At 40.3% G+C, this 144,179-nt stretch overlaps 4 protein-coding genes, 1 non-coding gene and 1 pseudogene across 7 annotated transcripts in view; 4 read left to right on the plus strand and 2 right to left on the minus strand.

The window, feature by feature from the left end:
• Positions 1-1,276: 1,276 nt before the first annotated feature.
• CPD (carboxypeptidase D) lies at positions 1,277-69,700 on the plus strand. Its single transcript, XM_043903291.1, has 21 exons — positions 1,277-2,121; positions 7,494-7,741; positions 31,944-32,086; positions 33,006-33,175; positions 34,310-34,659; positions 35,592-35,783; positions 37,354-37,521; positions 43,305-43,414; positions 48,521-48,623; positions 49,110-49,252; positions 50,812-50,981; positions 51,159-51,482; positions 54,218-54,413; positions 56,999-57,134; positions 57,968-58,099; positions 60,117-60,212; positions 60,319-60,383; positions 61,611-61,742; positions 63,145-63,330; positions 63,995-64,094; positions 65,534-69,700. Exons 1-21 carry the CDS (start codon positions 1,376-1,378, stop codon positions 65,758-65,760), a joined length of 4,137 nt encoding a protein of 1,378 aa, XP_043759226.1. The 5' UTR covers positions 1,277-1,375; the 3' UTR covers positions 65,761-69,700.
• On the plus strand, positions 12,924-14,661 carry LOC122695665 (annotated as a pseudogene).
• Positions 40,133-41,441, minus strand: LOC122694485 (MARCKS-related protein-like). Its single transcript, XM_043903292.1, has one exon. It carries the CDS (start codon positions 41,364-41,366, stop codon positions 40,770-40,772), a length of 597 nt encoding a protein of 198 aa, XP_043759227.1. The 5' UTR covers positions 41,367-41,441; the 3' UTR covers positions 40,133-40,769.
• TRNAC-GCA lies at positions 49,586-49,657 on the plus strand. The gene has a single exon. It is a non-coding gene; the product is annotated as a tRNA-Cys (tRNA).
• A 5,522-nt stretch (positions 69,701-75,222) lies between the features above and the next one.
• Positions 75,223-118,577, plus strand: GOSR1 (golgi SNAP receptor complex member 1). 3 transcript variants are annotated; one of them, XM_043903293.1, is made up of 9 exons: positions 75,223-75,347; positions 78,208-78,328; positions 83,892-83,979; positions 84,326-84,433; positions 87,132-87,223; positions 91,871-91,945; positions 102,000-102,029; positions 112,020-112,102; positions 114,577-118,577. In XM_043903293.1, exons 1-9 carry the CDS (start codon positions 75,317-75,319, stop codon positions 114,699-114,701), a joined length of 753 nt encoding a protein of 250 aa, XP_043759228.1. In that variant the 5' UTR covers positions 75,223-75,316; the 3' UTR covers positions 114,702-118,577. The 3 variants fall into 3 exon arrangements, with proteins under 3 accessions (XP_043759228.1, XP_043759229.1, XP_043759230.1); XM_043903294.1 differs by having other exon boundaries at positions 78,208-78,322; XM_043903295.1 differs by lacking the exons at positions 112,020-112,102; positions 114,577-118,577 and adding an exon at positions 103,387-103,668.
• A 21,059-nt stretch (positions 118,578-139,636) lies between these two features.
• Positions 139,637-144,179, minus strand: part of TRARG1 (trafficking regulator of GLUT4 (SLC2A4) 1) — a 15,040-nt gene continuing 10,497 nt past the window's right edge. Inside the window, exons 2-3 of the mRNA XM_043903296.1 lie at positions 143,629-143,761; positions 139,637-142,323 (exon numbers count right to left, since the gene is read on the minus strand). Of these exons, the coding sequence (XP_043759231.1) occupies positions 142,310-142,323; positions 143,629-143,761 (147 nt within the window). The 3' untranslated portion in view covers positions 139,637-142,309. The remainder of the gene's footprint in view (positions 142,324-143,628; positions 143,762-144,179) is intronic.

Here is a 144,179-nt window from a genome sequence, read left to right on the forward strand (position 1 = left end):
TGCTCCTCCTCTTTGGGTTGGATGAATTTTCCTACATCCCTAATTGTAAACTTATCACAAACTGTATCCAGTCTCTGAGCAGAGTGAACTGCTTCCCAGCACCATAGCTCTGGCACACAATAGTTGCTCAATAAATATTTGATACATGAATGAATTAACTCTTTACTATTCACATTAGGGTTCAATCATAGTTCAAGGAAGGAGCCTGGAAACGCCTGGCTCTGAAAGGAACTACAACAGTTATTGCAATTATGTTCTTTGATGGGTAAAATTTCACACTTGATAAAAGAATTAGGAGGTTTTGTGCTTCTTCAAGCTAAAGTGATTTAAGCCTACTTTAAAGACCAGTTTAAAGGCCTCTTCTCTAGATGATAACCACATTGTATTTGCCAGCTTTAAGGCATTTTGGAATTATACTCACCAAGCAAGTGTTTTCAGAAATGTCATACCTGCTGCTTTTGAAATGCCACTCTAAGGTCACAGTTAAACAAGTAACTCGCTCAGGAGAAGTGTGAAAGGTGGGCAAGTGAACCATGAAATGAATTCCACCTACAGGGCTGAGACCAGCCCACACTGGAACCTCTGGCAGTGAAATAAACTGGGGTGACACCGAGGAAATAAATCCATCAACACAAAGAAAGCCTACTACATAGAAGATTTTCACTAGACATAAAGGAGACACCTTCTTTCAACATAAAGACTAAAAACTGGAAAAGAGGTAGTGAACCCTCTGCCACTCCAAGTGACCCAGTCCCTTCAACCGCTGGCTGGCGGGGCGCTGGGCTCAAGTTAAGGCAGAGACCCACTCCGATGGAAAGGGTGCACGGTGGGAAGGGCTGCGACGTCTTCTGTCTCTTCTAAGGTAGATTCTTTCGAACCTTTGAGGTTGTTTTTTTTCCCCCAAGTCCTTTGATTCTTTTCGAACCTTCCGATTCTTTCTATTCTCGGTTCTAAGCGTTAAAGCGCAGCTGGGGAAAGCGGCAACAAAGATGGGAAGGAAGCAGGTGATAGTACTCAGAGGAAAAGGGGTGAGAATGAAGGCATAACCCATAGAGAAGAGAATGAGGGAGTAGAGGAGAAGCGGAGCAAACGCAGTAAAGGAAACGGGGAGGAGGGAGAGAGAGGGACAGGAACCCTGACCGAAGAGGAGAGTGACCAAACTCTACCCACACAGGAGGAAGGCACGCCCAGAGGGGCATCTGCTGCTTTAAGGACGGCCCCGCCCACGGAGTGACGCGGCGGCAGGCCCGCCCACCATTGGCTGCGGCCGGAGGGCGGGATGGGGTTGCTAGGAGCGGAGGGGATCCGGCGGGCCCCGGCCTCCCGGAGCGCGGAGCCGGGGGAACGGAGCCGGGGTTAGCGGAGCTGCTGGAAGATGGCGAGTGGCTGGGACGCGCGGCCGCCCTGGCGGCCCGGGCGCCTCCCGCTGCTGCTGTGTCTCCTGCTGCTGGTGCAGCTGCTGCGGAGCCCGGCCCGGGCCGCGCACATCAAGAAGGCGGAGGCGACCACGACGACGACGACGAGCGCGGGCGCCGAGGAGGACGAGGGCCAGTTTGACCGCTACTACCACGAAGAGGAGCTGGGCTCGGCGCTGAGGGAGGCGGCGGCCGCTGGGCCCCCGGGCCTGGCCCGCCTCTTCAGCATCGGCAGCTCGGTGGAGGGCCGGCCGCTGTGGGTGCTGCGCCTCACGGCCGGCCTGGGGCCACCGCCTCCTGACGGCGACCTGGGGCCCGACGCGGCGGGGCCGCTCCTGCCTGGCCGGCCGCAGGTGAAGCTGGTGGGCAATATGCACGGGGACGAGACCGTGTCGCGCCAGGTGCTCGTCTACCTGGCCCGCGAGTTGGCGGCCGGCTACCGCCGCGGGGACCCGCGCCTAGTCCGCCTGCTCAACACCACTGATGTGTACGTGCTGCCCAGCCTCAACCCCGACGGCTTTGAGCGCGCCCGCGAGGGTGACTGCGGCCTCGGCGACAGCGGCCCTCCTGGGGCCAGCGGCCGCGACAACAGCCGCGGCCGCGACCTCAACCGCAGCTTCCCCGACCAGTTCAGCACCGGCGAGCCCCCGTCCCTGGACGACGTGCCAGAGGTGCGCGCCCTGATCGAGTGGATCCGCAGGAACAAGTGAGTACCGCCCTCCCTCCACCCACCTCCCCATCCACGCATCCCTCCAGGGCACAGGCTGGGTCCCGCACTCCGTAGGCGCTCTAACTGTGCTCGCAGGCTTAAGGGACTGGGGTAGTGAGGGCGGAGGGCGACACCCCAAAGGGGAACTAGGGCCAAGGCTGCTTAGCCTCTGTCCCCATGATAATTATTGGAGAAGCGGTGCCTGGAGGATGTCATTTATTCAAAGAATGCAGAGAGCCGCCGTTTGGCTGGAGGGGAGACTCCTTTCTGGCTTTCTGGTCCCTGTTCTCACAGGACAGTAGAATAAGCGATGGAAGAGACCTTCAGGATGACCTCGGTCATTTTATAGATAAACTGACAAAATTGCGATTATGTCATGACTACAGGCACTGTGCTAAACCCCGTGGACTGCATGATCTCAGTTTACATTGGACACAACCTGATGACAGGCAGCATTCTCATCCTTGTTTTGCATGTGGGGAAAATCAAGAGTCAGATTGTAAATAACTTACCCAGTATGAAAATCATTTACATATTACCGAAGTAGCTGGAACTGGACTCAGGCATTTAGTCAGTGTTCTGAGCCCTGGAGGGAGCGTGTAGCCCACAGATGACACCCGTGGGGTCTTTTTCTTGGTTATTTGATAAAAACTGATTATCTTCCAGTCTTTGCCTCTGACTCAGCTATGGAGCCTATAGATATGGCTGGCCGGAGAACTCCTCCAGATCTGGAACCTTCACCTGGGAGCAGCCTCATTTTAGACTCTGAAGGGTTTCTGATTCCATTTATGCACATCATTAGTGGACCAGAGTCGTATGGCTCATTGTCACACTTATAAGCAACACACACAAACACACCTTAGGTGTTAGTGTCACGTGGGATTTAAAATATTAAAAGAAGCATGAGGACCTCAAGAAATAGGTGTATGACATGAGACCATGCTAAATATAGAGGAGGTGTGTTTATGTACCCAGTTAAGCTTTACAGGAATTGCTCCTACTGGCAAAACATGTGTGGTCTGCTATAATAGGGGTAATCTCTGTGAAAGAGGGAGAACTTGAGTCTTGAGAGATGGGTAGGATTTTCGGCAAAGAGGAGGAGAGGAACAGAGGAAGAGGGAACTTATGGAATCATGTCCGAAGTGAACAGGCACCTCTTCCCTTTCTCAGCTATTGGCCTTGCCAACATATCCTCTTTTTTGTGTCTTTCTAAGGCTTGTAGAGGGCTTCCTTGGTGGCTCAGCAGTAAAAATCTGCCTGCCAATGCAGGAGACATGGGTTCGATCCCTGGGTGGGGACGATCCCCTGGAGAAGGGAATGGCTACCCACTCCAGTATTCCTGCCTAGGAAATCCCATGGACAGAAGGAGCCTGGTGGGCTACAGCCCTTGGGGTCGCAGAAGAGTGAGACACAACTTAGTGACCAAACAACAATGACATAGGCTTGTGGAGCAATTAAGCTTTCTATCCTGATCTGAAGATTTCTGAGTGACAGATAAAATAAAAGCAATAATAAACTCAGGTGTTTTCCTGTAGGACTTAGAATCATCTCTTCTACAAGATTCAGTATGTATGTAGCAGACCTTGAAAAATTCATGGACATTATGACAATTGTAGATTCGTTTTCTCTCCCCACCTTTCACTTTACTCCTTCTGAGAGGAGTAGGCATTAACCCCTGGAAGGCATTAACTTCACATACACTTTCTGGGAAGATTTTTCTTTTAAAGATAATAGTGTCAGGCTCTCTGAACAGTTGCATAAGAAGTGTGACTTTAAGCAATGCAAACAGTCTAAAATGCTCCATCATGACCTTTACAAGGATGTAAATTCTGTGAGTAGATATTTCTGTTCAGTATTAGTTCTGCTGTGACCAAAAATAAAAATAAGCTCTGTCTTGGTGCAAGTCACCTTGAGACTATACTGAAAGCTTTGAACTTTAAATTTGGAAGCAAAAATGTGCTCTCTGGACAATTCTTTCATATCACCAGTATTTAATGATTATAAGGTACGGTCCAGGCTGGGTAGTTCAATGATAGGAGCTTGTGAAGATATGAAAAGCTCATCTGTGTCAGTTGGTATTAACACAGAAAGTTGCTCTCTTTTGTGGCTGTGGACTACCCTAGTCATATCCTCCCTCTTTTCAAATGTAACTCTAAATCAGAAGGAAAAGGAGGTGAGTATTTAGGGTAAAAGTATACCCATCCATCCTCAGTCATAAATAACTCAAAATGCATATTATTTAATGATTATTCAGTAACAAGGGATACGTGAATAAAGCAAAAAACAAGTACACACATAATCTTGAGATTGATTCCTAAATACAGAGTCAGCTTTATGGAGAGGAAATTCTAAAACCACAGACAGTAAAGGGAATGTACCTTTTTCACTGTATTCTGTGAAATAAACTATTTGCATAATTTCTTGATATCCTAGTCACCCAGCTGTATTAGAAATAGATTTTTTTTGTCATTGTTGCTTTGGATATGTAAAATTTTAAAACTCATTTTCTCCTGCTTAGGAAAGTGAAGTTTATTTTCTTTGTTTCACTTTATACTTCACCCATTCAGTGATTTTGTACTGTTGACAGTTGACTCATATGCTTAGGAAAATATATAAGATTTTAACTCCATCATTAAAATATTTTATAGTTTACTTGACCCTCATATTTTTGGCACACTTCTTTACTTAAATATAGCTGCTTAGACTTTAATAGATTGTGCAAAAATGATTTTTTGGGTATGTTTGTAAAACATTGTATTATTGGGGTGAGTACAGTTCCCTGAAATCTTTAGAATTTAGTTTATCAGACATCAAGTTTTCTTAATTTTTTACAATTATTTACAGATTTATCTGGGGACCATAATATAATTAACTTAGAGATGGATTTTTTAATATCTATAGACTTGTTTATATTTTTTATGATATATTTAGCAGCTACTTTAAATCTTTTGCAAGAAATGATATATGATATTGAAGTCAAGTGTGAGAAACACTTAAGAGAATTGATTTGAATGGAAACTAAAATACCCTTCAAATAAAATTGGATTGATATCAAAGTTGGTTTGACAAAGACTAAAAGCAATAATCTTATAGCCACTATAATAGATATCACTTTCTCTTGAAATTGTCCTTACTAGAGCGGCACTGGTACTTTTAAAACTATGTAAGTAGAGTAAGGAAAATTTAATAATTTATCACTGGAGTAGATTGCAAATACTTCATTGTTCTAAAGGTATTCGGTTAGGCTACTTTAATAGTATTTCTGAGAAGTGTTAGAAGAAATGACAAAGTGAGAAACAGCTTTTAGCAGAGAATCTTGGAATTTAAAGTCTTAATTGAAAATATATAGTTAAAATAGCATGCTTCACTTACTTAGAATATTCAGTTATCCACTTTTTCCCCACTAGAATACGAATGCCATGAGGGTATCTTTGTATTTGTTTCTTCTCTGTTGTATTCCTTGGTGTCTAGAACATTTGGCTTACAGTTGACACTCAAGAAAATTTGTTGCTGAATGGACTGCCTGAACTGGGCTGGCCTTGTAACTTTCCCCAAGTCATAGCTGGGGGGAAAAGTACTTAAATTATTTAAAGCATAGAAGCCAAAAAGTAAATAGTTAATGCCTTGCTATGGAGCAGGGTTGGGTAAGGTGGAGTTAGAGTGTTAGAATATACACTTAATTTTTGCTTCTGTATCATTCTTTCTGGCATTGGAATTTGGGGATGGATTGACAGTCTTTAAGGCAGTGATTCCCTGAGCAGGATGCAAATATCTCCAAAGAAAGGAACATTTGTTGAGCAGATGCTTGAAAGCAGTCATTGTGCTGGAATATTACCTTATTTAATTACCTTATTTAATTCTCGTAACCACCCTGGGAAGGCGGTAGCATTAATCCCCATTTTACAGGTGAGAGAAAAACTAGGGTTCAATGGATTTAGAGGCAGCAACTTTACCTGATCATGTTAGTAGTGAGAGACCTGTCTGGGAAACCAAACGTTCTTACCCGTATTTGCCTGGTTTCAGAGCCTGTGCTATTGCCACGACACCAAATGGTCTTCTCCTCTAGTGTCTGGAATTGTGCTAATTGTAATTATATTAGTTATTAAACTCGGCTTTTTTCATAGTCTATTCTGGTATTTATTCACTGTCTTTATCAGCTCATTTCTGTCTTCTGAGGACAGATTCTGTGTTATAAGTAATTTTCATTGTTTGACCTCCTCTGGGAGGTACTAATCATATTTAACTTTTCAAATTAAACATATCATAGACTTAATTTTCTTTCAAGCATACAAAATGTTATAGATCAACCCCCTTTAGAATTTCTGTAGGTCGGTTTCTTTCAGTCACAAAAAGGCAGAAGCAAAAAATCCAATTTCAACTGCAAAAAGTGTTTAATCTCCAGCCATAAAAACACGTTGAGCTGTTACATGAGTGGAAAATGTATAAATAGGGCTGCAGCATGTTTTTGCCTTTAGCTTTTACCATAAAAGGAGTTCTTCAGTATTTCTATATCTATAAATGTGACTGGATTGTAAGTGGGTTCACTTAAAAGTAAAAACATAACAAAAATTAAAATGTTTCTTTTTATAGAAGCAGCCTTATCTTCATGTCAGTTTATTGTTTAATGGCCCAACCAGGAACCTTGGTCCCAGAAGGAGAGCTGCTTTTACAGTGATGCGGTGTCATGTATTGTTTTTCTCTGAAAGCAGCTCACAGGGTCAGGTCTCTTCCCCAACCCCACCACCAATCTTCTCAACTATGGTGTCTCTCTCAAAAATGTGAGTTTAGTGTATTGTGAAACTGGAATGAGACAAAACACATCTTGTTCTAATTTATTTGTCTCCGAATCTCAAAAATTCTCTCTGGACAGTAATATAAAAAGCATGAAACTTATTAGCCCAACTCATGTATTCAACAAATATTTATTTATATAAGCCACACTTTCTATGAGATTGACACATTATGAAGAACAAGAATTAGATTGAACTCTATGAAATTGTCATTTTTGTAGGTTAAAACATGGTTGAATATTGGCAAGTTCATATTGTTCAACCTAATAGAGGTCCCTGAATAAGACATCTCCAAAACATTAATTTCTACTGTGTTATTAAGCTATTTTTTTCAATGATTGGAAAATTCTTTAAAGTTATTTGAAGTTAAGGAATTGTAAAAATTGCTTGAAATTTGTTGAATGGATAAAGTTTTCTTTCCATTTTCCCTCTATATTGTTTGGTCAAATTATAACTGTTGATAGAATTGTCTTCTAGGTCTCAAGAGGAATATCTAAGTTCATTGATAAAAGGTGTAGAATTTTAAATATATGTTTTCTGTGCCTTTTAAAAAGTGATATGTGATTTTGATTTTCAAAGGTTTGTGCTTTCCGGAAACCTGCATGGTGGCTCGGTGGTAGCAAGCTATCCTTTTGATGACTCTCCAGAACATAAGGCCACTGGAGTCTATAGCAAAACTTCAGATGATGAAGTATTTAGATATCTGGCAAAAGCCTATGCTTCAAACCATCCCATAATGAAAACTGGTGCCCCTCATTGTCCTGGAGATGAAGAAGAAACTTTTAAAGATGGGATCACGAATGGTGCGCACTGGTATGATGTGGAAGGTATGTAAAGCCCTGAATTTGCTATATTTTCCTCCATGTTCATTTAACTTTTCTGAGCATACTCTGGGTGGAAAAAAGCAAATAAACTTCAAGGAATTATGATTTTTTTAAATCTTGAAAATTTCAAACCCACAGTAAAATTGAAACAAAACTCCATGAACACACTTGTATGTTTTGTTTAGTCACTAAGTCATGTCAGACTCTTTGTGACCCCATGGACTGTAGCCCGCTAGACTCCTCTGTCCATGGGATTTCCCAGGCAAGAATACTGGAGTGGGTTACCATTTCCTTCTCCAGGGGCTCTTCCTGGATCAGGGATCGAACCCACATCTCTTACATTGGCAGGAAGATTCTTTACCACTGAGCCACCAGGAAAGCCCGAACACCTGTATATCCTTTAAATTCACCAACAGTTATCTTACCACAAATATTGCTTCTCTCTCCTACACACACACACACTCTCTTTTGTCAGATGATCCAAAAGCAGGTTGCAGATTTCACAACACCTCACCTGTAAATACCTCTCAAGTATGTATTTCCTAAATACAGGGGCATTCTCTTATATAACCCTTGTACCATTACTGTAATTGAGAAATCAGCAGTAACTCAGTGCTGTCATCCCACATGCTATTTGCATGTAACTCAAATTTCCTGTATTAGCCCCCACATACCCCATATAGCTCCTTTTCTTCCTAATCCGATGCAGCCAAGGTTCCAGCATTTTGCATGTGCCTCTTGTGTTTTTTAGTTTCCCCGATCTAAAACAGTCATGTCACCAGTCTCTTTCCTTAATGATGATGAATCTTTTGAAGTGTCCAGGCCAGTTGTCCCACAGAACAGCCCATATTCTAGATTTGTCTATTTCTTCATGATAAAATTATCAGGTCTAAACTTCTAGCAAGACCATTACACTGATCACATGAAGAGGCACATAAAATCAGTCAGCTTGAATTGTTTACCATTTCTCTTAAGTGTTATAAAAACAGCTGTTATTCTTTTTAAACTTTTGGTATCCTTTGAATAACAACTTTTTGTTTTTATGCACAGGCTTAGACAATTTAATTAAGAGTAATCAGAAGGAACAGTCAATCCATGAAAAATGTTATCAGTGTAAAACTTTTTTCTCTTCTTAGAATCTACCCATGGTGAATGCCTTAGGTCAAGGGTCCTTAACCCCCAGAATCTAATGCCTGATGATTTGAAGTGGAGTTGATTTAATAATAATAATAGAAATAAAGTGCACAATAAGCATAATGTGCTTGAATCATCCCACAACCATCCCCCCAACCCTCCATGGAAAAATTGTCTTCCACAAGACCGGTACCTGGTGTCAAAAAGGTTGGGGACCACTGCCTTGGATTTTCGCTTACCCTATTATTTTTATTGGCAGTCAGTCACATTATAAAGTATCTTATGACATTTCTCTTAATGTGCCTTCTTTAAAATATTTGAATAACTCTGTGACTTTTTATGTCAAGCCAAGAATACCCAAATTGGGGATTAAGTTTCAGGACTTGATACTTTCTATAGTTTTCTGATTCTCCTATAGTTTCTACCCATGTTTCTTATATATAACTAGCTAGTTGAACTATTTAGAAAGGGGTATGAAATATATAGAAGCCAGACTTTCTGCCTGTAACAATTAGAGGTGGTTTGAAAACCATTAATAAATTTTAAAGATATGGCATATACTTGAATGTTTAATCTCATTTCAGTCTTTAGCAAATATTAGTATATTTATTTTTAAGACTCCGCAGGGCTTGCAGAGTCTTAGGTCTTTGACCGGGGATTGAACCTACACCCTCCACAGTGAAAACTTGGAGTTTTAGCCACTGAACTGCTAGGGGATTCCCTTTAGCAAATATATTTAATAAAACCAGATTTCTTGAACTAGTGGTTTTGTGATGTTGTCAAGTTGCTTCATTATTTGAGATCCTATCTAAAATAATGGACTAAAACTAATTTTTCCTTTTTGGAGAAGGTTGTTAAAGGTTAGAAAATAATTTCTAATTGAGAATTGACTAAGAAAGATAAATACATGTGATACTATTTAAAAAGTAAGTGTGTTTCCTTCACAGTAAGTAAGATTATTTGGTTAAGCCAGGCAACAGGTTTTTCTGAGTCTTCAAGCATCTAAAGGAGCTCAGTTTTGCTGCTGCCATTATTATTTTTTTACATTAATTTATTTGGCTGCACTGAGTCTTAATTGTAGCACATGGGATCTAGTTTCCTGGCCAGGAATGGAACTCCAGCCCCTTGTATTGGCAGCTTGGGGTCTTAGCCACTGGACCACCAGGGAAGTCCCTATTCTTGTTTTTGTGAGCATCTGCTTTTCTCCTGTTTTAGCTGGGTGATCAGACATATTTTATGTTATTTCTACAATAACTAGCTTGTATCTCTTACTGCCTTAGCAATATTCAGCAATTTCAGTAGTTTCTTGAGAGTGTGTGTGTGTGTTTTCACAGCTTTATCAAGGTGTAATGGACATACAATAAACTGGACAAATTTAAAGTGTATAGTTTGGTAAGTTTCAACATATGTGTGTACCCATGAAACATACATATTGTTTCAGTAGTTTCAACAGGGCAAATTCGTTGTTTATCTTATACTGGACTGTAGTGAGTAAGGTGTTGTGAAATCTTGTGACTAGACATATATTCAAACCCAGATGTCCTGGAGTAACTTTACTGACACTTTATGTGATGTATTGAGAAATTCTAACTCGAAGAAGTAGAGACTTTTAGAGCTGAAAATGAATGTATTGATCTAGTCCAATTCTTTTGCTTTACAGGAAATCAAGGCTTTAGTGGTAAAAAAAAACTTGTGGGCATCATTTATTTACCGAGCAGATATTTACTGAGCCTTTACCAGATCCTAAATACTGTATTAAGGACATGGTGTGAACAAAACAAACAGTTCCTGCTCCTGGGGGTGAGGAAGTACATTAGTAGTGGGGGTGTGAGGCAATTTGGCCCCCAGAACCTTCACCTTCCTTGCCAGGATTGATTCAGTATATCTAGCTACCTACGTGGGTGGCCTTGCTTCTCTCAACATGTCTCTCAAACCTCAGGCTCCATCCAGGGAATGACTATCCTAATAAGGCCTGTGAATAGTTGTTGTCTTCTGCTAAAGCCTGTTATTGTAACAGCCTAAGCTCAGCCTATTCATGCAGCAGTCCTCTTTCTATTTTTTTTTTTTAAACCACAATGTGCTGATTTGTATGCCTTTTGTTTAGCATTCTTTATTTTTTCTTTCTTCATGTTTTTGAAGACATTATAAAAAAAAAATCCTCTGATGGTTTAGTGTGTTTATTCTAAAGGAAACTTAATGAAACTAAATTATAGTTTCAGTGAACTTTAAGAATTGCCCTCTTTCAACTGACAGAAATTTTTAAAAGGGCAAGTAGCCACCTATAAAAAGAAGAGAGGTATGAAATGTGACCAGATAATGTGTCTGTAACTAATTCAGGTTTTGTGTGTGTGTATGTGTATGTGAATTTAAACTCCTTTGATCATGTGGGCAACCATTCTCAGCATAAAATGGAGGTCTGACTGAGCAGAACTAATGTGCTCTAAATATTGAGGTATCTTTGGCTTGAAGTAGATTGCTGACAAAGGAAAGAGCAGGGGGGAAAGAAAATCAAGCTGTTCTGAACAGCATACAAGGTTAGATTTGGTCCAAAAATGGACTGAAAAGCTTTTTCTGTGTCGTTAAACAGGGCATTATGTTATAATTCTTCTGTCACCAGAAAATTGGAATCTATATAAAATAAAAAAGAATCAAATGGACAGTCTAGAAATATAATATCTGATCTTAAGAAATAGATAAATCCATAATTACAGTAGGGGATTTTAAACATCCCTTTCTTAGTAATTTTTAGATGATGAAGACAAAAATATCAGTAAGGACACAGACGATTTAAATAACCAAATAAACCAAATCTGATCTAATGAACATGTACAAAATATTGTCCTCATATCTAATTTTCCTGCAGTCTTTTTATAATCCAAAGTATATACAATAAGGAGCTTATCATTGGTCCCACTTAAGGTAGATGTGTCTAGTTCTATTAGTGGTTTGTGTTACTTTGTTCTAAAGTATATATATCAAAAACAACCATACTAAAACATACTAAACTTAAAGCATTCTTATGTCTTTGCTTCTTGCACATTTTAATAGGATCAAGTCTGAACTTTTCAGTCTGACACTTAGCCTTCTAGCCTTGTACACGTTTCTAGCCTCCTCTCCTACCTCTCACCCACCACTGAACGACTTGTGCTATATTATGCTCAGTCGTGTCTGGCTCTTTGCAGCCCCATGGACTGTAGCCCACCAGGTTCCTCTGTCCATGGATTTTCCCAGGCAAGAATACTGGAGCAGGCTGCCATTTCCTACACCAGGAGAGCTTTCTGACCTAGGGATCGAACCTGCCTCTCTTGCATCTCCTGCATTGATAGGTGGATTCTTTACTACTGAGCCACCTGGGAAGCCCTGAACTATTTGTCCTTCTCCAAAAATGTGAACCTTCAGGTACTGGGCTGCTGTCTGGAATGCATTTCTCCAGTTCAGCTGTTACCTCCTCTGAAACCTTTGCTACAGTAACTGTCACTCTGTTGCCTTCCTAGAGCTTTTTGTTTAACATCAGTAGAATGTTTATCTGTTTCTGTCCTGAGTTTTTTGTATCTTCTGCTAGAGTATGAGTTCTTCAATAAGGGCTTGTTGTGCTCAGTCATGCAGTCGTGTCGGACTCTTTGCAGCTCCATGGAGGCTCCTCTGTCCATGAGGATTCTCTGGGCAAGAATACTGGAGTGAGTTGCCATGCCCTCCAGGGAATCTTCCCAACCCAGGGGTCGAACCCAGGTCCTCCACACTGCAGGTGGATTCTTTATCGACTGAGCCACCAGGGAAGCCCAGGAATACCGGACTAGGTAGCCTATCCCTTCTCCAGGGGAACTGCCTGACCCAGGAATCAAACGGGTTTCCTGCATTGCAGGAAGATTCTTTACCACCTGAATTACCTGGGAAGCCCTTGATAAGGACAGTGTGTGGTGCTATTCATACAGAATGTATCACCAGGGAAAGAGTCCTACAGGAAGTGAGACTGGGGAGGTTTATACAGTTATTTGGAATAAGATCTTTTTTTTTTTTTTTTGGAGATAAGCACTTTATCTAGAGGGATACCATGGGAATGAAAAGGGAGTATGAGATATATAAGAAATTGTGTGAGAAGAGTTGCAGAATTAACAGTGAGACAGTAGGACAGTATCTAGGGAGAGAAAGGCATAGCTTTGAGACCTTGAGCCTGGATTAGTAAGAATGATCACGGAAATGGGGGGAAAAAAAAACTACTTGGAAGAAGTGTGTGTCTGTGTGTGTGTGTGTGTTTTCTTTAGATGGGAGAAGAGTGAAATTGGAGGTGGTACTGGGTGTACCAGTTATAAGTACCCAGTGTACAGTTGGAAGATATGCTCTGGGGCTTGGTAAAGAGGTCAAGATGATAAAGACATTTAGGAGTTATGAGACATGTGGAAAGCATATGTCAGTGAACTTGATTTTGAAAATTGAATTGATATTGTTTCCTGGCATCATTTAATTGCTTGGAGCCAGAAACTCAACTAGAAAAAAAAAATATATATATATATACATATATATTTATGAACAGATGGATGCTTTTTCATCTCCAAAGTGAATATACTTCTGGCATTTTGTACTGGGATGTTTTCTTTAAGGAATGCCAATAGTTTAGATATTCTCACCCTGTTCATATGTTAAGAATACTATTGACAATCAAATATGCATTAGTAAAGGACTTCTGGTCTTATCTGATTTTGTACATTAAGGAGCTTTTGTACATTGGACCTCTTCCATTTTTCTCTCTCTCTTAACCTGAGTGGCACCTCATTTAAAAGGAAAGCAAAGATGTAAAATGATACTCAAACCGGATATTTGCTTCTGTTTGAGTCACCAGTTTGCTTTAGCAAACTGAAGTATAGCCTCATATGAAAAAAAATCTCATCTTTAGGAATAGTGTGCTTGTATATTTTGTAATGTAGTAATAGACTTTCGTGAAGGTTGAGAACCAAATGCTAAATATCACTTTAGGATTTGGCCCCTAAATCTTCAGATCCAATGTCTAAAAATTAGATGTGTTTTTATTTTTTTTAAACCCAGATGGTAGAAAATAAGAAAGTACTTTAAAAAAAAAACTCTCTTTTTCTCCCCTTTTTGCTCTCCCTTCTTCCTATCCCTCTTGCCTTCTTCACCTTCATTCTTTTTCTTCTCCTTTCCCTCTCCCTATAAAAGCTACCATCTCATCCTGGGCACCCCAGTTGTATTAACTTCAGCTCTGAAGTACTTATCCCTCTGAAGTGGTACCAGAACATGATAAGATCCCCATACCCTCCCTATGGTTACTAATCCATGGGTGGTTGGCTGCACCACCAGATCATTCCTGTGATGTCCCAGCAGACTTCCCACAATCTCACCCTGCAGCCTCATCACCACATCACCATGGTGTCAGCTCAACAGCCCATGGTCCCCCAGCAACCAATGGGGCCAGGCCCTGGCCAACACTCCATGAATCCAACCCAACAGCACCTACCAAAACTTTCCATTGCTCATGTAGCAGCCCTCTGGCCTCAGTCCATCCAGCCACAGGCTTACCAGCCCCCTGCCACCCCACCTACCCCATCCCGCCCTTGCTGCCAGAGCCACCTTGCCTCCAGTGTTCCCCAGGCAGCCTCTGTCCCCCGTGCCTCCTGGCCTTCCCCAGAAGCTTGTCCAGCAACAGACAAGACCAAGCGGGATGAAGTGGATTTGATCGGAAAATGAATTGCTTTCAGAAGGACACAGGAGCACAGCAATTTGTTCTTGCCATCACTTTACTTAGTAAATTCTGTAACTAAAAATAAGTACCATTAGCAAATAAAATGTTTTTAAAATTTAAAAAAATCTTAAAAAAGGAAAATGCAGTTCAAGGAATTATGTGAGATAAAGGGTTGGCCAAGTTAGACAACACTGAACACAGATTCAGGACTCTGTACTTTAAATTTGTAGAATCATATCATTAGCAAATATGTATTCAGTGGGAGTGGTGAAGGAAATAGATTTTCATAAGATAAGTTGTTCAGAATACATAGACGAAGTTCAGGTATGATTTGGTCAAAGCAAACTTGAATTTAAAGATCAGGAATATGGGAAAATTTTTTCAAGAGCAATCTGTTTTTTTCCATTCATTTGACCTAGATCTTCCACTTAAAATTTTGTATGACCATCATGCTCTTTAGCTTTTAAAAATATCTCAAGGAGTGAAAATTATCATTTAATAACTAACTCACTATGTATAAATAAATTGTTCACAAAAGTAAAAATTATGAGAACTGCTCACGATTCTGTGAAGTAGTTTTATTAAATAAAAAACAGTAAGCTCCAAATTTATAGAATAGAAATTGCCTATATTTACACATTCTAAAATACTTTTCCTAATGAAAAAAGAATACATTGCATTTTTTTTCTGTAAAAGATTTATGGGGTTCTTGTATCATACAGATTGATACTTTATAGCTGGCCTAGGAAGGCAAGTTAAAAAAAAAACAACAACTTGCTCTGTTTAAGTCTCAACATTGTAGCATTGGTTGTATTTTTTTACATTGACTTTCTGCATGAGGCATTAGAGGGAGTCATTTGAATGAAAGATTGAATTTATTTAAATACCCTCCATCTCCTTAAAGATAGACTTCTCTGGTGAAAACAGTAATAGGGGTTGGTTCCATGATATGATAACGATGAACTGAGCATCTTAAAGCATATGAAGATTAGTGTGAGGCAAATGGATTGAAGGAATTGAATGAATATGAAGAGATCCTTTGATTTAGCCACCCATACAGTTAGTATTAATCACAATTTGTTGTAGTGCTGGACAGACTACTAATGGTTACACTTTTGTTCTTTAATATAGGTAAAAGGAATGAAAACATAGAGTAACAGTACATTGCATTCAATTTTTTCTATGCATAGAAAACTGGGTTGGTAGGTAGGCTTAAAAGCAAAATGTAACCTTTTGTCTTTTCTTTGCCAGTTCCCCTTGGGAGGAGAGGAAATAGTCTAAATCAGTGGTTTTCAAACTGGGTATATGTGGGGAGAAGAAAGAGAACAGTCAGTTTGGATAAATTTAAGGAAATAAATTTCCAACTCTTCCATACCTATTCTTAATATTGGTCTGCCTGAGAAAGATGCTGGCAGTGGAGATTCAATCCCCATCCTCTTCTCCCACTTGACTGAAGAAAGGCATACTTTTCTGTACATCTGAATCACACTATAGATTGAAGTTTTACAAACTTCCAGTACACCAAAAACAGAAGGGACAATTTGGTGATTAATGGTATCATAAAAGCATCACTCACACATCTCATTAAAAGATATATTTTCAGTAATTATTACTTAGGCTTATTTATCAAAATCTGAAATAAAACTATGCCTTTATTGGTAAATTGTATACCAGTAGTTATTGTGCTAATTCAATCTAGAATTAAAAAATGTAATAGGGCATTAAGGTAGTGGAAATTAATTAATGGAAATTAATAGAAATTTAAACATGCATACATATGTATTATTATAGATTGAAGTATTATAGGGTGATCAATGAAGGTCTTCCAAGCATAAAAGTATATCCCATTTGATGGGACCTAATGAAACTTAAAAGCTTTTGCATAACAAAGGAAACTATAAGTAAGGTGAAAAGACAGCCCTCAGATTGGGAGAAAATAATAGAAAATGAAGAAACAGACAAAGGATTAATCTCAAAAATATACAAGCAACTCTTGAAGCTCAATTCCAGAAAAATAAATGACCCAATCAAAAAATGGGCCAAAGAACTAAACAGACATTTCTCCAAAGAAGACATACAGATGGCTAACAAACACATGAAAAGATGCTCAACATCACTCATTATCAGAAAAATGCAAATCAAAACCACAATGAGGTACCATTACACACCAGTCAGGATGGCTGCTATCCAAAAGTCTACAAGCAATAAATGCTGGAGAGGGTGTGGAGAAAAGGGAACCCTCTTACACTGTTGGTGGGAATGCAAACTAGTACAGCCGCTATGGAAAACAGTGTGGAGATTTCTTAAAAAACTGGAAATAGAACTGCCATATGACCCAGCAATCCCACTTCTGGGCATACACACTGAGGAAACCAGATCTGAAAGAGACACGTGCACCCCAATGTTCATCGCAGCACTGTTTATAATAGCCAGGACATGGAAGCAACCTAGATGCCCATCAGCAGATGAATGGATAAGGAAGCTGTGGTACATATACACCATGGAATATTACTCAGCCGTTAAAAAGAATTCATTTGAGTCAGTTCTAATGAGATGGATGAAACTGGAGCCCATTATACAGAGTGAAGTAAGCCAGAAAGATAAAGAACATTACAGCATACTAACACATATATATGCAATTTAGAAAGATGGTAACGACAACCCTATATGCAAAACAGAAAAAGAGACACAGAAGTACAGAACAGACTTTTGAACTCTGTGGGAGAAGGTGAGGGTGGGATGTTTCGAAAGAACAGCATGTATATTATCTATGGTGAAACAGATCACCAGCCCAGGTGGGATGCATGAGATAAGTGCTCGGGCCTGGTGCACTGGGAAGACCCAGAGGAATCGGGTGGAGAGGGAGGTGGGAGGGGGGATCGGGATGGGGAATACGTGTAAATCTATGGCTGATTCATATCAATGTATGACAAAACCCACTGGAAAAATTAAAAAAAAAAGAAAAAAAAAAGTATATCCCATTTGAGTCGCAATCTGTAGAGCGAATGGAATGAATGGAATAGAAGTTCAAGAAGAGAAAGGGAAGCTGTAAAATTCCTCCTGTTGAAGAAGAGTGTTCATACACGTTTTAAAAGTTGATTCTGGGAATCAAATCTCTATAGTATTCTATTTGATTCCACCTAAAATAATAGTGTAAAATTTTTATTAAAAAAATAAAAATTGGGACTTCCCTGGTGGTCTAATGGTTAAAACACTGAACTGCCAATTCAGGGGGCACAGGTTCCATCCCTGGTCAAGGAACTAAGATCTCACATGCTATGCAGCACAGCCAAAAGATAAAAAAATAAAAAATAAATAAAAATTGATATTATGTAAGAAATCACATTGTTAGCAACTATTTAAATTTAAAATCAAATCTTTTAGATACCAACTTTAAAATATGTGGTATTGAATGATTTCTCAGTTATTTTCCTATAAATAAAAAGTTTGAAGGCCATTAGTGTAGCTTAGCTTAAAAGACTAGTGGATGTTAGAGACTTGCTTATTTATGATTGTTAATAAGTAGGATAAATAACAGATCCTTTTTACTATTAGTAAAGTGCTTTATTGCTTTGAAGTATGCCTGTGGTGTATGTTTCATTCCCAAAATAACATTTTTCTTTAACTGGATAAAGATAATGTTCTGATATCAGACATTTTGTCCTTTAGTCTATGTTGAGCCGTACAACATATCAGCTTAAAAAATAAACAAATGTATTAACTGAATCTGACAGTAGCTGCAGCAGTCAGTAATGTCAGGCGTATCTGCAGATCAGTGTTCTCTGTGACAGTGAACTTTGTATACGTAGGTTTTCTGTTAAGGAAAAAAAAAGACAATGAATCTGAAATAGCTACTTAGCTAAGATTACTTACTATGCAGTTTTTGATATTTAGTATTGGAAAAATTATGTGAAGTTTAACACAGATGGCAAATAATGCCTATTTGTGGCATCTTGCAAAAATTCTTATTCATTACTCAGTTAATATCTCCACTTGTTTCCAGCTTTTTAGATGAGTTTTTTTTTAAAAGTAGTTTTTAAACTAAAGCTTGAAGTTGGTGAATAAAGACTTTTTGATGTTCTAAAGGTAGGAGAACTTTGTCACTTTTGTTTTGCAAACTAAAAGTTTGCTTCTTTTCTGACATTGACTTCTGTGGGGTTCTAAAGAGATAGATTAAGGTATATATCATGGCTCACAAATTGCCTCCTGGGGATGGCTCATTATTATAGACTCAGAGGAAATGTGCTTAATTTTTATGAGGTTTCATTGAGAGAAGGGTATTTTGTAGATAGCTTTCTGTTATTGATTTCTATGGAATTCCATCATGTCAAAGAACATATTTTGTATAATTTCAGTTCTTTTAAATTTATTGAGTTTGTTTTATGACTCAGGATATGGTCTGTTTAAATGTTCCACATGTACTTGAATGTTTTCTGTTGTGGTTGGGTAGGATCTACTATAAATGTCATTTAGATCTGGTTAAGTGACACTTTTTCAGTTCTTGTGTATCCTTTGCTGATTTTCTGTCTACTTGTTCTGTTGACTACTGATAGAGGAATATTGACGTCTGCAACTATAACTGTAGATTGGCTCATCTCTTCTTTTAGTACTATCAGTTTTTGTTTTATGTGTTTTGAAGCTCTGTTGTTAGATGTCACATTTAGGATTGTTATATTGTCTTGGTGAATTGACTCTTTTAACATTATGTACTATCCCCCCATAACTGTAGATTGGCTCATCTCTTCTTTTAGTACTATCAGTTTTTGTTTTATGTGTTTTGAAGCTCTGTTGTTAGATGTCACATTTAGGATTGTTATATTGTCTTGGTGAATTGACTCTTTTAACATTATGTACTATCCCTCCTTGGGTTTCTCTGGTGGCTCAATGGTAAGGAATCCTCCTGCATATACAGGAGATATGGGTTCAATCCCTGATTTGGGAAGGCCCCTTGGAGAAGGAAATGGCAACCCATTCCAGTCTTTTTGCTTAGAAATCCCTATGTATAGAGGAGCCTGGCGTGCTATAGTCTGTGGGGTCACAAAGAGTCAGACACGACTTAGTGACTGAACAATAACTATCTCTCCTTCTATCTGGTACTTTTCCTTGCTCAGAAGTCTACTTTAATCTAAATATAGCCATTCCATCTTTCTTTTGATTTATGTTTGCATTGTATATTTTTTCCATTGTTTTAACTTACCCATCCCATTCTATTTAAAGTGAGCATATAGTTGGGACTTGTTTTTTGATTCAGTTTGACAGGTTTTTCTAGTTGGTGTTTTTGCATCATTTACATTGAATGTAATTGTTGATATGTTTGGATTAAGCTCTACCTTGTAATTATTTTTCTTTTTGTCCCTCTGTTTCTTATTCCCTTGTTTCCTCTTTCCTGCCTTCCATTGTATTGTATGGATGTTTATTATATAAATTTTAACTATAGTATTTTTTACTATATTTCTTTGTAAAGTTTGTTTTGGTGGTTGCTCTGGGAATTACAGTTTGCATAATTTTTTACAGTTCTACCTAGAAGTAATATTTTACCACCTTGAGAAGAACATACAAATCTTACCACCATACCCTTTATCTTCCCCCACTTTATGGTGCAGTTGTGGTTTATGTATTATATCTATAAACTCCCACCAGGCAGTGTTATATGTTTTGCTTTCAACTGATATACATAGTTTTGAAAACTTAAGAGGGAAAAATAGTTTTTCATATTTATTCAAATATTTGCCATTTCTGTTCTTTCATTCCTGAAGCTCCAAGGTTTGCTCTGCTATCATTTCTCTTCTACCCAGAAAACCTTCTTTAGCATTTCTTTTAAAGCAGACCTGCCTGTGGGGGATTCTTCTAGCTTTCCATCACAGACAATATCTATTTCTGCCTTTGTTCCTAAAGGATATTTTCCTTGGATATAAAATTCTGGGCTCTGGATTGACTATTCTTTAAAAAAAATTTGTGTGTGTGTATGTCATTGCCTTCTGGCCCTCATGGCTTCTGATGAGAAATTCACAGTCATTTAAATTGTCTTCCTATAATGTATCATTTTTCACTGACGACTTTCAAGATTGTTCCCATTGTCTTTAGATTTCAGTAGTTTGACTGTGACGTATCTAGACATGAATTTCTCCTGTTTGAGGTTTGCTAAGCTTCTTGAAATATAAGTTTATGTCTTTTGCCAGATTTGGGAAGTTTTCAGCCATTGTTTCTTCAACTTTTTTTTTTTTCCCAGCATGGCACACTTTTTTCCTCCCGTTTTGAGACTCTAGTAGCAAGAATATTAGACCTTTTGATACTGTCCCTAAAACTGTGTTCTTTTACTTTATTTTTTTTTCTGTTGTTCAGATTAGATAATTTCTATTTATTTGTCTTCAAATTGACTTCCCTTTGTCATTTCTATTCTTCTGTTGAACTCATCCAGTAAATTTTAAAATCTGGTTATATTTTTTACTTCTGAAATCTATTTTTTTAACCTCTTCTGTTTGTTTCTTTTATTTCATTTCAAGACTGTTTAATCTTACCTCTTTAATATTTACCTGGCTATAATAATTACTTTAAGGTTAGTCTGATAATTCCCATACCTGGGTCATCTTGGAGTTGGTGTGCATTATTTTTTCCTTGCAAGCTATTGATATTTGACTAGTTCTTTAAATGTCAAATAATTTGGATTATATTCTGGGCATTTTGGATCATATATTATAAGATTGGAGCCTTGTTTTAAACCCTATAAAAATGGTAACTTTTTGTTTATTCGTTCCGGTAGTGAATGACCCACTTAGGTTCAGTTGCAAGTTTTTACTTGCCTTCGGTGGGCTGTGATTCCAATGTCAATTCAGTTTTCAACACCTTTGTTCTGCCTGTTCGGACCTGTCCTGTGCAAGTACCACCCAGGGAGCAGTGGTCTGCTGTGTAGATCAGTTCTTGGTGACTTTGGTATGCCGTTCAGGGTCAGACCCTCACATGTGCAATTCAGAGTTGAGTCAGGAGTTCATAGAAAACTTTATAGGATCCCTTTTTTGATCTCTGTCCTGTCTACAATCACTTCCAAGGTCTTCCAAAATAGATCACGAATAAAGATACCTTAGGGTGTTAACTGTCATTAGTTGTCAGGGAAATACAGGTTGGAACCACCATGAGATAGCACTATCCACCTGCCAGGATGCTTAAACTTACAAAAGGCTGACCAGTTGCTTGAGCAACTTGTTAGCTAAGGGTGTAGAGCAACTGGAACATTCATATCTTGATGTGGGAATGTGAAACAGTACAGCCACTTTGGAAAACAGTTTAACATTTTCTTATGAAGTTACCACTTACCACATGATCCAGCCACACCTCTCCTAGGTATTTACCCAAAAGACATGAAATAATTTGTCCATGTTAAGACTCAGGCACAGTTTTATTCATAATCACCTGAAGTTGAAACCAAGTCAAATACCCACCACATAGTGATTGAATAAACAAATAGAGGGCTTGCCCGGTTGCTCAGCCATAAATAATCTACCTGCAATGCAGGAGATTCAGGTTTGGTCCCTGGGTCCAGGAGATCCCCTGGAGAAGGAAATGGGAGCCCACTCCAGTACTCTTGCCTTAGAAAGTCTATGAACAGAGGAACCTGGTGGGGCTACAATCCATGGGGTCACAAAAGAGAGGACACAGCTTAGCCACTAAATGATAACTACATCCATACAATGGTGTCTATAGTAATGAAAAGGAGAATTTCTATGATAATGATAATAGAGACTTTAATTGCCAGATATTACAATGTACTATTTTGGAACTCTGCATTCAAATGGGTATTTCTTTGCTTTTCTCCTTTGCCTTTCACTTCTCTTCTTTTCATAGCTATTTGTAAGGCCTCCTCAGACAACCATTTTACCTTTTTGCATTTCTGGGGATGGTCTTGATCACTGCCTCCTATACACAGTGTCACGAACCTCTGCCCATAGTTCTTCAGGCACTCTGTCTATCAGATCTAAGCCCTTGAATCTATTTGTCACTTCCACTTTATAGTCTGGAGAAAAGGAGAAAAGGAAAGATATACCCATTTGAACGCAGAGTTCCAAAGAATAGCAAGGAGAGATAAGAAAGCTTTCCTCGGTGATCAATGCAAAGAAATAGAGGAAAACAATAGAATGGGAAAGACTAGAGATCTCTTCAAGAAAATTAGAGATACCAAGGGAACATTTCAGGGAAAGATGGGCACAATAAAAGACAGAAATGGTATGAACCTAACAGAAGCCGAAGATATTAAGAAAAGGTGGCAAGAATACACAGAACTATACAAAAAAGATCTTCACGACCCAGATAATCACAATGGTGTGATCACTCACCTAGAGCCAGACATCCTGGAATGCAAAGTCAAGTGGGCCTTAGGAAACATCACTACAAAAAAAGCTAGTGGAGGTGATGGAATTTCAGTTCAGTTGAGCTATTTCAAATCCTAAAAGATGATACTGTGAAAGTGCTGTACTCAATATGTCAGCAAATTTGGAAAACTCAGCAGTGGCCACAGGAGTGGAAAAGGTCAGTTTTCATTCCAGTCCCAAAGAAAGGCAATGCCAAAGAAAGCTCAAACCTCTGCACAATTGCACTCATCTCATATGCTAGCAAAGTAATACTCAAAATTCTCCAAGCTAGTTTCAACAGTACGTGAACCGTGAACTTCCAGATGTTCAAGCTGGTTTTAGAAAAGGCAGAGGAACCAGAGATCAAATTGCCAACACCCATTGGATCATTGAAAAAGCAAGAGAGTTCCAGAAAAACATCTACTTCTGCTTTACTGACTATGCCAAAGCCTTTGTGTGGATCGCAACAAACTGGAAACTTCTTCAAGAGATGGGAATAACAGACTACGTGACCTGCCTCCTGAGAAATCTCTATGCAGGTCAAGAAGCAAGAGTTAGAACTAGACATGGAACAACAGACTAGTTCCAAATTGGGAGGGGAGTACATCAAGACTGTATATTGTCACCCTGCTTATTTAACTTATATGCAGAGTACAGCATGAGACATGCTGGACTGGATGCAGCACAAGCTGGAATCAAGATTGCCGGGAGAAATATCAATAACCTCAGATATGCAGATGACACCACCCTTATGGCAGAAAGTGAAGAAGAACTAAAGAGCCTCTTGATGAAAGTGAAAGAGGAGAGTGAAAAAGTTGGCTTAAAGCCCAATATTCAGAAAACTAAGATCATGGCATCTGGTCCCATCACTTCATGGCAAATAGATGGGGAAACAGTGGAAACAGTGACAAACTTTATTTTTTTGGGCTCCAAAATCACTGCAGATGATGATTGCAGCCATGAACTTAAAAGATGCTTGCTCCTTGGAAGAAAAGTTATGACCAACCTAGACAGCTTATTAAAAAGCAGAGACATTACTTTGCCAACAAAGGTCCATCTAGTCAGAGCTATGGTTTTTCCAGTGGTCATGTATGGATGTGAGAGTTGGACTATAAAGAAAGCCGCGTGCTGAAGAATTGATGCTTTTGAACTGTGGTGTTGGAGAAGACTCTCCAGAGTCCCTTGGACAGCAAGGAAAGCCAACCAGTCCATCCTAAAGGAAATCAGTCCTGAATATTCATTGGAAGGACTGATGCTGAAGCTGAAACTCCAATACTTTGGCTGCCTGATGTGAAGAACTGACTCATTGGAAAAGACCCTGATGCTGGGAAAGATTGAAGGCGGGAGGAGAAAGGGATGACAGAGGATGAGATGGTTGGATGGCATCACCGACTGAATGGACGTGAGTTTGAGCGAACTCCAGGAGTTGGTGATGGACAGGGAGACCTGGTGTGCTGCAGTCCATGGGATCACAAGGACTCAGACATGACTGAGTGACTGAACTGAACTGAACAATGTATTATAAAACCATGCTTACGAAATTGGTGTAATTAAGATATCAAAATAAATTGACCAGCAGAACAAAATAGAAAGCATAGTAACAGAAACAAAAGCATTTGGGATATAGTTAAAGGCATTTAAAACAATGCGGAAAGAATTATAGGGATAACTGGTTAACTTTGAGACAAAAATATAGGTGAGATTTACCTCAGATCATACCAACAAAGTCTTAAGTCAATATGGAATGTTATGTAAAAATGTAGCCATAAACAAAACCAGAAGCCAACAAGTAGTTTTATACTCAGGATGAGAAAAGCCTTTCTAGACAGCAAAGTATTATGAAGTCATAAAAGGAAAAGAATGATAAATTTAGCTACCCAAAAATTGTAAAATATCTCTTGATTAAAAAGCTGCCTTAAAAAAGTGAAAAAAAGATTTAAAAAAATGATAAAAACAAAGGCATAGAGAATATATCTGGGTAACAGTTTAGCACATGTATATAAAGTCTTTAAATTAGGCATGACCTTAACACAGAAATTCATGTAATTTTGTCTTCTTGTTGCTCTTAGCTAGTATTTCTTAAATTGCTGCTGAAGTAAGACAGTTAAGGGGTTAACAAAAGAATGCCAGGATGAAGCCTGGTGATTATAGTATTATAAGGGTCTACTTCACTGCCTTCTGGCATAATTAAAGTGTGAGTTGACTGTGTTTGCAATTTAATACAGCTATTGATTTCTTTTTTCCTTAGATGAGAATAATTTTTTCCTATTAAGTTTTACATATGCAGAAAAATAGATTAGTTCACACTTGTATTGCTCTGAAATTATTTTTAGTGTTCTGTGTTTGTTTTCCTCTAGACTCTAATCTCTGGAATGGAAATATGTCTCCTATTTATAAATCCCTATAATCTTAGCTTGATGACTTACACACAGTGACCGTTGTACTGTGACCAATATAGTAGTAAATATTGGAAATTAATAAATATGATTTATGATGAGTAGCATACATATGTCCACATATGTACATGCATGTCAGAGTTACCAAAGGTGATCAGAGGTCATTAATGACTGAAAGTGACTAACATCACTAAATGACTAAATATGACTGGTGAGTGAAAGTGTTAGTTGCTCAGTTGAGTCTGACTGTTTACGACCTCATGGACTGTTGCCCACCAGGCTCCTCTGTGCATGAGATTCTCCAGGCAAGAATACTGGAGTGGGTAGCCATTCACTTCTCCAGGGGATCTTCCTGACCCAGGGATCAAACCCAGTTCTGTGCATTGCAGGCAGACTCTTTACTGTCTGAACCACCAGGGAAGCCCTAAAATATGAGTGGTAGGGAGATGAAAAATCATCCTGTAACCTCTTCTGCCAGACCCAAAGTGAGTGCCAAGATGCTGGGAGATGAGAGAAAACCAGAGATGGATAGCTTGCCTGCTAAGAAAAAAAGGTTAAGACAAAGTCACCAGGCTTGTAGTGATGGTAAATGTGCACATGTCTTTTAGGACAACAGTCTACTTGACATATCCACATGTATGGTCAATGAAAATCTCAAATTTAACTCATTCAAAATAGAAATCTTAATTTCTCACTGTCCTAGCCTACTTACTTTCATGGCTTCAACAAATACTTATTGAAGAAATACCATGTGCCTGGTACTGTTTTAGTGCTTAGACTGTGTGTCAATGAGTATAACAAATATCTCTGCCCTTGTGTTGCTTATAATCTAGCAAAGAGAAACAGACAATAAATAATAAACATAATGGGTAAATTTTAAAGTGCTATAGAAAAAAAAGAGTGAGAGGAATTGTGAGTGCTTGTGAGATTGGGCTTGGGTACAGTGATGGGGAGAAGTGACTAAGTGGGGAGATCAGGGTGAACCTCATTGTCAAGCTGAAATTGGAGCAAAGAGCTGAAGGTGAGCGAGTGAGTCAAGTAGGGATATCTGGGGGAAGGGCACACCAGGCAAAGGGGATAGCTAGAGCGAAGACCCAAATGGCAACCTACTCCAGGATTCTTGCCTGGAGAATCCCATGGACAGAGGAGCCTGGTGGGCTACAGTCCACGGGGTTGCAGAGTCAGACACGACTGAGCGACTTAACTAACTAACTAACCTAGGGTAGACGGTGAACAGCAGGGTGGCCAGTGTGGCTGGTGCAGAGAGCTGATGATGGGGAGAGTGTAAAAGATAGTTAGGGGAGGGGAGTGGTAGTGGACAAATGATGCAGCGCCTTAGGCTTTGGCTTTTAGTCTGAATGCAACAGAAAGTCATTGTACAGGGGAATAACCTCTGGCTTACATTTTAGCAGAATTACTCTGGCATCTCTGGAGAAAAGAACACAGAAATGCTAGGGCAGGAACAGGGAGACCTTTTTAGAGAAATTGCAGAGGTCCTGGTGGATAAAGGATCGTGGCTTAGATCACGGCAGCAGCAGTAGAGTTGAGAAATCTTTGGATTCTGGATATATCTTCAAGTTACAACTAGCATGATTTCCTAATGCTTTAGATGTGAGATGTGACTCCAAGGCTTTTGACCCTGAGCAACTAGATTCTTCCAGTGCTGTTGACCATCGTGGGAGAGACTGCAGGTGGAGCCGGTTTAGGGAAGATGAGGCTGTTGTTAGGTTTGTGATACCCAAGTAGAGATAGTGAATAGGCCATTGGATGGACAAGTCTGGATTCTGGAAAGAGGTGTAGGTTGGACATAGAGATCTGAGAATTGTCAGCCTGTAGATAATATTAAGCCCCGTGGGGCTGCATGAGACACCAAGGGAATAAGTAAAGTAAGAGAAGAGGACCAAAGACAAAACCTTAGGCTTGCCATATCTGTTTCCTTTGTACTCCTTCATCCTCTCAGTTAATGACAATAATGACACTGTCTTCCTAGTTTCTCAAGCCAAAAATCAAGAAGTCATCCTTGATCCCTTTTAAACAAATCTTTTCTCACAGCCAGATCTCTTTGCTTCATCTCCTTTACCAGCAGCCTAGTTGAAGTCATCATTCTCTTCTAATTCATCTCCCTGCTTTTTTGTTTTGTTTTGTTCCTCTACCATCATTTTTCACCCAGCAGTTCAGATTATATCACACTTCTGCTCAAAATCCTGCAGTGTTCTATGCAGCAAGGGAAACAATCAACAGTGAAAAGGCAGCCTACTAAAAAATATTTGCAAACTGTTTATCAGATAAGGGGTTAATATTCAGAATACAACTCAACAGAAAACAAGTAATCTGATTAATAAATGGACAATGGACTTGAATACACATTTTTTCAAAACAACATCAGTGACTAGCACACATATGAAAAGATGCTTAATATCATTATTAGGGAAAAACAAATCAAAACCACAAAGAGATATCACCTTCTACCTCTTAGGATGATCACTATTAAAAAAAAAAAAGCCAAATTAAAATAGCAAGTTTGATGGAGTTGTGGAGAATTTCAATCCCTTTGCACAGTTGGTAGGAATATAAAATAGTCAGTTGCTATGGAAAACAGTATGGAGCTTCCTCAAAAAGTTAAAAATAGAATTACCGTATGATTCAACAATCTCACTTAAGGGTATAAATACAAAATAACTGAAAAAAGGATCTTGAAAATTTGTACACCCATGTTCACTGCAGTGTTATTCACAGTTGCCAAGAAGCTACCTAAATGTTTATTGACAGATAAATGAAGAAAATGTGGTATATACATCCAGTGGAATGTTATTCAGCCTAAAAAAAGAAGGCAATTACATCTGATAAAGGACTATTATCCAAAATATATTAGAAAACTCTGATAACTCAGTTGGTAAAGAATCCGCCTGCATTGCAGGAGACCCCGGTTCGATTCCTGGGTTGGGAAGATCTGCTGGAGAAGGGATAGGCTACCCACTCCAGTATTCTTGGGCTTCCCTTGTGGCTCAACTGGTAAAGAATCCTCCTACAGTGTGGGAGACCTTGGTTTGACCCCTGGGTTGGAAAGATCCCCTGGAGAAGAAGAAGGCTGCCCACTCCAGTATTCTGGCCTGGAGAATTCCACAGACTGTATAGTCAATGCAGTTGCAAAGAGTCGGACACGACTGAGTGACTTTCACTTTCACTTAAGACTCAACACTAATAAAACAACCTCATTTAAAAATGGGCCAGAAACCTAACAGACATCTCACCAACAGATATACAGATGGCAAATAAACATGAAAAGATTCCACATCATATGTCAACACGGAAATGTAAATTAAAACAAGTTCCACTACACACCTATCAGAAAGGCCATAGTCCAGAACACTGACAACAGCAAATGCTTGTGAAGAGGGGGAGCAACAGGCACTCTCGTTCATTATTGATGGGAGTGCAAAACAGTACAACTATTTTGGAAGACAGTAATAGATTTTACTACTTTTGTCTTCTACCTTCTTTACTTTTGCCTCTCTACTAATGTTGTAAGTGGTTGATCCACTATCTTTTCTATATGTTTGTCTCTGCCATTGAGATTTGTCTCTCTTATCATTTTCTTATTTCTAGTTGTGACCTTTTCTGCTGGGAGAAGTCCCTTTAATGTTTCTTGAAGGGCTGGTTTATTGGTGATAAACTCCTTTAGCTTTTGTTTATCTGTCAGACTCTCTATCACTCCTTCAAATGATAACCTTGCTGGATATTCTTGGTTGTATTTTTTTCAGCACTTTGAATATATTGTGTCGTCTGCTACTGGCCTGCCAAGTTTCTGCTGAGAAGTCAGCTTATAGTCTTATGGGAGTTTCCTTGTATGTAATTAGTTGTTTCTCCTCTTGATGCTTTTATGAATCTCTTTATGTTTAATTTTTGGCATTTTAAATATAATGTGTCTTGGATTGCACCTCTTTGAGTTCACCTTGTTTGGGACTGTCTGTGCTTCCTGGACTGGATATCTGTTTCCTTCCACTGGTTAGGGAAGTTTTCCGTTACTATTTCTTCAAATAACTTCTTTTTTTATCTTTCTTCTCCTTCTGGGACACTATAATGTAAATGTTAGTATGCTTGATGTTGTCCCAGAGGTCACTTAAACTGTCCTCACTTGTCTTTTTCCTGTTTAGCTTGGGTAATTTTTCTCTACTCTGTTTTCCAGATCACTGATCTAGTATTCTGTTATCATCTAATCTACTGTTGATTCCCTGTAGTGTATTTTTTTCCCATCATCTTTTTTAAAAAAACATTTTATTTATTTTTAATGGAAGGATAATTGCTTTACAATATTGTGTTGGTTTCTGCCATACATCGGTATGAATCAACCATAGGTATACACAATGTCCCCTTCTCTCCCACCCCTCTAGGTTGTCACAGAGCTCCGATTTGAACTGCCTGGGTCATATAGCAAATTCCCACTGCCTTTCTATCTTACATATGGTAGTATATATGTTTTCATGCTGCTCTGCCCATTTTTCCCACCCTCTCCTTCCTCGCCCCCCACCATGTCTACCTATCTGTTCTCTATGTCTGCATCTCCATTGCTGCCCTGCCAATAGGTTCATTAGCACCATTCTGGTTTCCATATATATATGTATTAGTTTATGATGTTTGTTTTTGTTTTTCTGACTTACTTCACTCTGTATAATAGGCTCTAGGTTCATCTACCTCATTAGAACTGATTCAAATGTATTCCTTTTTATGGCTGAGTAATATTCCGTTGTATATATATATAATTTTAAAAGTTTAAAAATAATATTCCATTGTATATAATACTGTTGATTCCCTCTAGTGTATTTTTTCATTTTATTTATTGTATTCTTCAGCCCTAATTGGTCCTTTTTTATATTTTCTAACTCTTTGTTGTAGTTTTCACCATGTTCATCCATTCTTCAGTGAGTATCTTGATGATCATTACCTTTAACTCTTTATCAGGTAGATTGCTTGTCTCCATTTCATTTAGGCCTTCTTCTAAGGTTTTGTCTTAGTCTTTCATGTGGAGCACATTCCTCTGTCTCCTCATTTTGCCTGATTTTCTGTGTTGATTTCTTTGTGTAAAGTAAGTCTGTATGTCTCCCAATCTTGGAGAAGTCAGCAGCATGCTCCCCTCTGGCTACCCAAACCAGACACTTCATGGGTGTTCCCTATGTGGGCTGCTTGTTCCTTTCAGTTGTGGTGGGGTCCCTCTACTCTACCGTTTTGATTCCGACCCTTATTGTCACCTTTGTGGTACAGAAGAGTACAGTTAGAATAGTAGACCCTTAATGTTTTGACATGAATGACCTTCATAACTTGAAGATCACTTGAGTATCTTTCATGTTCATTCTGTCAGAAATCTTAACCTCTCTGTGCCTTCTCACATCTGTAAAATGGGTGAAATAGCAATACTTGCATCATAACATTGTTGTAAAGACTAAATGTTAATATGCGTAAAGGTCATAGAACAGAACTGGGTTGCAGAGAAGAACCAATTCTGACTCCTTGTTGAAACTGTTTCTTTGACTTGCTTTTTGTTGCTTTTGTTACTATAATCATACGTACTGACCTGCCTCAAAGGACCCTGTCCCTCTTTCTGACTGTTAAACTAAAGTACCAGGCTTCCCAGTGGTTAAGAATCCCAAAGCAAAGGACACTGGTTTGATCCCTGATCCAGGAAGATCCCACATGCCCAGGAGCAACTAAGCTTGTGCACCACTACTGGGCTAGCACTCACTCTAGAGCCCATGAGCCACAACTACTGAGCCCACATTCCATAACTACTGAAGTCCAAGTGCCTATAGCCCGTGCTCCACAACCAGAGAAACCACTGCAATGAAAAGCCCGGGTACTACAACAAAGAGTAGCCCCTGTCTGCTGCAACTAGAAAAGGCACATATGAAGCAATGAAGACCCACCACAGCCAAAAAATTAAATTAAATAAATGAATAAAATATCAAATTAAAAAAAAAGCCCAACAACTGTAAGTGCCTTTGTTCAGCTCTGACCCTGTCAGATAATCTGACCCTGTCCACAGAAATGAACACATCCCTTTCACTGGCTGGCCCATTCCTAGGGATACTTTGCAAGACTGATGGCCCTTTTTAAAAACTTTACTTCCGCACTGCCTGTCCCTCTTTATTGTGCCTTTTGACTTTAGTTCCTCACGGCATCTCTGGTTCTGTAAGAGAACCTGGCGTCCAGACCCCAGCAAGATGGTTATTTTGAGACATTAGTGTGCCATCTTCTCAGTCTGCCAGCTTTTCAAATAAAGTTGTATTCCTTGCCTCAACTTTGGCCTGTCATGTGGCAGAGAGAGCAGAGGGAACTTGGACTCAGTAACACTGGCATATAGTAAACATGCAAATATGTAACTGTCATCATTATTACTGTTATTATTAACTGTTATATTCATGCTCTTTATAACTGTTTACCTGTCAATCAGATACATTTCCTTTATATATATTCCTTTCCAGTGTGTATTCCTTTTACCTTCCTTGTTAGTCTCCTCTGTAATTCAAGAGCTTTCTCTGATTTCAAACAACTTAATGAAAGAGAGTTTATATAGGCAGAGATGGCTTTGGTCTTTTTGAGAGTAGAATCCTGAGAATAAACTTACTTTTTATTCCATGTTTCAGGTGGTATGCAAGATTATAATTATGTATGGGCCAACTGTTTTGAGATCACGTTAGAACTATCCTGTTGCAAGTACCCACCTGCTTCACAGCTTCGGCAAGAATGGGAGAACAATCGTGAGTCTTTGATCACATTGATTGAAAAGGTAAAAGCAGCTATACGGAAGGGTGGGTATGGAAATAATTGAATGGGGGGGAAATTTGTGTATGTGAATGAGTCTATGCTAGATACCGGTTGTCTTTTTTTATTATTTAAGATGACAGATAATCTTTAGAAAGTATTAGAATTTATCAGAACATACTCAGAACCTCCATTTCCCTTCCCCTGAGCTCTCTTCCTCTGGAGAGCTTCCTTTGACTATCTTACAACACTTCTACAACTTGAAATAATTAGCAAATAAATAAATAATTAGCAAAAGTTGTATTACCAGATTCTTACAACACCATGTGATCATATTTGCTAGAGAACCTTTACCACCATATGAACCACAACATAAGTTTAACTTAAATATCAGGCAGGCTAATATACTGTATGTATCAGAAATTGCATGTATCAGAAATTGAGGCCTCCCAGGTGGTGCTAAAGAACCTGCCTGTCAATGCAGGAGACCTAAGAGACACGGGTTCCATCCCTGGGTTGGGAAGATCCGGGAGGAAGGCATGGAAACCCACTCTAGTAATCTTGCCTGGAATCTCATGGACAGAGGATCCTGACGTGATACAGTCCATAGGTTCTCAAAGAGTCAGACACGACTCAAGTGACTTAGCATGCACGCATGCTTACATTATAAATTGTATCTCATTGAGAAAAGCAGAAGTCTAGCTTTGAGAAGAGGGAATTTCAAAAGTACTTTACCAGCCTAGGTTTCAGATGACTTAAGTTTCAGGATTTAATCTTTTTGGTCTGTATTTTATTTAAACTTAGAAGGATTGAAAAATGTTTCAGAGGGCTAGAAGAATAACTTTATTTTTGAGAAATTCTAGCATCAGTGCAGAGAGGCTATTCTCTCTTGCCTTCCAAATTGACTCTCTCTGAGCAGTCTATGTTGATTCTTGTTTTTCTAGGTCCACATTGGCGTTAAAGGATTTGTTACAGATTCAGTAACAGGGGCTGGCTTAGAGAATGCAACTGTCTCAGTGGCTGGTATTAATCATAATATCACAACAGGAAGATTTGGTGATTTCCACAGATTACTTGTTCCTGGAACTTATAACATTACAGCAGTTTTAACTGGGTATGAATTTTATCTTTCAATTTGTTAATATGGTGTATCACGTTGATTGGTTTGTGTATATTGAAGAATCTTTGCATCCCTGGGATAAACCCCACTTGATCATGGTATATGATCCTTTTAATGTGTTGTTGGATTCTCTTTGCTAGAATTTTGTTGAGGATTTTTGCATCGATGTTCATCAGTGATATTGGCCTATAATTTTCTTTTTTGTGTGATATCTTTTTCTGGTTTTGGTATCAGGGTGATGGTTGTAAAATGAGTTGTGGGAGTGTTCCTCCCTGTGCAATTTTTTGGAAGAGTTTGACCAGGATGAATGTTAGCTCTTCTCTAAATGTAACTAGATAAGAATTTAAACTAGACTCTTAAAATGTCAAGCTTCTGTTTATATCTAGACAGAAATACATTTGGGGAGATCTTACTATATCTGGCTTTTGTTTTTCCTTGTTTTCTGATATTTTTTTCCCCCTTTTGTAATGAGAAAATACTACAGTAGAGTCTTGTCACATTAACTATACGACTGGATATGAAGCATAGTTGTAAAATTGGGAGGAAGGAGTTTTAAAAGCTCAAGGCTAATTGAATACCAGGGTAGAAAAAACTCAGGACTCTACAAAAGACACTTTGAAAAGCTGTCTTACCATCAGCTTTCTAATACACAAAATGAGTGGTTACCTACGACCTCTGGAACCCTTTCTGTAAGCTCATTTTGCTAAGGATTTACCTGTAGCAAATAAATTACCTTCAATTTTGAACTTTCCTATTTGGTAAAGTAGTTGGAATGTCAGTTTGATAAGGCGCTACAAAGAATACTACTTTGAGTATTGTAGGAATGGTTACAAATGGATCAACTACCTCCATTTTTCATTATATTCTCTTCTTTGAATATAACTTTTTATAAGCATCCTAATGGGTGGAACCTGAAAGGATGGTAAGAGAAATAGTTCTTTAAAGACTTAATCTGAGATTCTTTGTGAAATAATATCCTAAAAGTCTTGAATTTGCACATTTCTCTTTATTTGATTTGATTTTTGAGTGCAAGAGTATGAGAAGGCTGTTGTGCTCTTATAATGTTAAAGCATTGTCTGTTTCAGTTTAACTCCAAGCCCATCTACTTTTTCGAATTTTTCTTTTCAGATATATGCCACTGACTGTTAATAATATCATAGTGAAAGAAGGACCAGCCACAAAGGTGAATTTTCCCCTACGACCGACGGTGGCTTCAGTAATCCCTGACACGACTGAGGCTGTAGTAACAGCTAGCACAGTCGCTACACTTAATAGTCCTCTTGGAACACAGTCTACCCACCAGCCAATTCAACCACAGGACTTTCACCACCACCATTTCCCTGACATGGAAATCTTCTTGAGAAGGTTTGCCAATGAATATCCTAACATCACCCGACTTTATTCATTGGGAAAATCAGTAGAGTCAAGAGAACTTTATGTAATGGAGATTTCTGATAACCCAGGTGTCCACGAACCAGGTAATTGGTGTAGTTTCACACATAATTTCAGTATTGCCTCTCAGAGCTGTGGGCTATATTTCTTTGCTTCATCTAGAAAGGTCACCTGTAGTATTTATAACTGGATCAAAGAAAATGGGACCAATCTTCTGCTAGAAAGAAAAAAATCCATTTGATAATCCATATTATGCACCATGGGCTTCCCTGGTGGCTCAGATGATAAAGAATCTGCCTGCAATGTGGGAGACCGAGACCTGGGTTCAATCCCTGGATTGGGAAGATCACTTAGAGAAGGGAATGGCTACCCAGTCCAGTATTCTTGCCTGAAGAATTCCATGGACAGAAGAGCCTGGCAGGCTATAGTCCATGGGGTCACAGAGAGTCAGACACAACTGAGCAACTTATGTATTATGCAGCATATTTAGCATACTACACACATAGGTTAGATTCTTCCAGCTAATAGTATTTTTATTTTTGTAGCATATGATATATGTATGTATGTATGTATGTATGTACATATGTCGTTTAGTCCCTAAGTCGTGTCTGACTCTTGCAACCCCATGGTCTGCAGCCTACCAGGCTCCTCTGTCCATGGGATTTCCCAAGCAAGAACACTGGAGTGGGTAGCCATTTCCTTCTCCAGGAGATCTTCCTGACCCAGGAATCAAACCTGTGTCTCCAGCATTGGCAGGCAGATTCTTTATCACTGAGCCACCAGAGAAACCCTTATGTGTATATATACATATTCATATATATATAATATATGTTTACTTTGAGCTTGCTATCTGACATGTAGTAGTAATGAAACTGCTTTATAAGATGCTTTTTCCTGTTTCTTTTGTCAAAATATAGCTTAAATTTTTGGTTCAAGGTCTTTGTGTATTGGGTGAAAAGTGAGCAAGTCTAGGACAAATGAAGAGGAAAAAAGGTCTTCCATGTAATTCTGTTTTCAGGTGAACCAGAATTTAAATACATTGGAAATATGCATGGAAATGAAGTGGTTGGAAGAGAACTGCTACTAAACCTCATCGAATACCTTTGTAAGAACTTTGGCACAGATCCTGAAGTAACAGATTTGGTTCTTAACACTAGAATTCACCTTATGCCATCCATGAATCCTGATGGGTATGAAAAGGCCCAGGAAGGTAAACAATAGCTGTCTATTAATGCTTAATCGTTTTGATTATCATTCAGTTCAGTTCAATTCAGTTCAGTTGCTAAGTCACGCCTGACTCTTTGTGACCCTATGGACTGCAACTTGCCAGGCTTTCCTGTCCTTCACCATCTCCTAGAGTTTGCTCAGACTCATGTTCATTGTTTATCATATGGCATAATTATTTGAGCATAGAAAATAATCTGAACTGGTTGTTTCCCTAAAATTTCTTCCTGTTTTATTCTTATAATTTATCATTGGTTTTAGCTTTTGTTTTCTTATAAGATAGGCTAGTTTATTCAATAATTATGCCATCAAGTTTATATTTAATGAAGTCTCCACTTTGGTAATGGTTCTTATTTACTAAAATGTAAGGTTTTAATAAATTGCTCCATTTTAACATTAATTTTTGTTAAATTATTTTGTTGGGAACCTTATCTAATAAGTGAAAACTCAAACCAAATTTTTTTTGACTCCCAGTTCTACTCTGCATGTATATGTAGTCTAAACCTGCTAAGTTACTGATTTCCCATTCCTCTGCCTTCCCTGGACTAGCCCGTCTCTGCTGGGGCATCACAGTAGGGGCAAGGAGAGCAATTTTTTTACACGGGCCACCTGATGCAGAACACTGCAGAGTGAGAATCCATCTTTTCCTAACCTGTGGTTCCTTCCAGACAGTGATACCAGTGAATAGAATAGATCCCACAATATGAATATACAGCCACATGGTTTGTTACTGTCACTGATTGAACACTGAGAGAATCAATTAGTGAATGACTAGGTTAATCTTTATATATGTATATTATTTAGATTCTTTTCTTAAGGACCTCATTCTTTGTCAGCCTCCCAAATCCCTTCCACATTCCTCCCTTGAGATCTTTCTGAAAGATGGAACTCATACTTACTACTAGTGAGCCCTCTAGTAGGCTTTCTTCACTCACTTGCATTCATTTTCTTATCCCTTAGTAAAATGGAATAAGCTCAAGTTGAACTCTTTCTCTTCCATCAGGTTAAACTTCCAACTGTATTCTTGACTAACTTTACCTTTTAATAGTGATCACTTTAATATAAGCGTACTGCAACTTTTTTCTTTTCATTTGGTCTGTTTTTTTTTAATTTGTTTAGTGACTTATCTATCAGTACAATAAAATCCCCCTCATATCAGTCCTGCCCACTTAATACTGTGATCACATTGTTGTATGTGGATTATTGACAATTGAGCAATATTTTCATATAATTCATATGATTGGGCTTTTTTCCCCCACAGAGTATGATGAAAGGCAGAATTTCCTCACTTCCCTAATTAGTCATTGCTTGTGAATCTTAGGGAAGACCTCAGAAATGAAAGTTTTTTTTCTGCAAACAGGAATCAGGGCATGCAGAGGAGCTTTTGTACCTGGGAAGGCCTCACAGGGTCCTGCTCACTTTGAGTTGTAGTGTGATTGATCATAGTGAAGCCTGATGTGTTCACACTTAGCTTTGAGTTAAGATAGCTGAAGTCGTTTGTGCTGGATTGAAATGTAAGTGAAATATAGCTTACATTTGAATCTTTTATCATACAGGAGATCCAGTAAGTGTGATCGGCAGAAACAACAGCAACAACTTTGACCTGAACCGGAATTTCCCAGACCAGTTCGTTCAGATCACAGAGCCCACCCAACCAGAAACTATTGCTGTAATGAGCTGGATGAAGACCTATCCATTTGTGCTCTCAGCAAACCTGCATGGAGGTAACAGCAGTTTGCTATTCCACTAATTAATTCTTGTTGAGAGCATTTGAAAATCCTGGTGGAATTTTATGTGTTTATTGTCTTAGGCTCTATTAAGGTGGGTATCCTGTTATTGCTTTTACGGCAGACAACAACAAAGGTCTTTTCTCATTACTATTTAAGCCGATTTGCTGGCTGTTTTCCCCTCCCGCCCCCTCCCGCCCCCTCCCCTGTCCACATACTCCTCTGTACTCCCTCTTTCCATCACCCCCGCGCCTTTCCTCTTTCTGTCTCTCTCTCCCCTGCTTCCCTTTTCCTCCTTCTCCCTTCCTTCAATTCTCTCTCACCTAGTTCTTCAAGTGGTTTATATTTATCCCTCACAAGTGTTTTATTTTTATCCCTCACACATGTTTTATATTTATCCCTTTTCCTGGGAATTTGGTAACATGTTCTTTGTCATTCATAAAAATTAAACACTAACAGATCCAAATGTTTAGTTCTATTTCTCCCTAAAGTTTAATAAGCCCTTTTATGTAGGTTTAGATTTTGACATTCTCTTGTCTTTCATCTGCTGTGTATTTAACTGCAACACAGTGACCTCATTCTTAAGTAATACCTGAGCTTATACACTTCCATATAATTCAGCCGGAATTTATCAGTTGAATAGGATGAGAGGTCAAGATTAAAAATCATTACAATGTCCAACTATGGTTGTGTAAATAAGTGTCAATACCCAAGAGACCTGAAAACTTATCTCTACATGTAAACTTGTATGTGGATGTTCATAATAGCAGTACTCATAATCATCAAAATATAAATAACCCAAATGTTGACTGACTGATGATTAAAAGAAATATGCTATACAATTGAATGTTATTTGGCAATGAAAAGGAATGAAGTACTGATGCATGCTACTACATAAATGAGCCTTGAAAACATGCTAAGTGATAGAATTCAATCATAAGAAACCATATATTATATGATTACATTTTAATGAATACTCAGAAGTAGGCAAACCCATAGAGACAGAAAATAGATTAGAGGTGGGAGAGAAGGGGTCACTGCTAATGGGTATGGATTTTGTTTTTTGTTTTTTTTTAAGTAATGACATGTTCTATAATTAGATAGTAGGGATGGTTGTACAACCCTGTGAATATATGGAACAACATTGAATTTTATACCTTAAATGGATGGATTGTACAGTATGTGAATTATATCTTAGTAAATTAAAAAAAAAAGAGTAAAAGTATTAACACCAGGGGCAATGGGTAAGAAATTTACTGTCAACATTTGTTAGATTATACAAGAAAGTATCACAGTTGAGATTTGATGGTGTATAGATTAACCTGCCTTTTTAGAAATGACAATATATGTTTAAGGATATTTGTATTTAAGAAGTAAATCAAGATTCCCCCAAAATGGCTTTGAAAGTTTGCCAATAGTAGGATAAAAGTATTCTATACCTGGGAATCATGGACAATTCTCAAAGACCGAAATAGGAATTATGAAGTTACAGCCTGGTTAGCAATTTTTTTTTTTGCTTTTTTCTTACTGTATTGATTGTATACCATGTTTGACAGAAAATATTTTTTGTTTTGAGCTTTTAAAAATATTCTCAGAATACATCAAATGTCATGTTGACTAAATCTGAAAACATAATTCTAGTTACATTCCAGTGAGAATAATTTACATATGTACACATGTGGTATCAAGACCTTGGCATGGTGAGGATACATCTTTAATCATGTAGATATGTTTCTTTCCATGATATATTTCATTTTCTCATCTTTAAAATCTTTAAATGAGTTTTGAAATCCTGGCAAAGAAATTTAACAGAGGAATTCTTTGCTGCCAACTTAACAATTTAGAAGGATTTTGAAAGAATTTAGAGAAAAGTAAGATTTCCTTTTGTAAATTTTATATTAATTTTTATTTAGGTGAAATTCATATCACAATAACCATGTTAAAGTAAATAATTCAGTGACATTTAGTGCGTTCACAATTTTGTGCCATAACCACCTCTATTTTGTTAGAAAATATTTTCATCTCCTCAAAAGAAAACCCCTTACCCATGAAGCACTTGTTCCTATCCCCATGCCCCGCAAGCCCTTGGTAACCACCAATCCACGTTCTGTCTCTATGGACTTGCCTATTTTGGATATTTCATAGAAATGAAATCATACCATATATGACCCTTTGTGTCTGTCTCCTTTCACTTGGCATAATGTTTTCAAAGATTGTTCTTGTTGTAGCATGTATTAGTACTTTATTTCTTTTTATGATGGAATAATATTCCATTGTAGGTATATACCAATATTTGTTTATCAGTGTATCTGTTGATGGATATTTGGGTTGTTTTTATTTTTCACTGTTAACGAATAATACTACTGTGCACATTGGCATACAATATCTGATTCCCTGTTTTCATTTCTTTGGGGTTAACCTATGTTTGGCTTTTTGATGGAAATGCCATCATATGGTAATCCCATGTTTAGCTTCTTTTTTTTTTAAAGGGACAACATTTATTCCTTTTCCAAATGTTAACAGTAAAACCAGGTGGAAGAGAATGGTTTTAGCAGTTAGAAAAAAAAGTACAAATCTGGGGTTTGGCTATTAAAAGTTATTTACAACAAATGGGAGGGGGGAAAAAAGACAAGAAGAAGTTGTTTCACATTACAGACCTCCCGCCCACCCCAAAGCTTAATACTTGCTTACCAAGTCAAAAAAGGAGACACGGGTTGATTCACAAGCTGGAGGTTTGAACGTGAGTAAGACATTTATAAAAACCTAGACAGGGGCAGTGTTCTCCCCAGCCCAGGTGCCACTAGGCACAGCACAGAGACTAAAAACTCAACAGGGGAAGGCTGGACACTCAGGGTTTGGGGGTGTAGGCACCCCCACATCTGGCTCAGGGATTTGGGGAGTAAACAAAACCTACTTGGAAAAGAACTGGGTAAGAAAACCAGCAAATGCCTTCAGCACAGGTGGGGACAGGGAAGGAGGTAGGGCCAAGGGCAGGAGCATTTCACATCACTAACCTAACTTGGGAAAACTGCAAGGGACCATCTTCAACTGGCCTTAAGAGGAAGACCAGATGGATGATGGGAGAATCCACAGGAGGGAGAGAAGGAGAGGAAACGTGGCTAGGGGGCAACAGCCCCTTCCTTTCTGGGCACAGGAAGGCAGCCGGGGCACCAGGTCCAGGCAGTGACCTCACAAGGACAGCACAGTTTTTGCAGCTTAGAGATCACCCACCTGCCCCCACCCAGCTACTCATTCTGCTCGCTGGCCGGTGCAGGGTCACTCTCTGGCCCCGAGGGAGTGGATGGCTCTGCGGCCTGGGGCCCTGCCTCTTCTGCGTCTCCTCCCTTGGCGGCAGCGCTGGCCTCTGCCCCTTTGGCCTGGGGCTCCTGGATCTCAGGGGTGGCAGCAGCCTTCCCTTCCTGGGCAGTGCCCTCCTCGCCGCAGGCACTGATCTCCCCCTGCTCCTGCTCTTCCTCTGTGGGTGAGGAGGCAGATGAATCACCCCCACCCTCCTTCCGATTTCTCTTGAAGGACAGGCCGCTCAATTTGAAAGGCTTCTTGAAAGAGAATTTCTTCTTCTTCTTGGGGGTCTCCTTGGGGGGGACCTCCCCCTTAGCCTCAGCGCCCTGGCTAGGGGGTGCTGGCTCGATGGCATCACCAGTGGCCCCCGCTGCCTCCTCTGTTCCGTTCACGGGGGGCGATTCCCCTTCACCTTTGGGGGATAAGTCTCCGTTGCTTTTCACGTGGCCGTTCTCCTGTCCGTTGACCTTGGCGGGGGAAGCGCCTGCTGCCTCCTCGGCGGTCACGTCGCCCCGCGGAGCCTTGGAGCTCTGGCTGCCCATGGTGGGGGGTTCTGCTCGGGGGGCGCCCGGAGCCGCCCCGGGCTCGCGCTGCAGGGGATAGTTCGGTCGGGTGGGCCTGGCCGGCGGAGGGGTGGGGCTCGCGTCTGAGGTGGAGGGGTGTCCGGGGCGGGGGGAACCAAGCTGCACCCCGCCTCCGCGCCCGACCCGCTAGCTGCGCCCATCGCCGCTCCGCCCCGCTCCGCGCCAGAATGCCCCCATGTTTAGCTTCTTGATGAACTGCCAAACTACTCCACAGTAGCAGAACCATTTTATGTTCCCATCAGCAATATATGAGGGTTCTAGTTTTTCCACATCCTTACTTACCTTGTTAATTTGTGTTTTTTTGATTGCAGCCATTTTAGTGGCTGAAAGGTGGTATCTTACTGAAATTTAGATTTGTATTTCCCTGATGACTAATGATATTGAGCATGTTCTTGTGTGCTTCTTGGTCATTTGTGTATCTTATTTGGAGAAATTCCAGTTCAAGTCTTTTGCCCATTTTTAATTGGGTTTTTCATCTTTTTGTTGAGTTGCAGGATTTCTTGACATAGTCTGGGCTCTAGACCCTTATCAAATTGCTTATTTGCACATATTTTCTCCCATTCTATAGGCTATATTTTAACTTTCTTAATGACCTCTAATGCACATTTTTTAAAATATTGATGAAGTCAAATTTATCTTTTTGTAAATTTTGTAAAAAGCTCATGCTTTTTGTGTTGATACTGATTTTAAAAATAAACTTTTATAGGAATATCCTAAGTCTTTTATGACATTTTTTTTTTGGTCTTATAAAATTAACCATTTGAAAGGCAATATTAAGTAGAAGTTGACTTTTTTCAGTTGTAATTTTTAAACCTGAGTCATCAATTCAGGGTGAAATTTAAAGAATTTTTTGGAGTAATTTGTATAAAAACAAGTGTTGAAGTACACTTACCTTATTAGAACTGTTTTGAGAAATAAGATGAGTGTTCATACTTGTTTCTTAAAGACAATTTTTTAAAACAGATGAATGTTTGCTGGTATTTGTTACCATAGGATTACTTCATCTGGATTCAAGTTGAGTATATTCCTTCACTTCCACATGCAGGAAGTGGCATGACAAAAAAGGCAAAATGAATGGCCTAATAAAGGCAGAATAAATGGACACATGGACAAATGAAATTGATGTGAATAATAGGAAGATAAGGGATTTGATTCTATGGTGGGGGAGTAGGCGCAGGGCTCCTGCCAGAGAAGCATCCTAATTGTTTCATTTCCTGCGGGTACCATGAATGAAGTTGACATCCTTTCTATATGTTTTAAAACACACTTTCTGTACTTTAGGTCATGAAAAAGCCATATGATATAACTCCAGTTGACAAATTTATAACATGAGCATAAAAGAAATTTTTAACATTTGTTTCTGGGTGAAGGTCAAGACTAGTTCTCCTATCCATAACACAAGTTGTTTAGCATCTCCAATTTAGACTCCACATCTACAAAACGAAGAGGGTGGGTTATCTGGACTTGAAGAGTTCTTTCTTATTTTAAAATTCTTTGAGCTTATAAATGTCTGAATTTACAAAAAAAAAATCAAGTTTTGCTCACATTTTCTGATCCTTAGTATTACAAAAGTGAAATTGTTTAATTAAGCCTGTATACTTCTGATTTCAGTTCTAATATGTAGATTATGCCTGTGAGTTCAGGTGAACTCCCAAGACCTTTCCAGTTAATGCAGCCTGTAAGTGTCATGCACAGCTGTTTAATACTAATATTTTATTTATCTGCTTTGATTTTCTTTCAAGGAAATTAGCAACTTTTTAATTTCTGTTGAGGAAATTAGTCTTGGAAAATTGCATTGGTTGTCCTGTCCCTCGCAGTATTGTGAAAAGGTTACTTTCTGTTAATGCTCCACCTTGCAAGAAATAACCCAATACATTTTCCTCATTTCCCTTATAGGTACTTTGGTGGTTAACTACCCTTTTGATGATGATGAACAAGGCATTGCCACATATAGTAAATCACCAGATGATGCTGTGTTTCAACAAATAGCACTTTCTTATTCCAAGGTAGGCTTGTGCTCAAACATAAAATGTTATAAAAATTAATTTTTCATTAAAAGATGGATTAAGACAAAGCCCTACAAGTCTCAGGTCAAGTGCTTTCTTCTCTGTTAAGCCTTCCTTTTTTCCTTGCAGACCACTTTACTTCTTTTTCTTCTTTGTTTCCCACCTCCCTTTTAAATGTGCTGCATGTGGTCTACGGCCATACCACCCTGAACACTCCCAATCTCGTCTAATGTACTGCATGTGTTTCCCCATTAGCCTTTAAGCTCAGGTAATGTCTTTTCATCTATAGCTTTTAGCAGAGTACCTGGGACATAATAAACTAAACAAACTGCTAGTTTATTTCATTTGACAAATACTTAACTATAAATCTCATAAAGTAGTCTAAGGTGGGGCTGACAAGTTACAGCTCTAGGACCAAACCTAACCTACCACCTGTTCTTGTAAATAAAGTTTTATTGACACACAGCCATATCCATTCTTTAAAATATTGTCTGTTGCTGCTTTCTCAGTCAACATTTGAACATAAGTCAGTGTAATTCACCACATTCACAGACTAAAGAAGACAAACACTACAGTCATCTCAATAGATGCAGAGGGGGCAGAATCAAGTCATTGCAATAGAACCTTTTGAGTCTGTAAAGCCTAAAATTTTTACTGTCTGGCTCTTTACAGAAAAAAATTGCCAACCTATAGTCTAAGGTATTTAAGCACCTAGTAGTAACATACTACAGGGAGCAGGTAGAAATTTCTGTATTTTGTAAACTTCCTATAATGAACATATGTTACTTTCATAATCAGAAATGTTGTATGAAATTTTATTTTAAAAATTGTTCTTAGAAAGCATGTTAAAAGTTGAGGCTTGGGAACTAGGCTTGTTAGTTTCTGTGTTTGGTCTTACTACTGACTCAGTCTGTGATGTTATTGGTCATTGATATGAAACTTATTACTGCAGTTCTGTGCTCTCTAGACAGACCCTTCTGTCATTCTACTTTTCCCACTCCCTCATTCTATACAAGATGACCTTGTGAGATTGTTCAGAGTTTCTAACAGGGCGTACGTGTCTTATTTCACTTTAAAGTATAGTTGTCTTCTATTTGGACATGCCATTTTGGAGGGATATACCTGAAATAATTTTTTTTAAAAAAATCATCAAAGTAGAAGCTAAGAGATAAAATTTTATACATATCCCCATCACATTCTGCCCATTATTATCGTTCCACTTTTCACCCTCTTTGTAACTTTGTGTTCCGTAGCCTCTTTATGTTTCCTTTGGCCTTTAACCCTTTTGATTTGATTTATTTTCTACCCAGCCTAGACCCATGGACATACCTTTCAGTGATGGGTCTTAGGATCTTTTATGCCCTTTTGACATATCTGCCTTGCCAATGGCCAACCCTTATTAATTATAGTCATCTCTCTGATACATCCCAGAAACGTCACACGGTTATGGCCGTTGACTACAACATGTATGTATAGTGCACTTTAACTTCAGCCTAGCCCTCGGTTCTCCCCAGCAAGCAACTTGACTCCCTGGCTCATTTCCTGCTATGGTGATTCTGAGCCTTTATCCTCTACTTGAGCCTTCTAATCCCAGCTTTGTCTGTCCTTCTCTCAGTAGATCACTGTGCCTTGAACTAAAGCAGAACTGTGAATAATCTGATATGCATTCATTCCAATTCTGTCTTCTCAATTATTGTTTTACTCATATTCTTCATTTTTTTCTCCTAATTTTTTAAAAATTGAAGTACATATGATGTGTAATATTATATGTTACAGGTATATAATATAGTGATTCATAATTTTTAGGGATTGTACTCCACTTATAGTCATTATAAAATATCAGCTATTTCCCTGTGTTATTCCGTATATCCTTGTAGCTTACTTTATACATGGTAGTGTGTACCTCTTAATCCCCTACTCCTGTATTGCCCCTTCCCTTTTCCTCTCCCCACTGATAATCACTGGTTTGTTCTCTATATCTCTGAGTCTGTTTTGTTATATTCACTAATTTGTTGTATTTTTAAAATTCCACATAGAAGTGATATCATACAGTATTTGTCTTTCTTTGTATGATTTATTTGAAATTAGCATAAAACCTTCCAAAATCAATGAAGACAAAAGAGGGAAGTTTAAGGAAAGGCAGGCATTAAGGTGATTCAGAATGACCACCAAGCAGTGAATATGCCCTTAATCTGAAACCTAAATCTGAAAATGCTGACATAATAACTGGGCAGGTGAAAGCAGTGGAATACATGGAAGAGGTTTCAAAGTACATACAAATCAAAGGATCTGGTGTATTTAAATGGATAAGCACAATTTAAAAGGGCAGGTGGATTTAAAGGAAAATCTTCCAAATGCATAGCTTCTGGGAGAGCAGAAAAGCAAAAAGAAATAAAGAAGTGCCTGCCCTTTGACAATTAGTGAAGAGAAAAGGGTCAAAAAATGGTCAAAAGTTATATACCAAAATAGGAAATGATTGGTGATTTCTGGCTTTATATTTTTCTTCTTTTTGCTTGCCTCAATTTTCTAATTTTCTACAATAACTTTTATTATATTTTAAGTATAATGAAATTTAATTTTAATTCAATTAAGTGAAAGTGAAAAAACAGAGCTATACAATGTGACAGATATCAGGGAAGAGAAAATTTCAAGCAGGCACTAGTGGAACAGTAGTGGTATTTGAATAAAATGTAGGTTATTTTAGTTAATAGTATCATGCCAATATTAGGGCTTCCCTGGTGGCTCAGACAGTAAAGAATATGCGTGTAATGTGGGAGGCCTAGGTTCGGTCCCTGGGTTGGGAAGATCCGCTGGAGGAGGACATGGCAACACACTCCAGTATTCTTGCCTGGAGAATCCCCAAGGACAGAGGAGCCTGAGAATCCCTGGGATTCTCCAGGCAAGAACACTGGAGTGGGTTGCCATTTCCTTCTCCAATGCATAAAAGTGAAAAGTGAACATGAAGTTGCTCAGTCATGTCCGACTCTTCGCGGCCCCATGGACTGCAGCCTACAGAGTACTGGAGCGGGGTGCCATTGCCTTCTCCGTGATCAATGTGCTATGATTATATAAAATGCTAACATAGGAAATACTGGATCAAAGGTGTATAAAACTCAGTACTATTTTTGCAGCATTTCTACAAGTCTAAAATTAGTTCAAAAGAAGAATAAGAAAACTGAAAAGTCTCCACTTGTCTCTACTTCCTTGTTGTTCTCTCATGCCTCAGTTTCTTGTCATCGATCTTCCACCTACAGTTTCACCTGGAAGTGCCACCTCAAAGGTCACCAGAAGCCTATTTTAAACTTTAAGTCTAACACTCTTGTCTTCTCCCTTTGTACACATACACAACATGTACATAAATATTCCAGTAATCTAAAGAAATATCAATAACCTCAGTTATGCTGACGACACCACCCTTATGGCCGAAAGTGAAGAGGAACTAAAAAGCCTCTTGATGAAAGTGAAAGAGGAGAGTGAAAAAGTTGGCTTAAAGCTCAACATTCAGAAAACTAAGATCATGGCATCTGGTCCCATCATTTCATGGGAAATAGATGAGGAAACAGTGGAAACAGTGTCAGACTTTATTTTTTTGGGCTCCAAAATCACTGCAGATGGTGATTGCAGCCATGAAATTAAAAGATGCTTACTCCTTGGAAGGAAAGTTATGACCAACTTAGACAGCATATTAAAAAGCAGAGACATTACTTTGCCAACAAAGGTCCGTCTAAAGGCTATGGTTTTTCCAGTGGTCATGCATGGATGTGAGTTGGACGGTGAAGAAAGCTGAGCGCCGAAGAATTGATGCTTTTGAACTGTGGTGTTAGAGAAGACTCTTGAGAGTCCCTTGGACTGCAAGGAGATCCAACCAGTCCCTCCTAAAGGAGATCAGTCCTGGGTATTCATTGGAAGGACTGATGTTGAAGCTGAAACTCCAATACTTTGGCCACCTCATGTGAAGAGTTGACTCATTGGAAAAGACCCTGATGCTGGGAGGGATTGGGGGCAGGAGGAGAAGGGGACGAGAGAGGATGAGATGGTTGGATGGCATCACCGACTCAATGGACATGGGTTTGGGTAAACTCCAGGAGTTGGTGATGAACAGGGAGGCCTGGCGTGCTGCAATTCATGGGGTCACAAAGAGTCGGATACGACTGAGTGACTGAACTGAACTGAACTGAATCTAAAGTAATAACTTTCATTTGATAGTAGAGTGGTGTAAGTGGTAAGCCTGTAAATGGTATGTTAAGTTTATGAAAGGGGATTGTTTTATTTCTTTTAAAGTTAAATGGTTAATCCTCAGTGGTGGGAAAGTAAGAAATTATTTCTCTCTTTATACTTTTTTGTACTTTTTATTTTCCATTTACAAAAGAGAGAGGTGAAGTTTTGACCGTCTTTCAAGGTTTAATTTCTTCAGAAAATTTCCCTGTCACTGCAGTCAGAAATAATCTTTCTCTCCTCTAGCTTTCAATAGTGTTTATTTGTGCCTCTATAGAATTTTTTTTTTTTTACTCTGTATTGAGCAAACAATTGCACACATGCCGTGCTAGACACTGCTGGACACTGAGAACACAAAGGCACAAACTGTTTCAAGGAGCAGGGTATTGTCTTTAGGGAAGAAAAAGGTGCAGCCAGTTGTAGCAAAATAAAATAACTACAAAGTGCAGAGCACAGAGGGGCTGCCTCGGTCCCTAACAAGTCAGAGAAAGATGCTTACCTGTCCCTGTTTGTGAACTACCTTTTAGGGACTTTAAGCCTCTTGAGATCATGAAATGAAAGTATGAATATGAACAGTTTGGTTTTGTTTCTGAGAGGGATTGGCTTGGATTTTTATATTACTTGTAAATACAAGTAATAAATGAAGTCTTCAGTTTTTTTTTAACAGAGCTGTTTAATTTTGGTTTTAAAAAGTAGGTAATAAATCCATATAGTAAAAAATCAAAGTGGCACAGAAAGCTATACATTGAAAAGTCTCTGCTTCCATGACTCCATCCGCTCCAACATATACCTTATTGGTAACCACTCTTACTATCTTTCCTTATCCCCCTCATGTTTGTTTGATGCAGGTACAAACAAATACAAGTAAAGATTCTTTTTTTTTTTTTTAAGGAAAACTCGCAGATGTTTCAAGGTAGACCTTGTAAGAATATGTACCCTAATGAGTATTTTCCTCATGGAATAACAAATGGAGCCAGTTGGTACAATGTCCCAGGTAAAACATTCTTTTATATCAAGGCCATGTGACTTGATGGATTTTCTGTCCTCCCAATGGTATTGCTTGTTACTGAGTTTTTAGTTTTGAGAAATAATCATTCTTTTAAGAATATTTTATAATTAGTTTAAAACATTCAAATTACTTTTTCAACTATTTTTTATATTTGGTGCACTTTGAATTTTGAGTAAAATTACTGTACTTGATGAAGATGTTATATTTTTCCTCTGGCTATTATAAAGAACATTAGATGTGCTAATTAGAAGAGTATGAGCTACACTTGAATTCTTCCTGAACATGAAAGTACAGATGTTTTTTACCTGTACCACAAGCATCGAAGCACTCTTACATGAACACATTACTGGTGTTCAACTATGCTGATAAAAGAATGAATTTGACTTTTTACTAGGAATGTTGCTTACCATTTGGGATCTGAGCTAGTTAGAACTTCTTCAGAGTAACTAATTCAAAGTTTTTATCCTTCAGGTGGTATGCAGGACTGGAACTATTTGCAAACAAATTGCTTTGAAGTGACTATTGAACTAGGTTGTGTGAAATACCCATTTGAGAAAGACCTGCCAAAATTTTGGGCACAGAATCGAAGATCCCTAATCCAGTTTATGAAACAGGTGACTATTCAGGAGTGACATCAGAAATTTCTTGCAAGAGCAAGATTTTTGTGTGTACATGTGGTTTTCATGCATTGATTTTGGAATACACCTCATTGGAATTCCAATTTGACCTATTCATGTTTTAGTAAACCTATTTAGAAGATTTATGGATGTAAATAAGTTTATTTTTATGTGTGGAGAAAAGCTTGAAATGATTAAATGATGTAGTGATGATGTTTTACACTTAATGGACAGTGTCACTTTTTACCCTTGTCTTTATAAAAGGCCAATATAAATTGGATACACACCTAAAAATTTCTCAAGTGATAAGCAAGCTCAGCATATTAGGCTTCCCTGGTGGCTTAATTGGTAAAGAATCTGCCTGCAATGCAGGAGACCCAGGTTCGATCCCTGGGTGGGGAAGATCCCCCTGGAGAAGGGAATGGCTACCCACTCCAGTATTCTGGCCTGGAGGATCCCAAAGAGTCAGACACGACTGAGTGACTTTCACTTTACATACTAATATCTTAGAACACTTTATTCTGAAATTTTTTAAACATTAGGAAAAATTGTAAGACTAACACAATAAATACTACTCTTCCTTTACCTAGGTTTAACAGTTTTTACATTTGCTGCATTTGTATTTTTTATACACACACACACATGTATATACACATACACATTTTTGCTGAACTATTTCAGTATAAATTGCAGGCATTATGATATTTGTCCCTAAGTATTTAAGAATTTTTAAAAGTAGTCTAAAAATAGAGTTAATTCTCCTACCTGACATCTCCAATTGCTATTATCTCACCTAAGAAAAGGGCTTCCCAGGGGGCACTAATGGTAAAGAATCCACCTCCAGTGCAGGAGATGCAAGAGATACAGGTTCGATCCCTGGGTTTGGGAAGATCCCCTGAAGGAGAGAGCATGGCTCCCACTCTAGTATTCTTGCCAGGAAAATCCCATGGACAGAGGAGCCTGGTGGGTTACAGTCCATAGGGTCGCAGAGAGTCAGACACGACTGAAATGACTGAGCAGAGCAGAGAGAGAGAGAGAGAGCACCTACGGAAATTAACACCAACTCCCTATACTGCATAATACTTAGTCCGCTTTCAAATTTCCTCCTTATTGTCCTCAAAATGTCTTTCTATAGCTGTATTTTAGAACCACAATCTTGTCAAGATTCATGCATTGCATTTGGTTTGATTATTACATCTCTTGACTCTCTTTGATCTTAGAGTAGTCCTCTATTTTTTTTAAATGACATTTCCTTTTTAAAGCAGTCAGGTCAGTTTTCTTGTTAAATGTCCTATATTCTGAAATTAGTGCTGAAGTTTAAACAGTTGTTTATATTCCTCATGGTAAAGACAAATATAACTGATGAAAAATTCACCTTTTGGAAAATAAAATGTTTTATTTAATGGATGGTTACATTTAGCTTTTCTCTGAAGTCCTGAATTCCTGTTTGTTCCACACATTTACATTAAGAATCTGTTATGTTGGATGTGAACTCCCAAAATAACTAGATGATAACCTTTATCAGTAAAATCTGGGTATCCTTGTGTTTTATCCAGGTCCATCAGGGTGTCAAAGGATTTGTCCTAGATGCCACAGATGGCAGAGGTATATTAAATGCCACCATTAGTGTTGCTGAAATTAATCACCCAGTAACTACTTACAAAAATGGAGATTACTGGCGTCTCTTGGTTCCAGGAACTTATAAAATCACCGCATCTGCTCGAGGGTGAGTAACTGAATGCTCTGAAATTGGGTGCCTGAGCATGAAAGAAACAGCTCTGTTCTGGAAGGTTATTGCCAGAAAGCCCTGTGGAGGCTCAGCAGCCTTGAGTTGCCCTGTCTTCCCAGGGCTTGGGTTCTCCAGCTGCAGAGGTGTGGCCCTGATCTGTCTACTTCATTGCAGGTATAACCCGGTCACCAAGAATGTGACCGTAAAGAGTGAAGGTGCTGTTCAGGTCAACTTCACACTTGTCCGATCTTCAGCAGATTCAAACAATGAATCAAAGAAAGGCAAGGGGGACAGTACCAATACTGATGATGTCAGCGATCCGACCACTAAAGAGTTTGAAGCTTTAATTAAAGACCTTTCAGCTGAGAATGGTTTGGAACGCCTCATGTTACGCTCCTCCTCAAATCTGGCTCTTTATCGTTACCATTCATACAAGGACTTGTCAGAGTTTCTGAGAGGGCTTGTGATGAACTATCCACTTATTACAAATCTTACCAAGTAAGTGTCACCTTCTTACTGACTTTTTTTTTTTTTTACCTTTCTTTCTCCTTCCTTCCTTCCTTTATTCTTTTTACAGAGGTTACATTCAGCATAAACCACATTAAATGGTTCTTGTAATTCATTTAGAAATATTTGGGTTGAATGTATAGAGTTGGCATTAACTTATTTTGAAACAGATATTTGCTTGGAGATCTTTCTAGCAATGAATATTGGAAACGTTTACAAGAAACACTGGAGCAGAGCTACTTGTTAGTTCAGTAATGTGTGGCCTGTACCTCCAGAAAACGTAAAACCACTCTTTCTTTTTTTTGCCTTAGATCAGATTTCTTTCTTTCTTTCTTTTTTTAAATTAATTAATTTATTTATTTTACTTTACAACATTGTATTGGTTTTGCCATATATTGACTTGAATCCGCCATGGGTGTACATGTGTTCCCCATCCTAAACCCCCCTCCCACCTCCCTCCCCATCCCATCCCTCTGGGTCATCCCAGTGCATCAGCCCCGAGCATCCTGTATCATGCATCAAACCTGGACTGGTGATTCGTTTCACATATGATAATTTACATGTTTCAGTGCCATTCTCCCATATCATCCAGCCCTCGCCCTCTCCCACAGAGTCCAAAAGACTGTTCAATACATCTGTGTCTCTCTTGCTGTCTCGAATACAGGGTTATTGTTACCATCTTTCTAAATTCCATATATATGCATTAGTATACTGTATTGGTGTTTTTCTTTCTGACTTATTTCACTCTGTGTAATAGGCTCCAGTTTCATCTACCTCATTAGAACTGATTCAAATATATTCTTTTTAATGGCTGAGTAATATAAAACCACTCTTTCTAATGATTACTTTGATCTCAAAACCCTTTCCACTTCTCAGCTGCAGATTTTATGTTCTGAGTAAATATTATTTAGTTTTATTTTGCTAGGGGCAAGGGATAGGTTTAGAACTATGAGCTCACTTGTCAGGAATAATGTTTAATCTTTTCTTCAAATTAGAAAGTGAAGTCTGGTTGGCTGTCATTTTCTGTACTTTAGTCTCTACTCACAGTTACTGTTCCCTGAAGCCTTAGGGGCTCATGTGATTAAGGGTTCTGAGAAAACATGCTGTACTGGCTTATGTGAAACTGATGACTGAGATAACTTTTACCTTCATTTCATTGTGCTTCTCTGCTTCACTTTCACTGTTTCAAAATTATTTCCTTGATCTGTTGATTCCTATTGTTTGCCTGTTGTAGGGTCTTTCCTTTACATTTTGCCCTGAGCTTAACAAGTCTTTACTCCAAACTAAATGAACGTTATCTAGCATTTTACTTTTCACTTTTTTTTCCTTCACTGTTTCGTTTAATTTTACCAGTAAATTTAGTTTCTCAAATTCTGGTTTATAATGTTTGTGATTGCAAAGGATTTTACTTTTGCACATAAATTGCACATATTTACTTTGGCAATTACCAATTACCTGTGGTGTTGGAGAAGACTCTTGAGAGTCCCTTGGACTGTAAGAAGAACCAACCAGTCCATCCTAAAGGAGATCAGTCCTGGGTGTTCATTGGAAGGACTGATGTTGAAGCTGAAACTCCAATACTTTGGCCACCAGATGCGAAGAGCTGACTCACTTGAAAAGACCCTGATGCTGGGAAAGATTGAGGGCAGGAGGACAAGGGGACGACGAAGGATGAGATGGTTGGATTGCATCACCAACACAATGGACATGGGTTTGGGTGGACTCCAGGAGTTGATGATGGACAGGGAGGCCGGGCGTGCTGCGGTTCATGGGGTCTCAAAGAGTCAGACATGACTGAGCGACTGAACTGAACTGAACTGAAATTACCTCTCTTCCATTGGGAGATACCAATTACCTCTTTTCCTCAACTGATTCTTGAACTTTTCTACCCAGGTCATGTTTTAATATTGTCCATCTTAGTGCCATATAGAGGTTAAAGATTTTCTTATTTTAAAACAAAAAAAAATTGGACATTGATTTGCTTTCCGTTTACTTAGTGAAGTTTTTTAACCTTTAAATGCAATTGAGCATGCATTTTTTGTTAAATAGTCCCCCTCTAATGTACAACATCTGCCCATGGTGGGAGGCAAGACAGTTTTAGGTGGCCCTCCAATGGTTACTAAGTATCATTAAATACCTTTGTGCAAAAGCAGTGCTTTGTCTATTCTATTAATTCTCAGTGCCAATTTTTTTTTCTATCTAACTCTTAATAAGCCTTTCTTTATATCAGAGAAAGCAGGGCTTTAAAATTAGTTTTGCTGTGATTCTGGTACTGCATTTAAAATATAAAATGTCTTATTTACATAAATTCATTTAGATCTTAAAAGTAAGATTTTACGCATTTGTGTATATTTAGAGATTTCAGTAATAAAAATTTAAGTGAGTTAACTTAAGAGACATATACTAACTAAAGAAATAGTATAGATTATAGAAGATTGGGTAAACATCACGAAGATGATCGAGGAATCACTGGACTTTAAGGAATGCAGTTCTCAATCATAGTCATTCCTAAATCTGATAGTATCTCACATCTGTTTGACTTTCTTTGATCAAGTGAACCTAATTTTCTTAAAGTATTCTGACACAGAGATTTATTCTTTAAAGATTTTTTAAGACTTTTTGAATTTTGTTCTCATTTCTGTTTTTAAAATCTGTAAGGCAGCATTAACAGTAATCAAGTAAGTAACTTGATTACTTACTGACTCTTTGATTCTGGTTTTCAACAGTTTGGGACAGAGTGCTGAATATCGTCACATTTGGTCCCTTGAAATCTCCAATAAACCCAATGTATCTGAGCCTGAAGAACCAAAGATTCGTTTTGTTGCTGGTATCCATGGCAATGCTCCAGTTGGAACTGAACTTCTTTTGGCTCTGGCAGAATTTCTCTGTCTAAACTACAAAAAGAACCCAGCTGTTACACAAGTAAGAGAATAACCTGTTTTGACATGCTTTAAAAGGATAAAACTCAGTGACTCGCTGATTGTATACTGATATCAAGGCATCATTTTTTTAAAAAATTAATTTCCTGTTAGATTTTTATACAGTGGTACTTTTAAGATCGTTATAAACTTTACTCTTTAAAAATGGACCTTGGTATATAGTTGTTTATAGTGTCTACTATATTTCTTTGTATATATTAAGAGCCATAGAGGAAAAGAAATAATAAAGATTTGCATTCAGTCCTCTATTCCTTTATATTACCCTTCCATTCTTCACTCACAGTGATATACACTCTAATTTAAGGGACTTCCATTGCCAGTTATTTACAGTTAGGGTACTATATTGAAAAATGAGGTGGAAGAGAAATAGTTTTTCTTTTCATGCAATAAAGATGAAAGTATTGGACACCCTGGATGCTAAGAGATTTTAGAAAAAGTGATACAGCAGCGCCAACCTCAGTCATCCATGACTAGAGACTATAATGCTGGTCCAGAAGCTGCTTATATATGATTAAACTGCCTGGTTTCTGTGTTGTGTTAGAGAAAGGAAGGAAAGAGTACGCCTCTGTTTAGAACACTCACTAACTGGCACTGTCTGTATAGGACTTAGGAAAGGGAAAAGGAAATAGTATTTGTTTAATACCTACTATGTTGTAGGTACTTTACATATATCATAATTTAATCCTCAACCCTGCAATTATGTTATCTCCATTTAATAGATGTGAAAACTGAGGCAGAGATATTTGATAACTTACAGGAGGTCACACAGCTACTAAGTGGTAAAGCTGGGATTTAAGCCCAGGTTTGTGTCACTCGAAAGCCTATGCTATTCTGTTTTACTCTACTGCCTCCGCTGAGAGAAATTTGGAAAGAATTGATGTCACAGTAGGATCCCATGATGTGGGATTAGGTGAGGTGAACGTAAATCAGACTTGATCAAAAATTTTTCAAAAAAGGAGATCCCATTGACTTTTTCCTATTTTCAAAGATTTTGTTGATGTTGTCATTTTAAAATGGGAGATTACCTAGGAGAGTGGTTCTCAATCCTGGCTACACATTGAAAAATCTGGGAAGTTTTTAAAAGTCTCAGTGTCTGGGCTCCATCCCCAGAAGCATCAATATTCCTTTAAAAGCTCCTTATTCTATTATTTTGCCACAATTGCTACCTACTGATCTTATGGTTATAAAAGGTACAACATCTACTATGAATTTTAAAACTCGTAATTTATGAGATTTTGCCTCACTGGTCTAATTGGGCTTAGATCACTTTAGATTGGGTTTCCCAGGTAGCTCATTGGTAAATAATCCACCTGCAGTGCAAGAGACAGGCTTGATCTCTGGGTGGGGAGATCCCCTGGAGAAGGAAATGGCAACCCACTCCAGTATTCTTGCCTGGGGAATCCCATGGACAGAGGATACTCGTGGGCTATAGTCCATGGGGTTGCAAAAGAGTCGGACACAACTAAGCAACTAAACAACAACAATGCTTTAGATTGCCATTTGTTTTGACCTAAGTGTCAGAATTGTCTGGAGACTTCAAAGAAATATATACATAACCAGAGACCTGTGGTTAAGCCCAAACGTATATACTTTAGGAAGAAAATCTCCCTCAGGGGAAAGATTCTAGGATAAATTAATTAAAGGGTTGCAAATATATTTTCAAGCTATTGACTGTTTTACCAGACCAAATAAACCAGGGATCACTTATTCTGATTTACTATTAGAAATATTTAGGATAAATTACATGAGAAGTTCATGCCATAAATATAGGTATTAACACCTATGGATATGGATCATCTGAAGGGAAATTATTAAGGTAAGACAAATATCCTACCCCATATTTCTTTGATATGCTGATTTCAACTGTTCTGTCTCATTGTTTCCAGATGTACATTGATATTTGTCAACTAGAACATTATATGTTCTAGTTTTTAATCTGGAAATACCATATTGCCATTATTATTGACCTAAGCCAGCCAGTGGTTAGCAAACCTTTTCTATAAAGGGTCATAAACCTTTTCTATAAAGGGTCATGTAATATATATTTGGGGCTCTGTGGGTCAGATGTTCTGTGTTGCAACTACTCAACTCTGCCATTGCAGAACAAAAACAGTCATATGAATGGGCAAGACTGTGTGCCAATAAAACTTTATTTACAATAACAAGCATCAGGCTGGGTTTAGCCTTTGTGTGTGTGTGCTCAATCACGTCTGACTCTTTTGCAGCCCTATGGACTGTAGACTGCCAGGCCTCTCTATCCATGGGATTTTCCAGGCAAGAATACTGGAGTGCGTTGCCATTTCCTTCTCCAGGGGATTTTAGTCTATAGGCAGTGGTTTTTGACCCTTGATGTGAGTTTTCGGGAGGTCTCTAGGAACATTAGTTGTACAGTTTTTTATTCTTTTTAAAATTTATTTGGAGCAAGAAAGAATTTTATTTATTTTCCAATTTTGCCTTTTAAATCTGTGTTTAAAACAAATAATGAAAACTTTCTGTTTGAGGCATGGCAAGGTATCTTTTGATTTCACATAGAGCTAATAAACCCATTTATTTCTGTTTCTGTTTTAGTTGGTTGACAGGACTAGAATTGTGATTGTCCCTTCTCTAAATCCAGATGGGCGAGAGAAAGCACAAGAGAAAGACTGTACTTCCAAGACAGGACAGACAAATGCTCGTGGCAAAGACCTGGATACAGACTTCACAAGTAAGACTTATTTTTAGGCCATTAAAATACTTTGCAGATAATTTCATTTCTCTTTGCTAGGAGATTGGTTGATCCTGTTATTTAAATGAGTAAGGGGTGCTTTCTTGTCTAGGATGTACAGTATAAATGAATAGAGACATCTTGAAAACTTTGCAGGTTTTCCTTGTTTTTCATTTGCAAAGGTAATTCAGGTTTTTTTCTTCAAAATCCAATATTGGGGAGAAGTTTCCATCACTAGTCATACAGAGATGGATATTCTCTCTCTCTACTATCATATATGTCTGTACACATACACACAGACACACACACACACACACACACACACGATGTATGTGTGTGTTGATTTGAAGGGGCCTGTCTTACAAATCTCTAACATTCTTATTAATGGCATTTTAGTATGCTATTAATGTGTGGTAGTACTCTAATTTATTCAACAGTTTCCCTGCTGATGGACATTTAGTTTCGTTCTAATTTTTTGTTCTCGCAAACAATGCTGCAGAAAATTTCTGAAAATCTTATTTTTTTTCAAAAACAGGTTATCATTTCCTAAGAGAGGATATATCTATTTCTTTTTGTTTCCAGTAAGAATTTTCTTAAACTTGCTAAGAGTCATTGACCTTTCAACATTATCTAAAATATGTAAAACTCAAAATAACCTGCCTCCTAGGATGTATCTTTCTTTCTTGAGATAGTGGCTTACGGTTAATAAAGTGTTTATCTACAGATTTTGTAAGTTAACCTTTTGACTATGTTCAAGTAGGGAATATTTTCTTAGCTGCTCATACTAAAATTTTAAAACTCGGTATTTTATGTTTGACTTTTCTAATTTTTAGGTAATGCCTCCCAACCTGAGACTAAAGCCATCATTGAAAACTTGATTCAGAAACAGGACTTCAGTCTTTCTGTTGCTCTAGATGGTGGTTCAGTGCTGGTCACATACCCATATGACAAGCCAGTGCAGACAGGTATGTAGAATGTCACTTTACATATATAGCATTTAAGCTTAGATAGGAAATTTCAAATTTCAGTTAGGTACTGTCCCTTCTGAAACTTTAAAATGGTGAGCCTTTGAGCATACTGCATAAATAACCAGCCTAAGAAGACTGTACACTCATCAACAGTTCAAACAGTTCCTTGTAGGAGGGAGCCTAGCTTTATTCAGTGTAGCCATCTTGTCACACCTGTTCAGTTCACTCCTTAAGCATTTATGGAACAGTTATTATGTCTGTAAGATATTGGAGATACAAAAGTGAATAAGACACAGTGCTCGCCCCAAGAAATTCACATCATGTAACCAAACATTGAAAGTGAAAGTTGCTCAGTTGTGTCCAACTCTTTGCAACCCCATGGACTATATAGTCCATGGAATTCTCCAGGCAAGAATACTGGAGTAGTTGTCCCGCAACACAGACAGATTCTTTACCAGCAGAGCCATAAGGGAAACTCATGAATACTGGAGTGGGTAGCCTTTCCCTTATCCAGTGGATCTTCCTGACCCAGGAATCAAACCAGGGTCCTCCTGCATTGCAAGTGGATTCTTACTAACTGACCTATCAGGGAAGCAATGGTACTGAATTCCCCTCTCCTGCTTTAAACTGTGCCTGACTGATTGCACCTTGTGGGGAGTTAAACAGTTGCCTGTTGAATCTGTCTGAGGCCATTGTATGTGGAGATAATTTGTGTCGTTTTCAATACATTTTCAAGTTTACAAGGAATGTTGTAATTAGATTGCCCCCAAATTACAGTTGCCCCCAATTACAGTTGCCCCCAAATATAGTAAAACATACCAAAATAGGTTTGTATTTTTCTGCAGTGACTTGTTAAACTCACAGTGCCTTTTAATATAAGAAAGTTGCTTCTCTTCTTGGTCAGATTATTCTGGGGTGAACAGACTAGAGTAGTTCAGTCGCTCAGTTGTGTCTGACTTTTTGCAACCCCATGAACTGCAGCACACCAGGCTTCCCTGTCCGTCACCAACTCCGAGAGCTTGCTCAAACTCATGTCCATTGAGTCAGTGATGCCATCCAACCATCTCATCCTCTGTCATCCCCTTCTCCTCCCACCTTCAATCTTTCCCAGCATCGGGGTCTTTTCCAATGAGTCAGCTCCTCGCATCAGGTGGCCAAAGAATTGGAGTTTCATCTTCAACATCAGTCCCTCCAATGAATATTTGGGACTGATTTCCTTTAGGATTGACTGGTTTGATCTCCTTACAGTCCAAGGGACTCTCAAGAGTCTTCTCTAACACCACAGTTGTAATGCATCAATTCTTTGGTGCTCAGCTTTCTTTACAGTCCAATTCCCACATCCATACATGACTACTGGAAAAATCATAACTTTGACTAGATGTACCTTTGTTGGCAAAGTAATGTCTCTGCTTTTTAATATGCTGTCTAGGTTGGTCATAACTTTTCTTCCAATGAGCAAGCACCTTTTAATTTCATGGCTGCAATAACCATCTGCAGTGATTTTGGAGCCCAAGAAAATAAAGTCTGTCACTGTTTCCATTGTTTCCCTACCCATTTGCCATGAAGTGATGGGACCAGATGACATGATCTTAGTTTTTTGAATGTTGAGTTTTAGGCCAGCTTTTTCACTCTCCTCTTTTACTTTTATCAAGAGGTTCTTCAGTTCCTCTTCACTTTCTGCCGTGAGGGTGGTGTCATCTGCGTATCTGAGATTATTGATATTTCTCCCAGCAACCTTGATTCCAGCTTGTGCTTCATCCAGCCCAGCATTTCGCATGATGTACTCCGCATATAAATTAAATAAGCAGAGTGACAATATATAGCCTCGATGTACTCCTTTCCCTACTTGGGGTGAACAGAACCATGTACTTAATTATAATAACTCCTCAATCAACTTCCTTAAGGCACAAGATTTACTCGAAGGAAAGGAATGTGAATTCTGTGTCCATGAAGTTGAACTTGGGGAAAAATCCTTTTGATTTCTCTGCTAACTTCTGAATTTTTCTTTTTGTAGTGGAAAACAAAGAGACTCTAAAGCATCTGGCATCTCTTTATGCAAATAACCATCCATCCATGCATATGGGTCAGCCCAGTTGCCCCAATAAATCAGGTAGGTATTTTCCCTACCCTTTGTTACCGTTGTTGCTGTTTGGAGAGAGGACGAGGACTTGCCTTATGTGATCTTACTGACACTAAATCTCCCAATGCTTCTGTAGATGAGAATATTCCAGGAGGAGTAATGCGTGGAGCAGAATGGCACAGTCACCTGGGCAGCATGAAGGTATGTTTTATAGAATACGGTGAGAATGGGATTGTAAATACGTACTGGACATGGAGTGAAAGAGTAGGTGGCTTTTCTGATACAGCGAAGTGAATGAACTCTACTCAATACTCTGTAATAACCTAAATGGGAGAAGAATTTGTAAAAGAAAAGATACGTGTATATGTAGAACTGAATCACTCTGCTATATACCTGAAACTAACACAGCATTGTTAATCAGCTATACTCCAATATAAAATAAAGATTTTTTAAAAGAGAAGCAGCCTAAGTTAGTTAGAATATGAGGTGTAATGGAGAGCAACAGAGGATAACGATGGAAGGAGAGTTTGAGGCTTTGAATGCTTTGTTTTAGTAAGGAATGGGAAGCCATTGAAGTTTTGAACAGGGATATGGTGACATGATCTGAGCTGTGCTATGGAAAAACAATCTCTTAACAGTGGGTTAAGATGGTCTGGAGGAAGGAGAGACTGTGGTGCAGGGAGACTGTTTTAGAATAGACAAGAACAACTGAAGTCCGAGACTAGAAAAGTGGCAATGGGAGTGGAATCAAGGGATGAAGTTTCAGAGATACTGTAGAGGTGGAATTCACCAGAGTTGACAAATTCTAGATGATAGCAAGAAATCAAAGATAAAAGATTTCATATCCATGTGATAAAATAAGTTATTGTCATTAACTGAATTGAATTAGGAAGAAGAGGTTTGGCAGTCGAGGGAAGGTGGAAAGTAGGTTTTGGAACTTGTCCACACAAGTAGTTCCTACCTAAATATTTGCTATATTGCTGTATGGTAGGCTTGAGCCTCCAGGTTGCGAGTATCAGAGAGCAAGTACTTGTGCTTCTGCCGCTAAGAACTTCGAGAACAGCAGTAACAGCAATGAAATTCCAGGGTTTAAAGGGAAGCTGACACTCTGCATGTACTTTTCATTTATTCAACAAACCATAACAACAACCCCTCTACCAACCAGGCACTGTAGGAAGCACTGGAGATGTAAAAATGAATTAGACATAACCCCTGGTCTTAAGAATTCTCTTAGGAGTAGACGTGTTTGCGACTGATTATAATACCAAGGGGTTTATTTATATTTGCTGTGAAATGCTTTACAGATTCTTTGTTTGCATCAGCCAAGTTGTCTTTTTATTCGATTCATCCCATTTGAGCATTACAAAGCCCCATTCTTACTTGTGCTTATTCATCTTCCTGCATTTGTTTGTGAATTTTATATTCCAGGATTATAGTGTCACCTATGGCCACTGTCCGGAGATCACAGTGTATACGAGCTGCTGCTACTTCCCTAGTGCAGCACAGCTCCCTTCGTTGTGGGCAGAAAATAAGAAATCTCTTCTCAGCATGTTGGTGGAGGTGAGCAGTACTCTGTTAGAAGCAAACTCCCAGGAGTATGTTCAATGGGAACTTTTATCAAAACATTTTCTTCATCTTTCACCAAAATTTTGTGTTATTGACTTTATTTTTTAATAATTTTATTGTTTTATTTATTTATTTCTGGCCGTGCTGGGTCTTCACTGACGTGCAGGCTTTTCTCTAGTTGGGGCGAACAGAGACTCCTTTTCATTGCAGTGCTCGGGCTTCCCTCTGTGGTGGCTTCTCGTTGCGGAGCAGGGCTCTGGGGCTCGTGGGCTCCGCAGTTGCGGCTCCCAGGTCTAGAGCACAGGCTCTAAGTAGTTGTGGTATGGGGCATAGTTGCTCTGCAACATGTGGGATCTTCTGAGATCAGGGATCAAACTCACGTCTCTGACATTGACAGGTGGATTTTTTACCACTGAGCCACCAGGGAAGCCTCAATATTATTTATCTTAAATGACGTAGAAAGGAGAGTTTTATTCCTTTTATATTGCCTGAATAGGTGACATGAGTTCACATATCTGCTGTTTGATGAGGTAATTTAACCCTGTGAGATGTCACAGGTTCTTCCATTGGAATATCACACAGCGTTACTCCTGAGGTGGGAAGTAAAACATTCAAGGCATAGGAGATTTGGGTTCTAACATTTTAGGCTTGACTATATCAGAGTCCTCTTTTCACGTATTTCCATCTCTGTGCCTCTGCAGCAGTGAATGAGTAGCAAACAAGGTCAGAGTCAGTGGGGAGGGAGGAATAAGCCAGCCTTCTGGAGGGTTGTTTTTTTTTGTGTGTGGTTTATGTCGTGTCTCAAGCTATTGTCCCTCGGATATCTGGCATCATGAAAATGTTGACTAAAAAATTATTCACAGCCTAAAAGTTGAGAGTTATGTTTTATTTGGTGAGAGCTTTTAGGACTTAAAGCCCAGGAGGCAGCATCTCCAGTAACCCTGAAAGAACTGCTCTGAGGAAGTTGGGGAGGAGCCAGGATATATAGGAGTTTTGCAACAAAGGGCAGGTAGTCTTAACATCAAAAGGTTGTTGTTAATTAAAGAAAACCAGATATCTCAAGTTAAGGAAGTTAGCCATTTTCTATACATGGGAAGATGCAAGAGTGTGAGCCCACTAAAATCATTCCTTGGATATGCACCTCAGCTGTCTGGGGCCAGTATCCTGTGTTTCACATTCTGAGTTTTCTCAGGGCTCACCATGGGGAGTGGCTACAGTTTGATGGCTGTTAGAAGGCAAGTATTCTTTTGCTTCCTAAGTTACCTCAGGGTTTACCAGCTCACCATCTGCTGTGGCTACAATCGCTGATGACTGTGACATTCTTTGTTTGCTGATATGGCAGACAATATTTCATTTATTAAAAACACAAATTTATATTTTAAACATTTTTTTTCAGGTTCATAAGGGAGTTCATGGATTTGTTAAAGATAAGACTGGAAAACCAATCTCTAAAGCAGTCATTGTACTCAATGAAGGAATAAAGGTACACACAAAAGACGGAGGTTATTTCCATGTACTGTTAGCCCCAGGTGTCCATAACATCAACGCCATCGCTGATGGGTATCAGCAACAACATTCACAGGTAAGAAACTCAACTTGAGTGGTATAACGTAAATTCTTGTTATTAATAATACTTCTAGAAACAGGAATATATATATGTTAGATATGTATGTTAGTTGCCTAGTCATGTCCAACTCTTTGTGACCCCGTGGACTATAGCCCACCAGGCTCCTCTGTCCATGGAATTCTCCAGGCAAAAATACTGGAGTGGGTTGCCATTTCCTTCTCCAGGGGATCTTCCCAACCCAGGGATCAAACCCAGGTCTCCCACACTGCAGGCAGATTGTCTACTAGCTGAGCCACCAGGGAAGCCCAAGAATACTGGAGTCGGTAGCATATCCCTTCTCCAGGGGATCTTTCCAACCCAGAAGTTGAACCGGGGTCTTCTGCATTGCAGGCAGATTCTTTACCAGCTGAGCTACCAGGGATTAAATTTACGTTTAACTTCTGTTTAACATTAAACTCTTGTTAGGAAACTTGTAGGCAACAAAGAAAAACGGACTATCTCCTGATTATGATAGTTATCTTTCTATCCTTTAGCAACAAAAGGGAAATTTTTGTAGCATTTTGTGTACTTTAGATGACAACCAACCATCTCGGTTTGCTATAAAGGCCCTAGGAACATAGAGTGGATACAGTATACCTTAAGTAAACATTTTCCTCATTCTTGCACTTTATCTTCCTAGGTTTTTGTGCGTCATGATGCTGCAAGTTCTGTGGTAATAGTCTTTGACACAGATAACCGGATCTTTGGTTTGCCAAGGGAGCTTGTGGTAACTGTATCAGGTAAATTTTCAGTAGTCAAAGTTAAAAACTCATCCTGATATTTCAGGTTGAGAGTGGATCAGCTCCACAATCATCTGAACCTTCTCCTCTACTGTCTCCTACCTAAACGTGATTTTCCTAGAATACTTTCCTGGAATATTTTCCCATATGTTCTCACAGCTTGCCTCTTCCCATTTTCTGGTCTGAACTCAAATGTCATCTCCACAGAGAGACCTTCCACCCTGATTACCCTAGCTAAAATAATACCCCTATCACTGTCCCTGCCTCACATGTTTGGGTTAAAGTGCTTCTCACTAGCTGCCATTACATTATATGTTTAGTCATTTATTTGTCTGTATTTGGTCTCTCCCACTAAAACATGAGCTCTGACAGGAAAGGGCTTTTATCTGCCTCCCCAGTGCCTAGAACCATGGGTGGCATGTAGTGGGTCTTAAGGAAGAGCCACTTCACTCTTGGTTGAATGAATGACTTGCTAAGATCTTAAGTCCTTTGGACTTTGACTTATATTAGTTCTGTTTTTCCCATGATCCTGGAAAGAGGGCATATTTGTTTCCTCCAGGATTAATGTGCCATTGCTTGAATTACTGAAAGTTTAAGAAGGAAAAAATGTGGTAAAACAATAAATACTCTGCTGTATTGTATCTTTGGACACAAAGAACCTTGGTTTATTTCTAAGGAGAGCTTGAACCTGTTTGAAAATAACCAAGTTTTATTACAGGGTGTGTTGGGGGGAAATCCTTGGTTGAGAGAGAGAGTGGTATTTTGGAAACATGGGCAAATCATGGGGCCTGTTGTGTGGTGTTTACAGTAGACTAGTTCTTAACTTGAACCAGATAAAGCATGAATCACAAAGTGCTTAGAAAGACAGAAGCTGGGATTCAGTTTAAATCCGACTCTGCCATCCATTTGCTGTTGTGCACTTAATTTTTATTATGATTTTATTAGTTGTATTTTATGTTCCTTAGACTCTTATTCTGATAACCTTATGTAAAAATATTTTACATAAATGAGGGATTTGGAATGAGATGAAAATTTACTGGAAAGGAAAAGTAGAAGTCATTGATTGATTTTAAAAAGTGGGTTGCACAGTATTAGCCATAGTTCTGCATTGTGGTAAAAGAAAAAATATATTTGTAAACATATACACAGGCATGAAGGAAAGTCCAGAAAAAATATGCACTGTGGTTGCTAAAAATGATCTCAGGATAATGGAAATGTGAGGAAGTAGAGTTTGGGGTTTGGGTTTTTAGTATTTTGCTTACCTATATTTTTCTAATTTTGCGCATAATACATGTTACTACTTCTATAATAATAAAAGGTTGTTTTTAAGTTCATGAGATAAATAAATAAGGGAATATGCTAAAAAGTGCCATTGTAAGCAGCTGCTTATTTGCATCCTTCAGCTAGAGCTCCACTCACGTGATGGTTCTGTTTGACAGGTGCCACCATGTCGGCATTGATCTTAACAGCTTGCATTATCTGGTGCATCTGCTCAATCAAGTCTAACAGACACAAGGATGGCTTTCATCGGCTCAGGCAGCATCACGATGAGTATGAAGATGAAATTCGCATGATGTCAACTGGCTCCAAGAAGTCTCTCTTAAGCCATGAGTTCCAGGATGAAACAGACACTGAGGAGGAAACGTTATATTCCAGCAAACATTGAAACACACGCCTCGCATCTCTCCCAGCATAAGTACCAAGCAAAGTTACAGTTCTTTTTGGGAGACACTGCATCAAGGAGAGAGACTGTCTTGTTTCTTCAAAGAGCTTTGGGAAGTTAACTTGCTAAATTTGTATTCTCTGTGAATTTGGCTGCAGTTTTGAACTTCCCCTCCTTAAAGTACTCTTATCTTTAAAAAAAAAAAAAATCTGCTTTCTATTTATGCAGCAGAGATGGGACAGCCACTTCGTTTTTCTTTTATAATTTAAGATGAGCTGTTTGGAGCTTATGTTGCAACTGCACAAAGCCAACTAGTGGTGTGTCTTTTGCACATCAGGTGGTTTACTAGTGGCTTTAGCTTTTTCTCTTTATTTTAAATGGCCAAAAGAATCCCAGAAACATTAAGGCAGGGACAGCAGTCAGAATCTGACATAAAGCTTTAAAAACTCACTTTTTTTTTTTAACCTATTGAGGAGTACTTCTCTCTAGTTATTGAATAGCTGGAGTTTCTCTTATTATTCAGGTTTAATGGAGGCTGAATTTATTTTGAAACTTATATAGAGCATTAGGAAATGAATAAATGGGCTTCTGTATTGGGCTTTCTACCTGTTCCAAGGCTAGATCAGAACTGGTGGGCTGTGCTCTAAGCACAGAGGATTTCTCTACCTCTTTTTAAGGTTTAGCAAAGTTCTAAACATCCCCATTTTAAGGGATCACTCATTGACTCTGTTGTAAAAAGATCTCAATGTCCACTTGAGTAGAGCCAAGAAGGAGATCTAGCAAAAGCTAAAACTCATGTTGCCTATCTTTTAATGCGGTAAAAACCCACAGGTGCTGTTGCTTTTATCTGTGAAGCACTAGTTTATTCTAGGAATGCCTAATTCTCTAATACTTCCTAAATTCGAACCTTTTTTCTATGTTGTACACTTAGGGTTTTCAGATGACCTGGCAATCGACAAGATCTGAATTCTACTGAAAATACCTGGAAGTATGGAAGAAACCTCCTTGCACATTCTTAACCTACATTTGAACACAAAATATCTACACTTCATGTCCAGCCCAGGCCGGCACCCTCTCATAGCATCCTGTTACTGAAATAGCTTGGCCAGCCTTATTCATAAAGGCCTCTGCAAGTGATTGGGTTCTTTGTCCTAATGTTTCATTTGGCAGTCTCTTCTTGATCAACCAATTTTGTTGAAAGTTCAGTTGAAAGCACTTAAATATGGCTCCCTCTATTAAAAAAAAAAACAAACAAAAAACATAAACACCATAGTGAGAAAGTATCATCTTCAGTGCCACTGAAGTTATTGCAAACGCCTAAAAGATTTGCATTTTACTGTACTATGCTATTCAATGGAATTTCTGCTTTTTTGTGAGTATGAGTCTTACCAATGATCTAACGATTTAATGCCTTGGAATGTTTTAACGGCCAAGTTGCTGCTGAACTTGTACTAAATCAGGGGATCAAAAAACTTGCCCTCATCTTTTCAAGTTGAATTCTGTATCCATTCATGTATCAGTCATCCCAAAGCTTTCACATGGAGTGGTTTACCACCCACCTAGGTCATTCAACTCAGTTTCCTGAGAAATGTACCCAAAGTAGCTTTAGGCAAAGAGATCTGGTTTAGCAGGAGTGATGAAGTCATGACATTTATTACTGAGTAGCTGTAGTCTAGTTTGTGTGGTTCAGGGTTAAGCCCTTCTGGTATTAATTCTGTTTTCAACACAACTCTCAGTTTTGAGCCCCTGCCACCCTACTCTCAGCTCACCACATGCACAGAACAGAGGTCATGAGATTCTGAAACTTAATGAAATATACATGATTTAGTTTCTTCTGATAATACTTTACATTTTCCTTAAGGGGATGATGTGGTCGCATTGCTCTTTTCAGCTTTATTTTTAAGAGTGCAAAGTCAGAAAACCCACAAAGGGCCTGTGAGTGGGAGTGGCTGGCTCCACTTGGGACAATTGCAGGTAGAAGTGAAACAAAGTTGATGAGACAAACTTCAACTTTATTAACATTGGTCTTCACTAGAGGGTGCCTTTTAAATTCATTTCTCTCTTGAATGAAACATATCTTTCACTGTACATCACAGTGACTGGAGTCCATGCCTTTTCAGCATGTGTAAAATATTTTTAGAGATGAACATACAAATAGTTCTTTTAATTAATGTTTCCTGAAAGGAAAACCAAATTCTGCTATAAATCTTGAATCTCTAATGAATTTCTAAATGATGCATTGCTCTGGAAAACAAGGCCTTCTCAGCCTGTTACCTGTTAACATGAATGTACAGGATCATGACTACTAAGACTGTGTTCTCTGCCCTGCTTGGTCTTTTATTTGTGGACCTAATGTAATATTAGACCACATTAACTGCTTAAGGCATTGAAGCCATATGGCATGGGGAATGCATTTCTTCAGTATTTCTCCTAGAGACTTTCCATTTCCCTGGAGTCATGGAGGCAAGTAAGTACCACAGTATTAAGAAATTTGCCCAAAACCTGAGTTGTGCCTTTTTTTAAACTCACAAGGCGTTTTTTTATTTTCTGTCCTGGTGATCAGTGTGTAAGCCTTCTTCCCTCGCAACTCCTTAATAAAAGCAAAGTGATTGAGTAGGTCATGTTCAAAGTGTCTGCCTGTGTAAATGCACTTGTACTGATTATACAGTTCAATAAGAAGAATTCAAGTTAATTTCAGAAGGAAAGGCCCTTTGGTTTTGATGGATTTTGCTGAACATTTGAGTAGTGGTTGGGACCCCATCCAGTTGAGGAATGCTTACAATTCTCTTTGGAGGGAATGTGCTTTGGGACTTTGTCATCCTCCAGAAAGGAAACAGAATGTATATTTGGCCCAGTGTGATGGACTGGTTAACCTTTGGTAAGTTTCACCTGAATGAGATTTGCTGAATTAACGAGTATTGAACGTAAAACTAACTCTGAGTTGGCAAATAAATAAAAGGTGGTGCTGATGACTGAGCTTATTGTGTTTCTGAGCTAACACCAGGTCACTCAGTATAACCATGACCTGTTCTTCTATTTCCATTTATTCTCAGCAGTAAATCATTTTATTTTCCTTTGGCCAGAAATGCACTTGTGCCAGGTTTTGTCCTTGCTGTATTAAAAGCTTCTCGGCTGCAAATGCCATCATAGTGCCCTACGTTATGGTTCTCGAGCAGAATCATTTTTAACAGTAGCAACTTTAATGTTACTACAAAAATTCCACTACGGTAGATGTTCAGTGATTTTCTAGCTAGCAAATTTTTGATAAGTATTTGGATTTCTGATTTGTTGTAATTAAAGCAGATTTGGGGGGGTGTGATTAATGTCAGCTAAACTTGGATTTCCAGTTCAGGAAGAAATATTTCCCAATACCCAATTCTCCTGTTTTTAGCAATAATTCATGAATATTTCACTTGACTTTCAGAATATTATCCTAGTTGATTTTGATTTGGCAGAATCTATTGTGAAATTTGAAAACAGGCTACCATTTTGAGGCAGTTGGATATAAATTCTATAAATGTGTATGACTCTGGCTTCTACAAATGGCATAACATGAGTGTACAAGCTACATTCTCTGCTGGCCATGCTGCAGATTTTCTGGAGGTATGACATAGTGGTATTTTTCTACTCTCAGATTAAAAATCAACTTTTCACCTCTCCACTTTTTCAGAGTGACATTCCCCAGTTCCAGAACAATCTATAGCTATTTACATAAGGTGCCCAAGACTCCTTCATCTCAAGTGCTTCAGTCTTTGGTTTATTATCATGCACTGTGCCTTCAAAACGAAATTTTTAAAAGGGACTTTAAATGAAGATGAATAGTAGTTTAAAAAAGTCAATCTGTGTAATTTATGTGAAATCTAACTGTAATGAGGTCCTTTCTGTTTTTTATATGTAAACAGATCTACTAATCCTGTATAAAGGTTATTTTATGATGTCTGTCTTTCTTTGTGTTTTGTCTCATAATCTTTTCTCAAAAGCAGTAGACCAGAAAAGGTTATTGTCTCAATTCAAAAGTTACGGATTTAGTGTTTCTACCTATTCGAGGGGAAAAATAGTACCAGACAAGGAATACAGGTTGTTAGCTGCAGAGTGTTTCTGTCTTCATGAATTGGCTTAACATAAAACTATGTTTCTGGAATAATTACATAATAGCCACAGGTCAGCTAGATTGATGTGTGAGTCTAGTCATTCCACAATGAACATAATAAAACTGGCCATGGAAAGGTTTATGTATCCATCTCAAGCTTGTTCTAAATTTGGTTCTTTTTATAGATAAGCAGAGTTAAGAGTAATGTGTCCTGGCACTTTTAGACACAGTGGTAATGAACTTAAAAGCCCCTTTTCATTTAGTAATGATTTGTTGATACTGTTGCTTTAACAGGAATTGAAAAAACAAAGTTATATTAAAAAAAATATGGGCTCTGCAGGAATTCATACTCCAGGCCAGAGAAATAGAAATGAAAATAAGCTGTACTTCTGTTGTGACTGGTTCCTCTAAGAAGAAAATCTGCTATGGAAGGGGTACAGCCCAGAGTTGAGCATGGACTTCAGAGCTGAATCAGTCTCCCACTGACTCTTGGCTCTGCCACTTGCTTCCTCTGTGACTTTGTTTTGTACAGGCTTCTTAACGTTCTCTTGAGTCTCGGTTTGTCTACTGATTAAGGAATAATACCTGATAGAACTGCAGTGGGAATGAAGCAAAATGATATTAGCAAAGGGCCCAACATTGTATGTGACTCAGAAATTGAATGACCTTGGTAACCAGTATCCTTTGCTGTTTTCTGATCCCTTTGAAAGAAAGTTATTTTAATCGCATATATGAACAAAAGCGGAGAAGGCGATGGCACCCCACTCCAGTACTCTTGCCTGGAAAATCCCATGGACGGAGGAGCCTGGTGGGCTGCAGTCCGTGGGGTCGCGAAGAGTCGGACACGACTGAGTGACTTCTCTTTCACTTTTCACTTTCATGCATTGGAGAAGGAAATGGCAACCCACTCCAGTGTTCTTGCCTGGAGAATCCCAGGGGCGGGGGAGCCTGGTGGGCTGCCGTCTGTGGGGTCGCACAGAGTCGGACACAACTGAAGCGACTTAGCAGCAGCAGCAGCATGAACAAAAGATCGGTTTACAGGTGGCCTTTTTAATTTAGAAGAAATCCCTAGACATGAATACTAAAAATAAGAACTTCCATCATGTGGTTCCATAGATTGTATACAGCATGGCTTTGCTGTACTAAGTCGCTTCTGTCGTGTCTGACTCTGCAACTCTATGGACTGGGTAGCCCATCAGGCTCTTCTGTCCATGGGATTCTTTTGGCAAGAATACTGGAGTGGGTTGCCATGCCCTTCTCCAGGGGATTCTCCTGACCCAGGGATTGAGCCTGCATCTCTAAAGTCTCCTCCATTGGCAGGCAGACTCTTTACCACTAGCGCCACCTGGGAATGGCAGTAAAATTTAAAATTATGCCAAATGCTTCATATTTGGTTTTAAGTAAAATTAGAGTATATTTATGCTTACTCAGTGAAAACAGCCTTACTTAACTGCTGCGAGAAATATGAACGGTAATGATGGTTCTTTGTCTGCCAATATTTGAAGTATTTTCCTGAATTTTTGGAGTTTTCTCAGAAAGAACAAGAACCTTTTGGTTTATGTTATAAACATTGAGATGAACATCCAGGTCACTGAAAACACTGGTGGCAGTCTAAGCTACCTGTCTCCCAGTATTTCACTGGAAAATAATGCAAAAAACAAGAAGGAAAAAGTAAATATACAGAAACCTCAGTGTAAGTTGAAGGCAGAGAATTTCAAAACTCCAAACTAACAATAAGATGAGAAAAATAACCAAATCTCAGCATACACTATCACACGCCCTGCCCCAACCCTAGCCCAGTACAAGGCTTTGTGGAGAAAAGGCAGAAGAGGAATTCCAGCACTGGGCCTAACGTTAGGATAAAACTACTTCCAGAAAGACTAAGTGCATCTTAAGTTTGAATGGCCTAAAAAAAAAAAACAACAACAAACATGTCCAAGCAGATCAGATCAGAGCACAAACCACAGAGAAGAGGCTTTGGAGTGAGTATAACTTAAAGGGGTTGAAAAGAGTCAGACACAACTTAGGGACTAAACAATAACAACAAACAATAAGGAGTCAATCTTGGACACATGGGAAAAAGTACAAAAGAAGAAGCACCCTTTGACAATTGGGTGATGAGAACAAAAAGAAAAAGAGGATAGTTTAGAGTCCTGCAAGATAAATGAAAACTGGGCTTCCCTGGTGGCTCAGTGGTGGGGAATTTGCCTGCCAATGCAGGGGGACACGGGTTCGACCCCTGCTCTGGAAAGATTCCACAAGCCACAGGGCAACTGAGCCTGTGAGCCACAATGACTGAATCCACGTGCTGCAACTACTGAAGCCTAAGTACCTAGAGCCTGTGCCCCTCAACAAGAGAAGCCTCCGCAATGAGAAGCCCACACACCACAACTAGAGAGTAGCCCCTGCTCACCGCAACTAGAGGAAGGCTCAGCGCAGACATAAATAAATAAACTTTTTTTAAAAAGATAAAACCTGTTGAAGGTTTGGAAAGTTACTAAAGTAACAAGGACTTAAGGGTCAACACCCTAGCAAAGGGAGTTCAGAGGTGAACGTAATGAAGTTTTCACCTTAAGGCAATTGTTGATTTGTAAGTGGTGAGTAAGAGAGACACAGTAGCAGAGAACCCACACAGAAGCTTTCGGCAGGTGATGTGAGATCAGCACCTATCAAGGAAGAGGGCGCTGGTCATCAGACTTTCAATTAGGACACTTGCATGACTACACATCACAAATAGCAGTAATTACAAGTAACCGAAACAGGTGAATTTTTACATAGAATCCCACTTGGTATTAGTCCCACCCCACACTGGAGTAAACTGATCTGCCCCTACATGAAGTGCCTACAAGAAGCAGAAAATTGTGAGTCTCCTATGATTACTACAAATTGTAATCTATAATGTATAACATCCAATTAAAAGTTCCTTTTATTATCCCATCTCAAATGATGAAAGAGCAAGGAAAAAAATAGAAACAGTGCCACGGGAGTCACAGATTCTTCAGTTACCACTCAGACTTTAAAATAATGGAAAGGGATAAATTCAGGAAAGTAAAAGATAAGATGGAAGAATTTTAGCAGATAATTGTGCTAAGTCGCTCAGTTGTGTCCAACTCTTTGCGACCCTATGGACTGTAGCCCGCCAGGCTCCTCTGTCCATGGGATTCTCCAGGCAAGAATGCAGGGGGACACGGGTTCGACTCCAGAATACTGGAGTGGGTTGCCATGCCCTCCTTCAGGGGATCTTCCCAACCCAGGGATTGAACCTGTGTCTCTTACATCTCCTGCATTGGCAGGCAGGTTCTTTACCACTAGCTCCACCTGGGAAGCCCTTGGCAGATAATTAACATCTATTAAAAATTAGAGACTTTCACTTCAGGACAAAATGGACTAGATGTAGTTCTATTCCTCCCACCAATCACAGCAAAAAACCAAAAAACTCATGCATTATACATAAAGGAGACTCAGGTAGAGAGAAGGCAGACCACCCAGGAACCTCCAAGTGATCTCCTGCATCCAAGGAATGACACAGTGGTGAGTTCCCTGGGTTTTCTTTTTGGCCTCATGTATCTCATAATAGATGTTGCCTCATGTATCCCATAATGGATCCTGGAGACATTAACAACCCAGAAATGCCAAAGGGCGCAGACAACAAAAAGTAAAGAAAAGCCTTCTCCTGTCAAAGGAGCAGGAAAGGGGCAATCTACCAGGGCAGAACAGTCTACGGTAACAATTGTACTAATTCAGCCAATTGCTATGGAAAAAACCGAGGCCATCTCTACCCTCCGCCAGCAGAGGCTGAACAGACAGCCTAGAACTCTTTCCCACTGCCTGGGTGGTATCAAAGAGGGCCATGTGGGGCGCTAGGACTGTCACTACCACATAGTGATAATGAAGTCTTCTGTCATGGTGTCAGTGGGGGGCAGTAACAAGTCACCCTTCCCACCTGGGTTAACAACAAAGGCCAAGATGGAGGGGGTGGGGTGTGTGTGTGTGTGTGTGTGTGAACTTTCACTCTCAGCTAGTAGTAACAAGGTTCTACTATCCTCATCAGCATAGAGTCAAAGGTGCTCTGCTTAAACAGAGGTGTTAAATAAGATCCAGAGTCTTATTCAATATGATGCCTAAAATATCCAGAATACAATTTTTTAAATCACTTATTATACCAAGACCCCAGAAAATTTCAACTTGAATGAAAAAAGACAACAGATGCCAACATCAAAATGACACAGACATGGAAATTATCTGACAAGGATATAATAAAAATATTTCAATGAGCAATTACAAATAATCTTAGAATAGATGATAAAAAGAATCTCCACAAAGAAAACCTCTCACCAAATAAATAAAAGATATATAAGGAACCAAATGAAAATTTTTGATCTGAAAAAATACAAAGAAACCTACCTAAAACCCACCATAATCAACCTTCCGAAAACTAAAGATAACGAAAAAGTTTTTAAAGCAGAGAGAAGAGATATATTAGTTTTAGTGAAAAAATTCAAATAACAGCCAATATCTCATCAGAAACTGTGGAATCAGGAAGAATTGGCACATTTTTCAAGTGCTGGGGGAAAAAAGCAATTGTCAGCCCCAGATTCCTAATCTGGCAACGAAATTTTTCAGGAATGGGGAAATCCAGATATCTCAGACGAAGAAAAACTAACAGAATTTGTCTCCAGCTGAACTACTTTTTAACAAATGGCTAAAGGAGGTTCTTGAAACAGAACATGATACAAGGCGGAGGTAGGATGCAGAGGTTGGTCTCGGGAAGAAAAGAGCCTCTGGCTCCGAGAAAGAGGTGGCTGAAGATACACATTTGAGAGAAGGTGAAGGAAACAGGCAGTTGGGTCTGAGGGTGACTTTCTTCTCAGCCTGGGAGATAGCTCCTGCTGCAGGAGCTGCTGCTGCTAAGTCGCTTCAGTCGTGTCCGACTCTGTGCGACCCCATAGAGGGCGGCCCACCATGATCCTCTGTCCCTAGGATTCTCCAAGCAAGAATACTGGAGTGGGTTGCCATTTCCTTCTCCAATGCATGAAAGTGAAAAGTGAAGTCGCTCAGTCGTGTCGGACTCTTCGCGACCCCATGGACCGTAGCCTACCAGGCCCCTCCGTCCACGGGATTTTCCAGGCAAGAGTACTGGAGTGGGGTGCTATGTCCTTCTCCAGGGGAGGTATCGCCTAAAGAGCGGATAAACCCAGCCAGCTCAAGGCGATGATGCGGGTTTGGGACGCGGAGAGCGAATACAGACACCAAAAAGACAGATGTTCAGGGAGTGTCAGGCGCTAAATCTGAAGCTGTCCATCTCACTACTCAAAAGGTGTAATATGATAAATCGACCACCAGGTGGCGGTGTCTGTGGAAGCTCACGTATCCCATCGGGCCTGGCGCCGAGCGGAAGAAGGCGTGGACGTGACTCTCTGGCTCGCCTCGCCTCAACTCTCCTATCCCCACTGACGTTGGACAACAAAGATGGCGGCAGGAACGAGCAATTACTGGGAAGGTGAGGGGAGACCTCCTTCTACGTCTTGCCAAGGGGCAGAAGGGCTGAGTAAGGACGGGTCTTGGCGGAGGCAGCAGAGGGAAGAGCCTGGCCTCCAGAGCGGCTGAGTTGAGGGGTAGGGCTGGTCTAGCGGGAGTCCTCGGGCCTGGGAGTTGTAGAAACCGTACGGTCCGGGGAGGAGGCTGACCTGATCGGCAACGGGACCTGGGGCAGGTATTGGGCAGAGAAGGCTGAGCCGCGGCCGACGGGAAGAGGGTCTGATTCTCCGGAGGAGAGCTGGGCTGAGGCGGTAGCGGAACTTGGACGGAGGGGTTTGGAGTGTGAACTCTGAGAGGAAGCGAGTGTTGAGTCCAGAAGACTGGAGCAGTCAGCGTCTTAGAGTTGAGGTCGCTGTTGGACAATTGAGTAGGAAAAGAGAAAGGAGGAACTTGTCGGTCCGGTCCATCGAGGGAAGTTGTGTGAGCGGAATGTCTCCCTCCTGTAGGGTCCCCTTGGCAGCTTCGGGCTGGGACTTCGAGGATTGGGTGGCGAGTCGCGTTTGAAGGCAGAGGAAATAACTTTACTCTCTGCTCCGGAGATCAGTTTTGTTAAAAAAAGAGAAAGTTGAGAGAATCAATGTGAATTGTAATGATTGCATCTGTTATACCTCTTCTACCAAAAAAAAAAAAAAAAAAAATACCCCATCATGTGACTTGACAAGTATGTTTATTTAATTCCTGAAAATATGATTCGATAAAGTGGTCTCAGGTAAAACTCATTTCTGGACCATGATGATGAACAGAGATCAGAGAGCTCACCTTTTTTTTTTTTTTTTTTTTGGTCTATTGTCTCTTTGCTCTACTGCAAAATATAATAGAAACTACTCTCTGAAACCCCTTCCCTTTTAACCGATTTCCTCCTGCTCCCCATTGAAGCCTCTGGAGACCACCACAAATAACAGTATTGTCACGATCAGCCTCTTGGTCTAGAATAGTTTATTCTAAGTTCATGGGTACTTGCCTGTCATACTTTCAGTATGCTTTTACTTGATATTTCATTACTAGAGAAGACAATGACTAATTACAGAGAAGCGTGCTAACAGTTTAAAACGTATGAAAGCGCTTATTTGAAATGTGTGTGCTAGCTAGAAAATATTTTTAAATTATGTAGAAGTGGTTATTGGTATCTTTAATTTAGTCATTAGGCTATACTTTTTTGAAGCATCGTGCTATAATCATTATAGCAGCTTATTTTTTTATTGAGTATACTTGCTTTACAGTTGTGTTAGTTGCTATTGTACAGTGAAGTGCATCAGCTATGTGTATACATATATCCCCTCCCTCTTGAACTCCCTCCTGCCCCCTCCATCCCACCCATCTAGGTTATCACAGAGCACCGCGCTGAGCTCCCTGTGCTATAGGCAGTAGGTTCCCACCAGCTATTTTAGGCATCTCTCTCTGTCTCTCTAGTGGCTAAGTCTGTGTCCAACTCTTGTAATCCCATGGACTGCAGCCTGCCAGGCTCCTCTGTCCATGGGATTCTCCAGGCAAGAATACTGGAGTGGGTTGCCATTTCCTTCTCCAGGGGATATTCCCGACCCAGGAATCAAACCCAGATCTCCTGCCTTGCAGGCAGATTCTTTGCCAACTGAGCTATGGGGGAAGCCCTACATTTTTTTTTTTTTTTTTTTTAAGCAGTGTATTTATGTCAAACCTAATCTCCCAGTTCATCCCACCCTCCCCACCTGCCTCTGTCCAGCACGTTTGTTCCCTGTGTCTGTAGTGGCTTATTGACTGCTCTGTGCCAGGTGCTTTAAGTACATGATTAGTAATGCATAGGAAAACTCTGAAGGTAAAGATTTATAAAGCAAAAAGCAGAAATTCATAGGTTAAATCGATTGTGAATAAATCTCAGAGCCAGTTCTCAGAACTTCAGAACTTCAGGCTGAGCTGAGGTTCTGAGGTTTGGTCTCTGGGAAAATGTACTTCACTGTATTAGCTGCATGGTGCTTCCTACATCTGGTTGCTCGTTAGTGTATTGAAATAATGTTTTATATTCTTATTCCTGAAAGATGAGATGTTTATACTATGCGTTCTGTATTCCAACAGTTTTATTTTGACCTCTACTTCATCATGAATGAAAGTACTCATTTCTAGATAAGAGTTACTGGACTGGCTTCTCTCACTCAACTTAGGTGCCAGGCTATTACATGATGCCAGTTTCTCTCCATATCTCTTTTCTTCTGTTTTTTTCAAACTTATGCTCTTATTTCTGTCGTACTTAGAGTTGACCTCGTCGGTAGCATATTGTTCATTTGCTGTTAAACTCAGCCTCGCTTATTGAAAGATAGTTTTTCAAATCTTTGTCAGTGATTTTTTTTCTTTAACAATCACTTACTCTATTGTCAAGAATTTCATAAATTTCATAAGCCTAGTAAAGCTTTGACACAAGAGATAGGATAATCCCTGTCAAAAACAGTGATGGTTTCCTTTTTATAAAATTAGCAGGTAAATGGATACAGTGCTGGTCATAAACCATATTCAGTTCCTTTGGTGATTTGTTCTCTTCTGTTTTCCTCTGAGTTACAAAATTTTAGTTAGTGCTATAGAAATAATTTCAGAGATGTTAGAACAACATTTGTTGTTTAGCTGTCTTTAGGATAAAGCCGAAAATTTGCATCCCCACTATTTCTCCCCTTTTTGCCTCATCTGAAGTTTAAATAAGTGACTGTTTTCATGGATAAATGTTTGGTTCGCGTCTTTTAGTACTCTAGATATATGATCATCTTCATAGTTTGTTTTCTTCAGAAAAGTTTTGTGTTTTTTATATCTACTGATGGACTTTTTATGTCTAATTATTTGCTTTTGTAATTTTGTTAAAGATCTCAGGAAACAGGCTCGACAGCTGGAAAATGAACTTGACCTGAAACTAGTTTCCTTCAGTAAACTATGTACAAGCTACAGTCACAGCAGTGCCCGAGATGGAAGACGCGACAGGTATAGGTACTACCAGATTCTCTCTCTTTTGCCTTATAGTTATATAGTATTTTTATTTTTATTTTTTATATAGTATTTTAAAAGCATTTAAAAAAAAAACAGTAAAATATAACTCTGTAACTTGGTCTATTGGTGAATTTTTGGTGGTTTTTAAAGTGATTTATAAAAATTCTTAATTCTAGAGATTGACATTTATTTGGAATCCTTAGGCAAATATTGTGTTGGTATCGGGAGGGAAATGCTAAGGCTTAAGAATGAGTCGTCAGAAATAAATTTCTTTTTCATCCCGTATAAGGAAATGTTGCTTTGCCCACATTGTGTTTCTTACATTTTCTGATTGCTAAATGGATCTGAGGGACTACTCAAATGCAAAGTATACCTACTGCTATTCTGGTGTTTTAGAATTAAGCTGATGCAGTATATGTCCTTACTGTTAATGATCCAAGCTATTTTAAATTTTGGTTCTTTTTTTTTTTTTGTATTGGGGTATATCTGATTAACAGTGTTGTGATGATTTTAGATGAATAGTGAAGAGACTCAGCCATACATATACACATATCCATTCTCGCCCATACTCCCTTCCCATCATCCAGGCTGCCACATAACATTGAGCAGAGTTCTCTGTGCTATTCAGTAGGTCCCTGTTGGTTATCCATTTTAAATATAGCAGCGTGTACATGTAACGTTTGTTCTTTTTTGAGAAACTGGTATACTGCTCTTTGAACAGATATAAATGTAGTCTTATCTTTGAACCTCACTTTAGGCCATCCACTTATTTAAAAAAATATTAGGAAATACTTAAAACAGGAAGATAGAATAATGTAATGGATCCCTGTGTGCCTATCTCCCACTTTAAGAAATAATCATCATCAATTCATTTGAAGCCCCTGATGGCATCCCATTTTCTCCCTCCCTATAATCTCCATACGTTTTTACTATGTATATTTGTGTTCCTGAACAATTCATAATGGTTACTTTTTAACTTGCTTTTTTGTTTAACATTATTTAAAAAAATAATTTTATTTATCTTTGGCTATGCTGGGTCTTCGTTGCTGCATGGACTTTCTCTAGTTGTGGCAAGTTGGGGCTGCTCTTCGCTGCAGTGCTGGGGCTTCTCTTATTGTGGAGCACAGGCTCTAGGGCATGTGAGCTTCAGTAGTTGTGGCTCCCGAGCTCTCGAGCAGAGACTCAGTAGTTGTGACACATGGCCTTAGTCGATGTTACTATTGTAATTGTTTGGGGGCACCACAGACTACACCCTTGTAAGATGGCAGAGTTAATCAATGTTGTGTGTGTTCTGACTCCTCCATGCACAGGTCGTTCTCTCTTCTCTTTCCCTCTCCTCAGGCCTTCCTGTGCCTGAGACACAACAATATTGAAATTAGACCAATTAATAACTCTACAGTGACCAAGTGAAAGTGTCTGTCACTTTAAATCAAAAGCTGGAAATGATTAATACTGAAGATCTAGATAGGTCAAAAGCTAGGCTGAACAACCAAGTTCTGAACACAAAGGAAAAGTTCTTGAAGGAAGTTAAATACTGCTGCTCCCGTGAACATACAAATGATAAGAGAGTGAAAAGCCTCACTGCTGATACGGAGAAAGTTTTAGTGGTCTGAACAGATCAAACCAGCCACAGCATTCTGTTAAGCCAGAGCCTAATCAGAGCAAAGCACTAACTCTCTCCAGTTCTGTGAAGCTGAGAGGGCAAGCTGCAGAAGCTAGTCGAGGTTGGTTTGTGAGGTTTAAGGAAAGAAGACATCCCCATAATGTCAAAGAGCAAGGAGAAGCCACAAGTGCTGACATATTAATAGACGCTGTAGCAAGTTATCTAGCGGAGCCAGCTAAGGTAATTAATGAAGGTGGTGACATTAACTAGCAAATTTTCAATATAGATGATACAGCTTTCTATTGAAAGGTGTCATCTAGGACTTTCATAGTTAGAGAGAAATTGATGTCTGAAAGCTTCAAAGGACAGATTGACCCTCTTGTTAGGGTCTAATGCAGCTGTTGACTTCTAAGTTGAAGCCAGTGCTCACTGACCATTTCAAAAATCCTAGGGCCCTTAAGGATTGTGCTAGATCTGCTCTGCCAGTGCTCCGTTAAGTTGAACAACAAAGCCTGGATGACAGCACATGTGTTTACAACAGAATATTTTAAGCCCACTGATGAAACCTACCCTTTGGAAAAAAGATTCCTTTCAAAATATGACTGCACATTGACAATGCACCTTGTTCACCCAGAAGCTCTCATGGAGATGTACAGTGAGATTGATGTTACTTTCATGCCTGTGTTAGTGTCCATTCTGTAGCCCATGATCAAGGAGTAATTTCAACTTTCAAGTCTTATTACTGAAGAAATAATAAATAATGGAAGCCGCTATCTATGGCTTCCACAGATAGTGCTTCTTCTGATAGGTCTGGACAGAGTCAATTGAAACCCTTCTAGAAAGGATTCACCATTCTAGATGCCATTAACAGCATTAAGATCACAGAAAGAGGTCAAAATAATGTTATCAGGTATTTGGAAGAAGTTGATTCCAAACCTTATGGATAACTTTGAGAGGGGGTTCAAGACTTCTGTGGAGGAAGTAACTGCTCATGTGGTGGAAATAGCAAGAGAATTAGAAGTTAGAGTTAGAAGTGAAGTCTGAAGCTGTGACTGAACTGCCACAGATGACAAGTTGTTTTTTGTATATATTTACAGATAGATAGATACAGATACATGTATACATATGGATATGTGTGGGCTTCCCAGGTGGTAAAGAACCAGCCTGCCAGTACAGGAGACATAAGAGATGTGAGTTCAATGCCTGGGTCAGGAAGATCCCTTGGAGGAGGGCATGGCAACCCGCTCCAGTATTCTTGCCTGGAGAATCCCATGGACAGAGGACAGACAGGCTATAGTCCGTGGGATTGCAAAGAGTCGGACCTGAGTGAAGTGACTTAGCATGCACACATGCATGGATATATATATGTGTGTGTGTGTGTGTCTAAGTTTCTTATAGACAAATGGTTTCTTGAGATAGAATCTACTTCTACTCCTGGTGAAGATGCTATGAAGATCGTTGAAATGACAACAAAGGATTTAGAATATTACATAAACTTAGTTGATAGAGCAGCAGCAGAATTTGAGAGGATTGACTCAAATCTTGAAAGAAGTTCTGCTGTGGGTAAAATACTGTCAAATAGCATCACATGCTGTAGAGAAATCATTTGTGAAAAGAAGAGTCAATTCAACAACTTCAGTGTTGTCTTACTTTTTAAAATTGCCACAGCCACCCAGCCTTTACCAGCCACCACCCTAGTCAGTCAGTAGCTATCAATATCAAGGCAAGACCCTCCATCAGCAGAAAGATTACTCACTGAAGGCTCAGGTGATGGTTAGGATTTTTAAGCCATAAAGTGTTTTTAAATTCTGGTGTGTACATTGGTTTTTTTTGAGAGTAATACTATTGCATACTTAACAGATTACAGTAGAGTGTAAACAACTTTTATGTGCACTGAGAAACAAAAAAATTAATGTGATTCACTTTATTGAAATGCTTGCTTTATTGTGGTGGTCTGGAACTAAACCTGCAGTATCTCTGAGGTATACTTGTACTTTTATGACTCCTTTAAAGGGGAAACTATTTAAAAACATTCCATCAGAAATTCTACAACAAATTGAGATTGAGTTTGTGGAGTTACTTCACTCTCACTGTCCCTTTTAACAAGAAACCTAGGGCCATGAGGATCCAGTGTGCATCTTAAAGTGTTTGTTGCCCAGGTTGAAAGCACATCATAATGAATAAACTCAGTGATGACCAGAATTTTTCTTCCAGGAGTTATTTTTTTACTTTCTGTGTTTTGAGAACTATGTGGTCTGTGAATCACCACATATTTATGAAATGAATTAAATTTAACTGAATCTCAGTATTGTGGAGAGGATGTTTTTCCTCATTTCCCTGGACTTGTACCTCCCTGAGAGTGGTGAATGTAGAGATTGCCTCCTCATTCATTCAGCAAGTATTTTAATGAGCATCTACCATGTGCCAAGCACTGTTCTAGGTGGTAGGCTTGTATCTGTGAACAAGATAGAGGCAGTTTTCTTCCTGATGGAACATACATCATTGGTCCATTGTTCTTTTTCATATATCTGGTAGGGGAGGATCTGTATTAGTAGTGTATAAAGTATTTCCCCTGGGCACATTCTAAGAGATAACCACGGAACCTTGGGTTGACTCTGACACATAATAAAGAATGAAATATTTTAAGGTGAATGAATTAAAATTTTAAAGAAAAATTTGGACCTAAGCATCCTAAATTGAAAATCCTCCTTATTAGCTACTTTTTGGCTATTTCACTGTTTGTTACTATTGCTGTAAATGTGTATGTAGAAAAGAGAAAGAGCCAAGGTAAATTTTGCCATTTAAAGAAGAAGTGTTAGTGTTAGTTGCTCAGTCATGTCTGACTCTCTGCGACCTCATGGACTGTAGCCCACCAGGCTCCTCTGTCTCTGGAATTCTCCAGGCAAGAGTACTGGAGTGGGTTGCCATTCTCTTCTCCAGGGGATTTTTCCTACCCAGAGATCGAACCCCAGTCTCCTGCATTGCAGGCAGATTCTGTACCGTCTGAGCCACCGGGGAAGCAAACTGATGAAGCAGCGGCCACAGGGCAAGACAGAGTCTTAGTGAGACTGGAGAACATAGTCACTGTCTGGTATTTGTCTGTGTTCAGTATGACTAAGATCAGTGTTGAGCTATAGCTGCTCATATGATGATACATACCACTTGGAGACTTAATGAAGGTTAATGGTTTTTCAGAAGAGAAAGAAACTTTCAAGACATTTGGTTTTAGAATTTGAATCTGTCAAACATAAGTTTCACTTGTAAAAATTAAGTTTGGCTTTCCAGACTTTAGAAGACAGTTCAATACATTTTTGCAAAGCAAAACAGAAGTAATTATATAATCTAAGAGGAAATGTAAAAGATTGGTATTAAAACTTCCCTGCCAGACGTGGCTATCTGTATTAGACTTAAAGCCAATTCCTGATTATTTAATATTATTTATCCAGTTTGTGGATTATTTAAATCTCAATTTTATTTATTTTTGGAAAGAGTCACGGAAGGAAGACAGAACTTAAATTAAGGCAAAAAATTTAAAGGTTATTTCTCACAGATCTAACATAATCTCTAATAACATTTTATGGCTCCTCTTACATGCTGTACTATGTAGTTCTGCAATTTTATTTCACAATATTTGTTCCTTCAGATCCAGCATTTAATTAGGCACTGTCATAGCTTAAGTTATTTTCATTTGGGAAACAGGAAGCAAGCATTTTTAATTTCTTTGCATTATTAAGATTGGGACAGTTGTACATTCAATTTTATTTTATACTGCATTTAATATTCAGGATGTGTGATCTTTATAGGAAAACTTCAATAAAAATTATATTTTTTTATGAAACAAAAAGAATGTCTCAGCGGTTCCACTTGACCTTTTTAAAAATAATTACCTTATCATTTTAAGTATATTTTAAAGTATTAGGTTTAAGTAATAGATTCTCTTTTATTTGAACTTCTCTTTAGCTCTGACACAACACCCCTTTTAAATGGATCAAGCCAAGACAGAATGTTTGAAACTATGGCGATTGAGATTGAACAGCTTTTGGCAAGAGTGAGTACATTCTTTTAAAGGATAGTTTTCCTAGTAACTGTGTACTTGTTAGGTACGATACTAGATTATATTAATGCAGACATATTTATTGAAATTACCCTTTCATTCAAGATGTGTGCCTCCCCAGGCCACTTGAGTCTTGATAACAGCCATTCCAAGGTCCTATTTTATTAGCCCTTTTGGATATTTTAGGGAAATACCGAATCCTTACATGCTGTCTTCTTGTTTTTATTTTTTTGCTGTTAGCCAGAAGGGCATATAGGCATTTAATTTGCTTTTATCTCCTTATCATGCTTTCTGAAATGTTTGTATGGATTTTCTTTTTTTTTTTTTTTTTCTGTTTTAGCTTACAGGAGTAAATGATAAAATGGCAGAATATACCAACAGTGCAGGTGTCCCCTCCTTGAATGCAGCACTGATGCATACATTACAGCGACATAGAGACATACTGCAGGTAATACATTGGGCTTGAAATCTTTATGTCATTATAGGAGGGTTTTGAGTTTTCTTTACTCCATGAAGAGAACATGTGCACATGTATTTAGGAGAACAAAGGGAAAAATCTTCCAAGAGGGTAAATGTGCTGTGGAAGTTTGTCCTGTTTCGCTTTTTTGTTTTTCTTGTTATTATAAGATTCTAAAAATGCTCATTAGCTCTTTCTTTTGCCTGGTAAAATTGAATCATACTCATCAGTAGGTGAGGATGTTACTGCTGTGGGAGATCTTGCTACCCAGCTGAAGCAGCGAAGCAGCCAGTGGTTATACATAAGCAGTCATGATGGTTTCTTTCATCAGGCTTTGACAATAGCAGGGAGGAGAAGTAATTTGCTATATTTAGTGTATTGTTTGAGAAAACATTAAAAGTATACCAATGAAACAAATGAACTCTTAAAAAATTTACATGGGAGGGTGCTGAAAATACAGTAGTACAAATAGGAAAGCAAATTTTTTAATAGTGAAAAAATCCAGTCATTTCTAATTTTTAAAACTCATGTTAAAAATAGAATACTTTATTTACCTAGTACAGAAATGTGTACATCAGATTAAAATCTATCATCATGCTATAAGATATTTATTTAACATTGTATGGAAGTTGTTGGTAGTTCGGTTACACAGTAAAAAGAACAAGATATAAATAATTGAAAAGGGGGACGAAAATCTGTATTCTGTACTAGTGATAAGATTATATAGCTAATATAATCCAGAAAACTAAACAAAAGTTGGAGACAAATTCAATAAGTTGATGACTTGCAAAATTAATATATAAAGCAAGCAGTTTTCCTATACACAAACAATAACCTGTTAAAAAGTATAGTGGAAGAAACTTAAAAGTTTTATGTATAATTTAATAAGAATGTATAGGAAGGACTTACATACATAAAGTTCTGCTGAGGAGTATAAAGGGGCTTCTCTGGTGGCTCAGTGGTAAAGAATCTGCCTGACAATGCAAGGCCCTCAAGTTCGATCCCTTACCCAGGAAGATCCCACATGCCAGAGAAACTTAGCTGGATTTTTCCACAGCTAAACAAGGCTCCCCTGTGACCTGAACACTACATGCCTAGCACTTAGAAAACAGCTTTGAAAACGTGTCCAGACAACCTATCACACAATTATACACAGCAGCTCTACTTGTAACAGCTTAAAAAAAAAAAAAAAAGATTTCTCTCTAAATCAGCCTATCCATTGAATATTCCCTGATAACTCAGTTGGTAAAGAATCCGCCTGCAATGCAGGAGACCTTGGTTCGATTCCTCGGTCGGGAAGATCCACTGGAGAAGGTATAGGCTGCACAATCCAGTATTCCTGGTCTTCCCTTGTGGCTCAGCTGGTAAAAAATCTGCCTGCAATGTAGAAGACCTGTGTTCGATCTCTGGGTTTGGAAGAGCCCCTGGAGAAGGAAAGGCTACCCACTCCAGTATTCTGGCTTAGAGAATTCCTTGGACTGTATAGTCCATGGAGTCGCAAAGAGTCAGACACAACTCAGAGACTTTCACTTTCATTGAATGTTATCCCAATGGAAATAAACAGTTTGCTAATATGGGAAGATTACTTGATATTTTATGAACTTAAAGATTACAGCAGACTATGGTATGATGTTGTTTTTAGCATAAATGAAAGAAATAATAAACTTGTATATGGAAAAACATATTTCCTGAAAGAAACTGAAAGAAAATAATGATAATATTAAGAACTGTGGAGCAGGATGTTTTTACTTATATTTCATTTGGTGCTCTTTTAGTTTATGGTGCCCCACATGCATGTATTATTTTTACTTCTAAAGGATCAATAGGAGCTCTCTGGGAGATGGGATTATGTTTTTTTTATCTTTTTAATATACTTATCTGAATTTTTAAAAGCAGTGAATTTTCCTTAATAACTTAAAAATATGGTAGAAAAAAGAAAAGGAAATATTCTAAAATTCTTTTATTCTTTACAACTCTCTTGATTCTATTCATTTGATTGGTTTAGAAATTAACTTTCTGCAGGAGTTCCAAAAAGATGAAATTTGAAAATAAGCCCCATTGGGTACACTAATGAGTAGAAAGAGCTTCTGAAGTTTTATCGTAGGCTATTTGAAGTTATTTCATCTGAGGATTATTTTTTCTTTACAATTCTGCCCTATAGGACAGCGTATGAGAGGATACCCAGGATGGTGGTCTAATGGCACTGTTAAGCTCGTGCTGGGCTTCCCAGGGGGCACTCTAGTGCTAGAGAACCTTCCTGCCAATGAAGGAGATGTAAGAGACATGGGTTCAATTCCTGGGTCAGGAAAATCCTCTGGAGGAGGACATGACAACCCACTCCGGTATTCTTGCCTGGAGAATCTCATGGACAGAGGAACCTGGCAGGCTGCAGTCCGTTGGGCTGCAAAGAGTCGGACAAGACTGAAGTGACTTCACAGACACACATACATACATACAACTGAAGTGACTACACACACACACACCACTACCACCACCCCTTCGGTGCCAAACTTTTCATTTGAAAAAAGTTGGTCACTCTTCAGGAAAGTGATTATAATGGTATTTTTACCTCTTGACGATTAGTTTTCTTAAATAGCAGTTATCTTGACAGAGATTTGTAGTATAACAATACATAACTGAATCAATAAGGTGAAAGTTTATGTTGAGACTGGATATTAATTTATTGCAGGATTATACACATGAATTCCATAAAACCAAAGCAAACTTTGTGGCAATACGGGAAAGGGAGAATCTCATGGGATCCGTACGAAAGGATATTGAGTAAGTTACCTTTTATATTATTTTGTAGGGTATTTACTCAGAATTAGATTTAAAGTGTATCTGTGATTAACAAAAAATTGAGTAGCAGAACCATGATTTAGATTTCAAGGTTTTTATTTTGCATTTCACAGTTCTTTAAACATTGCTGGTCCGATATGGTCCTAATTTACTTTGCTGGTCTTATCTCCAGCTTACCCTAGTTTTATCATTGACTCTTGCCAACCGTGTCTTTGCTGTCTTAATTCAAAGTCTAGTTTAGATGTCTTCGTGAGTTTTTCTCTGATTGCCTCCTACCCACCTTGAGCATTATGTTAATAACATTACCAATAACCAAAGCTCTGCATTTCCCATCCTCATGACCCTTTCTGTCCCTCTACCCTTTCCCTTACCACAACAATTACATACTTAAGTAGCTATTAGAGTAGCCTTTACTGCCCCAGAATTCAAAATCTGTTTTTTCCAGGTCTTATACAGACTCATAGCTTTATGTCAAATTATTTAAGGACTCCCAGCATTTTTATGCTGCTCTTAATCCATAATTTTTTGGCTGTGTTCTTTTCCTCCCTACCTTTAGCTCACCTTTAATAATAGAGCATTTTATACACAGTTTTGACATTTTTTTTTACAACTGTTCTTGACTGACAAGGTCAAATCCATTGGGCATCTAATTAAAGCTGCAGTCTTTCCACTTTTAGGCCATCTATTGAGACCTTTCATTGTCTCACTTAGGGTATAGACTTGGGGTATTTAGGTTTCATAAGTATTATACTTATGATTCATGAACTGTGATGTGTACTACCATATTATGAACTTTACATATCATGTGTACTCTGATAAACATTATCTTGGAGTTCCTTTATTTTGTTGTAACAGTAAGACAGTTTTATAGCACAAACCACTTAGTATTGATTCTATTCAAAATTTTTGTCCAAAACTCTAAATCCAGGATTGTCAAGTCATCAGTTATGTTTTTACCTCCAGAAATTATCTTGGAAAATTAATTTTTACTGTTTGTCTCTGTTTTATCTGTTTTTCTTATATTTAGTCACATGTGCTTTGTGTAACATATAGGAGTAAAGAAAATGAAACATGTTTGCTGTATTTGGAATTTTGGAATATTATTAGTTCTCAGTCACACATAGGTCTTGTGTGTAGTTTCTGTGTAGTCTATATACATATATATTTTAAAGAATGCATTGAGAACTGGTGTAACAGACAGCCTTTAATGTATAGTCATTTAGCTACCACACGATTTGTGGGAATTGCTAGACTTCATTCCAGTGTAGTAACTTGTTTTCTTAAAGTTTATCATGAAAGAAACACGTTCATCCATTTGCTAAACTATTTCTTGATTACCCACTGTTAGACAATATGTCAGTTGCAGTAGCAGGTAGAAATGAAAAGATTAACTTGGCCCTTTAGATGCTGGAGGGGAGTAAGCACATACTCAAATATAATATATGTATAATGTATTATATATTTATATATATTGTATATAATTGTAATATATAATATATTATATAATTATTATATATTAATATACATTTAATATATATAATTTATATAATATATTTAATATATTGATATATAATATTTAATGTATAATTATATTTAAATATATAATTATGTATGTTATTATATAATATATATTATATGATATATATGTATAACATATGGCAGAATATGGTTAATGAGATGAGATATGGTAGTAATACACTCTGTGGATCACTGTTAAAGAAAGTAATACACTGTGTGGATCATGATAAACTGTGGAAAATTCTTAAAGAGATGGGACTACCAGACCTCCTGACCTGCCTCTTGAGAATTCTGTATGCAGGTCAAGAAGCAACCGTTAGAACTGGACATGGAACAACAGACTGGTTCCAAATTGGGAAAGAAGTACTTTAAGGCTGTATATTGTCACCCTGCTTATTTAACTTATATGCAGAGTACATCATGAGAAATGCTGGGCTGGATGAAGCACTAGCTGGAATCAAGATTGCCAGGAGAAATATCAATAACCTCAGATATGCAGATGACACCACCCTTATGGCAGAAAGCGAAGAACTGAAGAGCCTCTTGATGAAAGTGAAAGAGGAGAGTGAAAAAGTTGGCTTAAAACTCAACATTCAGAAAACTAAGATCATGGCATCCAGTCCCATCACTTCATGGCAAATACATGGGGAAACAATGGAAACAGTGACAGACTGTATTTTTTGGGACTCCAAAATCTCTGCAGATGGTGACTGCAGCATGAAATTAAAAGATGCTGGCTCCTTCAAAGAAAAGTTACAACCAACCTAGACAGCATGTTAAAAAGCAGAAACATTACTTTGCCAACAAAGATCAGTCCAGTCTAAGCTGTGGTTTTTCCGGTAGTCATGTATGGATGTGAGAGCTGGACTATAAAGAAAGCTGAGCACTGAAGAATTGATGCTTTTGAACTGTAGTGTTGGAGAAGACTTGAGAGTCCCTTGGACTGCAAGGAGATTCAACCAGTCCATCCTAAAGGAAATCAGTCCTGAATATTCATTGGAAGAACCGATGCTGAAGCTGAAACTTCAGTACTTTGGCCACCTGATTTGAAGAACTGACTCATTGGAAAAGACCCTGATGTTGGGAAAGAGAGAAGGAGGGAGGAGAAGGGGATGACAGAAGATGAGATGGTTGGATGGCATCACTGACTCAATGGACAGGAGTTTGAGTAAACTCCGGGAGTTGGTGATGGACATGGAGGCCTGGTGTGCTGCAGTCCATGGGGTCGGCAAGAGTTGGACGCGAACTTAACAACTGATAGTAGTAATAACTGATATTTAAGAATTTTTTTCCGAAATTACTGCTTTTTCATATATTGTTTCTTTTTTGGCTTCATATAATCTTTTGATATAGATATAAATTATTAGTCCCATTTTATAAAACTAGGTATTAGGAGTCTTGTTTGAGGTTAACTGGTTCATGGACTTCCCAGGTGGCTCAGTGGTAAAGAATCTGCCTGCCAAGCAGTAGACATGGTTTCAATCCAATCCCTGGGTTGGGAAGATCCCCTGGAGAAGGAAATGGCAACCCACTCCAGTATTCTTGCCTGGGAAATCTCATGGACTGAGGAGCCTCGGTAGGCTCCGTGGGGTTGCAAAAGAGTCGGACAAGACTGACCAACTAAACAACATTAGTCTTCCAAGTCCGGTGTGGTGTTGGTTATATTGTGCAGCTTTTCCTGGTGTTTTCTTTCCTGCTGCACTTTGCACATTAGAACCTACTCTGAGGTAGTGGTTCACTTTTAATGGCATGACCCCCTTTTCTCTCACTGCAGTATATGTGCAGTTACTTGAATTTTTTTGTTGTGGTTCTTGATATTTTGTAAGTAAAGAATTGAAACATGAAAATGTTAGTAGTAATAATACAAAGCATTTTCTTGTAAATTGTAATGAACTGAAGACCCTGATGCTGGGAGGGATTGGGGGCAGGAGAAGAGGATGACAGAGGATGAGATGGCTGGATGGCATCACTGACTCGATGGACATGAGTTTGAGTAAACTCCCGGAGTTGGTGATGGACAGGGAGGCCTGGCGTGCTGCGATTCATGGGGTCGCAAAGAGTTGGACACAACTGGAGCGACTGAACTGACTGACTGACTGACTGAAGGCCAGGATAGAAATCCTGAGGTACTCCACAGTTGGCAGATCCGTAGCATCCTTTTAGGGAAGCATTCCATTTCAGTGGCTTCCCTATCTCATGTGCTGTGTCATAATCAATCAGGAGTATTTTTCCCACTTGGGGAAAATAAAGACAAGAGGAAATAATAGAGAAAGAAAGGAAAAGGCTTTTAAAAAGCCCCTGCTTTTCTCATCTTTTACAGTATCCTCCCAAACCTCACTCTGCAAGATGGATGATACAGTTTCTTGAAGACACTGTTCTTCCACACCCCATGACACCTCATATGCAATCCTTCCTTCCTGAAAGAATCCTCCACTTTTTACAACTGTAAATTATCACTTGTTCTGTAGGGTATCCTTTATGGATTTTCTCTGTTTAAGAAGGTTTCTGTATTTCTCACAAGCTCTCTAATCTACCTTCTGCCCTATAGTAATGACTACTCTCTTCTTTTGTATATAAATATTATAGTAGTAGTTCCTATTACACGGAATTAAAATTAAATTTATGTACCTTTCTAAACTGTGAACATCTCATGGCTAAGTAGCATGTTTTACTGTTAGAATGTGTGGTAGCTAACAGATGTTGAATAAATATTTGCTGAGTTAATGAATAAACTAATGAATGTATATTCTCTTTTCATGTACTTTAGGGAGTTGGACTTTTTGGCAACTGATACAAAATATACATTTTTAGACGTTATCAAATGTATATATAAAATTTAAAAAAGGAAAAGTAAGATTTTTGTCTAAGAATGTTGGATTATTTCGGTGAAAAATAAATTCTTAAGCTGGAGAGCCATGCATATTTATCTACCATAGATGCCATTTTTAAAAGGAGATTAAAAAAAATAAAATAAAAGGAGATAAAAAGGATTATACATTTTAGTTGTACATGAAGAGGCTCAATTTGTCCACTTTGGATATTACTGGAGTAATCACTTAATCCTTTTTTATAGTGTCTGCCAAAAACGTTCTAAAATTTTCTTTCTTCTAGGTCTTATAAAAGTGGGTCTGGAGTAAACAACAGAAGAACTGAACTATTTTTGAAAGAACATGACCACCTTCGAAAGTAGGTATTACTGAATAAATGCGTACTGTGTGGTACATACTTATTAATTTATTTACATATATAGCAAACATTTTATGCTGTTTATTATAGTGAACGCTTTACCAATGCTAATTCATTTAATTCTTCTAATGATCCTATTTGGTAGAAATAGAATTACAACATTTCTGACCATAATTAGGAAAGATAGGATGCTATCAAATATATACACAAATGTCTGCTTTCACATTACTTATTCGTTAATGTAATTTGTAACTGTAATATGTCTTTTATTACCTTAATGTTTGTTTTCTTTAGCAAGTCTATTGCCCTAATACTTTGTCTACTACTGTAGATTAATAGTAATAATATAGATACTGACTTGTGTTTGAATGGCCTGATACTACTTATATCCGTCAAGAAGCTTTATAAAGGGTAATTAGCCATACATCAAATTCAAAGAAAATATCTTTTCTAAGAACTCAAAATACCTAAAAACTTGGATGAACTGTATGTGTGTGTATACACACACACACACACACACACACACATATATATAAATGTATATATATATATTTTAAAACAAGCCACCCTACTCTATTCCTGCTTCATCTAGTTTTCTTCTGAAATATACTGGTTTCTTTAATTATTTTCTTTGTATTTTGTTATAGAACCTAAGGATCAGAAAATTACTTAATCTCTCTGAACCCGGCCTCTAAACACTGGAATAGCTAATAACTATGATAGTTAAATGATATGACTTATGCTTTTGTTGCTGAATGTCGTAAATTAGTCATGTCCATACAATCTTAATGTACTGTTCAATTTACTTTTCTTTGAAGATCACCACTTTAAACATGAACTGTTGAAATCAGAACATGGAAAGATCAAGACCATTTTAGTAGAAGTCTGGCTACTTCTAGTGTCAGAAAGTTTTTAAAAAGTGTTTTTTTCTTAATATGTTAAATATTATTGACTGGCACAAGGGGGCAGTCTTTCCTAGAGTAGCTTATAGTTATTTATAGCTATGGTAGTTCTTTTTGTATTTGATAAAGACCACCAAAAAAGAATTTTGCATTATATCTGAAAATATATTAATATATTCTTTGGGTACAAAGTAATTTAAGGAATAGGATACTCAAGTAGCATAAAAATAAAGATGAGCTTGCATTAGCATTTTTATATTCATCAACCCCAAAAGAAGTTAAAGAGAAATGCAGTTGTTTACTTTAAGGATGATTTGATGCTGAAAAGAGTTTATCAGTTATGTAAATTAATATTCTTTATTTCAGAAGACATTGTCATAAATTTTATATGAAAATTTTTACTTTTGCACTCATTTTAGTAATTCAAAGAAAACCCTTCCCACTGTCCATTTTACTGGGGGAAAAATATATTAGTTTAGGGTCACACAGCTTAAATGATGTGTTTAGGGTTATAAAAAAATAGCAGTAAGATTGGCTGTCAAAAGGTATTTTCCATTTTTGTTTCTCAGGTGATTTTATGTAGGATATACTTTACATATATTCCTTTCAGCATTCTTGTGAAAAAGTTTGTATGTGCTCATTCTATACAGAAAGAAACTGAGGCAGGATGAAGTTGAGTGGAATATGAGCTGATGAGTGGAATATGACCTGATGACGTTGAGAGGAGCTGTTAAGTTACATAATAGATTATTTTGTATTGGTATACAAGGTTTTTTTAGAGATTTCAGAAACAAATGATAAAATACTACCTTAATATTTCATATTCTTTATGACTCAGGTGGGTTTTTATGATTTCAATCCTTTTATACCATTTAGCAAAAGAACTACAAATGGAAACTGATTCCTCACATTTCCTCTTAGGCTTTCTGTTTCTTCTGTAAACAAATTTGTTGACATTAAAAAAAAAATTTTTTTTTACACCAAAATATTTGTTAAAATACTTTGGGAGGGAAAGAAGAAGCAAAAACTGTCTCCCCATTAAACTTGACTTCCCATGTATATTGTTTGTAATGAAGACAGTGTGGTATTGGTGAAAGAACAGACAGATAGATCAGTGGAACAGAAGAGAAAGTCCAGAAACAGACACACAAATATAGTCAGTCTTTGACAGAAGAGTAGAGGCAGTTCTATGGAGAAGAGTCTTTTGAGTAAGTGGTGTGAGAACAACCAGACATCAACATACAAAAAAATTAATATAGACAGTGACCTTATACCTTTCCCCGAAATAACTCAGAACAGATCATAGATCTAAATATAAAGTACAAAACTACTAGAAGTTTTATAACACAGGAGAAATTCTAGGTAACATTGAGTTTGGCAGTGTGTTTTTAGATGCAGTGCCAAAAACAACATGAACAAAAAAGTTAAGATTGACTTCATTAAAATGAAAAACTTCTGCTCTCCCAAAGACACTGTCAAGATGATGACGTGGACTGGAAGAACATATTTGTAAAACACATCTGATAAAGGACTGTTATCCAAAATACCCAGAGAACTCTTAATTAAAACTCAACAGTTTCAGTTCAGTTCAGTCCCTCAGTCATGTCTTTGCAACCCTGTGGACTACAGCAGGCCAGGCCTCCCTGTCCATCACCAGCTACTGGAGTTTACTCAGACTCCTGTCCGTTGAGTCCGTGATGCCATCCAACTATCTCATCCTCTGTCATCCCCTTCTCCTCCCGCCTTCTCTCTTTCCCAACATCAGGGTCTTTTCCAGTGAGTCAGTTCTTCGCATCAGGCGGCTAAAGTACTGGAGTTTCAGCTTCAACATCAGTCCTTCCAATGAATATTCAGGACTGATTTCCTTTAGGATGGACTGGTTGAATCTCCTTGCAGTCTGAGGGACTCTCAAGTCTTCTCCAACACCACAGTTCAAAAGCATCAATTCTTCAGCGCTCAGCTTTCTTTATGGTCCAACTCTCACATCCATACATGACTACTGGAAAAACCATAGCTCTCACTACATGGACCTTTGTTGGCAAAGTAATGTCTCTGCTTTTTAATATACTGTCTAGGTTGGTTGTAACTTTTCTTCCAAGGAGTAAGCATCTTTTAATTTCATGGCTGCAGTCACCATCTGCAGTGATTTTGGAGTCCCAAAAAATAAAGTCACTGTTTCCACAATACATGAACCATGAACTTCCAGATGTTCAAGCTGGATTTAGAAAAGGTAGAGGAATCAGAGATCAAATTGCCAACATCCGCTGGATCATCGAGAAAACAAGAGACTTCCAGAAAAACATCTATTTCTGCTTTATTGACTGTGCCAAAGCCTTTAACTGTGTGGATCACAATAAACTGTGGAAAATTCTGAAGGAGATGGGAATACCAGACCACATGACCTGCCTCTTGAAAAACCTGTATGCAGGTCAGGAAGCAACAGTTAGAACTGGACATGGAACAACAGCCTGGTTCCAAATAGGAAAATGAGTACGTCAGGGCTGTATATTGTCACCCTGCTTATTTAACTTATATGCACAGTACATCATGAGAAAGGCTGGGCTTGAGGAAGCACATGCGGGAATAGGATAGCCGGGAGAAATACCAGTAACCTCAGATACGCAGATGACACCACCCTTATGGCAGAAAGTGAAGAAGAACTAAAAGAGCCTCTTGATGAAAATGAAAGAGGAGAGTGAAAAAGTTGACTTTAAAGCTCAACATTCAGAAAACTAAGATCATGGCATCCAGTCCCATCACTTCATGGCAGATAGATGGGGAAACATTGGAAACAGAGAGAGACTTTATATTTGGGGGCTCCAAAATCACTGCAGATGGTGATTGCAGCCATGAAATTAAAAGACGCTTACTCCTTGGAAGGAAAGTTATGACCAACCAGGATAGCATGTTAAAAAGCAGAGACATTACTTTGTCAACAAAGGTCCGTCTAGTCAAGGCTATGGTTCTTCCAGTAGTCATGACGTGAGAGTTGGACTATAAAGAAGGCTGAGCACCGAAGAATTGATGCTTTTGAACTGTGGTGTTGGAGAAGACTCTTGAGAGTCCCTTGGACTGCAAGGAGATCCAACCAGTCCATCCTAAAGGAGATCAGTCCTGGGTGTTCATTGGAAGGTCTGATGTTGAAGCTGAAACTCCAATACTTTGGCTCCCTGATGCAAAGAGCTGACTCATTTGAAAAGACTCTGATGCTGGGAGAGATTGAGGGCAGGAGGAGAAGGGAACGACAGAGGATAAGATGGTTGGATGGCATCACTGACTCAATGGACATGGGTTTGGGTGGACTCCAGTAGTTGGTGATGGACGGGGAGGCCTGGCATGCTACAGCTCATGGGGTCACAAAGAGTTGGACATGACTGAGCGACTTAACTGAACTGTTTCCCCATATATTTGCCATGAAGTGATGGGATCGCATGCCATGAGCTTAGTTTCCTGAATGTTGAGTTTTAAGCCAACTTTTTTACTCTTCTCTTTCACTTTCATTAAGAGGCTGTTTAGTTCCTCTTTGCTTTCTGCCTTAAGGGTGGTGCTGTAATCTGAGGTTATTGATATTTCTCCCGGCAGTCTTGATGCCAGCTTGTGCTTCATCCAGCCCAGCATTTCTCATGATGTACTCTGCATATAAGTTAAATAAGCAGGGTGACAATATACAGCCTTGATGTACTCCTTTCCCAATTTGGAACCAGTCTGTTGTTCCATGTCCAGTTCTAACTGTTGCTTCTTGACCTGCATACAGATTTCTCAAGAGGCAGGTTATGTGGTCTGGTATTCCCATCTCTTTAAGAATTTTCCACAGTTTGTTGTGATCCACACAATCAGAGGCTTTGGCATAGTCAGTAAAGCAGAAGTAGATGTTTTCTGGAACTCTGTTGCTTTTTCAGTGATCCAGCGGATGTTGGCAATTTGATCTCTAGTTCCTCTGCCTTTTCTAAATCCAGCTTGAACATTTGGAAATTCACAGTTCACGTGCTGTTGAAGCCTGGCTTGGAGAATTCTGAGTATTACTTTGCTAGTGTGTGAGATGAGTGCAATTGTGTGGTGGTTTGAGCATTCTTTGGCATTGCCTTTCTTTGGAACTGGAATGAAAACTGACCTTTTCCAGTCCTGTGGCCACTGCTCAGTTTTCCAAATTTGCTGGCATATTGAGTGCAGCGCTTTCACAGCATCGTCTTTTAGGGTTTGAAATAGCTCAACTGGAATTCCATCACATCCACTAGCTCTGTTTGTAGTGATGCTTCCTAAGGCCCACTTGACTTTGCATTCCAGTATGTCTGGCTCTAGGTGAGTGATCACACCATCATGATTATCTGGGTCATGAAGATCTTTTGGTATAGTTCTGTGTATTCTTGCCACCTCTTCTTAATATCTTCTGCTTCTGTTAGGTCCATACCATTTCTTTACTTTATTGTGTTCATCTTTGCATGAAATGTTCTTTTGGTGTCTCTGATTTTCTTGAAGAGATCTCTAGTCTTTCCCATTCTATTGTTTCCCTCTATTTCTTTGCATTGATTGCTGAGGAAGGCTTTCTTTTCTCTCCTTGCTATTCTTTGGAACTCTGCATTCAAATGGGTATATCTTTCCTTTTCTCCTTTGCCTTTGCCTTTTGTTTCTCTTCTTTTCAGAGCTATTTGTAAGGCCTCCTCAGACAACCATTTTGCCTTTTTGCATTTCTTTTTCTTGGGGTTGGTCTTGATCACTGCCTCGTGTACAATGGCACGAACCTCCATCCATAGTTCATCAGGCACTCTATCAGATCTAATCCCTTGAATCTATTTGTCACTTCCACTGTAAGGGATTTGATTTAGGTCATACCTGAATGATCTGATGGTTTTCCGTACTTTTTTCAATTTAAGTCTAAATTTGGCAATAAGGAGTTCATGATCTGAGCCACAATCAGCTCCCTGTCTTGTTTTTGCTGACTGTATAGAGCTGCTCCATCTTTGGCTGCAAAGAATATAATCAGTCTGATTTTGATATTGACCGTCTGGTGATGTCCATGTGTAGAGTCTTCTGTTGAGTTGTTGGAAGAGGGTGTTTGCTATGACCAGTGTGTTCTCTTGGCAAAGCTCTATTCGTCTTTGCCCTGCTTCATTCTGTACTCCAAGGCCAAATTTGCCTGTTACTCCAGGTGTTTCTTGACTTCCTACTTTTGCATTCCAGTCCCCTATAATGAAAAGGACATCTTTTGGGGGTATTAGTTCTAGAAGGTCTTGTAGGTCTTCATAGATCTACAACCTCAGCTCTTCAGCATTACTGGGCGGGGCATAGACTTGGATTACTGTGGTATTGAATGGTTTGCCTTGGAAACAGAGATCATTCTGTTGTTTTTGAGATTGCATCCAAGTACTGCATTTCGGACTCTTTTGTTGACTATGATGGCTACTGCATTTCTTCTAAGGGATTCTTGCCCACAGTAGTAGATATAATGGTCATCTGAGTTAAATTCACCCATTCCAGTCCATTTTAGTGTGCTGATTCCTAAAATTTCGATGTTCACTCTTTCCATCTCCTGTTTGACCATCCAATTTGCCTTGATTCGTGGACCTAACATTCCAGGTTCCTAACATTCCAGGTTCTATGCTCTTTACAGCATTGGGCTTTACTTCCATCACCAGTCACATCCACAACTAGGTGGTGGTTTTGCTTTGGCTCCATCTCTTCCTTCTTCCTGGAATTATCTCTCCACTGATCTCCAGTAGCATATTGGGCACCTACCAACCTGGGGAGTTCATCTTTCAGTGTCCTATCTTTTTGCCTTTTCATACTGTTCATGGGGTTCTCAAGGCAAGAATACTGAAATTTAAAAGTGGGCAAAAGATCCAAACAGGTATCTCATCAGAGATGATAAGCAGCTGGCAAAGAACCATGTGAAAACTGCTCAGCATTGTATGTCATTAGGGAATTGCAAACTAAAACTACTAGATACCACCACATACCTGTTAGAATGACTAAAATCGAAAACATTGACACCACCAAATGGAGCAATAGGAATTCTTATTACTGGTGGGAAATATAAAGCCACTTGTAATCATAAATCATAAAAAAAAAAACTTAAAATCATAAAAAAACAGCCATTTTGGAAGCCAGTTTGGCAGTTTTTCTTAAAAAGCTAAATAGTCTTACCATACCATCCCGCAGTCACAGCCCTAAACAAATTGAAAATACGTCTAAGTAAAAACCTGCCCATGAATGTTCATAGCTGCTTTACTTCTAATTGCCAAAAGTTGGAAGCAACCAAGATGTCTTTCAAAAAGTGAATGGATAAACAACCTGTTAAGTACATACATTTGATGGACTGTTATTCAGTGATATAAGAAATAGGCTCAAGCCCCAAAAGATACAGAGCAACCTGAAATGCATAAAAGAAGTCAGTCTTCTTTTTTGTATACTTCATATTATATAATTCCAATTACATAACAAAGGCATGATCAACTGTTGTCAGGGGTTCAGAGTAGGAAGAGGAGGAAAAAAGAGGAAGAACTGGAGCACAGGAGATATTTGGGGTGGTGAAACTATTCTATATCATACTGTAATGGTGGATACATGACATGACATTATACACTTGTAAAACCCATAGACCTGTACAACTGCAAAGAGTAAACCCTAATGTAAACTGTGAACTTTAGTTAATAATGTATCGATATTGGTTCATCAGTTGTAACAAGTGTACCACAGTAATAATATAAGATGTTAATAGTAGGTGTGGGAGGATGGGTATATGGACTGTTACTTTTTGCTGAATATTTCTGCAAACTTAAAACTGTTCTAAAAAGTCTACTGATTTTTTGTTTAAATAGAAAATGTAACTTTCTGATTTCATTGCTAATAATTCAGCTTTTATTTTTCTCCTTTTTCTCCCCTTGACTGAACTGGGAAGAATTCTGTCAGGTGCTTAACTCTGTCTCTAGGTAACTTCAGTTCAGTTCAGTTCAGTTCGGTCACTCAGTCGTGTCCAACTCTTTGTGACCCCATGAACCACAGCACGCCAGGCCTCCCTGTCCATCACCAACTGCCGAAGTCCACCCACACCCATGTCCATTGAGTCAGTGATGCCATCCAACCATCTCATCCTCTGTCGTCCCCTTCTCCTCCTGCCCTCAATCTTTCCCAGCATCAGGGTCTTTTCAAATGAGTCAGCTCTTTGCATCAGGTGGCCAAAGTACTGGAGTTTCAGCTTCAACATCAGTCCCTCCATTGAACACCCAGGACCGATCTCCTTTAGGATGGACTGGTTGGATCTCCTTGCAATCCAAGGGACTCTCAAGAGTCTTCTCCAGTACCACAGTTCAAAAGCATCAATTCTTTGGCGCTCAGCTTTCTTCACAGTCCAACTCTCACATACATACATGACCACTGGAAAAACCATAGCCTTGACTAGACGGACCTTTGTTGGCAAAGTAATGTCTCTGCTTTTTAACATGCTATCCTGGTTGGTCATAACTTTCCTTCCAAGGAGTAAGGGTCTTTTAATTTCATGGCTGCAGTCACCAAATGCAGTGATTTTGGAGCCCAGAAAAATAGTCAGCCACTGTTTCCACTGTTTCCCCATCTATTTGCCATGAAGTGATGGGACCAGATGCCATGATCTTAGTTTTCTGAATGTTGAGTTTTAAGCCAACTTTTCACTCTCTTTCACTTTCATCAAGAGGCTCTTTAGTTCTTCTTCACTTTCTGTGTTAATGGAAGAGTGGTTACAAATGATTTCTATGTTCATCTTTGTTTTTTCTGTATTTTCCAAATGTTATCTGTAATATAAAACTCTGTTAGTACTTAGCTTTTTGTGTCCTACTGTAGCTTAATAGTATTGTTCAGATGTCTTAGAAGATATTTATATAAAAGTAAATAAGGCATAGGGTCCCTCTGGTTAACTATAAGTAGGTGGAATACTGAAATCACCGCAGTGCTTGATATAAATTATCTCATTGGTTGGTGACAACTTCATCAGATTTTTTTTTACAGTTTACAAAGGGATCAGTTTTTAAGTTTTATTTATTACATACTTGCTTGTTTGTTTTCTTGCTTGCTTACTCATTTACTTGTTTATTCTTTTATTCACCTCCTCTTTTAAAAGATTCTTATTAGTTATTAACCTAAATGGTTTTGCCAGGTTCTTACATTTTGTTAAACTGCTTTAAAATATGTGCTTGAAATTTGTATCATTTGCAGTTTGTGTATTGAGGGAAGTGAATTACTTTTTAAACAGAATTAATATCTAAGTGTGGCTTTAGTGATTCCTTGGTACAGTAATTGATGACGAAATTTAGCTCATTGTTTTCAGCTAGTTTAAATTGGTTTCTTGAAAGAAACAGAAACTTATTGCTTAATCGTAGACAATGGGTGCCTCTTTGGAATACCTCTGGGCTGTTATGAAGTGTTTGTTTACGAAGGATGATTCCACTTGATTATATATTATGTATCCCCAAAGGAGAGTAATTTTAAATTGTTTTTACTAGATTATGCTGTCTTTATGCCAAATGGATACATATGTCTGGGAGTTTGTTTTTATTTCTTCCCGCTGTAAAGCTGCCCTTTTACCAAGCTTAGCTACCTGTGCATTCCTCCCTAAAATGGATTTTTTGGAGGAGTCTTTCTTTCTAGTATTTGATGCATAAGTGGAAATGTTTTACCGATCAATGGTGCATTGGTATCTTTATTCAGATTCTTGAATTCTAAAGTGTGCCAAGCTGAGATTTGATTTTGTTTTTCAAAAAAGGAAGAAATTTTAAGATGTAGATAATTACAGCTTATAGGCATTGAAACTATATTGCCTATCCTGTCTCAACAATTTGGCTGTAATTCTGAAGTTTTGGATAGACAGTGGTGACAACTTGGAGCTATCTAGATTAAAGAAGTAGTTTTATTTTTTTGTGCTCTCATTAAAACTGTTCTGACTTTAATCATTAAGTATCTCTGTGGAAGAAATAGATTTAAGCCTACAAATTAAGATGAAAACTATATATGTGGATTAACTAATTTCAGAGTCCAGAATTTTCTCTAGCTGATTTCAAAAGTCTGGGTGTTTTTCACGTAAATGACTGGAAAAATAATCTATCTGTAAAATATAGAAAAATTAAGTGCAAGTTTTAAATGTGGTTTTAATAATTCCAGAATTTGAATTTTCTTTTTATTTGCAGCTCAGATCGTCTAATAGAAGAGACAATAAGGTAGGAAAAATGGGGTTTTTTTGTTTGTTTACATATTAATGAACAGATGAGATTAATCCTATAACTAGAGTTAAAGTCAGTTAATCTTCCTTAAAGATGGGAATTTTATTACTTGGTAATGTATTTTTACTATGACTTCCCCTTGTAAGATACTTGAAGCCTAAAACATTTGTTTTGGAGCTGTTGGCATTAGGGTTTTTTACCTAATGAATTCATTCTCAATATTTTCAGCCTCTGTCTTTTTTTATTCTCACTTTTTAATGGAAAACAGTCTTGAACATGTGATTTATTAAGTGTCTTATGTGTAACATTTATGTAGACTTGGTTTCTGTCATAGCAGCTATAGAAAGTCTACAGTAATTAGTCTTATCTGTAATAATATTGAAGTAACTTCTTTAAGGTAAGGGAAGGGAAACTTGTTTGTTCATTTTAACTGCTTAATTCTCTAGGTTTGATAAATTTTTAAATACCTATTTTAAGACAGTAAAAAAAAAGTTAACTGGTAATGGTCTCAACTCTTCAAAATTAAGCACTGTCTAAAGCACTTTTTCAGGAAAGGTAGCATGAAATACATAGAAACAACAAACATTTGTATTCTTATCATAGACTTTGGTATTGTGTTCAGGGCTTCCCAGGTGGTGAAGACCCTGCCTGCCAGTGCAGGAGATGTAAGAGACGTGGGTTCGATCCCTGGGTTGGGAAAATCCCCTGGAGGAGGGCATGGCAGCCCACTCCAGTTTTCTTGCTGGAGAATCCCATGGACAGAGGAGCCTGGAGGGCTGTAGTCCATAGAGTCGCAAAGAGTTGGATCCAGCTGAAGCAACTTAGCATGCATTGTGTTCAAGGGTTGCACATGCTATATGTTGTTTAATCTCCTCAGTAACTCATGAGATAGGCACTGATCACTAGATACTATCTTCAATACAAAAGAGAAGTTAAGGTAGGTAATCTGCCCATAATCACATTACTAACAAATAGTATTGAGGATTCAGATCCTCAAACCTGAGTCAATAACTCTAGAGCAGGAGCTCTGTCTAAACCACTACTACATTTCCTGCCTTATTGAAAGAGGATGAGCTTTGGAGTATGATTTGGTTTGAAACCTGACTGTGTTACTTAATTAGATCTCTGTTCTTGAACAAGTTTCTTGGAATCTTCATGTTCTTATGTGTTTAAAAATACAGAATTCATGATAATACCTACCCTAAAAGATTGTTGTGAAGATTACAGATAATATAAGTAAAAAGATAATATAAGTAAAACCCTTGAGTCGAGAAGATCCCCTGGGTGCTACTAAGTTAATTTAAATGGCAGCTCTATTATTAATATTTTTTAACTGTTTATTTTGATATTTCAGGTTTCAGGAAAGCTCCAGTGGCACTAAAAGTTTACACATACCTTTTACCTTAGATTCCCCAAATGTTACCATTTTGCCACATTTGCTTTTTCACTGTTTTTTTTTCTGAACTACTTGTAAATAAGTTCCAGGCATGATGCCTCTTTACCTCTAAATATTTCAGTTTCAGTGTTCATATCCTGAAATTTTTATGTTGAAATGAGCTCATGGATTCTTATTCTATTCAGTGGATTATAGTATGTTCCTATAGTTGAAAATCATAAATTATAATTTTATAATAAGATGAATTTATCATATCTTGGAATTTTGTTTGAATTTCATGCAGAGTCTTCCACCTCTCCACAGTTTTCACAAAATTGCTTAATTGTTGACTGAAATATCTCCCTTGTGGCTTGTTTGCTTTCATCAGTGCATGAAGTTGGGTCACATTTTATCAGGGATTCCTTTCTTAAAGTTTCCCCATAATTCTAGCTGTAAAGTTTTCCTTTTCCTTTTGGAGCTACATTTTAAAAACAATGTACACAACTGAATATAAACTGGCATCAATTTGTTGAAAAGACCTAATATTTATAAGTTTATTCTTAAGCTTTAAATGTATAATTAGTATTATCTATTGTTGAAAAAATGGCTTCCCAGGTGTCTCATTGGTAAAGAATCCACCTGCCAAGCAGGAGATGTGGGTTGGATCCTTGAGTCTGGAAGATCCCCTGGAGAAGGAAATGGCAACCCACTCCAGTATTCTTGCCAGGAGAATCCCATGGACAGAGGAGCCTGGTGGGCTACAATCCACGGGGTCACAAAAGAGTTGGATACAACTGGACAACTAAACAGCAATTGTTAAATAAAAAAAAAGTCTGAGTTTAGTTCACAGGATAGGTGAGAATGTTGAAGTTCCAGTAATCATCAATGATTTATCATTTTAAAAGCATTATTATTTGGAATTTGTTTTGTTCCTGCATATATTTGTCCCTTGAAATAACAACAGCCTAGATTTCACTCCAATTGACTCCAGATGATGGAATGAGATAGGAAAGGATATCTAGATATACTTTGTGTGGTACTGGAAATCATGCATATTCAACAAGATAATAACATAATGTTTGATGATAATATCTGTTCTCCAAGGAATACAAAGTGCTTTGCGGGAATTATTTTTTAATTTTCTCTACTTCTGAGTCAGAGTGCATAGGAGATAGTGATAGTCCCAGTTTAAGAAAACAGAGGAATATATGATTCAAAGATTGTTGCTCAGCCCAGGTTTGAATTGTTGCTTTTTTCAAGGCTATAGTACCTATTTTAAAATATCTGGTAAAGTAAATTTACTATAAAACAACTACATTTTAAATGTATCATATTCTATCATAGATAGACACTTAACCTGAAACATTAGGAATAAGAACTAGTGATACAAAGGATGTTGTTAGTTTCACTCTTATGATCTTCTTGGATCTAAAATTCAATGTGAAGGCGAGGGTGGGATAATTTGAGAGAATAGCATTGAAACATGTACATTACCATATGTGAAATAGATGACAGTGCAAATTCAATGCATGGAGCAGGGCACCCAAGGCCAGTGCTTTGGGACAACCCAGAGGGGATAGGGTGCAGAGGGAGGTTCAGGATTGGGGGGGCACGTATATGCCTGTCGCCAATTCACGTTGATGTATGGCAAAAACCATCACTATATTGTAAAGTGATTATCCTCCAATTAAAATCAATTAATTAAAAAAATAAAATTTAATGTGTTATAAAATTGACATTGCCTGCCTCTTTCTGCTCAAAGCTTGACTGGCTGTGCTTTAGACCTGGTGTATTCACTGTCTGGGTCCTGGGATATCTTTTTACCATTATCCTACAGTGACCTCCTTAAATGGAATCACTTATTTCTAGGATTTACTGTCTTCTACTTTCTTAGTTTATCCCCTCATTATGTTGGACCATGTTCTTTAGTAGCTTCCTCAGAAAGAATAAGAAGTAAATGTTTTGGACTTTACACATCTCAAAAAAGTTTTTATTCTACCCATATTCTTTTTTTTTTTTTTTTCAATTTTATTTATTTTATTTTTGACTGCACTAGGTCTTTGCTGCTTTGCATGGGCTTTCTCTAGTTGTGGTGGATGAAGGCTACTCTTCATTGCAGTGCACGGGCTTCTCATTGTGGTAGCTTCTCTTGTTGCAGAGCACAGCCCCTAGGCACACAGGCTCAGTAGTTGGCAGCCAGCAGGCCCTAGAGTGCGGGCTCAGTGGTTGTGACGCATGAGCTTAGTTGCTCTGCGTGTGGAATCATCCTGGACTAGGGATCAAACCCCTGTCTCCTGCATTGGCAGGCGGATTCCCATCCACTGGGCCCAGGGAAGTCCCTGTTCTACCCATATTCTTGATTCAGTGTTTAGCTAAAAGTCAGAATTGTAGGTTGAAAATAATTTTCACATTTTTTAAGGCATTGTTTAAGTCTAGTCCCAATTAAAATTTTATGTCCTTCGTAAATGATGGGCTTCCCTTGTGGCTCAGCTGGTAAAGAATCCACCTGCAATGCGGGAGACCTGGGCTCGATCCCTGGGTTGGGAAGATCCCCTGGAGAAGGGAAAGGCTACCCACTCCAGTATTCTGGCCTGGAAAATTCCATGGGCAGTATAAGTCCATGGGTTCACCAGGAGTCAGACACAACTGAGCAACTTTCACTTTCACTTTTCATAAGATATGCTATTTTCCTCTGGAATCTTTTAGGATCGTCCCTTTTCCCCTATGTTTTTGTTTGTGTTTAATCTCACCATGATGAGGTTGACATGCATCATTTTTAGTCTATTTGGTGGGCTTTTACAATCTGAAAACTTATCTTTAGATCTGAGAAATTTTCTTACATTTATCATTTTCTTCCCTCCTTCTTCTTGATCCTTCTTTTAAAAAATGTATGCAATTTATATTTGTCAAATATACCTAAATAAAGCAGGGAAGAAAAAGAATTCACCTAAAATACAACCACTACATTGGTTAATAATTTGGTGCGTTTCCTTATTTTTCTCTATGTAGCTCTTCGTATCTGTGTAAAATGATTTTTAAAATATTAATATATTCATCAAAAAAGGCAGACACATGTATAGTCATGCATTTAGAAAGAGTGGAATGATATTAATCATAGCAGGTTAGTTTGTGCCATCACCTAACTTGTCCATGACTTAAAACAGTAAGTTGTAAGAGGGTCATATGGTAAGTGTTAACCCCTAAAAAGGGAAAGGGGGTTGCTTGTAGAATACTAGTTATAGACACTGCAAGTGGGGTTCCTATTCTTGACGAAGGATAAGAATTGGGTGGTGGAAATATGTGATGGTCTAGGGAGCTGCCCTACTGTAGCCAGTTACTGAGTGGTGGAACAACAACATGCATTTTTCCTGGTTCCTTTTATCTTTCAACTTATATTTTTTTGAAGTGTAGTTCCTGTTGTTCAGTTGCTAAGTCATGTCTGACTCTTCGTGACCGCATGGACTGCAGCATGCCAGGCCTCCCTGTCCCTCACTATCTCCTGGAGTTTGCCCAAATTGATGTCCATTGCATCAGTGGTGCCATCCAACCATCTCATCCTCTGTCACCCTCTTCTCCTCTTGCCTTCAATCTTTCCCAGCATTGGGGTCTTTTCCGGTGAGTTGGTGTCTCACATCAGGTGGACAAAGTATTGGAGTTTCATTTGTCCTTCCAATTAATATTCAGGGTTGATTTCCTTTAGGATTAACTGGTTTGATGTTCTTGTAGTCCAAGAGACTTTTAAGAGTCTTCTCCAGCACATTTCAAAAACATCAGTTCTTTGGCACTTAGCCTTCTTTATGGTCCATCTCTCAAATCCATACATGGCTACTGGAAAACCGTAGCTTTGACTGTATGCCTTTGTCGGCAAAGTGATATCTCTGCTTTTTAATATGCTGTCTAGTTGATTCTCAAATATAATTTTGGAATATAATCTTTTCATAAATTAAGGGCTGGTTGTATATAAATATTTTGTGATATGTTACACATTTGGTTCTATTTTTATAATTGTAATTCCCTACTTCCCTCTCAAAGAGTTTTTCCTGATTAAGGATATTTTGGTAGCTGGCTCCTTTTAAAACCATTTTAAGAAGCTTTTGTAATGGCAATGGGACCATACCTATCAATAATTACCTTAAATGTAAATAGGTTGAATGCCCCAACCAAAAGACAAAGACTGGCTGAATGGATACAAAAACAAGACCCCTATATACGCTGTCTACAAGAGACCCACCTCAAAACAAGGGACACATACAGACTGAAAGTGAAGGGCTGGAAAAAAATATTTCATGCAAACGGAGACGAAAAGAAAGCAGGAGTCGCAATACTCATATCAGATAAAATAGACTTTAAAATAAAGGCTGTGAAAACAGACAAAGAAGGACACTACATAATGATCAAAGGATCAATCCAAGAAGAAGATATAACAATTATAAATATATATGCACCCAACATAGGAGCACCACAATATATAAGGCAAATGCTAACGAGTATGAAAGGGGAAATTAACAGTAACACAATAATAGTGGGAAACTTTAATACCCCAGTCACACCTATGGATAGATCAACTAAACAAAATTAACAAGGAAACACAAACTTTAAATAACACAATGGACCAGCTAGACCTAATTGATATCTATAGGACATTTCACCCCAAAACAATCAATTTCACCTTTTTCTCAAGTGCACACAGAACCTTCTCCAGAATAGATCACATCCTGGGCCATGAATCTAACCTTGGTAAATTCAAACAAATTGAAATCATTCCAGTCATCTTTTCTGACCACAATGCAGTAAGATTAGATCTCAATTACAGGAAAAAAACTATTAAAAATTCAAACATATGGAGGCTAAATAACACACTTCTGAATAACCAACAAATCATAGAAGAAATCAAAAAAGAAATCAAAATATGCATAGAAACGAATGAAAATGAAAACACAACAACCCAAAACCTATGGGACACTGTAAAAGCAGTGCTAAGGGGAAGGTTCATAGCATTACAGGCTTACCTCAAGAAACAAGAAAAAAGTCAAGTAAATAACCTAACTCTACACCTAAAGCAACTAGAGAAGGAAGAAATGAAGAACCCTAGTAGAAGGAAAGAAATCTTAAAAATTAGGGCAGAAATAAATGCAAAAGAAACAAAAAGAGACCATAGCAAAAGTCAACAAAGCTAAAAGCTGGTGTTTTGAAAAGATAAACAAAACTGATAAACCATTAGCAAGACTCATTAAGAAACAAAGGGAGAAGAACCAAATCAATAAAATTAGAAATGAAAATGGAGAGATCACAACAGACAACACTGAAATACAAAGGATCATAAGAGACTACTACCAGCAGCTCTATGCCAATAAAATGGGCAACTTGGAAGAAATAGACAAATTCTTAGAAAAGTACAACTTTCCAAAACTGAACCAGGAAGAAATAGAAGATCTTAACAGACCCTTCACAAGCATGGAAATTGAAACTGTAATCAGAAATCTTCCAGCAAACAAAAGCCCAGGACCATATGGCTTCACAGCTGAATTCTACCAAAAATTTAGAGAAGAGCTAACACCCATCCTACTCAAACTCTTCCAGAAAATTGCAGAAGAAGGTAAACTTCCAAACTCATTCTATGAGGCCACCATCACCCTAATTCCAAAACCAGACAAAGATGCCACAAAAAAAAGAAAACTACAGGCCAGTATCACTGATGAACATAGATGCAAAAATCCTTAACAAAATTGTAGCAAACAGAGTCCAACAACATATTAAAAAGATCATACGTCATGACCAAGTGGGCTGTATCCCAGGAATGCAAGGATTCTTTAATATCCGCAAATCAATCAGTGTAATACACCACATTAGCAAATTGAAAGATTAAAACCATATGATTATCTCAATAGATGCAGAAGAAGCCTTTGACAAAATTCAACATCCATTTATGATAAAAAGGCTCCAGAAAGCAGGAATAGAAGGAACATACCTCAACATAATAAAAGCTATATATGACAAACCCACAGCAAGCATTACCCTCAATGGTGAAAAATTGAAAGCATTTCCCCTAAAATCAGGAACAAGACAAGGGTGCCCACTCTCACCACTACTATCCAACATAGTTTTGGAAGTTTTGGCCACAGCAATCAGAGCAGAAAAAGAAATAAAAGGAATCCAGATTGGAAAAGAAGAAGTGAAACTCTCACTGTTTGCAGATGACATGATCTTCTACATAGAAAACCCTGAAGACTCTACCAGAAAATTACTAGAGCTAATCAACGAATATAGTAAAGTTGCAGGATATAAAATTAACATGCAGAAATCCCTTGCATTCTGATACACTAACAATGAGAAAACAGAAAGAGAAATTAAGGAAACATTACCATTCACCATTGCAACAAAAAGAATAAAATACTTAGGAGTATATCTACCTAAAGAAACAAAAGACCTATACATAGAAAACTATAGAACACTGATGAAAGAAGTCAAAGAGGACACAAATAGATGGAGAAATATACCGTGTTCATGGATTGGAAGAATCAATATTGTGAAAATGAGTATACTACCCAAAGCAATCTATAGATTGAATGCAATCTCTATCAAGCTACCAATGGTATTCTTTACAGAACTAGAACAAATAATTTCACAATTTGTATGGAAATACAAAAAAACTCAAATAGCCAAAGCAATCTTGAGAAAGAAGAATGGAACTGAAGGAATCAACCTGCCTGACTTTAGGCTCTACTACAAAGCCACAGTCATCAAGACAGTATAGTACTGGCACAAAGACAGAAATATAGATCAATGGAACAGAATAAAAAGCCCAGAGATAAATCCACATACCTATGGACACCTTATCTTCAACAAAAGAGGCAAGGATATACAATGGAAAAAAGACAACCTCTTTAACAAGTGGTGCTGGGAAAACTGGTCAACCACTTGTAAAACAATGAAACTAGAACACTTTCTAACACCATACACAAAAATAAACTCAAAATGGATTAAAGATCTAAATCTAAGACCAGAAACTATAAAACTCCTAGAGGAGAACATAGGCAAAACACTCTCCGACATAAATCACAGCAGGATCCTCTATGACCCACCTCCCAGAATATTGGAAATAAAAGCAAAAATAAACAAATGGGACCTAATGAAACTTAAAAGCTTTTGCACAACAAAGGAAACTATAAGCAAGGTGAAAAGACAGCCTTCAGAATGTGAGAAAATAATAGCAAATGAAGCAACAGACAAAGGATTAATCTCAAAAATATACAAGCAACTCCTGAAGCTCAATTCCAGAAAAATAAATGACCCAATCAAAAAATGGGCCAAAGAACTAAACAGACATTTCTCCAAAGAAGACATACAGATGGCTAACAAACATATGAAAAGATGCTCAACGTCACTCATTATCAGAGAAATGCAGATCAAAACCACAATGAGGTACCATTACACACCAGTCAGAATGGCTGCTATCCAAAAGTCTACAAGCAATAAATGCTGGAGAGGGTGTGGAGAAAAGGGAACCCTCTTACACTGTTGGTGGGAATGCAAACTAGTACCGCCACTATGGAAAACAGTGTGGAGATTCCTTAAAAAACTGGAAATAGAACTGCCATATGATCCAGCAATCCCACTGCTGGGCATACACACTGAGGAAACCAGATCTGAAAGAGACACGTGCACCCCAATGTTCATCGCAGCACTGTTTATAATAGCCAGGACATGGAAGCAACCTAGATGCCCATCAGCAGACGAATGGATAAGGAAGCTGTGGTACATATACACCATGGAATATTACTCAGCCATTAAAAAGAATTCATTTGAATCAGTTCTAATGAGATGGATGAAACTGGAGCCCATTATACCGAGTGAAGTAAGCCAGAAAGATAAAGACCAATACAGTATACTAACACATATATATGGAATTTAAAAAGATGGTAGCGGTAACCCTATATGCAAAACAGAAAAAGAGACACAGATGTACAGAACAGACTTTTGGACTCTGTGGGAGAAGGCAAGGGTGGGGTGTTCTGAAAGAATAGCATTGAAACAAGCATACTATCAAGGGTGAAACAGATCACCAGCCCAGGTTGGATGCATGAGACAAGTGCTCAGGGCTGGTGCATTGTAAAGACCCAGAGAGATGGGATGGGGAGGAAGGCGGGAGGGGGGAGCGGGATGGGGAACACATGTAAATCCATGGCTGATTCATGTCAATGTATGGCAAAAACCACTACAATATTGTAAAGTAATTAGCCTCCAGCTAATGAAAATAAATGGGAAAAAATTTTTTTAAAAAAGAAGAAGCTTTTGTATTGTGTTGATTTGTCAGTTGTCTTAGTTCATTTGTTACTTTGAATTTAAAAAAAAAAAACAAAACACAGGAAATGGTCCACTGCCTTGTCCAAAAAAATATCAGAAGATAGCATTGGGGATAAAGTGATCATTCAGAAAAAGAACAATGGGAAGATGACTTGGGAAATGATTTTTTTTTTTCATGTTCCTTCCCAGGTGCTTTTCAAAGCTGGTGTCATTCACCTTGGTTTTCTGTTCATTTTTATAAGTACGATGAATCCATGCATGATCGTCTTAAACGTCAATTGATGAGCTTCTCTTTTTCTCCCTTGCAGCATTGCTATGGCAACAAAAGAAAATATGACTTCACAGAGAGGAATGTTGAAATCAATTCAGAGTAAAATGAACACTTTGGCCAGTATCCTTTTTGACAGTTTGAAATCTGTGTTTTGGGGGGCGGAAATCTCCGTGTGCTTCACCACTCTCTCCCTCCCTTGGGCAGATTGCCATCGTCAGTGACAGTAGAAGTCATCTGTAATTCTGTATTATGAATATGCCCTGCACTTGTACTTTGTGAAAGTTCATACTGTTTAGTGCCATTTCTTAAAGATAGCACACCAGAAGTTTCATACTAGTAGATCTAGAAAAAAAATGATAAATATAATTTCCAAATTATTCACAAAATTATTTTGCATCTTAAAAGCTCTTGAATCCATGTTAGAACTCTACAGTGCATGCTGTTTTTACACAGAGGTGATAAATTTTGTGCTTTTTCTTTTTTCATTTTGGAGAATAAGTCAGTGGCATATGTGTAGAAAGGGAGGCAAGTAGACAGCCACATGTGTAAGCGCTGATCACTGTATTTTCTTTTTGCACAAGCTGAACTCTAGTATAGATTTGCTGCTTGTTTGTTGTGACCTCTGCCTTTTTTAGTTCTTCAGTTTCCCAGTTTAAATTAGTACTACTCATATTCTGAGAAATCCAGCAGGGAAACTGCTGAGACCAAAAACATTCCGTTTCCTTTGAGGAGTCAAGCCTTTTAGAGAAAAAAGTTTCCTTTCCCGATTACTTAATAGGGAAAGGACCTATAATTTCAAAAGTTGAGTATCTTCTGATCCTAGATAATTTGAGGTCACTTTTAGTTTGATCCCTTATTTGCCTAAGGAAAAGAATATCCTGAAGTGTATTGATATTGTCCAGTTTTTTGGTGAATTTTGTTCTTGCTTTGTCACCCTAAGTGTAAAACCATACATCTAAAATCATTTCTGTTTTATATAGGGCTTTGCAGTTAGTAGAGTACTCTGATATACATTATCTCATTTTATCAGTACCATAAATTAGAATCATTTCCAAAAATATGTTTTAAAAAAACCAAATAAAATGGGTTTAATTAGTTAGAACTCCATAGAAAGATAATAATAGAAACCTAATTTACACTGACCTAGTGAGGAAAAGGAATTGTTCATATGTCTGTAAAATTCAGGGGTAGAATTTGGCTTAATGGATGGCTGGGATGCAGAGGCTCAGATTTTATTATCAAGAATCTGCCTTTCTGCTCTCTGTTCCCCTCCTCCATCTCTCATTTCTGTTTACTTACGTGATGGCCTTATTCTCAGGCACATTTTCTCCTTGTGCTGATAAGAGATGGCTAATGGGGTCACCTCCTGCCAGATCAAAAATTATGGAATTTCTAACAACTCTGGCACATGTCCAAAGAGGACTGTGGTTGCCCTCACTTGAGTCACTGCCTAACCCAGCCACTGGCCAAGGGGAGGGACTCTTCCCTCTTGCCAGCCCTGAGTGGGTATGTACACCTGATGGCAGAGGACAACATCAGCCCCACCCAGTTACATGAACTGAACTGGATTATTAGAGAAGGAGCAGCGAGATTCCCCTAAAAGATAAACTAGGTAGAAATGTGTTCGCTACAGACAGGGTTTCCTTCCTGTTGTCAAAAGTTTTCTTATTTCTTCTAAGGGCAGTGTTGACCCTTCTTGTACCAAGCCAGAAAAGATTAAGCATCTGCTTTATATGAGATTTGTACCTGACACCATGTAAGTTTTTGTAGTCAGAAACCACTGCTGGAAATGCAAAACAGTATAGGATGCACAGGCATGTGCTTGGATTACAACATACCACCAAGTAAGATAGGAAGATATCTTACAATACCAAATAAAATACAGTTGTGACTGCTGTAAAACTCCTGAAACTGAAAGTTTCCTCTTTCCTTTTGTTGCGTTCCCCACAAAGGGCAGTCAGAGCAGTTTAACCCACCTTCTGACCCTATTCCTGCCCACTCCTGCTAAGTGAATTTAAAATTTTTAAATAATTAACTAGCGTTTGATTATATAGACCCTTAGAGTTTGTTCCCACCAATTGTCTGGATCCAGGGGGGCTTATCACCCTGTGGGGAGATCATGTACTCCTCAAAACCCTTCTGGAAGAACTTCCCTGTCTCCTCAGGAAAGGGATTTAAGAGAGAGAGAGAGGAAGAGAAGGAAATGCAGGATGGTGGTGGTGGTAGCTGGCTGTACCTCTGCCTCCCTGCCCTGCAGGGTTCCTTCATTCCTGACCACACTGGCTCCTACCCGGACAGTAATCCCTCAGTACATGGCAGCAGTCATCACTGCTGTCTCCTCCTCTCTCTCAATGTTTTCCTTTTTGTTATTCTTCCTCGTGTCCTGCAGTGCACCAAGGGACTCAGATTTGCCTGGGCCTTTGAGCTTAAGGCATTGGTGTGTGCCGCAGCTCCCGCAGTGCGATTTTCTTCCCCTCTGCTTCTTCTCATCGTTTGTCTTTCTGGGCTCGACTGGTCTCTGTTTTTTGTGATTCCTGTGACTTTTCATTAAAGAGGCTTCTTCCACATATGACCTTAATAAAGATTTCCCAAAGATCGTTTTCCTGCTGTGAACAGCCTCATCCAGCGAATCAACCTTAGGAAGCGGCGAGACTCCCTCATCCTGGGTGGTGTTATTGGCGTCTGTACCATCCTGTTGCTGCTGTATGCATTCCATTGATGGGACATCTCCAGGGACTCTTGACAGCCACCACTTTCACACCCTGATCAGAAGAAGAAAAATAGAAAGGAGAAGTTGACTGACCTGCTAATTAGCCTGACCGGCAGGATTCATTCAAGACTGATAGTGATGGACTCTGACATGGTCAGGTTGAGCGGAAATCACAGGTTTTCTGTGCTATCTTTTCTAACACACATTTCCCTCTGTTTTTAGTTTCTAAAAAAAAAAAAAGATGTTTTGTCTCCCCAAGAGGTAAGTAAACCCATCAGAAACAGAATTTCCATGCTTCGATGATAGTGTTGAAGGCTGATGACAAGCCAGGTCATGAAGCTGGACTCTTCAAAAAACCAGGTTTCTCTATATCCAAAGACTGCTTTCCTTTCAGCCACCAGATGGAGTTGTGAATAAAAATAGCTTTCTCCTTTTATTTTACACTCATGATGAGAAATCCCAAGTCATTTCTTGATAATCTGTGCTATAAATTTCTACTCTTTGTCCCCAACTTTTTTGGTGTTCAAGGAAAATGGCAATTTTCAAAGAATCTTTGAGATTTTCACAGGCCATCTTCAACACAGTTGAGGTTATCTGAAACAGAAGACAAACACTGCAAAAAAGACTTTATCTTGTTTTTTAATCATGCCCACACTCGGGTTAACTGTATTCCTGGAAAAACCATCAAGAATGACAGGCTTTTTTTTGGTCAGTCATTATTTTTTACTTTTTGTTAATTTCTTCTATTGAGTAATATCTATTACTACAAGAAAACAAAATTCCAGTTCTATCACGACAAAAAGCCAGTCAGTGCCCCTAACTTGTCCTCCTCATGTCATGATTAACACTGACAACCAAGTGAGGAAAATGCTTGATTTTCCTTGTGATCTCTTCAACAAGCCACGTGTAAAAAGACACTGAGTGAGGGGCCACCATCCAGATGATTCCATTTGTAAATGTTCCACATGTAGGAGCAAAAGTTTAAGAACCCCTGTCTTATGTACCAGGAATTCTGTGTTCTGTGAAAACCTATTCATTCCAAATCTGTTAGGCTTTCCCAAACATTCAGAGAATGAGGGGCTTTACTACTGAAGGAGAAAATACCAGAATCTGTTTCTGTCTGCACTGTCAGAATCTGTCTTCTGTTACCACCCTGGACAGTGACAAAATCTTAAACCACCCACCAGAATTCTTTTCAAGTTTAACCATTTCCTGGTTTCTGTAAATGTTACGACTTTTCTAACTGAACTACCGACAAATAGGTCGAAGACTTCCAACATCTGCTGTTCTTACCAAGAAAGAAGGCTCCTCTTCACCTCTGGAATGCACTGTGGTGTTTATGGTATTGGTTTGAGACCATGCCACAGGAAATAAAAGGATATTAGCATGTAGTTCTTCACTCCATCACAGTGTGTTGATGGTGACATTCAGATGAACTTGATTACAGGCTGATCAGTAGACTAACCTCTGGTTGGGTACAGTAACTCAGAGGTTTTTCATTCTGGCATTAGAGTTTCATTATGTTCTGGGTATGAAGAACAATTGATATATTTTTTTTTTAACTATGGGGTTTATTTTTCTAAATATGGGTTGATTGATCAGTCAGTTGATTGGGGATGCCCTTAAAAGAAAATATAAGTTTTCCCACTGTGAACCTTGAAAGATCAGAGAAGTAAGTTCATTTATTAAATTGTCTCCTGGGAGAACAAAACTTCTCTCCCCTGACTGTTTATTTATCTTTGATTTTTCAAAGGGTCTTGATCGGTGGTTGTGCCTCAGCTAGAATTTGTGGGACTTTGGTTGCTATATAGTCAGCATTTATAAAAATCTGAAGTATCATAAATAAAGTTATTTATTTAATTATACTACCAGTGTTTTTTACTGGTCTGATTATTTGGTGTGTTCATGAAAGCTGATGGTGGCATGAGAGTAAAACTAGGACCTGGGCTAATCTAGCTTGGTGCAGCTGAGCAAACAAATGCTTTTGATAGCTGGTAAGCCTTTCCATTAGGGTCATGCTTAAATGAAGTAATAGAATTATGTTGATTATTTTCTTTATGAAAATAAACAAGTTCTTCTAAGGAAGTTGAGAAAGTGTGGTGTAGATGTTGGTGTCAGACAGGTCTGACTAACCTCGCAGTGGTGTAACCCATAGTGAGGTGACCCAGGGCCGAACGTAGGGCTCACTTCTCCTCTACGGTTCCTTCCTTTGTGGAAGGAAGCCCTGGAGGAGGGACAGGCGTGTGCCATCGACAAGCAGAGGCTCCCTTTGGGTCCCATGGTGGCTGATTTGAACTCTCTTCAGTTTCATGCCAGTTAGCCTTTTTTTTCTTTTTTTAACAGCTTACTTTTCTCAACCTTTTGCTGTCGTTACAAACCAGTTACTAGGCTCAGGGGCCAACAGTAAGTTGCTTATTGGAGCCAGGTGCAAGGAGTTTTCTATTCCTGGTCCCAAATGTTGCCTGTTACAGGAAGTTCTTCTCTCTCAGTCATGTCTTACATAACCCATGTCTTTTAGGGATCTTAAATCACTCAGAACTTCCCATTTCACTTGAAATGAGAAATCATGGTAACAAAAAGGGCAGGAGATTTCAAAAAGTATAGTTCTCTGAGAGTTTGCTTTACTGTGTGCCAGTAACTTTAGTTTAAAATGGTTAATGAATCTATTACTCAAGTTCAAGCCCAGATATTCAAGTACTTTAGTTGATCTGTCCTGGGTATTTCTATATTCTTGTCACTATTAATGATACTGAGGGAGTCCCTGTAACAGGCAGCATTGCTCACCCATATTTTTCTAATGTTAGAAAAGGGCTTTTCTTCTCCATTCTTCCTTTCTCCTGCTTGCCAAAATTTTCTAGAGAATGTCTTTTTACATCCTGCCCAGCACTCACATCAGCCATGGGAGTATGACCCTGAGAGTGGAGATGGGTAATGAGAGAGAGAAGTCAGCATGAGGGCGTTTTTGGTACCTGGAACCAAATAATACTGACTCTAGTTCTTTCCTGTTGGATGCGGAATAGAAAAATGTACTTATTGAGCCTTTTGATGCAATGACTTTTGGCCTCTGTGGAACTGAGGCACCTTGGACTTGCATTCCCACCATGAATTTTTCTGTTTCATTGTTAATGATCTCAACCTGATGAAAAGGACTTTAAAGAACTGGACTAGCCTTTTTGGTTTTCTAATACCTCATGTTTGATCACTAGCCAGATATGATTTCTTGGAAACTGACTGCATTTTCTAACTTGCAATATGAAGCTATTGAGGGTGAATGGCCATGTCTAGTGTTACACTGAATTTTGTGGCAAATGTAAAGAGGAAATGGATTCTACTGGGAATTTAAATGATTCTGTTCCATTCTTCTTTGGGGATAGGAGTTGTTTAGCCTGGTCTCCAAAAAGATACAGCTTTTCATCATGATCTTTATAAACTAATCTTACTCCTTTATGAACCTGCCTACCCATAAGTTTTATAGGGCAAAAGAAAATCAGGAACCAGTGACTCTGAGGATGTTACTGGGTAAGAAGCTGAGACAGCTGAGCCATATCCTGAGGCATCTTATTTTCTTTGTGTCTACTGCAAAGTATCACTTTGGTATCAAAGTATTTGCATCTATTCCTATCCTATTAGCTCTTAGAGAGGAAGAGAAATCAATTCCAATCACACTTTACCATGATGGAAGATGTTTCCTCATGAAAAAAATGCCAATACAGATTTTAAAAAATCTATTCCAAATGCACTTTTTAATTTTTTGCTTTTAAAATGGCTTCTTGGAACCAGGTTTATTGTATTTGTACTTCATTTTTGTTCTCATCTAAATGTGCATTTTCTGACTGTATAGAAGAAGCTTTGTTATGTAATTTAATAATAAATTAGAAATCTGAATAGTGTGTCTGTGGTTCTTTGTATTGGGACAGTACCATTGAGGCAGTTTAGGAGAGTGATTATTGACATCTTTGGTGTTAATAAGTGTTTCTCACAGTGTTCTGAAACCCAAGGTGAAATAATACGGACAATGGAGCTAACAAACTATCATTCAAAAACATCATAGGAATATTCCACTAATAATTTAGCCCAAGAAGTGAAGGAGAATCTCTCCTATCACAGTGAAACTTCAGGAAGTAGGACAAAAATGTCCAGTTGTAGAATCTAGCAAGAAAAACAGGGTCTTGCCCTCCCTAAAGAATGACATTTTATCCTATAGATCAGGAATTGGTTCTCTACCCCCAGGAATTTGAGAATTCCTCATTTCCCGTTGCCACTCGTGTGTTCTGCATCCTTTTTAAAAATAACAGTAAAATTGAGATATAATTCACATATCACAAAATTCACTCTTTCGAAATGTACTGATGGATTTTAGTATGTTAGTTGTGCAGTCAGCACTACTGTGTAACTTTAGAACATTCATATCACCCTGAGAAGAAACCCTGTCCCCACTGGTAATGATTCCCCAGTCCCCTGTATCCCTTGTATCACTGTTTTTCCTTTGCGGGCCACTCCAACTTTTCAAAAAGTTGCTCAAAATCAGAGTGGACAGTTAAAAAGGGATTTGAATCTTGAGGGCTCTTTGATTCAAAACCTTGCTGCAGTTCTGTCATAGTTGTGCAAAATATATTTTACCTCATGATCAAGAAGCTATAGAAGAACTACCAATTTTGCCTGATTTTATAGGCAATGCATTTAGAATATTTAAAGCCCAGTGGCTCATTTTCAAGGAATGCTAACTACTAGCCAAGTGGTTCATAAAAGGTTCTCATTTGTAAGTTACTGTTTCTTTATGAGAACTAATTCACTGAAGTTGTAGGGGAAAAAAAAATTTAAGTGTCTTTGAACCAAACTTGCTGCCCATTTCTTCTAGTTTAGAACCTCAGAGGTCTTCCTAGAGGATGAGAACTGAGGCTGATCCTGAAGAAGCACCTCAGGACGGTCCTCGGTCAGTGCCACCCAGACCATGTTGTGGTGCCTTTCCCTTCAGGTGGCGTGGCTTTAACAGGCTGCCAGCTCCTACTTAACCTGGATGTTCCTTAGGATCCGAGGTTCTACCCCATCATGCCTCCTCTGCTACCAGAGATGCCTAGAAGTTTAAAAAAAAAAACAGGGAATCTCACCAAAGGTGTTTGCTTTCAGGACATTTTCTCTAAAGCAAGAGCCATGAGAAAAACAAGTGTATTCCTCCTTCCAAAGACAGATTTGCCGACTGAGTTGGAACAGAGAGGAATACACTTCAGCCCAACACCTTCTGCTCCACTCGGCTAAGATTTCCCACTTTGGCAGAGCTGATGAGCTTGCAAAGCTCTTTATTGCTAACTCTCCAAAGACACTTAAAAGCCAAGAAGATTGGGGGCTGAAAGGCTGTCATAACTTTCTGCTTAGAGGAATCCCAGAGATCAACAGTGTTCTCGTCATCCTTGTAAAATTGCCTACTAATTTGTGATCCTGATCTATGCTATTCATTTTCCCTCCTTTGAGATATACAGCTCTTTAGGAAACAGTCACTTTCTCTTAATTAGTACATTTCTTTTAGATTCTTTCAAACATCCAGTGAGTCTTTTACTGATGAAACAACTTACAGCTTGAGGGAGAGCAGGCAACTATAGTTGGAAGCTCCTTTTAACTCAGCGCCAAGAAAATACGGTTTAAACATTATTATTTCCTGCAAAATGACAAGTTCTCTCTTAGTAAATGTGGCACATTTTTTTTTAACAGTTCTCCTCATTAAGGATAACACACACAGACTTAACCTGGTGGTCCAGTAGCTAAGACTCCGTGCTCCCAATGCAGGGGGCACATCCCTGGCTGGGATAATAAGATCCTGCATGCTGCCAAAAAAAGGTAACAGTCTGAGAATATAGCATTTTTGCGGGGGGGGGGGGTTGCCCTGGAATCAGTTCTGAGTCCTCTCCCACAAGCTGGGGCCCTGTGATTCACTTCCAAACCACACATAGCAGCCACCCTCTAGACAGGGTGCTCTGCCTCCCATCTAACCTCTCTCCACCCGCTCTGCACATAGCTGCCTAGTTTATCTTCCCATCTCTCATCATTCTGTTCAAGAATATTTGGCAGCTTCCTTCCATCCTTGCCAATGTACTATAGCACATTAACATGTGGAATGTACACCCAGTACTTCGCTTTGTACATGCATGCATGCATACACACATCACACATACAAAATCCTGTTGTCTTAGTGAGGGAGCCTTCTCCTTTTACATACAAACAAGCCCAAGAGATCAGAGTCCTCCTGATAGCCATCAGCTGCCCTTTGCCTAACTAGTGTTTCCTCCTCTCTCGAGAATCATCAGAGCCACCGGGTGCAGTGATGGAAAGAACAAGGCATGGAGTCAGAAATCCTGTATTCTGGCACTGGATGTGATGCTCTTAGACCAAGGGCAAGTCACTACACCACTCTCAGTTCAATTTTCTTATCTGCAAAATGGACTCTAGCAACTTGATGCAGTGGTTGAGAGCAAATCAAAATAACAGTGGGACAAAATTGCTCAGAATGTTTTCAAGAAAAATGTGGGCTGCTCAGACAGTAAAGAATCTGCCTGCAATGCTGGAGACCTGGGTGCGATCCCTGGGTCAGGAAGATCCCCTGGAGAAGGGAATGGCTACCCACTCCAGTATTCTTGCCTGGAAAATCCCATGAAAAAGAAGCCCAGCAGGCTACAGTCCATGAGTCACAAAGTCAGACATGACTGAGTGACTTTCACCTTCACATCACTTATATAAAGATGTTGATAGCAGCATTGACTGTAAAAGAAAGATGGTAAGTAACCTAAATATCCATCAGAAGGAGGATGGGTAAATAAATTATGCAAATCTCTATCGTGGAATACTATGCAGCTGCTAAAAAAGAAAGGTAACTTGCTATGTACTAATATTGAATGATCCCCAGGATATGTTAAGTGAGGAAATGATATGCCTCTCCCCCAGGGAATATTTGGCAACTTCTGGAGACCTCTTTGGTTGTCATAACTGGACTGGGGTGGAGTAGGGTGGATGCTTCTGGTAGTGGGTAGAAGCCAGAGATGCTGTGAAAAAAATTTACAGTGCAAAGGACAGCAAAGAGTCATCAGGCCCCAAAATGTCAGTGGTGCCAAGGTTGAGAAACCCTAGCTCAAACTGCATCCATCTTAAAGTTGACAGTATCTCCCCAGACTTGAAGATTACTCAACTGTGTCCCAGCACCACCGATTCCTCTTTACCACCCTTGACTGACTCGAGCTGCTTAACAGACCTAGGTGGCATCTTGATCTTCCCCTCCCCTCCTGCCTTTCCTTCCTGCCTCATCCCATCACTTCTTCACCTCTGCAACACACACATTTGCACCATCCCAAGTGACCTGATGTCCCAAGGGCTTTGTGAATTTCCTCTTTTGGAATGGCCTCCTTTCCAAACCTGCCTGTGAAATGCTTGCTTCTTTTTTTTAAACTCTGTGTATGGGAAGTAACTCCTTATTGGGTATGGCGATTCCTTTTGGGGTGACAGAATGGAAATGACATATAGGGGACAATTGCACAATGATGGGAATGTTTTAAATGCCACTGAACTGTGCTCTATTATTTTTTCTCCTTTTTTCTCTTTTTTAAAAAGTTTTTATTTTATATTGGAATATAGCTGATGAACAATGTTGTGATAGTTTCAGGTGGACTGTAAAGGGGCTTAGCCATACTTTTTTTTTTAATATGGACCATTTTTTAAAGTCTTTATTGAATTTGTTACAGTGTTGCTTGTATTTGGGTTTTTTGGCCCCCGAGGCATGTGGGATCTTAGTTCCTCGATCAGGGATCAAATCTGCACCCCTTGCACTGGAAGGTCACTGGACCACCAGGGAAGTCCCTGAATTGTACACTTTAAAATGATTTTTAGTATATGTATGGCCAATCCATTTTGCTGTACACCATTATACATTAAACTAGCACACCATTATAAAGCAACTATACTCCAATAAAAATTAATTTGAAATTTTTAATTAAAAATTTTTATTATAAAATAGTTGATTCATTTTATGCTGTGTTAATTTCACCTCAATTAAAAAAAAAAAAAAAAGACACTGAAATGGTCTTCCCTCTGGGAGGACTTTCTGACCTGCTCCTCCTCTGTGCCTGCTATTTTCCTCTCTGATCCCACAGCCACTATCAATCAACATAGTAGGTGCTCAGTAAGTACTGAGAAGGAGAAGGAAGGAAAGAAAGATAAATGGAAGAACCTGGTTGCCCTGCATCGAAGTGCAGCGGTCGTAATGCTAGAAATGAATGTCGTCAGATACCACGGCCTCTTCATTAACTGCCGCCTCCCTGCTTTACCGCAGCCGAGCCCTTCAGGTTCCTTTCCCTGGGTTCAATCAGGGAAATTAGGCACTGTGAGCTGATTGATCCACACTGGTAGAAAACTAGAGCTCTGGACTGTTCATGAGACATTGAGGATTTCACATATCGTATTTAATCATTTACGGTGGTGACGTCTGGGCTCTCTAAGACCCCATCAAGCCAACTTGATAATTTTTTTTTTTTTGATAATTTTTATTTAAGTGAATACCATTCCAGCTTTTTAATTTCTTCTCTTTTCCCTGTAGAAGGTGACCTATGGCAAGAGATGCCAAGCGTGGCTTTCCCAGCCTGTCTGTGGTAAAGGATTTGGCAAATTTTCCTGTCTTGCAGACTTGCTGCTTCCAGTCCTGCTTCCCACCTTGGGACGTGACTTAGGCTTTAGGTGTTGTTCTGCAGACCCCAGGTAGGTAAGAGCTTCATCCAAGTTCATATCTTTTTAACAAAGCAGTAGTGAATTAATAAGAAATGCTTTGTCTTCCTAGACCTCTTTGTGACTCTATTCTGGTCCTGCTCTTTGCTCCAACCCACTGATGAGTTCATAAAAATTTCACATAAGTTAAAATCCATCTCCTCTCCAGGGGGCTGGATTCTATCAGATTAACATTTAACTCCAAGGAAATGTGGACATTTGCCTTAAAGAAGTTCTTTATCCCAGGGAAGGATCTATATTGTTGTCATTATTTGAATGTCATTAATTATGCTGTGAAACTTTATTTCAGCCTGAAACTCTGCATCTTTCTGTTGAAAATGGCAAATTTTTAGGGATCAGTTCAATGGCTCAGCATCTAAGATTTTTATTATGCTTTTCCCCTCAGAATTAATGGGTGTTTATTATAGAAATAAAGATCACGTAGAAAAATAAAAACTACATATTTATCTCCAACATTCTGTGATAATTGGCTGTTAACACTTGGAATAGTTTTCATTTTTAAAAAATATCTTAAACACTCACATGCATATTTTTTAAATTGGGATCCTATGGTACGTATTATCTTGTGACCAGGTTTTTTCATGCAATACAGCATATAGAGCCTCCAATGTCATTAAATTTTCAGCCACACCATTCTTTGCAATGGTTGTGTTGAATTTCATTATGCAGATGCCTCACTCCTGATTATTTAATTGTACAGATATTACAATATTTAGATTGAAAGCAAAAGGAGAAGGGGGTGGCAGAGGATGAGATGGTTAAATAGCATCACCTACTCAATGAACATAAATTTGAGCAAACTCCGAGAGATAGTGGAGGGAAGAGGAAGCTGGCATGCTGCAGTCCATGGGGTTACAAAGAGTCAGATACAACTTAGCGACTGAGCAACAGCAAACACTGTTTTGGGAGGGGAGGTGGACCACACCTTGAGGCATGTGGAATCTTAGTTCCCTGATCAGAAATCGAATCCGTGCCCCCTACAGTGGAAGCACAGAGTCTTAACCACTGGATCACCAGGGGAAGTCCCTGGATATAGCAGTATTTTTTAAACTAGAAAGTGATTTCCCATTTTTATCCCATTATAAATAACTGAGCAACACTTTTTCTTTTTAAAAATCTTAAAAGCAGGATACATTCTGCCAACTCCCAGACTGTTACATCTGCAACCCCATCGTTTCTTTCTGGGTGAGTGTGTGTATTTGTTTGCCTTTTTTAAACTGAACCCAGCTGAGCTCTCCAGTTTGCTGTGAAGAAAGGTCTAGGCTATTGGTTGTCAATATAAGAAGGGAGCCCAAAGGAGAAGGTGCCAGAGTGGAGAGAGTAGCACTAGCCCACTTAGAGGGAACCGGATGGTTTTATGGAAGCAGGGCTGAGTGAGGGGAGCTCAGTGACCTCCCTTGCAAGATTCCTTTAAAAGAAACCACAGTGCTGTCCATTCTTTGGAACACTCCATCTCCTATTTGTTGATTCACTACAATGATCATTTGGAGAAGGCAATGGCAGCCCACTCCAGTACTCTTGCCTGGAAAATCCCATGAATGGAGGAGCCTGGTGGGCTGTAGTCCATGGGGTCTCGAAGAGTCAGACAGGACTGAGCAACTTCACTTTCACTTTTCATTTTCATGCATTGGAGAAGGAAATGGCAACCCACTCCAGTATTCTTGCCTGGAGAATCCCAGGGACAAGGGAGCCTGGTGGGCTGCCGTCTATGGGGTCGCACAGAGTCGGACACGACTGAAGCGACTTAGCAGCAGCAGCACAATCGTTCTCAAGCCTTATGGCATATTAGAATCACCTGGGAAGGAGACAGTTAACTATATATTGAGTTGGCCAAAAAGTTCACTCAGGCTTTCCATTAACATCCTACTGAAAAACCCGAATGAACTTTTTGACCAACCCTATATATATATGAGTATATGTATATTGCATTTCTAGGGCTTCACAGGTGGCACTAGTGGTAAAGAACCTGCCCGCCACCCACCAATGCAGGAGATGCTAAAGATGTGGGTCAAGAAGATCCCCTGGAGAAGGGAATGGCAACACACTCCAGTATTCTTGCCTGGGAAATCCCATGGACAGAGGAGCCTGGCGGGCTACAGTCCATGAGTCAGATGCAACTGTGCATGAAAGCACATTCCATTTCTACCCCCAAGAAGTTTCAGTCCAATTGCACTGGGGTGGAGCCCAGACATGGGAAATTTTGGTAAGCTCTCTAGGTGAGTCCAGCTTGCAGCCAGGGCTGAGAACCTCTGCTTTCTGGCTTCCAGCAGGGCTGGGATCACTGGCCTGGGGGCTGAATGTCTTTAGGTCGCAGGCTGCTCTCGGGGAGTCCCCACTTCCCAATGGGGTTTACCAGAGTCATCAGCAGCTGTTTCAGAAATGCTGACACATGGAGGAAACGGTATCCCAGCTCAACGGCTCACTCTGAGTGATGAGACTGGAAGATCAGCATTTCACCACAGCTGCATCAACCTCCCCAGACAGTCAATTAGCCACAGACTTCAGCAGACGCTGCCTGAAAGAGCTCTTTTGGGGCTGAGCTTTCAATGCCCAGAAGCACATTATGTAGCTAAGCAATACTAGATTCACATCAGACAAAAGCATCTTGCTTTAAGTCACAGTATTTATTTCCTAAAGAAAGGGGGCCTCGCTTTGGACCTGGGAGTTGGTGGTACCCAGATGGATGGAGAAGAGGGGGGAGCATGACTAGGGTTCTGGGGGTGCAGCCAGCCAAGGAGGAGGGAGCATTAACCCAGAGTTAGAAGACAGGGGTTTGAATCTCATCTCTACTTCTGCTTAGCAACATGGCCTTGCAGTCAATCTAGCTAATGATCAGCTCCTTGGAGCTAGAGGGACCTCCCTGATGGTCCAGTGGCTAAGACTCCACGCTCCCCATGCAGGGGGCTCGGGTTTGATTCCTGGTTAGGAAACTAGATCCTGCATGCCACAGCTAAAGATCCCACATGCCACAACTAAGACCCAGCACAGCCAAGTAAATAAATAAAATTTTTTTAAGTGGAAATAGAGATTGCTGCCATAGTTATGTCATAATTAAAACTGAGAGGTAATGCTCATAAGTATATCAATAGAGGCAGGGGTGCAGACCTGACCTGACAGAAGAGATTTTTGTGTTTGCATGAATGGTCAGAAACCTGGTCTCTTATGCTTCCTTAGTTCCATCTTTTGCTGATATAGGGAAGGAGAGACCATTCACAGGGGTCTGGCAGCCGTCTTTAACTCTGATAAGGACAGCTAAGGGCAAGAAGAAATGTGACCTTCTGGAGAATTCCACTGGGGGTCCAGTGGTTAAGACTCCTAGCTTCCCCTGCAGGGGGCTTGGGTTCAACCCTTGGTCAGGGAACAAGGACCCCACATGCCGCACAGGGTGGCCAAATAAATAAATAAAATAGAGCTTCTGAGAGTGAAATGGGGTATCTCATGATTTTTCCCCAGGTAATTAGCATTAAGAATGAGACAGATGGGGGGAAGGGATAGTTAGGGAGTTCGGGATGGACACATACACACTACTACATTTAAAATGGATAACCAACAGAGACCTACTGTATACCACATGAACTCTGCTCAATGCTGTGTGGCAGCCTGGATGGATGGGGTGTTTGGGGGAGAATGGATACATGTACACGTGTGGCTGAGTCCCTTCACTGTTCTCCTGAAACCGTCACACCGTTGTTAATCAGCTATACCCCAATACAAAATAAAAAGTTAAAAAATGAGACTGAAGCTTTTGGTGAAAATGAAAATCTGCAATTTACTGTGGATTTAATTCACCTGTGCCCTGTAGAGCTGCCCTCTATTAGCCATCCATGAAAGGGGTGACTTTTTCATGTGTCTTGCTCTCCAGTTACATGTCCATGTCCTCAGAGGGAAGGTTTTCTTAATTTCTACATCAGTGAATCCCTCCTTCAAGCAAGGAGAAGCCTCAGGGGAGGTGGTTTTTGCTCCCTGCAGGACCTGGTATCTCCTGAGAATGAGTCTCTGATGCTCAGCACCCGCCCCCCGAACCCCCCACCTCCACGCACTCCTGATCTGCCCTGGGGAGATGCTTTTGAGCAAGGGATGTGTCCTGGGGTAGAGGGTTCTCTGGGGACTCCAGCCTCCTGGGGCGTGGCTTTCGCAAGGAGGCTTCTGGGGCCGGGGGACTTTGCCCTTGGTGTGGTTGGACCCATCCAGGCTACTGTTGGTGTTGGGTATGAGCTGCAGGAAACTTTTGGGGAACAGATCTCCCAGAAACAGGAGTGGTCATCCAGAAATGAGAACCCAAAGACCTCTCGTTGAAATGATTTGGTCCATGAAGTTCCATCCGTGCCAGACACACTTCTGACTGGGTAAGCGCTGATGGCTGTGAGTGACCAGAAAGACCAGCAACGTCGGGGGAGGCAGCTGGGACAGAGACTGGGTTTGGGGGACAGATGGACCTGTGCTGGGCTTTATTATTTTTTTACATGGACCATTTTCAAAGTCTTTATTGAATTTGTTACAGTATTGCTCTGTTTCATGTTTTGGTTTTCTTGGCTTCGAGACACATGGGATCTTAGCTTCCAGACCAGAGATGGAACCTGCACCCCCTACATTGGAGGGCGAAGTCTTAACCACTGGACCACCAAGGAAGTCCCACTTTGCTGGATTTTAAACTAGAAGCTCTTTTGTTGGATTGCACTTGCAAGCTGTTACTGGTAGGTGACCACAAATTGCAACGGTCATCTCAAAAGCCATTCAGAGAAAGTTTTTGGTTTTGAAAGAACAAAGACCCAGAAAAGTGAGCTAGTTTATTTTTTAATTGGCAAGTGCAATTGATGTATTTCATTTGAAGTGATGAATATATACAGCTGATGAACTATTACCATCTCCTGCCTTCACCACAATTTTTTCACAATTATCTCAAATATACTTTACAGACATAGAGCTTTACCTTTCAGATGGATAAAGGCAAATTCATACATTAAACCAATCTGACAGCAAGAGAATCTTTGTCTTTCTGCATTAAACGAGACCAGGATCACCCAATTTAAATGCTTGTAAGAACTCTGCCTCGGTTAATCAGCTAACCAAACCTCTTTGTTGAATTCAGTTCTTATCAGCAGAGACTAAGGCTTTTGATAGAACACTGTGCAGATGACAAGGATGTGCTTCAGAGCTTCTTTTAATTAAAAGCCTTTTTAATACGAAACCTATATTTCTCATTTGATATTTTCAAAAAAAAGAAGCTTATATTATTGTAGCTTCAGTTCCAAGTATAACTCCACTGCTGATCAGCTCTCAGGCCTTGAGCTAGTTCAGCTCAGCTCTCAGATTTTTGTACAGACAACCCCAAAGAGTTATGAGATGTAGTCCCCACGCAGGGCAGATGTAGGACTCTGACATCACATCACCATCACTGGACCACCTTCTCTGTATTGTTCCCCATCCTCCCTGGGTAGAGGTCTGGGCCCAGAGCCACACCCACTCTCTTCCCCACGCCACCCCAACTGGGTGAAGAACATGCAGAAATCAGTATACAAAATAGCATGAACTAGGTCATCACAACTGAGTGAAAACATACACATCACTCTGGATTCATTCATTTGTCAGACATCCAATAAAACACAGGTGGCTCAGTGGTAAAGAATCCACCTGCCAATGCGGGAGACTTGGGTTCAATCCCTGGGTCAGGAAGATCCCTCAGAGGAGAAGATGGCAACCCACTCCTGTATTCTTGCCTTGGAAATCCCATGCACAGAGGAGCCTGGAGGGCTACAGTCCATGGAGTTGTGAAAGAGTAGGACACGACTGAGCATGCACACACTATATGCCCAGCTCTTTCCTAGGCCTCGGTCATTAACTGTGTGCAAGGCAGACTTAAGACCAACTCTTTCTTGGGCTTCTGTACAACTCAACTTATATACACTCTCTATACACACAACTAACCAAACCCAATAGCAGATACTTAAAAAAAAGGATAGATTTCAGATTGTGGTGGGAGAGGAACAGACAGTAAACCAGCAAAGAAGTCAGTAAGAGGAGTTCAGTTGCTGGCCAGTGTGATGCCAAAAAGAAGGCTGGTGAAAGAGTGGCTGGAGAACGCGATTTGGAGACATTTTTGTTTTTGTTTATTACACTTTCTGCATTTTCCAAGTGTGCCACAATAAAGGTGTATTAATTTTGCAATCAGAGTGTAATTAAGGAGGGAAAATCCACTCCACACTCCAGGGAAAGTTACCCAGGAGGGAGAGGTGGCTGGTGAGAGATTTCCCCCACACTTCCCCCACTTTCTAGCCTGTCGTCACTGTGCTGTGTTTATATGTGACCAGCTGCACAGGGAGCCTGAGCCGGTCTCCTCGGTGCCTGTTTACCTCCTGCCCGTTCACCCAGCGCCAGAGCGGCTCCCCCGGGCCGTGATCAAAACATGAGTTCATCGTGCTTGGTTCCCCGGGGAGAACAAGCCGGCCCTGCCTGGAACTGCGTGTCCCCGTCTTCGGGGAATGTCCTCAGGCTCTCGAATGTCTCTCCTGGCCAACCACCCAGAGGATGCCTGGCCTGGGACTTCCGTCAGCTTCCCAGCAGGTGGATGGGTTTGGGGCGGACTGTGAGGTCTGGTTTGAAGGGTGAAATCACACAGGCCCATTTTTTTCCATCCAGGTTTAAGCCCAGCACAGTTGACTCTACGGCATCCAAACTGTCCCTTCCACGGATGGTGTGCTGCAGCCACAGGTCCCCAGAGAGGTCAGCAAAGAGGGAGGAGCTCCGACCTCAGTGGGGGATGGAGGTACTAGGGGCATCTACCTCCAGCTGGGGTTGGTCGTGGGAGGGCAGGTTCCAGCCAGGAGGCCTGGGGCAGGGCTGAGAGGAGATGCCACACAAAAGCCAGATGGAAGTACCCAGTTCTAGGGCAAGGACCCAGACCAAGTACTGACTCCAAAGCAAAGGTCAGACGTGAGCCCTGGGGAGGGACTGCTGGCCCTGCTGAGGGATGATGGATGGAGCCTGTCTGGAGACCCACCCGGTCAGTCGGTCAGTCCAAGGAGGGGAAGGGCTCCTGAGGGCTTCCAGCCCCTCTGACAGCACCCACCCCACCCCACCCCTATGGCGCCCGTTTTGTGGTTCTGACACTGGCTCATGTGCGGAGGTGGGCTTGAAGGGACCTGTTACTTAAAAACACTGTAGAGTCCAGCTACAGTGCTAAGAGCACTTAGATGAGCCCTTTTATTATAAAGTGAGTTGCTGTATATTAAAAACAGATTCCTTTTTAAAAGCCTGGAAGAAGTATGCTCAGATATTCACATTGATTGCCTCAGCTAATGGAATATGGGAAAGATTTTTTCCTCTGTCATACATTCCTACTTTTTTAATTAAATTATAAATTGTTCGAGTAATACAGATATAAATGCTTGCTGGAAGATTCTGAGGCTGTGACGACGTATGTGGCATAAAAACTGAAGGCTGCCTGGCTCACCACTCCAGGGCCACTCCCCCACCCAATAGTGACTGCTGATATCAGTGTGGTGTCTAGCACTTGGATAGTTTTAATGTTTAAAAAAGAAAAAAGCTTTAAGAATGAATATTGCATGGGCCAGGGAACACAGAAAGTTCTCATGGAGGAAGGTTGTTGATCACATCTGAGGGGCCTGAGAGTCAGGCGAGCAGACAGAGGCTTCTGGGCCATGATGCTTATCCCATGGCCTTCCTGCCCACTGCATTCCTGGGAGAGTTCCAAGGAGACCTTCGCCTCTCACCCAGAAACCTCTTCCCCTGACAAGCAGCTGTGTACAAGGGGATCCTTGTTAAAACTTCCCTGAATTCACAAGTGATTAGGAAATGTGTAGAAGATTCTCCATCCAATGAGAAGGCAGGAATGTGGGCTCATCTATCCTCAGCCACCCACTTCCCCAGCTCCTGACCTCTGTCTCCCAATTTGCCCCAGCAGGCAGATTCATGTGGACAAGGAGTCTTCTGGCTGGTAGCCTGCTGCTTCCAGCAGCTGTGAAGAAAGTAAAAGCAGTTTAGAGGCCCATCCATCATTCCCAGAGGGTCCTCCAACAGATCTGGCCGGCCTCGGGGCTCCATGGGCCCAGTCACTGGGGCTTCCTTGTGTAGTCCCACCTGCCAGCATCTTCCCTCTTCCTGAGCCTGTGGTTGCCATGGTGATGAGTCAACCCACCCCCCTAGGCACGGCTCTTTCTTCTCCCTGGTTCCAGAGAGCAATGGAACCCAGTGAGCCCCCAGTAGCCAGAGCTGCTCCTCACTCACCTTCAGAATTTGCTCCCCTGGTGCTTAAGCCCTGTTTTTAAATTATAGGCAGAAAAAAAAAATCAGAGAGAGAAAAACTGGAGACCTAAATGGCCAGCAACAGGAGAAAAGATAGGTAAATACATTAGTGATGGTTTATAACTATTATGCGGTAGTCACTCAGTCGTGTCTGACTCTCTGTGACCCCATGGACTGTAGCCCGCCAGGCTCCTCTGTCCATGGACTTCTCCAGGCAAGAACACTGGAGTGGGTTGCCATGCCCTTCTCCAGGTTATACCTATTATACAGCCACTAAAAAAATGATATTTACAAAGAGTCTTTAATAACATAGAGAAATGTTTGGCTCAGCAAATCTAAAACAGTTTAGCAAGAAAACGCATCTCAAAGAGAGGGCTTGGCAGTGCATTAAATTTAGGAAATACCATGTCCCTACCCTCTCTCACGGATTCATGTTGCACGTCGGTGTAGTCAAGGTTCTGAGGAGTCCAACAATAAAGCAGCTGTATTTAGCTTTATTTAACTCACTGTTTTCTGGATCTGTTTGACAACAGAGCCCTTTTCTGTGAAGACCCCTTTTTGGGCCGAAGCATGGTCATCCTCTGCCTCCTGTCTCCCTGTTGGGTGGTCACTGTATAGGCTGCCCACACCTCCCTAGAGACCCCCAAAGCGCCTGGACATGGGGACTGCATATCCTACCTCCTCTCCCTGCCCCTGATTCCCGCCCCATGGCCTAGCACTTGGGAGTTTGCAGTAAGAGCTTTGGCATTGGACTGAATAACAGTTCATGTTTGTTTCCAGTTTAGCTACTGATGATCCGACTTTTCATTCCTTCTTCTTTAAATGCTGCTGTTGCTGTTTATGACTACGTCGTGCCCAACCATTTGCGACCCCATGGACTGTAGCCCACCAGGCTGCTCTGTCCATGGGATTTCCCAGGCAAGAATACTGGAGTGGATTGCCATTTCCTTCTGCACTTCTTTAAATGGTGCTTATTGTAAGAAATGAGCACTCAGTCAACCCCAGCACTGTCATTAATTTATCTTCAATAAGGGATTAATCACTGATGGGCCATGAGCCAGGTGCATCAACTGGCCTTCCTGATATCGCAGTGTGATGAGCCCAGCACTTTCCCACCTGGACCTTGGCCTGTGCTGGCCACTGACCTGGCTCTGCCTCAGCACCGTCCCCGCTTCCTCACCAGGCAGCTCTTTCGGGACTCAGTGTAAATGCCATTTCATTAGGGAGAACTTCCCCGATTCCATCATCTGTGTTAATTCCATCACACACTTTCATGGACATTTCTTACCTCCTGTCATAGGCCCTGATTAGGTATTCATTTGTTCAATCTCTCTAGATACTAGGCTGTAAAATCTTTGAGGGCAGAGACCTAGTTGGTTTTGTTCAGTATGGTATACTCAGCACAGTGTCTGGCACACAGTAGGCCAACACATGTTTGTTCAGTGAATGAATTTTAACTTGATATTTCTTAGACCACTTAGCCAATACCTTGGTATGTAGCATGTAGCCTGTGTGCATACTCAGTCATGTCTGACTCTTTGTGGCCCCGTGGACTATATATAGCCTTCCAGGCTCCTCTGTTTATGGAATCGTCCAGGAAATAGTGGAGTGGGTTGCCATTTCCTACTTCAGGGGATCTTCCTGACTGAGGGAGCGAATCACTGTCTCTTCCGTCTCCTAGCAGGCGGATTCTTTACCACTAGTGCCACCTGGGAAACCCTTGGTATGTCACGTCTTAAATTAGCTCATCTAATTTTCCCAGGGCTTCCTTAATGGCTCAGCAGTAAAGAATCCACTTGCAATGCAGGAGATGTGGGTTTGATACTTAGATCAGGAAGATCTCCTGGAGAAGGGAATGGCAACCCACTCCAGTATCCTTGCCTGGGAAATCCTAAGGACAGAGGAGCCTGGCAAGCCACAGCTCATGGGGTGGCAAATGAGTCAGACATGACTTAGCAACTTAACAACAATTTTCCCATCTGTAAAATAGGTAGGAAAAAAGGAAAGAAATTGAATTAGGTATATAAATCCTGAAATCTCAGGTGGCATAATACACATAAACCCAATCAGTAGCTTGGGGTTGGGGAAGGGGGCGCTGTGTTCCATGTAGTAATCCAGGGACCCAGGGGCCACATCTCTGCTGTCTTCAATGACCAGCTTCCAAAGTTGTCCTGGGAGTTGACATCCAGTTGGCAGATGGGAGACATGGAGGATTCTGGGGGCATGTTTTTAAGGACCAGGCCTGGAAATGAAGCATGTCACATCCACCCTTGTTCACTAGGTCAAAACCTAGTCACATGGCCACATCCAACAGCAAGGTAAGCTGGGAAATACAGCTAGGAAATACAGCTGGGAAATACAGCCCAAGATTCAAAGGAAAATGAGTTCAGTAAAAAGTTAGACTGCCACAGAAACTAGTACATTGAATAGATTTTAGGGTACGGTTAGCAAACTACAACATACAGGTCAATCACTGTCCACCTCCATGTTATTATAAATAAAGTTTTATTGGAACACAGTCATACTCCTTTGTGTATTGTCTATAGCTCATCTGTGCTACAACAACAAAGCTAAGGAGTTGCAACAGAGTCCGCATGGCCTGCAAAGAGCTGAGATATCCAGCATTATTATTATTCTTCTTACTATTTGCAGTTTGCTTTTAGTAGCAATTGCTGAAGAGTACAAAATTGTTTGTTTCCTGCTTTGAAAGGGTGTTTGCAATCTACTGTCAGACTTGACACTTTTCCTTGTGGCCCAGGGTACAGATATCATCAATAGAACTCGTGGAGAAATCCTTCTAAATCAGAGATTGACAGACTTTTTCTGTAAGAGACCAGATAGTAAACATTTTCAGCACATTGAAAGCTGACCCAGCAGCCATCTGCAACTGAGGGGGACAGAATGGGGATGCCTTGAGATGATATCGAATACCAGACTGTGACCGCTTGTGTCCTGGACACCCCGGCATGCTGTCGTCCCCAGGGACAGTGGAAGGAACTCTGAAATGACTGGGCTTAAGTTTCTGCCACTAGGCAGAATGGAGACAAAGGAGAGATGAAGTCAGATATAAAGAAAAAACAAGCAAACATTTCTTGCACGGCTGAGTCTGGCCTGAGACTGTACACAGACATCATCACCCGTAATAAATATGTGTTTAGTGCACCTATGGCTGATTCATGTCAGTGTATGGCAAAAAACCATCACAATATTGTAATTATCCTTCAATTAAAATACATAAATTAAAAAATAAATAAATACATGTTAAGTGGGACCATCAAACAGAATTTAATGCCAGAGCCACAGTGTCAGGGGACGGGCAGACCCCAACACCCGCAGCCCCTCTGCCTCTCCCTGGAGGCTTTGAAGCCCCTGAGACTGTGCTTTGGAAAAGTTCAGTCAGAGGGGAAACTCCTGGGGGTGGGGGGGTTCTGAGTCATTCTTTTGATATTGCCCCTTTGCCCCACATTGCCAGCCTTGCTCACCTGCACTTAAATCCAGGGGTCCCACACTTCTGTGCTCTGACCGCCCCCCACCCCAAACAGGCTCATCCAGCATCCAGCAGGAGGAGACCCTGGAGAATCAGCAGGGCCTCCCTGGAAGCCCATTAAGCAGAGTGGAGTAAACCCTGAGCTGGAGGCGGGGAGGAGCCCGGATGCATTGGGTTTGCCATCCTCATGCTTCCTCCCTGATGAATTATTCATGTCCACAGCCAGGCAGCGGATCAATAATGCAGAAGGAGAAACCCTGGCAGGGCCCAGCTTCTAGCAGACCAGCCCTGCCCGGCAGCTCCAGGGAGGGACCCTCCAGCAATGGGGCAAGGTGGGTAGGCTGATGGGGGAGGCCATTCAGCTATGCCCAGGGCCTCGGAATTTCAACTGTTCTCAGGGCTCCAGGCTGGAATCAGGCACCAGATAAAGCAGGAAGAGGGGACCTTTCACAGTTTCCACACATCCTCTGCCTGCAGTGGGCCCATCTGGTCGTTAGTAGAGGGGAAACACGTGTACCTGGGCCAACCCTGGGAATAGGAATTTCTGCCACAGCACTGGGGTGCAAGGGGCACCACATCTTCTCAAAATCCCTTCCTCATGCTTCCTCCGGGGTGTTCATTTTGACTGCGAATAGAAGTTTCCATCAAAGCAGATTTAAAACAGCTGCTTGTTGCCTCCAGCTCCATGCAGGTTCCAGCAGGTGCGTGGGGTAGGGGTGGGGTGACAGGCTGGGGAGGGGAGAAGGTCCTGGCTTCCTAGGGAATTGTGCTTTGGGGGCACACTCACCGCCCACACACATACCCATACGCACACTGGGCACATTTTCCATGCTGCAGGCTCACGGGCAAATGTAACAGAGCAAAGCGCTCGTGTGACCACAGCCCAGAAAGCCAAACTCTAACAGCGGGAGTTTGCAGCGAAGTCAAGGTTTATTGCTTCCCAGATGGCTCAGTGGTAAAGAATCCACCTGCGGATGCAAGAGACATGGGCTCAGTCCCTGAGTTGGGAAGATCCCCTGGAGGAGGAAATGGCAATCTGCTCCCGGATTCTTGCCTGGAAATTTCTATGGACAGAGAAGCCTGGTGGGCATCAGTCCTTGGGGTCACAAAGAGTCGGACCCGATTGAGCACCCAGCCAAGCAGTGGGAGACAAGCCTCAGATCCACTCCAACTTGGTCTTTGACTTCGTAGTTTTGTTTTGAAAGGGGAAGAACAAACTGGCTGGGGTTAATCATTGTCTTGTGACATTCCTTAATCGCAGCTTCAGGAGTCAGGATGTCTCTAGTTTACGATTCTCAGGCCAGGTGATCTGTGGCTCAGGGGTTGCTTAGCTCTTCTTGCCCTGGAGAAGCAACCTGAGTCTACAGGTTAATGATAAGCTCTACACCACCAATTTTAGTACATTCGCGTTGATATCTGCAAGCAGCAGTCTGAGTCATCTGATTGCTGGTTGATTTATGTTTGGTTAGCTCAGGACTCAGGTCAGAGGGTCAAGAAATGAATCAGGTTTTGGGGAGAGAGCGTGATCATAAACTCAGTAAGGGAATTCGGTTTAAGAGGGGACTCACTTCACAAACACTCTGGGAATCAGAGTGAAGACCTTTTCTGCTATGAGACCCCCCCCTAACTTATCAGGGGGTTCTCTTCAATGTCCTTCTCTTGGCTTCTCAGTATTGTCTAGATTTTCTCCATTTGTTTCAATAGATTTTTGAAAGAAAGGAATGAAAATGGAAATTCCCTGGCAGCTTAGTGGTTAGGTCTCTGTAGTCTCACTACTCAGGGCCTGAGTTCAATTCCTGGTCAGGGAACTAAGATCCTACAAAGCCAAAGGAAAGGAAAACAATTATTATTTTTAGAGGGAATATAAAAGACCACCCCACCAGAAGATACAGCCACGGGGTAGACTGCAGCCAAGCTGACCCACTTGACCTGGCTTCAGGCGTCTAACCCTGAGCGGCCCCAACTTCAGCTCACATGAACCCCTGGGGATCCTGTGAAAGGGCAGAGATTCCGGTCAGGGTGTGCCTGCAGCGTCTGCATCTCTGACCACTCCTGGTGATTCCCATTAACGCTGAGTGGTGAGGCTCGAGAGCCCCGTGGCTCCCACCTCAAATGACTACTGGGGTCACCTGGAAAGCTTTAACAACTGAAGTTCAGGCCACACCCCAGACCACTTAAACCTGATTCACAGGGAGTGGAAGCCATGTGCCAACGCCACCCAAGCTCCCAGGTGATTCCAGTGAACTGTCTGGCTTGAGAAGCTCACTCAAGACCTGCTCAGCTCACCCTGTCACCTGGAGACTGAGGACCAGAGAGGCTGGGGCTGACCAAGGCGACTCAGCCAGGCAGCGAAGGTTTAAGGCTTGGGCTAGAGAGCTCTCCTGGGCAGGTGGGGTGGTCTCGGTAGTGGGTCCATGAGAGGAAGGTCAGGCTGGGGCTGGAGGGGAGCAGGGTCTCCAAGGCTAGCCTGGGGTGCCCTTCTAGATTCTGAGGTGCCCTTCCAGCTGCAGCATTGCCCATGTATATCCAGCCCTTGTGGTTCACCGGGACACACCGCTGAACCTCCGACAGCCCTGTGGATGTGCAGAGCAGAGCACCACCCTGTCCACAGATGAGGACCACCCTGTCCACAGATGAGGACCACCCTGTCCACAGGTGGGGACCACCCTGTCCACAGGTGGGGAGTCCAAGTTCAGGGAGGACACAGCCGTCTGTGACCTCACGCCTTCTGCATTGTGGAAGCCGCAGCTTTCCCCTTGCTGAATCTCAGACACATGTCCCCATCCGTTTTAAAGTTTCTAAAGCTGGGTAGTGTCTGAAAAACTGATGCCATAAAAACTTTCAGATCACCAAGACAGGCAGTCAAGTGACACACAGCACCATGTGGAGAAGCTATCTGGATACCTGCATGTGATTAAATGGGCAGCAGTTCACTGGTGGCATTTCATCCTAATTTGGACCCCCAGGTAGTGCTCAAAATGCCTTTGAAAAGGTCACATGCAATGCTAAAGCAAAAAGCTGCAGAGAAATGTGACCGTCACATACCAGGCAGTACAGGTAAAGGATGCTGAAATAGCCAGCTCTCTGGGAACCGCTCGCAGACTCTCTAAGGTGGGAGAGGAAGCTCACATCAGCAAAGCTCCCAGGACTGTCCTGCCTCATGGGTTCCTGACTCTATGACCTTGGACAAATCACTTGGCCTCTCTCAGCTTCATTTTCTTCTTAGGAAAATGGGATGACACACCTCATGGGGGATAATGTGAGGATTAAATGAGATGTGTGTGTCTGTGTGTTCAGTTGTGTCCAACTCTTTGCGACCCCATGGACTGTAGCCCGCCAGGCTCCTCTGTCTATGGGATTTCCCAGGCAAGAATACTGGAGTGGGTTGCCATTTCCTTCTCCAGGGGATCTTCCGACCCAGGGGATCTTCCCGACCCAGGGATCGAACTCAAATCTCCTGCATTGGCAGGCAAATTCATTACCACTGAGCCACCTGGGAAGCCCCACGAAATGAGACAGTTGGCACAAAACATGGAGCCCAGCACCTGGCACATGAGAAGTCCTCCCTTGGACCCCAGTCTAGCTGGAAGGAACTTCCCCAAGGAGACGCAGCTAATAAGTGGAAGGGCTGGATTTGAACCCAGGCAGGCTGGTCCCAACTCCCACCCCCAGATCTACTCTGCTGTGCTGCCCTGTGGGTCCTGGGGCTCTCTCTGCTTACCTGCCCCACCCCAGTGCTATGCCCTTCCCTCCCCCTTCCCCCAGCCTCTTGCCCTCAGTATAAACAGCTTATCGGGGTCACGTGGCCATTCCTTCCTTTCCTGCTGACTGCCCAGCCCAGTGGCTCTGCCTATGCCCAGCTCCTCACTCCTAAAGCCCTTGCCACCTTCCACCATCAAGCAGTCATCCTGAAAATAGATTCTCCCCATGCACCCTGCCCCCTACCACACACACAACTAACTCACCTTCTTTCCAGGGGGCTCTACTCTCCAGGCAGCAGAGATGGCAGCAAGAAACCAACTTTGGGGTCAGACCTAGGGACACAGTTCACCAACATTTCTTCACTACCTTCTGTATGTCCAAGTCCTGTGTGACCCAGGTCAAGTGTCTGAACCTCTCTGAGCCTTGGATTACCAACCTGAAACCCAGGATAACACTAGCGACTCCCTCAGATGGCCATGTGGATTCATCAAGGTTTGCAAAACGTCCTGCACAGCCTCCTGACCTCCTCTTCAACTCCTGAGGTCTTTGTTCAGAAGGAACAACCAAGGGAAGACCAGCATCACTCACTGGAGAACTACGTCTAGGCGAGGACAAATGGCTTGTCCAAGGGAATGCTCCATGCTCACAACAGAACCCCTGGATTGCCAGGCTCCCCAGTGCCCCCCAATTTGTTTGGAGCCCCTTGAGCCCAGCAGCACAAACACACAGGTCCTTGATGGGCAGTCAGCTTTATTTCTTTCCATGCAGAGGAATACAGAGACGAGATCTGATAACTGGGGGCTGGTGGGGGGTAGTGCGTGCTGTTCCCTAGGGGACCTGGGCAGGGGCTGGTTCAGCACCACAAGCCGGGGGACCACGGTGTTCATGCAGCCAGCGCTGGACCCACGATGGAGCTGGGATGGCAGGGCCACTGTCCCTTCATCTTCACCAAGGCCTGGGGGTGTCAGGTGCCCTGTGGGTGAGGGGCAATGAGGACCTTCTCTCCCAGTCTTACTTCTGAAGGGTTTCCTGTCCTCGGCTCCTCTTTGCCAGAAGGGCCAGCCTCTTGGGGCCTCTGAGCTACATTCTCGGTATGAGTAGAAAACTAGTCATTCTTGCCCAAATGGAAGGATGCTCCTGCTCTGTCTGCTCCTGCAGCTGTCTGCAGCGGCTTCTCTCTTTCTCTGCTATTCTGGGTTTGGAGGAGGAGCCAGTGTGGGTGGCAGGGGGCAGTGAGGGTCTGCTTTCATGGGTGTGACTGGGACAGCAGGACAGGTGTGGGTGTGTGTGATGGTCCCGAAGCACACAGAGGCCGCAGTCCTGCCTCTGCCCATGAGACCATGCCTAAACAGTCTGGTTCACTGCTGTTGTCTCCCTGGGGGACTGAAGCTGGGGACCCCTTGGGGCCTACCAGGAGACGTTCACTCATGACCCCTCCTTCCAGAGTCGGGGCCTGTGAATGTCAAATTCACAGACCACATGACTCCCCTGGCCTGACCTTGAAAGTGACACAAAGACTCTGGACTCAACTCCTTCCTTCCCCAACAAACAGGGGCATCTCTGTTTTGGCTTCAAAGGTCCCATTAAACAGATTCAGCAGGCCCCTCCTTTAGATGTGAGAAAGGCTGGGGTTTATTCCCAGGTGGGGCACTGATGCAGGAATGCCAGCCCCAGAGGGATCTATACAGTGTTCCAGGGCGCTGAACACTCCCTTCCATTCCCCTCCATCACACAGGCCCTCCTAGAAGGCTCAGAGCTGTACCCGCCAGAGCTCCTCCCGGAAGACAGAAACTCTAACAGTCTCCCTCCCCAGGAGCCTCTGAGGAGGGTGGGGGAGACACGCAGGAGCCCTAAAAGGAGGCATGAGGGTGCTGATCAGGGGCAGAGAAAACATTCTCAGCCAATGTGGAGCCAATATGCCCTCCCAGCCTCCTGGAACCCTGGCTGCTAGGCAGGGCCTCCTGGGGTGGGGGTGGGGGGAGCCCAGAGCATCCATTACCCAGGGCTTGGGGGCTGCAGTCAGCTGGGGAAGTGGGATCAGGAAAGACCAGGGGGAAGTCTGAGGGGCCCTGCTTCACTCCCTCCTGGTGCCCCATTAGGTCCTGAGACACAGGCCATGGTGTCCAGGCCCCTGATTCTGGGCATGTGAGTGTGTTCCCAAGCCCAGAGTTCCCGAAGACAGGACCTTTCAGCCAGGCTCTTCCCTCCATCTTGAAATTCTCTAGACCCAGGAAATAACAAACCTTCATAAAAACTCTTGGACCCACACCCCTAAAGGAGGCACAGACATCCCTAAGGGCCTGGGAGCCTATAGGAATTTCCCCCAGGGGTGGTTCCAAGGCAGACTCTGGGGAAAACCTTTGCTGTTAGAGGCTTATCAGGGGTGCAGGGTGAGGCACAGAGCATCAGAGGCAGCTGGGGTGGGAGCTGGGAGCCATGCCCCACCTGAGCCTCTCTGCGTGAGGACCTTCAGCCGCTTTGCACAGGGACCCTGAGCCCCTCCGCATGAAACCCTGAGTTTGTGCCCCAGACAACCAGGTGGTCCCCGGATGAGAGCTCGGGCCTGAGTTCCTCTTCACTAGCCGACCTGGAGACGGAGTCAGGGCCCCGGGAATTCTTGATTGGTGCCCCAGACTGCAGCCCAGGTAGGGAACAAGAGGCAGACTTGGGTCATTCCGGGAGACGTTCTGGGACCAGGCTTCTCAACCAAGAGGCTCCTGAGGCTGAAATGTTTGAGAAGAGGTCCATGGGTCATGCTGTCCCCATTTCTGTCTCTACAACACTCCTCTTGGTGCCCTCATCCTGCGATGGAGGATTTAAGGGTGGCTGTTGCCTCTTTCCAGGGTAGCTACACGTCCCATGTGTCCGAGGGGTTACAGGGCAGGTGCTAAGCAGCAGTTCAGCCTCTGAGCTCAGGGCACCAACTGGGATCGCTTCAGGCATGTGGCACAAGGCATGAGGGCAGTCTTTTTTTCATCCCACCTCAAGAAAAATAGAAAAGATAAAGTCTGTGTCTTTGCTCTTGGTCATGAGACACGCAGGGACTCTCTCCCCACCATGGTCTCGTTGGCGGGAGTGGTTTCTTCTCACTCTGGCAGTATATGCCTGCTTGGCTAATCCCAGGAAACCACGGGGATGAGAAACCAGCCAGAGCCCGGGGGTTAAAATACGGGGACGTGCCCAGGAGACTGGACCACCTTATTCATCTGTTTCAGAGTCCATTTCCTTTCCTTTCTTCCTCTCTTTTCCCGCCTTTTGATGTGGGCTAGCAATGGGGTGACTTGGGGGGTTCCCTCCAAGTTTGTGCTTTTCGAGCTGGGGGATCATCCTGTCCTCCGGGAGGCGTGTGGGTGGAGCTCTTCAATGGGCTGGGGCTGCTTCTGCGAGCGCCGCCCCCTAGTGAGTTTCATTTCTTCGGAACTGTAAAGAAAAGAACAGTGACAGCAGGACGGAGCTCAGAACACGGGGTCTCCCAGGCCCTTTTTGGAGGATTTGGGGTTCTGTTTCCTAAGGGGAAATGGTAACAGAGGTGATTCGGTTTGAGGTTCCGGGTGGAAGTAAACTCCTGCCAAGGAGAGAACTGGCGTCTCAGTGATTGTTTCACAGGTGGGCATGGTGACCCCTGAGGCTAGACACATTCCTGCTTGAATATTTTAGTGAAAGCTAAACAGTCCCCTTGCAAATTTGAGTTCAGCGGTTGTTACTTGCCATGAAACGTAACATGGGCTTCCCCGGTGCCTCAGATGGCAAAGAATTCACCTGCCAATGCAGGAGACCCAGGTTTGATCCCTGGGTCTGAAAGATCTCCTGCAGAAAAGAATGGCAACCCTTTCCAGTATTCTTCCCTGGAGACTTCCATGGACTACAGTGGGCTTTACAGTCCATCTGTCCGCAAAGAGTCGGACACAATTGAGTGGCTAACACTAATACACAAGGAAAGAGTCTTGGGTCAGATTCAAGCAGAGCAAGACAAAGAGACTGGGGCACTGGAAAGTGATGCTGAGGCTCATGCCCTGGGCCAGTGGGCTCCTGCCTCGCAGGGACCTGCATGCCTCTCAAACTTTGTGGAACGTGCTTCTGCTCAAACAGGTCAAGGAGAGGACCTGCATTTTTGAACCCAGACTAGCTGATTACAAACCTGAATTCTTCCCTCTCCTATGAGGCCATGACCCTGCAGCCAAATCCCAGGATTTCTGCCCCAAGATGAATGCTCTGTTTTCTAGGCCAGTACCTCCCAAACTTTAATGATGGGGTTGGGAATCTTACTAAAGTGCAGATTTTTATTCAGTGGGTCTGGGTTGGGCCTGAGATTCTATATTTACAACCTGTTCCCAGTATCAGCAGCCAAGCTGCTGGCCCATGGGGCACAGGTGGTAGGGAAAAGTGTAGGTTGGTCACCAAAGGGGCAGAGGTGGTTGGAGGCTTCCAATACCAGTGTGTGATTAGAGGGAAATGGACAATACTGACCCACATAGCCCAGAAATTCTCAAAGTTGCTGGGCTTTATGAGTAGCACTCTCCAGCCATTGGAGAGCCAGAAAGCCAATCCCACTCAGCTTGTCCCTGCAGACGACTGGAGTGCTTGCTTTTCTGGGGTGTGAGGTGAAGGCTGTGGCGCCCACATGCTCTTACCCTTCTCCCCACCACCACCCCTGTCCCGGGGGGGCTGGGCCACATCCTTCTGTGGTCCCCACACCAAGGGAGCTGGGGTGCTGCTGGGCCTCACCTGCAAAGTTGACAGTCACGGCCACAATGATGATAATGATCCCCATGATGATGAAGGTGATGCTGAGCGTCCCAGCCAGGCGGCCCAGCCTCCGGGCCCCGTCCAGGTCCCCCTGTTGCACGCTACTTCGAGACTGCAGAGAGAGGGTGGTAGAAACCCTGTCCTCAGCAGCCTTGCAGGGGGCCCCTTGCCTGAGCCTCAGAACAAACCCCCATCCCCGCTGCAGCCCACACTTGAGCAGCCCCCCTAGGGGAGAGGCAGGGACCTCCTTCAGGAAAAGTGGCCTGGACTCAAGTGGCCAGACCTCTTGTGGGGATCCCTAACCAAGCTTGCCCATTGCTGGCTGGGGACAGCTGGAAACATAACCGAGCAATGCCAGGCATTATCTCAGGATCTTAGTTCCCCAACCAGAGATAGAACCCATGCCCCCTGCAGTGGAAGCATGGAGTCTTAACCACGGGATGGCCAGGGAAGCCCCCAGGGTGTTATCTCAGGACAGGGATGGGCAGGGTGGTACAGTAGAGACTGTTGGCCTGGGAGGGTGAACCATG

This window comes from Cervus elaphus, chromosome 5 (assembly GCF_910594005.1).
Source record: "Cervus elaphus chromosome 5, mCerEla1.1, whole genome shotgun sequence".
Lineage (NCBI taxonomy): Eukaryota > Metazoa > Chordata > Mammalia > Artiodactyla > Cervidae > Cervus > Cervus elaphus.

What these genes read in the sequence shown, in the direction of transcription:
- GOSR1 (XM_043903293.1), top strand. Translation starts at nt 75,317, where the DNA reads ATGGCGGCAGGAACGAGCAATTACTGGGAAG. An exon ending in AACGAGCAATTACTGGGAAG is followed by an intron (nt 75,348 to 78,207) that starts GTGAGGGGAGAC and finishes ATTTTGTTAAAG; the next exon opens with ATCTCAGGAAACAGGCTCGA. An exon ending in GAACATGACCACCTTCGAAA is followed by an intron (nt 91,946 to 101,999) that starts GTAGGTATTACT and finishes TTTTATTTGCAG; the next exon opens with CTCAGATCGTCTAATAGAAG.
- LOC122694485 (XM_043903292.1), bottom strand. Translation starts at nt 41,366, where the DNA reads ATGGGCAGCCAGAGCTCCAAGGCTCCGCGGGGCGACGTGACCGCCGAG.
- CPD (XM_043903291.1), top strand. Translation starts at nt 1,376, where the DNA reads ATGGCGAGTGGCTGGGACGCGCGGCCGCCCTGGCGGCCCGGGCGCCTC. An exon ending in GAGTGGATCCGCAGGAACAA is followed by an intron (nt 2,122 to 7,493) that starts GTGAGTACCGCC and finishes TGATTTTCAAAG; the next exon opens with GTTTGTGCTTTCCGGAAACC. An exon ending in GCTTGTGGTAACTGTATCAG is followed by an intron (nt 64,095 to 65,533) that starts GTAAATTTTCAG and finishes TCTGTTTGACAG; the next exon opens with GTGCCACCATGTCGGCATTG.